The sequence below is a fragment of the Budorcas taxicolor genome, chromosome 9 (assembly GCF_023091745.1).
Source record: "Budorcas taxicolor isolate Tak-1 chromosome 9, Takin1.1, whole genome shotgun sequence".
Lineage (NCBI taxonomy): Eukaryota > Metazoa > Chordata > Mammalia > Artiodactyla > Bovidae > Budorcas > Budorcas taxicolor.
Genome location: NC_068918.1, coordinates 74359023 through 74472818, shown reverse-complemented (window position 1 = coordinate 74472818; position 113796 = coordinate 74359023). Strand labels below are relative to the sequence as shown.

Here is a 113796-nt window from a genome sequence, read left to right as displayed (position 1 = left end):
CAATGCAGGATACAGGATGCTTGGGGCTGGTGCACTGGGATGACCCAGAGGGATGGTACGGGGAAGGAGGTGGGAGTGGGGCTCAGGATGGGGAACACGTGTACACCTGTGGTGGATTCATGTTGATGTATGGCAAAACCAATACAATATTGTAAGTAATTAGCCTCCAATTAAAATAAATAAATCTATATTTTAGAAAAATTAGAGCTGGGAAAGCCTTAGTCCTACTCTCAAATTACGTCAGTGAGCAAGCTGAGGACCAAAGTGGCATCTGAGTTTGTAAGTGGCAGAACCAAATGTAGAATATTAACAACCTGACTCCAAGCAATGCTTAATCTGTCACTTGATATTCCACTATGATTTATTCACTCCACATTGAGTACGACTATACGCCAAATGACATGCTAAGTGTGAAGGACAAATGTACAAGTTCTTACAGTGGGCAAGATCACGGCTGTTAGGAAAGACAAATACTTAAATACATAAATTGAAGTATAGTGTGGTGAATGCCAAAATACAAAAGAAGAGTGAGTCGATAATTTTTTCTAGTCTAGGAGAATCAGGTAAGCCTTCATAAAGTAACATTTGATCTGGGTCTTCAGAAGGTGAGTGCTGCTGTAACAAATTACCTCAAATACGTTGACTAAACACAACAGAAATTTATTTTCTCAAAGTCCTGGAGGCCAGAAGTGTGAAATCAAACTGTTGCCAGGCTTAGTCCCTGCTTGAGCTTGTAAGGCAGACCCCATCCCCTGCCTCACTCCCAGCTTCCAATGGCTAGTGGCGTGTAGACGCACCGTTGCAGTCTCTGCTTCTGTCTTCACATCATCTCCTCCTCTGTATTCCTTCCCCCGTCTCTTTCTTATAAGAAAACCTGTCATTGGATTTAGCATTGACTGTAATTCAAGATGATCTTATACCAGGATTCTTACCTTAATTACATCTACAATGACCTCTTTTCATATAAGACCACCTTGAAGGGTTGCAGATAAACATGTCTTTTAGGGGGCTAGCCAAGCCATTTCAGAGACGGTTGAGATATCACAAATGAGAAACATTTGAAAAATCTGAGAAATGATGGCATAGGCCAATCCACAGACATTATGAAAGAATGCCGCTTACGGTGAAGAAGTAAGAAGTGTAAGACAATTAGGATGAACCTGGAAAAGGGACAGTAGGTAAGGCGGAAGCAGTAAACTGAGGTCAGTTGAGAAGCACCATGTAAACCAAAGTAAGAAAATCTCAAAAAAACCAATTCTGGGTAAGATTTTTATAACAACAATTTGGAGTTTGAAAGAGAAAACTGGAGGCTGAGAGATTTTAAAACAGGCGTTGAAAAAAGTTTCCCTGTAAAAGACCAGATTATAAATAATTTAGGCTGAATAACAAACTATTTCTCCACAACTACTCAACTGCAGGGTGTAAGGAGACATAGACAGTAGGTGAAAGAATCAGTGTGGAGGTATTCTAATAGGTTGGTGCAAAAGTAATTGCAGTTTTGCATTGCTTAATTTTGCTGTTTGATATTGAAATAATTTTTAAATAAATGTGATTATGTTATACATAATTTTAACGTGCACTTCTCACTTTATGATTTTTTGCTAATGATTTATTACTTGCTGTGTATTTTATATGTATTTTAAACTATGAAATTGATGTTAGATGAAAAGCAAATTTATTTGAGCAATTTTTTATTCAAGTTCTAAATGGGTCATAAAGCAGCAGAGACAACTTGCAACATCAACAAACATTTGGTCCAGGAACTGCTAACAAATGTAGAGTGTAATAGCGGTTCAAGAAGTTTTGTAAAGGAGACATGAGTCTTGAAGATGAGGAGCACAATGGCTGGCCACTGAAGGTTGAAAACAACCAATTGAGAGGATCACCTCACCGAAGCTGATCCTCTTACAACTACAGGAGAAGTTGCTTAAGAACTCAACGTCAACCATTTCATAGTTGTTTAGCTTTTGAAGCAAACTGGAAAGGTGAAAAAGCTCAGTAAGCGTATGCCTCATGAATTGACCACAAATCAAAAAAAAAAAAAAATCATCATTTTGAAGTGTTGTCTTCTGTTATCCTATACAACAGCAACAGACCATTTCTTGATTGCATTGTGATGTATGATGAAAAGTGGATTTTATACCACAACTGGCAATGACCAGCTCAGTGGTTAGACCGAGAAGAAGCTCCAAAACACTTCCCAAAGCCAAACTTGCACCAAAAAAGGTCATGATCACTCTTTGATGGTCTGCTGCCAATCTGATCCACTACAGCTTTCTGAGTCCCAGTGAAGCCATTACATCTGAGAAGTGTGCTCAGCAAATCAATGAGATGCCCTGAAAACTGCAACGCCTGTAACAGGCACTGGTCAACAGAAAGGAACCAATTCTCTATGACAATGCCCAACCACATGTTGCACAACCAATGCTTCAAAAGTGGAGCAAACTGGCCTATAAAGTTTTGTCCTGTCTACCATATTTGCCCAACCTCTCACCAGCTGATTATCACTTCTTTAAGTAACATTTTGCGGGGAAAATGCTTCCACAACCAGTAAGAGGCAGAAAATGGTTTCCAAGAGTTCATCAACTCAACAGGAATAAACAAATTTATTTCTCATTGGCAAAAATGTGTTGATTGTACTGGTTCCTATTTTGATGAATAAAGATATGTTTGAGCTTAGTTATAATGGTTTAAAATTCATAGTCCAAAACCACAATTACTTTTGAACCAACCTAATAATATATATCTGTGCACACTGAAGTTTAATTTTAGGTAAATTTCATAGTATTCTTTGATTTTTTTTAATATTTAAAATATAAACCCATTTGTACAGGCAATGTCAGCAGAAATGGTGGAATAGTTAATTTCCAAGGGACACTCCACAGAAATACCATAAATAATACAGAAACTGGAACTCTGAAAAAGATTTATAACAATCAAGTGAATACTGAATTAAGGAGGGGAAAAGGCAACTTTAGAATTCTAGGAAAGTTTTTCAGCATTTATACTTTCTTTTGTCCTATCCCCTCCCAGCCTGTAGTGATATTGAAGACAGCAGCCTACATTCCCACCGTGGGACACTGGCCCCTAGTTTGTGAAAGAGCAAAGGGGACCTTGTTCTCAAAGAATTGGGCTTGTCCATTTTGACATATCTGAGTGCTACCTGAGGCAGTGATTCAGGATACTTGCCTTTGCATCACCTAATTCAGAGCTGTTATGCAGAGAGAATTCCTTGAAAACGTTGTAAGGCAAATGAACAACCCATTACCATCTCAAGCTGGAGATTACAGTTGAGGGTAACAACAGACATGTAAAAAGCCTGAAAAGAAAAGCAGGGGAGTTTCTTTGGAAAACTGGAGTATTAGAAAGTATTGTGTAAACATAAATGAAGTGAAGTCGTTCAGTTGTGTCCGACTCTTTGCGACCCCATAGACTGTAGCCTACCAGGCTCCTCTGGCTGTGGGATTTTCCAGGCAATAGTACTGGAGTGGATTGCCATTTCCTTCTCCAGGGGATCTTCCCAACCCAGGGCTTGAACCCAGGTCTCCTACATTGTAGACAGACACTTTACCGTCTGAGCCCCCAGGGAAGTGTAAACAGAGGAATATAGAAAGCCATGTCCAAGTATCAGTTCAGTTCAGTTCAGTTCAGTCTCTCACTCATGTCTGACTCTTTGTGACCCCATGGACTGCAGCACACCAGGCTTCCCTGTCCTTCACTATCTCCCAAAGGTTGCTCAAACTCATGTCCTTTGGGTTGATGATGTCATTAACATCTCATCCTCTGTCACCCCCTTCTCCTCCTCCTTCAGTCTTCCCCAGCATCAGGATCTTTTCTGGTGATTCGGCTCATTGCATCAGGTGGCCAAAGTATTTATTTGAGCTTCAGCTTCAGTATCAGTACTTCCAATAAATATTCACAATTGACTTCCTTTAGGATTGACTGGTTTGATCTCCTAGGTATCCAAGGGACTCTCAAGAGTCTTTTCAGCACCACAGTTCAAAAGCATCTATTCTTTGGCACTCAGCCTTCTTTATGGTCCAACTCTCACAATCACACATGACTACTGGAGAAACCATAGCTTTGATTATATAGACCTTCGTCAGCAAAATGATGTCTCTGCTTTTTAATACGTTGTCTAGATTTGTCATAGGCTTTATTCCAAGGAACATGTGTCTTTCAATTTCATGGCTACAGTCCCCATCTACAGTGATATTGGAGCCCAAGAAAATAGTTTGTACCTCCATTTTTCATTGAAAGGCATTGTAGACCATGTGAATAAGCATGCATTCTGGATTTGGGCAAATCTGTTTCTGAATCCTAGATTTTCTGCCTACTTACTTGATATCTAGATGACCTTTAGTAAGTTACTAATGCCTCATCAGCCTCTATTTCTTTAATATTAAAATACAAATAATAACAGCATGGAATCATTTTGAAGACTGAGATTGTGAATGAACAGTGCCCAAGATTGCCTCTCACCAGGACATTCAATATGTGATGACTGTTATTAGATAAAAGTTTAACATTATATTGTTATTCCTATGGTTAAATTTACAGAAAGTAATAACTGGGGGAAAGTATGCTTTTTAATATAAATTATCATATATAAACTATCTAAGCTTTACAGTATATGCTGCCTTCAACAAAGACCTGCAGAGAGTCTATCCAAATGGTAACTGATCCTTCTGTATTCCCATCATGGATACAAAGAATTCCAATGCTTTATTTACAACAACGCAAAATGTTGCTGTTGAACTGATATAATCTAGGCAAAACCAAAAAAATCCAATTTTGTTTATCTAAGGTAAGACAACTTAGTCTAACTAAACATTCATTAGACTTTTAAAAAATATATTTTCTGTAAATCAAAACTACAATGAGATATCACCTGACACGAGTCAGAATGACCATCATTAAAATGTCTACAAATAATAAATGCTGGAAAGGGTGTGTAGAAAAGGAAACCCTCCTACACTGTTGGTGGGAATGTAAATTAATGCAGCCACTATGGAAAACACTATAGAGTTTCCTTAAAAAAACTAAAACTAGAGTGGCCATATGATCCAGACATTCCACTCCTAGGCATATATCTAGAGAAAATTCTAATCGGAAAAGATACATGCATCCAATGTTCATAGAAACACTATTTACAATAGCTATATAATAGTATTTATAATACTATTTCCAAGACATGGAAGCAACCTAAAATGTCCATTGATAGATGAATGGGTAAAAAAGATGTTTTGTATATATATGTATATGTATATATATATACACACACTCACACAAAGCACACAATGGAATATTGCTGTTGCTGCTGCTCAGTCGCTTCAGTCGTGTCTGATTCTGTGCGACCCCATAGACGGCAGCCCACGAGGCTCCCCCGCCCCTGGGATTCTCCAGGCAAGAACACTGGAGTACTACTCAGTCATAAAAAACAGAAGGAAATAATGTGATTTGCAACAAATATAAATGGACCTAGAAACTATCATACTAAGTGAAATCAGACAGCAAAAGACAAATATCATATGATATCACTTATATGTGGAATCTAAAAGATGATACAAATGAACTTATTTGCAAAACAGAAACAGACACATAGAGAATAAACTTATGGTTACCAAAGGGGAAAGGGATGGGGGAAGGATAAATTAGGAGTTTGTGATTAGAAAACACAAACTACTGCATAAAAATAGATAAACAACAATGTACTACTGTATAGCACACAGACCTATAGTCAGTATCCTCTAATAACCCATAATGGAAAAGATCATGAAAAATAATATATACATAAACTGAAACACTTTGTTGTACAACAGAAAGTAAAACAACATTGTAAATCGAATATAATTCAATTTTAAAAACATTATGTTTTCAAGTTTCCCACACAGTGACCTTCAAGGAACCTCTAGAGCTCCCAGTATTGCTGGTCAGGATCCACTGCTCTAATAAACCCTCAGGAGCATACTTTGCAAAATCAAATCATTTTAGTGTTAACCAACTGATGGAACAATTCTAAAAATCCAAATATCCTAAGCGATACATCACTTTTAAAAACTACTTTTGGTGTTTTCTACTCAAAAACAGGAAAAGAGCCCTAATTTTGGAAAGTAAGAAACGTATAAGAACAGTGTGATGTAGCATTACCACGAATGATAATGTTTCATTAAACCCATAAGAGCTGAGATGACACCCAGCAGTGGATCATGGTCAAGAATCAGAGACCACTTGATAGAGGCAGCAAATATTGACCTTGGTTTTAAAGAAGAAAAGGGACATGAATGACTGAGTAAAAAGTAACAAGGTAAAAGGTATAAGATATAAGTTAAAAGGTACAAGAGCAGTTCTGTTTGTTTATTCTGTTTTTTTAGGATTTCCAAATCAGAAATTTTACTAAGTCTTGGTAGCCTATTCCAGGATATATAACAAAAAAGGGAGTGAAAGTCTTTAAGGTACAAAAGAGTCTCAGTTGGCTTACTACTCTCCCTGCGCCTGTAATTTTGTTCTGCTTTGTTTTTGCCAATTACAGATTTCAACATAGAAACAGCCGGCTAAAGAAAACAGCTTCTAGATGTACGTTGTTCTTAATGACTGGTTACTAAGTATTTTCAGATCTTAATTTTGGGTCAGGTCCTTATTGTAATTATTGATTTCACTTTGAGGTTTAAAAATAAAAGAGTTACTGTGCACTCATATATCCATTCCCTTATTCAAGTTATTAAAACTCCTGTCATTTTACAAGCCATGTTATAGACCACTCTAATAATATTGCCCAGTGTCTTTATTGTAACAGAAAGAGCTGAAATTCTGTCTAAGATATAATAAGGCATAATACCAAAGTTCAGGAGTTCGTCCATTGAATGATTAAAAGCAGTATACTCATCCATCCTCTCATTTACTCAACAAATATTTATTAAAGATCAAAGCACACATGTGCACACACAGAAACTCACTGCAAACTCTTTTGTAGCGATCAATGACTATCAAAACACATATTTTCAATTCTAATGTGTTGAGCTTTAAAAACTAGAAATAACAAGTGAGTATTTAACACAATAAAAGCCAGTTGAGCTTCATTTCTTCCCAATTTAGATTATACATGATGTAAACAGCACACATTGCTCCTCTTCAAGAGAGGAAACTACATGAAAATGTCAAATTTACTTGTGGTTTCAATAATTTCAGATAACCCTGACATTCAAACATAAAATGTGAAGCCACAAGAAAAATCCTTCTGAAAAATAGTGTGTGTGTGTATATATATATATATATATATATATATATATTTCTAGGTGATACACTTCTTTTTGTAATCAAAACAGTTATTGCTACTCTATCTCATCCAAGTTTTCATTTTTTTATAGCACCTTAGGAAACTCATCATCAGCTCTTCAGTGAAGATGATATTAAGGATATTGTTTTTGGAGTACATAGTGTTCTTTTGAGACATTCAGGTGACATCTCTTTCTGGTCTTAGTATAAGTGATGACTATATTTTGAGCAACTAATTAACTTCTACATTATGTTGCCTTGAATTACATATTAAAATATGCTTCTGCTTTGCACTGACTTCTAGAAAACTCGAAGTAATATATTTAATTGATTTCCAGCAAGTATTAATAAGGGCTTCCCAGGTGTTGCTAGTAGTAAAGAACCTACCTGCCAATGCAGATGTAAGAGACCCAGGTTCGATCCTTGGGTCGGGAAGATCTCCTGGAGAAAGGCATGGCAACCCACTCTAGTATTCTTGCCTGGAGAATCCCATGGACAGAGGAGCCTGGTGAGCTACAGCCCATGGGGTCGCAAAGAGACAGAACCAAAACCACTTAGCATACACAAGCATTAAATAAACAGAAGAATATAAGTTCCATAAGAATAATTCTTACTCCATGAGTAAAATTCCTGAATTATATCAGTGTAATACTGATTTCCTATTAACTGGGCTTCCCTGATAGGTCAGTTGGTAATGAATCTGCTACAATGCAGGAGACCCCGGTTGGATTCCCGAGTCAGGAAGATTTGCCTGAGAAGGGATAGGCTACCCACTTCAATATTCTTGGGCTTCCTTTATGGCTCAGCTGGTAAAGAATCTGCCTACAATGCAGGAGACCTGGGTTCGATTCCTGGGTTGGGAAGATCCCCTGGAGAAGAGGAAGGCTACCCACTTCAGTATTCTAGCCTGGAGAGTTCCATGGACTACATCACAAAGAGTCAGACATGATTGAGCGATTTTCACTTTCATTAACTGCACCAATTTTCCACATAGTTATGTTCCTTGATGCTGAGTTTTTAATACTAACCTTGACTTGTTTAAAATATTTTTTCTCCTTTAATATACATTTTCTATCTTCTGTCTTGAGTTTATAGCTAATAATAATTTGTACATACCTCTTTACTTATATAAATACACACTACAGCACAGGTATGAACATAACCGTGTACTTGATCTACAAACACAATAACATTTCCATGAGACTGGTTTATTGGAGAGTTCACTGGGTTATAAAGATGAAATAGTTGGTTTTATTTTGCTTTCCAAAAAGCTATACAAAACCCCACCCTCTTGTATTTCGTTTTCTTCCTGAGGAACTATTCTGTCATCATGATATCTATATAATTTATTAACCATTTTAACTCTTAGAACTGTCTGACTCATTTTTTCAATTTAGTTATTCATTTTAAAGTTTAATTCCATATCTGATTCAAAGACCTTTTTATACTTTCATTCTAACTTAGCTACAATTATCACCCTAGAGGCTGAGATCTGGGACCAGGCTATCTGCTTACTATACCTCTCTCATTTCTCATGTTCTCTTCACTCTGACTGATTCCACCATCACTGAGCATACCTGAACCATTTGAGAAGTGGGGCTGAATAAAATAGTGTCACAGCTCAGAACTTGAGTCTAAGATGCATTTCTCAGTTCTGCTTTACCATGGGCTTATTGGAAGCTTGCATGATCGTTTATGATGTTGTTCTTGGATGCCTATCCTATTTTTTCTTAGATGTGGACCTTGCACAGAAACCTAAGTGGAGAGGGGAGAAGAAATAATCTGGATATTCTTGGGACCATAGCTGAAATAGCATCAAAGTAGTACCAAAATAGATCACCATTAACCTCTAAGAACTATGTCTCACAAAACTATTCAGAATCTTTGGGCACATGAGTCAACAAAACCATTTTACATGATAAGCATCTATGCAAAGAGAGCAAAGTAGCTAATGTGACAAGTAATTTTACAAGTTCTCTTGGTTACTTATGTCTATGCAACCAAATGATTTGAGAATTCACAGGCAGATGTGGGTGGGTATTAGGAAAGTAAATGCCAATTCCCTTCTTGCAGTCATCACAATCTTCTTGGGAGTTCAAGCCGAGGAGAGAGACAGAACAGCTTTTCTCTGTAAACAAAGCCCACTTACAATGACTTCTTTTATAATGACTACAAATGACAGGATAGGTGGTGTCAGAGTCTCTTCTTGGAACTGGCAAATCTCAGCAGGTTCTAAAGGATGATGGTCAGCTCCAACTGCTGGTAGGTATAGACTGAGACTGGAGAAGGAAATGGTGACCCACTTCAGTATTTTGCCTGGAAAATTCATGGACAGAGGAGCCTGGTGGGCTATCGTCCACAGAGTTGCCAAAGAGTCAGACACGACTTAGCAACTAAACAGTAACACAGGCTGTAACAAGTGTAATACTTTTCGCTTTTAATACTAGCTTTGGATGTTAGCCATAATTCCAGAACATCAGAAAAAATCCTATTTCATCTCTTGTGAAGCCTTCCCTAACAGAATCTTAGTTATATTCAGCTAGCTGGCTAAGAATCCTTGATCTCAGGGAAGGTAAGTCTTTTGCTAGCCCTAGAAAATGACTCATGATTAATAAAAACTAGTCATAGAAAAGAGAAGGCGATGGCACCCCACTCTAGTACTCTTGCCTGGAAAATCCCATGGATGGAGGAGCCTGGTGGGCTGCAGTCCATGGGGTTTCGAAGAGTTGGACACGGCTGAGTGACTTCACTTTCACTTTTCACTTTCATGCATTGGAGAAGGAAATGGCAATCCACTCCAGTGTTCTTGCCTGGAGAATCCCAGGGATGGGGGAGCCTGGTGGGCTGCCGTCTATGGGGTCACAGAGTCGGACACGACTAAAGTGACGCAGCAGCAGCAGCAGCAGTCATAGAAATCCCACTATCCCACTTTTCTTCACTAAATATTTTTCCCAAATTTCTTGGAGATAGAGGTGCCCATATGACAAGTTATACTCAATGAGACATAAGAGAAAGTCTGCTAGGAGGCTCTGGGGAAAATTTGTGTTCCTATATAAAAAGATAGACTTTGCGAGAAGAAACTTTTATGTCCCAGCCCTTCCTATTCAAGATACTGGTTGTGCGGTTTTGGTGCCCACAAATGCTGCAACTATCTTGAGACAATGTCTAGAGGGCCACTGAGAGCATGGAGATGCTAACAAAGTAAAATGTTATCCTTGAGCTGCTATACGCAACCTGCAATCGCCCTCTTTCAGATTTCTTGCCTTTGTTATATAAGCCAAAATCTATAAGGAATTCTTCTAACTGCATATAGCTTTCTTCTCAACCGATGATGTTTTAAAAATGCACAGTTAAATTATCAACGATCACAGATTTTTCATTAAAAAATTATATTTACCTCCAGATAATTTCCTCCCAGATATCAGGACATACAAGCACATTCTATCTTGATGACAATCTATCGGTATGAAAGGCTAAATATTGCTTTCAGGAACAATTACTCATTGGTCTCATTATCTTCAATAACTGATTTTGAGGGATTGGAAATAAAGAACAATTTTTCTTTAAAAATAACTAAACATTTCCTTGGACTTCCTTGGTAGCTCAGATGGTAAAGAATCTGCCTGCAATGCAGGAGACCCAGGTTCCATCCCTGAGCCCAGAAGATCCCCTGGAGAAGGGAATGACAACCCACTCCAGTATTCTTGCCAGGAGAATTCCAAGGACAGAGGAGCCTGGCGGGCTACAGTCCATGGGGTCACAAAGAGTTGTACATAACTGAGCAACTAACTCTTTCACTTTAAACAGTTCCTATGAAGTTAATGAGCCTCTAATTCCTGCAGTTGGAGCTAGAGAATCAATAAAAAATGAAATAAAGTTCTCAAGAGTGTCACAAATGGAAAAACTAGAGATAGATTAACTTTTAAAGTAAATACATGACACAAAAGAATCCCTATAATTTAAACATCTGTCTTGGCAGAGATATAGATGGTTCAACTTGGGAGAAACCCCTATGTGACTTTAATTTCTACTATTATCTGCTGAACAGGTAATTTCAATAAAGTCTTTTAGAATAACTTACAAGAACCGTTTTATATCATACATTTTTGCAAGGCAAGCTTTTTAAAAATTAAATTTAGTCTATCATGTATATGATGAGAACAATAGAGTTGGTAATTCATTATATTAATATTTCAGCTTATTTAAATACATAATTAATATCTTTCTAGACAACTATACAACTTTTCATCTACATTTACTTTAGAAAGGAAGTTGCATATTCCTATATCCTGAAATCTATTTTTTATGTATAAACTTCCTTTCACAACATATGTTCCAGTGACAAAATCACACTTATTTAATTTTAATAACTGACTAAATGTGATAGATAACTGGAAGAAGATTTACAAACACAGGCCTCTCTCTCGTTCTGCCCAAGAGAGTGATACCATCGCTCTTTTAGTTGCTTTAGTGTCTAGTTACTGTAGCTAAAAGTAAATGGCTATCTGGTTAGAGATTTGATATTTCAGGGAGAAACAAAATATTCATGTGCTTATGCCAGTTAAAGCAGCTTTGCTTCCCACAGGCTATGTAAGACAGATTATTTTTCATGCTACTATTCTCAAGCTAAATTTGCTTGTATTTCAACAACAAAACTCATTTGGAATTTTTTTATGCTACCACTAAGGAATCATTAAGTTGTGTATCACAAGCTAAACGTGCACATTTCAAAAAAAAAGGGGGGCCCCTAGTCTTCCAGTATATCTATTTTCATTGCTTGGATGGCATTTATCCCTATTGTATTCTTAAGGCATAAACCACATACACACAAATCTGGGCATAATTTGAAATGTAAATAATATTTTCTGTTTCTTAACTGGTGTGTTAACCAACCACAATATTCTCCAATTACAGTATTCTAAAAGAGACAGATACAGATGGAATTGTGACTTAGGCAGTGCTCATTCTCTAACGGCTTTTTAACCTCATCTCTGGAATAATTCTTCCTATTTTCTGTAGCCCCAACCAACAAATCATTAATTCAGCTGGCCACTCTCACAAAAGCAGTTGAGCATGACAGACTCTGCTGGGTTACTGCTTATCATAAGTGTTGTATACACCTTCTTTCCCAGTCCCTGAAGGCTCTACTTTTTCTAGCAAATCTAATACTAATCTAGCTGACTAGGTTTTATTAGGGGAGTCCCCATGCCATTTTCATATTTATTTTAATTTGTGAAGATAAATATATTTTTAAAACTCTAACTTGCTATGTAAATATAAGTTGCCATTGGCTTGGTCTATTCAGGCTGCTATAATAAAACACAAGAGAATGGGTGATTTATAAACAACAGGAATTTATTTCTCAAAGTTCTGGAGGCTGGAAGTCTGAAGTCAGGGAATCAGCACTGAGAGGTGAGGACCCTCTCCTAGCTTACAAGCTTGTTCTTGTATCCTTACATGCCATGAGCAGCATGAGATCTAAGTGTGGTCTCCTTCATAACAGAAATAATCCCATTCATGAAGCCTTTGCCCTTATGAACTGATCATGTCCCAAAGACCCTGTCTCCTAATACCATCACCTTGGAGGTTAGGTTTCAACATATAAATTTGGGGGACACATGAACATTTGGACTTCCCTGGTGGCTCAGTGGTAAAGAACCCATCTGCCAATGCAAGAGATGTGGATTTGCTCCCTGGGTCAGGAATATCTGCTGGAGAAGGAAACGGCAACCCACTCCACTATTTTTGCTTAGGAAGTCACATGGACAGAAGAGCCTGGTGGGCCACAGTCCATGGGGTCGCAAACAGGTTGGACATGACTTTGCCACAAAAAAAACAACATAAACATTTAGACCAAAACAGCCACCTAGGTCCAATATCCTGCAATTCCTTCAAATAATCCAGTCTGTATCATACCTCTAGGCTTTCATATTCAGGAGGCTCTTTTTACTGAGGATATCTTATCTCTTTGTCTATGTGGTTTGGTTCAGTTCAGTCACTCAGTCATCTCTGACTCTTTACGACCCCATGACCCGCAGCACGCCAGGCCTCCCTGTCCATCACCAATTCCCAGAGTTCACCCAAACCCATGTCTATTGAGTCGGTGATACCATCCAACCATCTCATCCTCTATCATCCCCTTCTCCTCCTGCTCTCAATCTTTCCCAGCAACAGGGGCTTTTCAAATGAGTCAGCTCTTCACATCAGGTGGCAGAAGTATTGGAGTTTTAGCTTCAAAATCAGCCCTACCAATGAACACCCAGGACTGATCTCCTTTAGGAAGGACTGGTTGGATCTCCTTGCAGTCCAAGGGACTCTCAAGAGTCTTCTCCAACACCACAGTTCAAAAGCATCAATTCTTCTGCACTCAGCTTTCTCTATAGTCCAACTCTCACATCCATACATGACCACTGGAAAAACCATAGCCTTGACTAGATGGACCTTTGTTGGCAAAGTAATGTCTCTGCTTTTTAATATGCTGTCTAGGTTGGTCATAACTTTCCTTCCAAGGAGCAAGTGTCTTTTAATTTCATGGCTGCAGTCACCATCTGCAGTAATTTTGGAGCCCAGAAAAATAAAGTCAGCCACTGTTTCCACTGTTTCCCCATCTATTTCCCATGAAGTGATGGGACTAGGTGCTATGATCTTAGTTTTCTGAATTTTGAGCTTTAAGCCAACTTTTTCACTCTCCTCTTTCACTTTCATCAAGAGGCTCTTTAGTTCTTCTTCACTTTCTGCCATAGGGTGGTGTCATCTGCATATCTGAGGTTATTGAGATTTCTCCTAGCAATCTTGATTCCAGCTTTTGCTTCTTCCAGCCCAGCGTTTCTCATGACGTACTCTGCATAGAAGTTAAATAAGCAAGGTGACAATATACAGCCTTGACGTACTCCTTTTCCTATTTGGAACCAGTCTGTTGTTCCATGTCCAGTTCTAACTGTTGCTTCCTGACCTGCATATAGGTTTCTCAAGAGGCAGGTCAGGTGGTCTGGTATACCCATCTCTTTCAGAATTGTCCACAGTTTGTTGTGATCCACACAGTCAAAGGTTTTGGCCTAGTCAATATAGCAGAAATAGATGTTTTTCTGGAACTCTCTTGCTTTTTCCATGATCCAGTGGATGTTGGCAATTTGATCTCTAGTTCTTCTGCCTTTTCTAAAACCAGCTTGAACATCAGGGAGTTCACGGCTCATATATTGCTGAAGCCTGGCTTGGAGAATTTTGAGCATTACTTTACTAGCATGTGAGATGAGTGCAATTGTGCAGTAGTTTCAGCATTTTTTGGCATTGCATTTCTTTGGGATTGGAATGAAAACTGACCTTTTCCAGTCCTGTGGCCACTGTTGAGTTTTCCAAATTTGCTGGCATATTGAGTGCAGCACTTTCACAGCATCATCTTTCAGGATTTGAAATAGCTCCACTGGAATTCCATCACTTCCACTAGCTTTGTTCATAGTGATGCTTCCTAAGACCCACTTGAGTACCTGGTACATACCTATTAATACTTCAACACTCAATTATCCTCAGAAAATTCTAACTATCCCAGTAGTTTTTCATTTGTACATTTATGCCCTCACAATAATCAGCACTCTACCATAGCACATACAAAAGTTCATTATACTAATTTTAACACAGCTATCTTTTCTTAATAGGCAGTGACAAAAATTGACAAGGATTCTATCTCATTCAACTGTATACTCCTACAACTTGTAAAGCACTTGGCATCTAATTCTGCAAAATATTTACTGAACAGAATGTATCATATGTAAAGTAAAAAAAAAAAAAGTTGCTGCATGCCATATCTTTATCCAAAGAAACAAATATCTGGTGGCTCAGAGGGTAAAGCATCTGCCTGCAATGCAGGAGACCTGGTTTCGATCCCTGGGTCAGGAAGATCCCCTGGAGAAGGAAATGGCAACCCACTCCAGTACTCTTGCCTGGAAAATCCCATGGATGGGGAAGCTTGGTACGCTATGGTCCATGGGGTTGCAAAGAGTCAGACACAGCTGAGTGACTCCACTTTCTTTCACTTATATACTATCAAGTACCAAAGCAGCTGTGAGGGGGATATTTTTCGATAGAGGCGTGGGGAGTTGGTTTTTATATCCTTTAGTGTTAATCACTCACTCATGTACGATTCTTTGCCCATCAGGCTCCTCTGTCCATGGGATTCTCTAGGCAAGAATACTGGAGTGGGTTGCCATTCCCTTCTCCACGGGATCTTTCCAACCCAGGGATCGAACCCAGGTCTTCTGTATTACAGGCAGATTCTTTACCACATGAGCCAGGAAAGCTCTCCTTTAACTATATTCATATTGCTAGTGCTTCTATTATGTCTGCCTAGGGTACATCTGCCTCATGGACTTCATAAATTTTCCTTTGTATTATATAGTAATAATGTAACAGAGAAGTCAGCTCTGTACAGAACTGAGCCTATGTTTTTACCTTGTCTGTGCACTATTTGAAACTTCATTCAAACTAGTAGAGCTTCCTATAATTTTCAGGCAGTTTCTCTACCAAGTCATAGCATTGTCCTTCAAAAGGTGGGTGATGATCATTTTCCTAAATTTTGGTCCTATGTAGAAAAACTCTAATATTTCCCCAAGAAATGAAAAGATATTAAATTATAAAGAGAAATTTAGACGAAGTTAGGAAATCTGCCTAAACTAATATTTTGATGCTTGCCACAAATGAGTTTAACATACCAGGTTAAAAAAAAAAAAAATTTCCCTGAAATAGCAGAGACCCATATGACAAGATGAATGAAACATTTTTTGTGACTTCAACATAGTCATATTTATCTCTAATTTAAAAATAAAGCATATGATACAAGGAACCTAAATTTATTTATATATACAAACACATTTTTCCATCATTCATTTCACTATTTCGAATTTTCTAATGACTATACAGCCAGAATTTTCTATTTCTACAGGTATACTATAGAAATAGCATACCTCTTTTAAGCTTGCACTGTAAAGTGGATGAGGATGATGAAAAACTTAACTAAAACTGCTTCTAATTTAGGGCAGAGGAACTTTAATAAATCTGAAGAGTTTTCCAAATACATACCTGTATTCCAGATGACTGAAAATACACAATCATAAATATTCTATTTTACATAAGAAGATGCTTTTTTTGTAATCAGGGTAATAATCACTGATAATTTGGATTTTTTTTTTAGTGTTTGATTAAATATTCCATTTCTGCCAGTATATCCACTATGAATTACCCTCCTTAATGACACAAATTTATGCATTTCAAATTGATTTTCATATACTACATTTAACTGGAATAAAATTGAACAAATATTCTGCATAGGAGAAATAGTCATTAAAGCAACAGGACTCCTTTATTGGTTTCTGGTAGAATAGGTGAAATTCCTCCCACCTCTTATCAAAATATAGAAAACCCACATTTGTTCAAAATATTTGGTACAGGCAAAGCATTCTAGCTATTGTAATATCATTTGGCTAAGAATTTCTTCTACATGGATAATTGCGTTTCAAAGGATCAAAATACAATGAGATATATAATACCTATTTGATTGCAAATGAATCATTTTATGATGAGGGCAGTCCAAACTGTTGAAATTTCTCAGGTACCATTTTTTCAGCTTCATTGAAGTATTGACAAATACAACTTGTGTAGATTTAAAGCGTACAACTTGATGGTTTAATATATATGTACACTGTGACACGATTACTACAATCAAGTTAATCAGCATATCCATAACCACACATTGCTATCACAGTTTTTGTAGTGAGAACACTCAGGATCAACTCTTCTGGCAAATTGCAGGTATACCATACAATATCATTAAGTATAGTGACAGAGAACTGTTGTAGCTCAATCAGTAAAGAGTCTGCCTGTGGTGCAGGAGAGCTAGATTCAATCCCTGGGTTGGGAAGATTCCCTGGAGAAGGAAACAGCAACCCACTCCAGTATTCTTCATGGAAAATCATGAACAGAGGCACCCGGTGGGCTACAGTCCATGAGGTCGCAAGAGGCAGACATGACTTAGTGACTAAACCACCATAGTCACACACTGTTCATTAAATCTCCAGAAGTGATTCATCCTGCATAACTGAATGTGTATACTCTTTGAACAACATCTCCCCATTTCTCCCATCCCTGAGTCCCTGGAAAACACCTTTTTATCTTCTGCTTTTATGAGTTCAAATGCTTTAGAATCCATATATAAATTATATCATGTAGTAATTTGTTTTTCTGTGTCTGGCTTATTTCACTTGTCCTCCAGGTTTGCCCATTGATGCTTTCGAATTGTGGTGCTGGCAAAGACTCTTGAGAGTCCCTTGGACAGCCAGGAGATCAAACAAGTCAATCCTAAACAAAATCAAGTCTTAACATTCATTGGAAGTATTGATGCTGAAGTTGAAGCTCCAATATTTTGGCCACCTGATGTGAAGAGCTGGCTCATTGGAAAAGATCTTGATGCTGGAAAAGATTGATGGCAAAAGGAAAAGGGGAAAGCAGAGGATGGTTAGATAGCATCACCAACTCAACGGACAGGAGTTTGAGCAAACTATAGGAGATAGTGAAAAACAGAGAAGCCTGGCAGGCTTCAGTCCATGGAGTCGCATAGTGTCAAACATGACTTAGTGACTGGATGACAATAACATATATGTAGTCACATCATCTTTATCCATTAATCCATTGATGAACACTTTAGGTTGTTTCTGCTGCTGCTGCTGCTGCTGCTGCTGCTGCTGCTGCTGCTGCTGCTGCTAAGTCACTTCAGTCGTGTCCAACTCTGTGCGACCCCATAGACAGCAGCCCACCAGGCTCCCCTGTCCCTGGGATTCTCCAGGCAAGAACACTGGAGTGCATTGCCATTTCCTTCTCCAATGCATGAAAGTGAAAAGTGAAAGTGAAGTCACTCAGTCGTGCCCAACTCCTAGCGACCCCATGGACTGCAGTCTACCAGGCTCCTCCACCCATGGGATTTGCCAGGCAAGAGTACTGGAGTTGGGTGCCATTGCCTTCTCCTAGGTTCTTTCTATATATTGAATATTGTGCATAGTGCTTCAGTGAACACAGGGGTACAGATTTCTTCAAGATATTGATTTTATTTCCTTTTGTTACATACCTACATATGAGATTGCTAAATCATATGGAAGCTGTATTTTTCATTTTTTGAGGAAAATCTATAACGTTTTCCATAATGGTTGTACTACTTTACACTCCCATCAACAGTGTACCAGAATTCATTTTTCCCTATATCCTTGTCAACATCTCTTTTGCCCTTTTGTAATAGCTGTTCTAACAAGTTTAAGGTAATAGCTCATTGTAGGTTTGATTTCCACTTCTCTGATGATTAGGGATGTTGTGCACCCTTACATTTATATACCTGTTGACCATTTGAATGTGCTCTTTTGACAAGTGTGTATTCAGGCCCTTAGTCCATTTTTTAATCAACTTTGTTTTGTTTTTACTGTTTGTTTTTGCTGTTTGACTGGCTGAATTATTTATATATTTCATATTAAACCACTTACCAATTATATGGTTTGCAAATATTTTATCCCATTCTGTAGGTTGCTTTTCTTTGCAATCTCATTGAAAAATAGACAAAATTCATTGTCTGTTTTTGCTTTTGCTCCTGTGATTTTGGCATCATATCCAATAAATTATTGCCCAGATTAATGTCAAGAAGCTTTTCCCCTATGTTTTAGTCTAGTAGTTTTACAGTTTCAGGAATTATGTTTATTCCTTTAATCTGCTTTGAGCTGATTTTTGTAGATGATGGGAGAGAAGGGTCAAATTTCATTCTTCTCCATGGAGATATCCAGGTTTCCCAAAATTGAGAAGAGATTAACTTTTCCTTATTATGGGTAATTAGCTTTCTTGTCAAAGATCAGTTGACTGCAGTTGTGTGGGTTTATTTCTGGGCTCTCTATTCTGTTACAATGACCTATATGTCTTTTTTTGCAAGTATACTGTTTTGATATAGCTTTGTAATATAATTTGAAATCAGGACATATGATACCTCCAACTTTGTTTTCCTTTCTCAAGATTCTTTTGGGGTTCCATATGAATAGTAGAATTGTAATACTACTTCTGCAAAGAATGTCATTGGGACTTTGATAGGGCTTACATTGAACCTATGCACTGAATCTATGCAATCTTCCATTGAATCGTTGGGTAATATGGATATTTTATGAATTCTTCCAATCCACAAACAAAAGATGTCTTTCCACTCATCTGTGTCTCTTGATTTCTTTTACCAATGTTTTATAATTTTCAGTGTATAAGTCTTTTGTGTATTATGTCGTTATATCTAATATTTTATTCTTTTTGTTGCTACTGTGAATTAAATTGTTTCCTTAATTTCCTTTTCAGCCAGTTTCTGTATTTTGTGTTGTGTATAGAAACATGACTGATTTTTGTATGTTGACTTTGTACCCTTCAACTTTACTGAATCCATTTATTAATTCTAACAGGTTTTGTTACTTGAGTCTTGAGAGTTTTCTACATATATAATTATGTTACCTGCAAATAGAGAAAAATTTACTTCTCCCTTTCCAATTTGGATGTTTTTTATTTCTCTTTTCTTAACTCATTGCCTTGGCTAGGACTTCCAGTACTATATTGAATAGAAGTGGTAAGAGTGAGCATTATTGCCTTGCACCAGTTATTGAAGGAAAAGTTTTCATTTTTTCCTCACTGAATATGATGTTAGCTGTGAGCTTTTCATAAATGGCCTTTGTTGTGAACTTTGGAAGAATGTATTCTGTTGCTTTTGGATGGAATGTTCTGTGTGTATTTGTTAAGTTCATAATGATATTCTGTCTAGACGACCAATCCATCGATATAAATTATTATATTTCTATTTCTCACTTTAGTCTGTTAATACATGCTTTCTCTATTTAGGTGCCCCTATGTTGGGTTTATAAAAATTTACAAATGTTAGATCCCTGATGTTGGATTGACCCCTTTATGACTATAGAATGCCCTTTTTTGTCTCTTATTATAGTCTTTGTTTTAAAATCTCTTTTGTCTGATATGAGTATAGCTACCCCATCTTTCTTTTGGTTTCCATTTGAATAGAACAGCTTTGTCCATCCTTTCATTTTCAGTCTGTGCATTTCTGAAGTGAATCTCTGGTAGAAGTGTAAAGATGAGTCTTATTTTTTACCCACTAAGCCACTCTATGTCTTTTGATTGAAGAATATATTACATTTACATTTAAAGTAATTATTGATATGTATTTATTTAAGGCTATGTTGTTAATTATTTTCTAGTTGCTTCATAATTCCTCTCTGTTTCTTTCTTCTCTTTCTCTCCTTTGTAATTTGCTAACTTTGCTTATTGGTATTTTTTAATCCCTTTCTCTTTAACTTTTGTACATCTGCTTTCTTCGTTGTGGTTACCATTAGGCTTACATATAACAACTTATAAGAACTTAAGCTTGATAACATTCTAAGGCTCTATATTTCTGCTCTCTACCTCCACCAGGTTTTATATTTTAGAAGCCGCATCTTATATCTTTTTATCTTGTATGAAAATATTAGTCTTTCAGTCATGTCCAACTCTCTGTGATCTCATGCACCATAGCTCTGCCCATGGAATTCTCCAGGCAAGAAAACTGGAGGGGGTAGCCATTCTGTTATCTACAGGATCTTCCCAGACCAGTGATTGAATGTGGGTCTCCCACACTGCAGGCAGATTCTTTACCATCTGAGCCAGCAGGGAAGCCTTATGTATCCCTTAACTAATGATTGCAGTTATAGTCCTTTATCATATGATTCTTTTGCATTATTCTCTAGTACTCTGTATCTCATCTTCTAATTCTCATGAGATTGTCTTTGTAGAGCAGATTATTTCAATTTTAAAGAATTAAATCTAATAAATTTAATAAATAATTTATTTTTTATTGAAATTTAATAAAATAATAACAGTCCAGCTTATCAGTTTTTTTTTCACATATTATGCTTTTGGTACACTATCTAAAAGTACCCCATTCATCAACATACCCAAAGTTTTCTAGGTTTTCTTTCATACTATCTTTTAAGAATTTTATATTTTTACATTTTATATTTATAGGATTGACCAAAAGGTTTGTTCTGGTTTTTCCATAAGATGTTACTGAAAGACCCAAACAAACTTTTTGGCTAACACAATAGACCTGTGATCTATTTTTAGTTAATTCTTGTGAAGGTGATTTTGTCATTTTTGAAGTATGAAAAGATTTCCAGGATTCGTACCCCAGTTTATAACATTATAGCTATGGAAAATAAGGATTTGGTTTACACGAGCTTTTTTTTTAACCATCAAAGAATCTATTAGTTTTTAAGTTGGAAATCATTTGCTCCAGGGGTTTCTAAATATCTGTCTTTACGTTGGTTTCACTAGAGTTACCTGGATGGTTGGATGGATTTGGTTTATTTTATAAAAGTTAATTTTTAGGAACTAATAATCAAGAAGGGATTTTAAGACATATGAACATAATTGACGATATACGCTACTACTGTGTGTAAGTGCCCAATATTCTACTGGAAATCAGTGGAGAAATAACTTCAGAAAGATCGAAGGCATGGAGCCAAAGCAAAAATAATACCCAGCTGTGGATGTGACTGGTGAGAGAAGCAAGGTCCAATGCTGTAAAGAGCAATATTGCATAGGAACCTGGAATGTTAGGTCCATGAATCAAGGCAAATTGAAAGTGGTGAAACAGGAGATGGCAAGAGTGAATGGTGACATTCTAGGAATCAGCGAACTAAGATGGACTGGAATGGGTGAATTTAACTCAGATAACCATTATATCTACTACTATGGGCGGGAATCCCTTAGAAGAAATGGAGTAGCCATCATGGTCAACAAGAGTCTGAAATGCAGTACTTGGATGCAATCTCAAAAACGACAGAATGATCTCTGTTCGTTTCCAAGGCAAACCATTCAATATCACGGTAATCCAAGTCTATGCCCCAACCAGTAATGTTGAAGAAGTAAAAGTTGAACGGTTCTACGAAGACCTACAAGATCTTTTAGAACTAACACCCCCAAAAAAGATGTCCTTTTCATTATAGGGGACTGGAATGCAAAAGTAGGAAGTCAAGAAACACGTGGAGTAGCAGGCAAATTTGGCCTTGGTGTACGGAATGAAGCAGGGCAAAGGCTAATAGAGTTTTGCCAAGAGAAAGCACTGGTCATAGCAAACACCCTCTTCCAACAACACAAGAGAAGACTCTACATGTGGACATCACCAGATGGTCAACACTGAAATCAGATTAATTATATTCTTTGCAGCGAAAGATGGAGAAGCTATATACAGTCAACAAAAACAAGACCAGGAGCTGACTGTGGCTCAGACCATGAACTCCTTATTGCCAAATTCAGACTGAAATTGAAAGAAGTGGGGAAAACCACTAGACCATTCAGGTATGACCTAAATCAAATCCCTTATGATTATACAGTGGAAGTGAGAAATAGATTTAAGGGACTAGATCTGATAGAGTGCCTGATGAACTATGGACAGAGGTTCGTGACATTGTACAGGAGACAGGGATCAAGACCATCCCCATGGAAAAGAAATGCACAATAGTAAAATGGCTGTCTGAGGAGGCCTTAGAAATAGCTGTGAAAAGAAGAGAAGTGAAAAGCAAAGGAGAAAAGGAAAGATATAAACATCTGAATGCAGAGTTTCAAAGAATAGCAAGGAGAGATAAGAAAGCCTTCCTCAGCAATCAATGCAAAGAAATAGAGGAAAACGATAGAATGGGGAGATACCAATGGAATATTTCATGCAAAGATGGGCTCAATAAAGGACAGAAATGGTGTAGACCTAATAGAAGCAGAAGATATTAAGAAGAGGTGGCAAGAATACACAGAAGAACTGTACAAAAACGATCTTTACAACCAAGATAATCAAGATGGTGTGATCACTCACCTAGAGCCAGACATCCTGGAATGTGAAGTCAAGTGGGCCTTAGAAAGCATCACCATGAACAAAGCTAGTGGAGGTGATGGAATTCCAGTGGAGCTATTTTAAATCCTGAAAGATGATGCTGTGAAAGTGCTGCACTCAATATGCCAGCACATTTGGAAAACTCAACAGTGGCCACAAGACTGGAAAAGGTCAGTTTTCATTCCAACCCCAAAGAAAGGCAATGCCAAAGAATGCTCAAACTACTGCACAGTTGCACTTATTTCACATGCTAGTAAAGTAATGCTCAAAATTCTCTAAGCAGGCTTCAGCAATACGTGAACTGTGAACTTCCAGATGTTCAACCTGGTTTTAGGAAAGGCAGAGGAACTAGAGATCAAATTGCCAACATCCGCTGGATCACTGAAAAAGCAAGAGAGTTCCAGAAAAACATTTCTGCTTTATGGATTATGCCAAAGCCTTTGACTGTGTGGATCACAATAAACTGAAAGAGATGGGAATACCAGACCACCTGACCTGCCTCTTGAGAAACCTATATGCAGGTCAGGAAGCAACAGTTAGAACTGGACATGGAACAACAGACTGGTTCCAAATAGGAAAAGGAGTACGTCAAGGCTGTATATTGTCACTCTGCTTATATAACTTCTATGCAGAGTACATCATGAGAAATGCTGGGCTGGAAGAAGCACAAGCTGGAATCAAGATTGCTAGGAGAAATCTCAATAACCTCAGATATGCAGATGACACCACCCTTATGGCAGAAAGTGAAGAGGAACTAAAGAGCCTCTTGATGAAGGTGAAAGAGGAGAGTGAAAAAGCTGGCTTAAAGCTCAACATTCAGAAAACGAAGATCATGGCATCTGGTCCCATCACTTCATGGGAAATAGATGGGGAAACAGTGGTAACAGTGTCAGACTTTATTTTGGGGGGCTCCAAAATCACTGTAGATAGTGACTGCAGCCATGAAATTAAAAGACACTTGCTCCCTGGAAGAAAAGCTATGACCAACCTAGACAGCATATTAAAAACCAGAGACGTTACTTTGCCAACAAAGATCCATCTAGCCAAGGCTACGGTCTTTCCACAAGACATCTATGGATGTGAGAGTTGGACTATAAAGAGGGCTGAGCGCCAAAGAATTGATGTTTTTGGACTGTGGTGTGGGAGAAGACTTTTGAGAGTCCCTCGGAGTACAAGGAGATCCAACCAGTCCATCCTAAAAGAGATGACTCCTGAGTTTTCATTGGAAGGACTGTTGTTGAAGCTGAAACTCCAATACTGACTCAATGCACGAGTTTGGGTAAACTCCTGGAGTTGGTAATGGACAGGAAGGCCTGGCGTGCTGCAGTCCACGAAGTCACAAAGAGTTGGACACGACTGAGCAACTGAACTGAACTGAACTGATATGAAGAACTGACACACTGGGAAAGATCCTCATGCTGGGAAAGATTGAAGGCAGGAGGAGAAGGGGATGAGACAGGATGAGATGGTTGGATGGCATAACTGACTTGATGGACATGAGTTCGAATAAGCTCCAGGAGTTGGTGATTTCGGACAGGGAAGCCTGGCATGCTACAGTCCATGTGGTCGCAAAGAGCCGGACATGACTGAGCGACTGGACTGAACTGAACTGAACTGAGGCGTGAACAGCTGCTTCACAACTGGGAGCTTCCAGAATGCTAAGGTGCAAAAATGAGTCACATTTTCTGAAACTAGCTCTGGTGATTCTATATCGAAAAACACATTACTTCATAGAGAACTATTCAAAGGCTATACTTTGAAAATACAGGACTGAACATATATAGCATTGTAAAAACTGTTAAAATCTTAATTGTAAGCATATGCTACTGTATTAGAATTCTCTGTATTACATCAGAGAGTTTAAATAACATCTCTAGATATATAACTGGATCCCTAGTTTACTATTTTTGTACAGGTTAACAATAATATCTGTAGAGACTAATTACTCAATAACATTGAACAAAAATGAAATGAGGCTGGGCTTATTTTAAAATATCTCTACCTGGCACCAGCAGGACTCGGTAAAATTATGAGCTTGATTTTCTGCTCCATTGGTGAAATGTGACATAAAACTATCAAAGATCACCTGTCGCAGCGCCATATACATTTAAGTACAGAGTTTCAAATTACATTTCCAAAAGAAAGGCTCCATTATATCCTGCACTTAATCAAAGGATTAGTTCTCCAATGTAGTGGGATTCTGCTTGCCTACTCTTCCAGCACTAGCGCTACTTTTTTAGCTTGCCTCCGGAAACTCTGGATAGGTCACTGATTTCCACTGAACTCTAACGGGTTTTGTTTACGGAAATAGCTTCTCTTAGAGGTTTGTCATGAAGTTCGGTACTAAGAATATCGACCACTCTGGACTGTCTCCGCAGCTAACCGATCCTCCTATAGGCAAGAACTTATTTTTGTGCTTCTGTGATCACACAGGCTAAGACGCCCTTCCGCAGCATAATTCTAAGTCCTCATTAGGTACTCAATCATCGAGTGCCCCATGTCTGAAAGTGTCAGTCGCTTAGCCGAGTCCGACTCTTTGGGACTCCATGGACTGTAGCCCACCAGGCTCCTCCGTGGAGGATGGAGTGGGTCGCCATTTCCTTCTCTTGGGTATCTTCCCGACCCAGGGATCGAACTGGGGTTTCCCGCATTGCAGGCAGATTCTTTACTCTCTGAGCCGTTATTTTCCATGCTCTTGGTTCTGAAGCCGCTCAGTGATTTCGGAGTTTACCTAGGCATAAGCTTACCTCCAAGAGAAAAGGCTACCACTCAGTGAAGAAAAGGAAAAAAAAAAAAAGCTTAAGATATTGGAAGTCCAGCTTCGTCACAATACGTGTAGTTTTGTCCTCATCTTAAAAATATTTACTCACATCTCCCCGAAGAGTCTTTTAAAATAACTTCTGAGTGAGACAAACTTCAACCGTAACTAATTAACGGCTGCTCTCTAGAAACAATTTACAAGGTGTACCTGTAGAATTCTGGTCTTTTTATTAAAGACACAGCTCTTAACATCTGTTTCAAGTGTGACCCGAAACCTTCACCCGGCAGCCCCGCCCACTTCTAAATCCGCTTAGAGTGCCGCCTCTTCCTTTGACGTTCAGCCTATCCCATATTCTCTAATGGCTCAGTGTAGCTATCGCGAGACTTCAACGGTATCCTTCGAGAGTCTCTAACCGTGTGGACTTGCGCAAAAGAGACTCATGAAGCGAGGGTCCGAGAAAAGGGGCGGGGCGTCCCGACGTGCGCGTTCACCTTAACCCCACGCTCCACCGCGCGCCCGGCATCTAGGCGCTGTGGTTTCTGGGCCCCCCGGGAACCCCAACACAAACCAGCATAAAGCGCGCGTGCCCACCTCAGGCCGATGTTCAGTGGATAGCGAATGCGTGCCCGGGACCTGCAGGGGCATCAGAGGGCCCTGGGCCTTGGTGCAGAGAGGCTCTAGGGTCTTGGAGAAACAGTCTAGGTAGGCGCTTGGGTGATAGAGGGTCAGGGGTCAGAGGTCGGGGGCGGAAGGCGTTTCTGGACGCACACAGAGGTCTCAGGGAGGGGCGACTCCGTTGTTTTGGAGCCTGGAAAACTAAAAGGCTGAGGGGGAGCCTCAGCGCGAGTCTCCCCGACCCTTCCCCAGCCCAGATGTGCGGGCCTGGGGACCGCCGCGGCTTGCCCGGGACGAAGAGGAGCCGCGGAAGGGAGGCTTGTTTTCCCTCCGCGGACTGGGGCCTACGGTGTCTTGTTCGAGGGTCCTAGGGCCCTTGATCTCGCTCCTCTGCCTCCAGGCAGCTTGTTTGCCCGGCCTGCTGGGAGCGATCGGCGCTGACAGCCTTGTTCAGACTCCTCAAACCGCTTTTGAGTCTTTCGGAAGAAAACTGAGTGGGTATCACCATTCTCCGCAGATATGCCCCTAGAGACTGGAACTGGGCAGCTGCCTAGCTTATTGGTGTGCGGGATTGTAACTGTAGTAAAGGGGAGGCCGGGGCCTCTGAGTTAAAGTTCTCAGGTACCTCAGGAATCAGGTTAATTACATTCGCATTCAAAATCAGCCTTGCATTTTGTGCCTTTTGACTCCGTGATAGTTTCTACTTTTCTGAACCAAGATATGTTTTCTGATGGCTGACGGTCACTATCAGATAAACAGGATTAGTAAACAGTGACTTTGTGCCTTTTTTCTAAGGGACTTGACCTTAGCAGTGAAGTAAAAACCCTAGATGTTTGGTGTTTTCCTTTTTCCGCCTGCAATGTGGAAGACCTGGGTTCGATCCCTGGGTTGGGAAGATCCCCTGGAGAAGGGAACGGCTACCCACTCCAGTATTCTGTCTTGGAGGATTACATGGACTGTGGGTATATAGTCCGTGCTCGCAGAGTCGTACGTGACTGAGCGAGTTTCACTACTTCTGTTTGAATTAACTTGTGACTTTAATAAACAAAAATACTTTCAGAGTTATTAGAGCCAGTTTCAATTATTCTTTTGGATGATAGCAAGAATGATGAAACTCCCATGAATCGAAATGATACCTGTACCGTCACCAGAAAGGCTAGTTGGTTTATGATGAGAAATCACGCTGGAAGCAAGATAGTAGTGAGCAGTAGTGGGACAAATGGTCTGTATTGCAGTACATGGCACTTCCTAGAGTTTACAGAATCCACTTAGCCAATAAGCTGGCAGTTGAGAATAAAATGGTTTTGAAGGGTGCTATTTATAAATATCCTCTTCTCCTCTGGCCTAAAGAACTGTACTTACAGGATTGTTAAATCTGTTATTAAGAGTTCAGGCTAGAAGGATTTGGGGGAATAGAATCTGTTGGTGAAAAATCAAGGCCTTTTGTAAGTATCTGTGACTAACTATTTTAGAGTTCTGCAGAGGAAAATACTGTCAACCTGCTGGGGTTGTCACTAAGAAAAAGGTTGTGGTAGTGGTAGGTCATTGAGAACTTCTCAGCCATCAGTAGTGATTGAGTTTCACTTGCATAAGGCTTACCTTGCAGTGTGATATCTCAAATGTATATACTCTCTGTTTTCCTGGATAGCCTAACTCAGGACCTACCATGGGTTTGTTATATATCATCTAGTATTAGCAATTATCTTTTAATGAAGAGATAGTAATTTGGAGGGGGGGAAATCTGAATAAGTTTAATTGATATCCATCTGTTGTATTGTCTTAGTAACAACATTTTGTGTTTGTTTCCTAGCAATCTATCTTTGTTTTCTGTTAAAGACACGGATCAGTCAGTTTTCTCTGTTTCACTCTGGGCCAGAAATTGTAAGGAGTAGTTTCACACTACCTGTAGTCTGTTTGAATGTGGTTGAGTGAGATTCGTCCAAAAAGAAATTTGAGTAAAAGTACTTCTGGGTCCTTGAGAAGAGAGAGAATATTCACAGAGTTAGAGATGTTTCACCTTACTTTGTATATCATTTCCGTCCTGGCCCTGACCCGGCATTGGGAGTACAGTGCTGAATAGGGTACTGTTCCTGCCCAGCTTTCAAGTAGTTCAGAGTCAAACAGCTGAGAACACTGTAGCAGTTGGAATCAGAAAGAGAAGCCCTTAACTCAGCACACCTGGTTGTGGAACGTTTTGTGGGAGATTAGAATATCGATAGGCCGAAAAGCATGAAAGGGCATTTCAAGCAAAAGGTATTTAAAGGAATGAGAGTGAAAGTGTGGTTCATGTAGGAAACTGATATATAATCACGTTACACCCAAACACTGGTATTTAAGGAGGGGAAGAAGGGAAGAAGAAGATTCATCTGGTCTGAGGAAAATAAGAAGGATTTAGAATTGGAATATGATTAGAGATATATGGAATTTTACTGGGACTTGACTTAATAGCTGCCAGTTAACATTATGGTTTTGAGTAGCTTTGATCAAATAATTTAATCTTCTTTGGTTCAAGAATTATTCCTAGATAAAAGTCTCCTAAAAAAAAAAGTTAAAACAGGATAGTGGGGCAGAGAGAAGGCAGAATGTGGCTCAGTAGAGAACTGAATGAAAGGAGAGCCTGCTAGAAACCGTGGTATTTATTTTTCTTGAACTTATCATTGTAACTGATAAATACTTTGATAATACTGTGACATTGGAAGAATCAAGTTGGAAGCAAACATCTGAGTGAAGTGTAGATTATAGTGGTATATATAATTTAGAAGATACTGCATGAGGATGAGTGTTACCAGAGAAAAGAACAAAGAGTAAAAGGAAAGTGTTCTGGTTCAATAATATGTCTATTACAAGACTGTCGTAATAGAAAGGGCACATGTTAACCTCTGTTTGCAGTTGATGGCCTCAGACTGGTCACGGGACTACTATTGATGCACCACCAGATGAGCAGACATTTCCCATCTGTGCTGTACTTTGCCAGGAAAGAAATGGATTTCCGTCAGCAGCTAGCTATCCATAACAAGGTTTCTCAAACTTGGCTGGATGCTAGAATCACCAAGTGAGAGTGAAAGTGTTAGTTCCTCAGCTGTGTCCAACTCTTTGTGACCCCATGGACTGTAGCCTGCCGGTCTCTTCTGTCCATGGAATTCTCCAGGCAAGAGCACTGGAGTGGGTGGTCATCCCCTTCTCCAGGGGATCTTCCTACCTCAGGGGTTGAACCCAGGTCTCCTGCATGGCAGGCAGACTCTGCTGTCTGAGCCACCAGGGAAGAATCACCAAGGGAACCTAAAAAAATAATGGAGGTAGTGCCTGGGCCCTGCCCCAGAGATGATAATTTAATTGGCTGGGCTAGTACCAGGGCATCAGGATTTTGAAAATTTCCCCCAGGTGGTCTAGTGTTCAGTCAAGTTTGAAACACGCTGATCTGTAGTTCCCCATCTTGCCACTTTAAAGTTTGGTTATTGTAAAGTGTAGTTTATAGTGTTCTCTGCTGCTGCTGCTAAGTCGCTTTAGTCGTGTCCAACTCTGTGCGACCCCAGAGACGGCAGCCCACCAGGCTCCCCCGTCCCTGGGATTTTCCAGGCAAGAACACTGGAGTGGGTTGCCACTTCCTTCTCCAGTGCATGAAAGTGAAAAGTGAAAGTGAAGTCGCTCACAGTGTTCTCAGGGTGATGATAATAGCAACTACCACTTACTGAATATATGCTAAATTTCAGTTGCTGTGCTCTTGTACATACACAAAGAAGCTAGATCATTTCTAAGTGCCAAAGCTAGAATTAGAATTTAGGACCCCGAAACTCACATTCTCTCATATAAGCCACATTGCTTTGCCAGATGTGAGATTCTGTAACCAGTTGCTTTGGGGGCCATTAGAGTTAATGATTCCATCATCACCATGCTACTAATATTATGGTGGTTGGTGAGCTAGATTGTGTAACTGGCCCAGTTCCCTCCGCATATGTCCCCACCTCTTGACTGAGTCCTTCTTTGTGAACTTGCTTTGGCCCATGGAACCTTAGTGTTTTTACCCTGACCAAATGCTGAAAAGTACTTGTGTGATTGGATTTGGACTGTTACTCTTCAGTCACTGTCATAATATCATTTTTGGGTTTTATTGCTGGTACGAGGACAAGGATGATTATACTTAGGAGGGCCAAGTGGCTTTCCCCGAAACCTAGCCTATATCAGCCAGTCCTAAGATAATCTGCAGATCTGTGAAAATAAATGATTGCTGTCTCCAGGCAGAGCTTTGGGTGATATGTTATACACCATATTTATGATGGTGGCTAACTGATAAACTGGTGTAGAAGACTGACTCGATTCTGGTATTCCAACCTGTGCTCTGAGGAGAACTGGACACAGACAAGCACTTAGTTTATTAGGGACTTGCTTTATTATTCTGATCTCTTATCCAAGGAAATAGGGGAGATAAGATGCTTGAAAAGTACTTAACTATAGTCAGAGGTTGATTGTAGACCACCACCTCCATATTCATAAACCAAGCACTGATTAAGGGAATGGAATTCTCGTGATTGACTTAGAAGAGCAGTTTTTGATAGACATTTTGCAATTATGAAAATGTTCAATTATTGTCAGTCCATTACGGTAGCTTCTGGTCACATAGAGCTTTTGAGCACTTGAACTATGGCTAGGGAGAATGAAGAGCTGAGTTTAAATCTTTTTGTTTTTAACATAAATACTACCTCTTAAAGTTAGATGCAGCTGTCGGCATCCTTATGGGACTACACAAACAACTTCTTTGGGGCTGTTGAGGAAACCACTCTCCTTTTAAGTCACAAAGCTAACATGTTCCTCAGTAAGAGAAAGGTTCTGTCAACATGGAAATGAGGTAGATCTTAGGTAGATAAATAATATTACTTGTTTGTTTCATGGTTATTGTCCTATTCAGATTTTTCTATTTATTGGGCCAACTTTACTCATTGCATTTTGTTAGTAAATTATGCATTGTATCAATACATTTCGAGTTTATTAGAATAAAGCTGTTAAGAGTTTTTAATTCACTTCTATACCTGCTCATTGTTTTTACCTTTTAAATCAGTTTTATTAAGATAAATTACGTACAATAAAATACAACAATTTTATATATACAATTTGATGAATTTTGACAAATGTATAAAATCATGTGATCACCTGTGGAGCATTTCTGTCACCCCAAAGGTTTCCCTTCTGCTTCTTTGCTGTCAGTCACACCTCTTACCGCTTCCTGACCCCTGGAAACCATAATCTGCTTTCTAACACTAGATTCTTTCTTTCTCTAGAATTTCATATAAATGGAATCAGGCACTATATAGTCTTTGACATCTGGCTTCCTTCACTTAGTATAAATGTGTTAAAAATTCATCTGTGTTATATGGATCAATAGTTAGTTTATTATGAGTAGCATTCTGTTTGTTTATCCATTCATCAGGTGATGAACATTTGGGTTGTTTCCAGGTTTAGGCATTTATTAAAAAAATTGGTATTAACAAATTCAAGTTTAGGTTTTTTATGATTCTGTTTTTTATTTCTCTTAGGTAAACACCTGTGAGTGGGATTAATAGGCTGTGCAGAAAGTATATATTTAATTTGTAAGAAGTTGACAAACTTTTCCTATTGGAATGTTTGAGAATTCAGTTTTAGTTGTTCTGTGTCCTCGGTCTTTACCATTTTAACTGTTCTACTAGATACGTAGTTTCTCATTGTGGTGTATGAGTTGAATTTGCAATGCCTGAATGACTGACATGGGACTTCCCTGGTGGCTCAGATGGCAAGGCATCTGCCTACAATACAGGAGACCTGGGTTCGATCCCTGGGTCAGGAAGATCCCCTGGAGAAGGAAATGGCAACCCACTCCAGTACTCTTGCCTGGAAAATCCCGTGAATGGAGAAGCCTGGTAAGCTATAGTCCATGGGGTTACAAAGAGTCAGACACGACTGAGCAACTTCACTAAATGACTGACAATGGTAAGGATATTTTCATGTGTTTATTTGGCACTTAGAGATCATCTTTTGTGAAATGACCATTCAGCAATTTTGTCCATTGTTTAAATAAGGTTTTTCTTAAATTGGTTTGCAAGAGTTATGTATATATTTCACATATAAATCTTTCATCAGATCTCTGTACTATTTTCTCTTTTTATGAAGACTTGACAGTTTTAAGAATAAGAAGTTTACAACTTTGTTTAATTATCTTTTAAAAGAGTATAAAAACGAAAAAGAATATTTTTACAGATATTTTTCATTCATAATGCTTTTTTTCTTTGTGTAGGTCCAAATTTCCATCTAATATCATTTTCCTCTCCCTTGAGTACTTCATTTAACATTTCTTGTGCTGTGAGTCTCCACTTTAGTTTCCACTACCAGGTCCCACCACTACCAGGCCCACCACTAAACATGGCAGCCCCCTTGGTGATGCTCTCCTCTCTTGTGCTAATACATTCACACTGTCACTTAGCTTTCCATTCTGATCCCTTCTGTGTCATTCTTTACGAAGCCCTCCAAGTTTCTGGACAGCTGAGCTGTCTCATCGTTTTATATTATCTTAGACAGGGCTAGATTGGGGGCAGAATAATTGAGAATGGGTTGTTAGCAGGGGTAGAGGAGTGTAGACTCCTCTGTGTGCTGAGTTTGTCTTCACAAAACCAAAATGCAGCTTGATGTTTGTACTGAATTAAATACCATGGTTTGATCTCCACTACTTTTATATCCTCTCCTCAGATACAGGATGGTGTTGAATACTCACTGGGGACTTATCCAGTACCTGGCTGGATTTTATTTAAAAAGTGAGATTACTGAGAATATATATTAAACTGCACTTGAAGCCAACTTTTATTTATACATTCCTTTCCCTTTTTTTTTCAGCTACATGCTTGGAATACATTGGATTAGGCACCAACCATCATTGTGACTTTATGATTGAACTTCTCTGAGTTCTATGTTATGTATAGGAATTGGCTTTTCTTTTGGGAAAAGGGAAAGGCTACGAACTCCAGTATTCTTGCCTGGAGAACCATGAACTGTATAGTCCATGGGGTCACAAAGAGTCGGACATGACTAAGTGACTTTAAATATATATATATAGTTTAGTGCCTGCCTTATATAGGCTACTTTCAACTTAATTGAAAAAGCTTTCTTTTCTTTTTTTCCTATATTTTAAAATTCTTTTCCTTTATTGTCTCTGCCTTATTTCCCCTCATTGCTGTCACCATCTTATTTCTTGTCCAGTTATCCTCTTATTCTGTTTATCAGCTAATTCATAAAAAGAAATACATTTCCATATTTTCATAGTCCTCTTTTGAAAAAAAATATATTTTTAGAGATTTTTAAGCTATGTCAGAGTCAAGTGAACCCTTTGGAATTATAAAGCAAAATTAAATCCTGTAATGATTATATGGGTTTAAGTGTTACTAAAAGTTTTCAAATAAGCATTTCCAGAATATTTGAGAGATTTACCCATCATGCATTCAAAAATCATTATACATATTTTTAGAATTTATTTTAAACAAAAATTTGTCTATATTTAATTTCTCTAAAAAGACCGTTAAGATCATTAGGATTTGTGTGATACAAGAGATTATAGTCAATGTGTTCCATACCTGTATTTAACTTATTAAAAACAATTATCCATCGCTTTATGTATCTCTTTAAAGATGTCATGTTATGTGTGGGATTATTATTCTATGTTAAATTGCTCATCTGGGAATATTTTAATACTAAAATCCTCTCTTGGAATGTCTGCTGTTGTGTTTATCTTCTAGGGTTCACATTTACCAAGAGAACTTGAGGATGAGCAGCCGACGGAAACGTGCTCCCCCAGTGAGGGTAGATGAGGAAAAGCAACAGCAGCTTTGCTGGAATATGCATGAGGACAGAAGGAATGAACCTCTCACCTTAACCGATGACGAGCAGTCCTGTCCAGGTTTGGGCCCCTCTCCTGCTCACCGCATCATCGTAGATGACAGTCTACAGGAAGAAGTGGCTCATAGAGAAAAGAAGAGATGTTCCAAAGCCGTGAGCATCTCAAAATCAACTGATAAAGAAGAGACTGGTGGTGTTTTTTCCCCTTTGTCTGTAAAGCTGAATATTGTAATTTCTCCCTATCACTTTGATAATTCTTGGAAAGCATTCCTGGGAGAATTCACTCTTCAGCTTCTTCCTGAACAGTGTTTAATTCAAAATTTTTCTGAAAAGAGTTTTACACTAATGAGTCCCGAGTTGAGCAATCAGTTCCTGATCTATGTTCATTCAGGATGTGAAAATGTAAAGAAAAAAGAAAGAGGACTCAGTGAGCCAGTCAGTATCTGTGACAAGGGAATTCAAGTGGAGTCGTCCTTCAGCAGTGAAATGTTACAAGATTTGGGATGGCTGCAAAAGAAGGAAAGAATAAAACTTTACCAAAAACCAGAAGAAAATAACATTATCAAGGTATCAATTTATGTGGTGTCCTTTAAGGTTCTTCTGCATTGGATACCCCATTTTGAAATTAACTTAGAAGGAAGCCCTGTAAAACCAGCGATAAGCATTTCATTATTAAGTGTCAAAGTACACTTCATTGGGGGCATTCAATAACTATAAAAATATATATATTTTATATATCATAGCCAGTCATTTCCAGGCTGTACTTCTTTGGGATCTTCCTGATTCACCGTTTCCAGCTCTACTCTCAGTGACTTCTTTTGATCTTCATTATCTCTTTCCCTTCCAGTAGCAATCCTTTAGTCGTTGCCTTTTCACTTCTTTCATCTCCTTTGTCTCTGGGCTGGTATGATATGAATGCAAATGCAATTCTAGTCTATTTTCAGTTCAGTTCAGTTCAGTCACTCAGTTGTGTCCAGCTCTTCGCAACCTGATGAATCGGAGCACACCAGGCCTCCCTGTCCATCACCAGCTCCCGGAGTTTACTCAGACTCATATCCATCAAGTTGGTGATGCCATCCAGCCATCTCATCCTCTGTTGTCCCCTTCTCCTCCTGCCCCAAATCCCTCCCAGCATCAGGGTCTTTTCTAGTGAGTCAACTCTTCACATGAGGTGGCCAAACTATTGGAGTTACAGCTTTAGCATCATTCCTTCCAAAGAAATCCCAGGGCTGATCTCCTTCAGAATGGACTGGTTGGATCTCCTTGCAGTCCAAGGGACTCTCAAGAGTCTTCTCCAACACCACAGTTCAGAAGCATCAATTCTTCGGCGCTCAGCTTTTTTCACAGTCCAACTCTCACCTCCATACATAACCACTGGAAAAACCATAGCCTTGACTAGGCAGACCTTGGTTGGCAAAGTAATGTCTCTGCTTTTTAATATGCTGTCTAGGTTGGTCATAACTTTCCTTCCAAGGAGTAAGCGTCTTTTAATTTCATGGCGCAATCACCATCTGCAGTGATTTTGGAGCCCCAAAAAATAAAGTCTGACACTGTTTCCACTGTTTCCCCATCTGTTTCCCATGAGGTTATAGAACCAGATGCCATGATCTTCGTTTTCTGAATGTTGAGCTTTAAGCCAACTTTTTCACTCTCTTTCATTTTCAACAAGATGCTTTTTATTTCCTCTTCACTTTCTGCCATAAGAGTGGTGTCATCTGCATATCTGAGGTTATTGAGATTTCTCCCGGCAATCTTGATTCCAGCTTGTGCTTCTTCCAGCCCAGCATTTCTCATGATGTACTCTGCATAGAAGTTATATAAGCAGAGTGACAATATACAGCCTTGACGTACTCCTTTTCCTATTTGGAACCAGTCTGTTGTTCCATGTCCAGTTCTAACTGTTGCTTCCTGACCTGCATACAGGTTTCTCAAGAGGCAGGTCAGGTGGTCTGGTATTCCCATCTCTTTCAGAATTTTCCACAGTTTATTGTGATCCACAAAGTCAAAGGCTTTGGCATAGTCAAAAGCAGAAATAGATATTTTTTTTGGAACTCTCTTGCTTTTTCCATGATCCAGCGAATGTTGGCAGTTTGATCTCTAGTTCCTCTGCCTTTTCTAAAACCAGGTTGAACATCTGGAAGTTCACTGTTCATGTACTGCTGAAGCCTGGCTTGCAGAATTTTGAGCATTACTTTACTAGCATGTGAGATGAGTTCAAATGTGCGGTAGTTTGAGCATTGTTTGGCATTGCCTTTCTTTGGGATTGGAATGAAAACTGACCTTTTCCAGTCCTGTGGCCACTGCTGAGTTTTCCAAATGTGCTGGCATATTGAGTGCAGCACTTTCACAGCATCATCTTTCAGGATTTGTAACAGCTCCACTGGAATTCCATCACCTCCACTAGCTTTGTTCATGGTGATGCTTTCTAAGGCCCACTTGACTTCACATTCCAGGATGTCTGGCTCTAGGTGAGTGATCACACCATCCTGATTATCTGGGTCTTGAAGATCTTTTTTGTACAGTTCTGTGTATTCTCGCCACCTCTTCTTAATGTCTTCTGCTTCTGTTAGGTCCATACCATTTCTCTCCTTTATCGAGCCCATCTTTGCATGAAATGTTCCCTTGGTATCTCTCATTTTCTTGAAGAGATCTCTAGTCTTTCCCATTCTGTTGTTTTCCTCTATCTCTTTGCATTGATCGCTGAAGAAGGCTTTCTTATCTCTCCCTGCTATTCTTCAGAACTCTACATTCAGATGCATATATATTTCCTTTTCTCCTTTGCTTTTTGCTTCTCTTCTTTTCACAGCTATTTGTAAGGCCTCCTCAGACAGCCATTTTGCTTTTGTGCATTTCTTTTCCATGGGGATGGTCTTGATCCCTGTCTCCTGTACAATGCCATGAACCTCTGTCCATAGTTCATCAGGCACTCTATCTATCAGATCTAGACCCTTAAATCTATTTCTCACTTCCACTGTATAATCATAAGGGATTTGATTTAGGTCATGCCTGAATGGTCTAGTAGTTTTGCGCGCTTTCTTCGATTTCAGTCTGAATTTGGCAATAAGGAGTTCAGGATCTGAGCCACAGTCAGCTCCCTGTCTTGTTTTTGCTGATTGTGTAGAGCTTCTCCATCTTTGGCTGCAAAGAATATAATCAGTCTGTTTTCAGTATTGACCATCTGGTGACGTCCATGTGTAGAGTCTTCTCTTGTGTTGTTGGAAGAGGGTGTTTGCTATGACCAGTGCTTTCTCTTGGCAAAACTCTTATTAGCCTTTGCCCTGCTTCATTCCATACTCCAAGGCCAAATTAGCCTGCTACTCCAGGTATTTCTTGACTTCCTACTTTTGCATTCCAGTGCCCTATAATGAAAAGGATGTCTTTCTTGGGTGTTAGTTCTAAAAGGTCTTGTAGGTCTTCATAGAATCGTTCAACTTCAGCTTCTTCAGCATTACTGGTTGGGGCCTAGGTTTGGATTACCGTGATATTGAATGGTTTGCCTTGGAAAGAGACAAAAATCATTCTGTCGGTTTTGAGATTGCATCCAAGTACTGCATTCCGGATTCTTGTTGACCATGATGGCTACTCCATTTCTTCTAATGGATTCCTGCCCATAGTAGTAGATATAATGGTTATCTGAGTTAAATTCACCCATTCCAGTCCATTTTAGTTCGCTGATTCCTAAAATATTAACGTTCACTCTTGCCATCTCCTGTTTGACCACTTCCAATTTGCCTTGATTCAGGGACCTAACATTCCAGGTTCCTATGCAATATTGCTCTTTACAGCATCGGACCTTTCTTCTATCACTAGTCACATCCACAGCTGGGTATCGTTTTTGCTTTGGCTCCATCCCTTCATTCTTTCTGGAGTTATTTCTCCACTGATCTCCAGTAGCATATAGGGCACCTACCGACCTGGAGAGTTCCTGTTTCAATATCCTACCATTTTGCCATTTCATACTGTTCATGGGGTTCTCAAAGCAAGAATACTGAAGTGGTTTGCCATCCCCTTCTCCAGTGGACCACGTTCTAGTCTATTTATGCCTACGGAATTAACTATAATCTGGCATATAAGTCTCTCCTTTGATAGACCTTTGTCTCCTCCTGCTTTATCTGTCTCCCTCTCAACTCTTTATCACTCTGCTTTTTATTCTGTCCCAGAAACTACAGATTGATTTGTTTCCTTCATACACCCTGATGTCTCTCTGCATCTGTGCTTTCACTCTCATACTTCCCTCTGCCTGGGTTGTTGCTTCCTCATCCCTCAAAACTCCTGGTCATTCCTCAATGTGCAGCTCAGGGTTTACTTCATCTGGGGAGATCTTTTCTTAAACTCCATGCACGGTGTTATGTGTTCTTCCCTCATAATACCTGACGCACATGCTTATTTTTGCTTTGATCGCTTGTAGTGTACTTCCATTTTAGACTTTCCCCCTCACTCGACTATGAAGTTTTTTTAATCTTCACAACTGACTAGAATACCAAATACTAAACAGATTTTCAGCAAATGGCTGAATAAATTTATGATTCATTTCAGGCTCTACTATTCACTAGCCAAGTAACTTTTTGTGACTCTTTTAAAGACTCTAATTTCAGCTTCTTTCCATATGACATGTAAATAATATTCATTTTCACTCATACAACTGTGCTGAAAATCAGGGGAGGTAATGTAAGTAAATGTACTTCAAACTGTAAAGAAGTTAATATGTCTTCATGCTAATACTTGACATATACTTGGATATACTTGATTCAATATGTGGAATTCTAAAATGTTTAATTCACTTTTGTTCAGTTGAAAACATCACACGTGTGTTATACATTTCTCACACTGAAAAGCAGTTATATCAATAGCCCTATTTATAGCTTCAGAATTGACTGAGGAAAGGAGAAATTTTAGAAGCATTAGATTGTAATTAATTCTTCCCTGTACAGTCAAACTCTGCAACCTAGCATCCCCTCTCTGGTGACTGTGAGTGCCATAAATTGTGGCTCAAGGTAAAAACAGATTTAAGAATTAGTGGTTTGTATGCCTGTGTTCTGTCCACTTCTCACCCACATCAAGTCTTGATCTCTTCTGTCTTCCCTAATCCCTACTTTTATAAATATTTAAACACTTACTGCTGCAATACCAGGGCATCTCTAAGCAAACACAGAGCAGAATATAAATAATAATGAAAAGTATTCTTTGCCACTTATTCCAGTGTAATGCTTATTGAATTTTGTTCTTTACTGAAAGAATGTGAGACTCTCAGTGATCATGGAATCAGGCCCAGCATAATACAGGGAAATGAAGGAAACTGTGTTTGTTGATTATCTACCATTAGGAACTTTTAAAATTATACTAAGTGGGTTATCTCATATAGTTGTCTATCCATTTTGCAAATGACAACATTTGGGTTAAAATTAATCATTTTGTGTGTTCTTTTAGCTCTTAAATATCAATGCCAGTATTAAAATTCAAGTATTTTGACTGGAAAGCTTTATACTACATTGTTTCACCAAAGTCAAGCTGTACAGCTTTAATCAGAGCCTATTTTCCTGAACATTTTAGTGTTTGATCTAGTAATAGGGATTAGTAAAACCTGTGTTTAAGAATCTTCTTGGGGAATCTGTATTTTTAACCAGCATCACTGATTATTCTGATGATCATCTAGCTGGGAAATCATTGACTTGGTAGGTAGAATTGGCGTTCTCATCACAGTCTCACAGGTTTGGTTCCAGTTAGGGAAATATTTTTTTCTGGCTACTTCAGTGGTGCATCATACATAGTAAGCACTGCATTTGCAGAATAAATTTGTTATTGAAAGTGGAAATATGTGAGATTTGGTAGGTATATATTTAGAGTTTGTGGGGTAAATACTCTGAATACCTTTAAAACTGATGGTGTTAAAAATGTGTTTCTTATATGGTCATAAAAAATGGTGTAGTACAGTCAAAACTTTCTAATGTTGATTAATTATTTGTAGGTTGGAATTTATCTTTTGGAAGCTGGCCTGGCAAAACCAGATTTTCTGAGTGATGCAAGTTCAAGAATGAAAAAGTTCAATCAACTCATGAAGAGAGTGATGGAAAAGCTATACAATTTTATTATTCCAGGTAATTTTTAAAGTAAACTTTAAAATTGCTGCTACTGAAGAGCTGTGGATTTCTCCCAAATCCTGTATATAACAACCAGAAAAACAGCTAATAAAACCATAATAAAATTGAACAACCAACATAAAATTGCTGTATGACAAAGTTATACTTATCTTAAATGCCCCCACTACTATACTTTTTGTCTTTTTTTTTTTTTTTGCTTAATAATATGCATAGCTTATAGTGTGTACTCAAGAAATGTTGGTAGCATCACTAGGCAGAATATAAAGGGATCTGAGCTGATTGGAATTTTTGCATTATTGCTGTGTTGTTTTTTTTTTTTTTATTTTGTTATGGCCGGAGATTCTTGGCCGGCCTTTACTCCACCTCTCCTTTGCAGTCTGACAAATAATCTCAAGAGCCTGCTTCCCATAAAGACCAGTTAACTTTGCTACTGTTTCTTGGCAAGAAGTTGCATCCTTGGTCAGGACTGCAGTTTCAGAGTTGTCTGCCATTGGTTCCCAAGGGAGAGTGTGGATGGCTTGCTGCAGCCCATCAGCACGACTGGAAAAACGGCTCAGATTCTCCAAGTCCTGCTCATGGTGGGTCAGCCTTATTTCTGGTGCAAATCAGAACAGTTTTATACTGGGATATCTGGGAAATCAGTTTCTAAGCTTGGTTATTGAGTTGTTTTTCTGCAGTACATTCTTTGCGAAGCTTCATAATACTAATAATAGTAAATCATTTGCATGCTAAAGACATAAAAAAAGAAAATCACTGGTTTCAGAATTGGAAGGAATGCTTTCAAGTACATCTAGAACTTTTTCAGAGTTATGATAAGAGTCCATTATTCTGCCTTTTAAAAATAATAAAACTGGAACTTTTCAAAGGAAAACTTCAAATTTAATTACTAATAATATGCACCTACACTAACAGAAATAGCCAAGCATGTAACTACACATTTATTGTAAACTTTTGAAAATCTTTAAAGGATATAATTTTTATTGAAAAAATTTAATTGTGTATTTTGTGGTACAGTCTCTATTTTAAGGCTTGTGAGGTATGTCCTACAAATGTGTGTAAGCCTGTTTGAAACCATTCAGTAATAAATCATTGGCAACAGGGGCCTTGCAAATTTTTCAAGAGTTTGAGGGGGTTTTTTTTTTCCACATCGTAGGCATGGCATGACTGAGCGACTTCACTTTCACTTTTCACTTTCATGCATTGGAGAAGGAAATGGCAACCCACTCCAGTGTTCTTGCCTGGAGAATCCCAGGGACAGAGGAGCCTGGTGGGCTGCCGTCTATGGGATCGCACAGAGTCGGACGCAACTGAAGCGACGCGGCAGCAGCAGGCATGAATCTTTTTCCACAGGGCAGTTGTGCCCAACAAATGAATCTGAAATTCTTATGGATTTGTATTGGTGGCATAAGCCCTTAGTCTCCTAATTGGCTGCTGCTGCTGTTACTAAATACCTATCCTTTTTTAGCATAAGAAATAGAATGGGAAACTTTGTCTTATTAGATATAGGAAAATTGTCTGCCTGTGGATTTTTTTAATGTTGTAAAAGTAAAATAAATTACTCTTTTACAAACTGCAATAGATATTCACATTCAGTTCCTCAGAGGCTAATTAAACATCTACGATGGGCATAGCACATGCTGGCTGCTCTGAGGGGCCATAAAAACAAAAGACAGCCTTTGCTCTCAAAGAGCGTTACAGTTCAGTGGGGAAGGGATGAATGCGCACAAACGATTATACTATGAGAAAGACCACAATGTATTGTTATATCCAGTGTAGAAGAGTGTTGCATAATACAGAGGAGAGTATTCTGATCAGGGAAAACATAATGTCATGAAAAAAGTATCAATTACATTATCTTGAAGGGTGGAAGCATAGATTTTTGGTCAGTCAAAAGGCACACTAAGCAAAGCCCCAGAGTCGGGAGAGTATATGGTATGTTCTGGGAATAAGAATTGCTTATAATTATAAATGTAGATCTTGTTGTTCTGAGTACACTTGTTCTTGGATACAGATGTGTTGGAAGAGGATGAGGAAGGTTCCGATAATGAGCCAGAGGGACAAGACATTGATGAGCTCTATCACTTTGTGAAGCAGACACATCAGCAAGAAACTCGGTCCATCCAAGTGGATGTCCAGCATCCTGCACTGACTCCTGTGTTGAGACCATACCAAAGACAGGCTGTCAACTGGATGCTACAACAGGAGCATTTCAAAAGCACCCCTGCTAGTGGCAAGTATAAGATACTTAAGGCAAATTGATCAGAGTAATTAGATGAGAGAGTTAGGGTGGAGGAAATCGGTCAGTAAACAAATTATATTGAAAGCATGGGAGAGAATGGGTGTGTTACTGTGAACAAAATTATTTTCTAAGATATCCTTCAAAATTGACACCTAGAGAAATTCGTTTATGAGTTCCCTCATCTGTAAAAGTTTGAACTGATTTTTCCAACCAGAGTAAAGGCTGCCTTGATGGAATTTTTAAAAACCAAGAAATTTTTTTTACATGCCTTTTCAACTAAGAATTGCTTTTGTAACCTGATCAGATGGGAATTGTACTAATATGTGAAAGAAACTGTACAATTTAATCATGAAGGTTAGGAACAGAAAGCACGTTTATAAAAGTGGGAGACTAACATGATTAATCTGCGTTTCCTAGTTATACTTATTTTCTTTACTCTACAAAGTAAATAATGAAATGTCATCTAGTAAGTGTTTTTATAAAAGTAGTCAATTTATGGGAATCATCTGTGTCACTGCTTTGTCATTGTCTTTAAAGGGTTGGGCACTAGGTGAGATTTTTACATGACCCTAGGAAGTGAAGTGCTAACCATTTCTCCTTTTTCCTACATAGATTTATTTTAATTAGTGATGAATAACTCTTCCATATTTCTCCCACTTTTTTATCCAACAAACTTTTTTAAACTTTTTATTTTGGAACTATCAGTTCATAGCCAATATTATTTCTTACTCTTGCTTCTCCCATATTCTGAATTATTTTGAAGTAGTAATGCCTTATGAAGAAGGAAATGGCAACCTGCTCCAGTATGCTTGCCTGGAAAACCCCACGGACATAGGAGCCTGGTGGTACAGTCCATGGGGTCGCAAAGAGTCGGACACAACTGAGTGACTGGATAGCAACAATAACCCCACATATCATTTTATCTGTTAATATTTCAGTTTATTTCATTAAAAGATACAGGTTCTTTTAAACAAATATATATATATAATGAATTTTGAAACCCCAAAATTTCTCAATATCACTGTCTCTCTTCCTTCCTAACCCCCTTTCTATTTCTCTCTTTAGTATGTTCAAATCTGAAACCAAGTAACATCCATATAGTATTGGAATTACTTGGTGTCTCTTAAGTTTCTTTTAGTCCATAGGTTTTATTTCCTCTTCTATTTTTTTCTTATATTTGTTGAAGAAATTTTATAGTTCTATAGAATTTCCTACAGGTTATTTTTTCCTCTAAAATAAAATAATTTTTTTTAACTAAGGAATTTGATTAAGGTGTAACATATACAGTAAATGCATAGATCTTAAGGGCACAGTTTGTTAAGTTTGGATAAATCTCTGCATTTATGTAACTAGCAATTCAGTTAAGACATAGAACCAGACTTTCCCAAAAGTAGACACTGGCCACCCATGCCTCTTTAAACTTGAAATGTGACTGTCCAAATTATGTGGTGTAAGTTTAAAATACACACTAGATTTCCAATAGTACGAAAAGAAAAGAATGTGAAATATCTCACTACTACTTTTTACATTGGTTACATATTGAAGTGATAATATTGTATTTGATTGTTAGACAAAAATATTAAAATTAATTTTACCTGTTTCTTTTAATATTTGTATCATACAGTGCTGACATAAAATATTTCCATCACCCAGCACTTTCCATCATTGCCTAGTCAGTTTTCCTTCTTCAATCCCTTCAGGAGGCAACCACTGTCATCATAAATTAGTTTTGTCTGTTTTTGAAACAGACAGTGATAAAATGTGTCCACTCAGGTGGAGGGAGTTGCCTTCTTTCAACATAATGTTTTTGAGGTTCATCCATGCTGCATGTATCAATAATTCATTGGTTTTTGTCCCCAGGCTAGATTTTATTGATTAAATCACGTGTCATTTAGTGGTTTTTCGGTTCTCTGTGGTTCCCATAAATTAAAACTTTCTTTTAATTTTTTTCATTTTAAAAAACCTGTATGTCTGTATTCCTACTTCATCTGTTAATCACTGAAGAAGGTAACAAAAAATGACTAACCGTTTCTGGAAGTAGAGACATACTTACAACTTAGCAGTTGGTTTAAACAGCTTAAAATATTGGGAAGGGATAGTGAAAGATGCTGGTTGACACAGACTCAGTACTTCATTGCTGTAGTTTTAGATTTTTTTTTTTCCCTCAGTTAAGCCTTTCCTCTACTCAGACCCATATGAAAGGTTAGATCTGATATAAATTAATGTATTAGCCCAGTGTAATTTATCTGTGAAGTTATTTAACGATATAAGGTAACTTCTTTAAGCATGTATAAAAGACAAGGTGCTTTCATTTATTCAGTAAGCCTTGATATGTATTGGTTTTCTTTTCCTGTTAATCCTCTATACTAGTATAATTTGTACATTTTGCTATACTTTGCATAATTAAAATATAATTAATAAGTTAAATTATAAAGTATCCAATAAAATATAATTGCAAGTATAATTTGCTTTAGTTTTTCTGTCTTATCACTTGCTTCTATGGAAAATAATTGTACGCTAAACAAAGGAAGCAAAAGAATAATATCTGAAGAATGAGAGCGGGTTCCTGGCCTTTTACCCACATGTATGTGTCTTCCCAGGGTATCCTGACTGTTGACTTACTTTTATTTTAATGCGATTATCTGGCAGAACAGAAAATAAACAGAAAATGGTTTATTTTTCTTTAGAAAATGCCTTACACTTTCTATGGCGAGAAATTGTTACATCTGAAGGTTTGAAACTCTACTACAATCCATACACAGGCTGGTAAGGCAAAACTTTGCTTATGTGCTTGATATTGAAAACAAATATTATGAAAACCTATATGAGACTGATGGCATATGTATTCAGCCTTGGCAGTACCTCAGAAAGGCATACTAAATTAAAGTCTCATTAGACAGTTTTATAGATAGGATAGACATGGAATTAATAGCACTTGTAATTTTTTGGTAGATAAATACAGTAGGATAGACTTAAGATGTGTATTTATTGATATTTAAAGAGAGAATATTTTTAGTAAAAATATCACCTTATTATGAGCCAGTTCATTAAACTTGTTAATTTTATTATAAAAGAGTTCTAGGAATCATTAAATATGATTATTGGATCAGTAGTTATTGCCATTTTTATTCACAGATTCATAAAGGTTACAGAAGGTAGACATGCTTCCCTTTATTTATGGGAGAAAAAAAAATGATGATAGTACCCATTCTGTTTCTGCACACTTAAGTTGTCAGCTCAGGCAGTTTTTTTAGTCTCACAGTTGTTCTATTCATGATCTAGAGTCTATAATTGTTGCAACTGAAAGTAGAGTTTTAAAAAGCTTAAGACTTTAATGCATTTCTCCCAGTTCTCTTTAGGAACAGTACGACTTATATTTGCATTCCTATGATGTGTTTTTCTTGTATTTTCCTTTAGCATCATTCGTGAGTACCCAAGTGCTGGACCACAGTTGCTTGGTGGGATCTTAGCAGATGAGATGGGTCTTGGAAAGACAGTGGAGGTTTTGGCTCTGATTCTGACACATACTCGACAAGATGTCAAACAAGATGCTCTCACTCTTCCTGAGGTAGGAGGAGTACTACAGGGCTTGGGAAAGCAGAGCATATGTTCTCCAGAAAGCATCATATGTTGAACATTTGGTTGGCACTTAAGTCAACACTTTCAGTTTATTCTGCGGCTTATGATTTGTATTAGTTGTTAACTTCACATAGGCACAAAAAATGGGATATTTGTGACTTGGCGAAGTTTTTAAAGTGATATTGGCCAACCAGGAAGGGGATAGGTATGCTGTTATTTATCAAGCTTCCTTCTAGTTGGCAGAGAAATTCTCTTAGGAAAGTTTGATTACTTCCTCAAATGTTTTGTCACTTCCTCTGATCTCCATATTACTGCTACATATTTTTGAGAGCTATTTTTCAAAAATTGTGCAAAGCTCAGATATGTAAATCTTGGGGTCAAATAATTAGAACTTTGTTAAAGGGTAAATAGCTTAGTAAGTAGATTTCTCAATGAAACGAACAAATGAAACAAATAAAACTTCTCAATAAATAAAGTCTTTATTCTAAAATGTATGTGTGTTAGTTGCTCAGTCATTTCTAACTCTTTGCAACCTCAGGGATTGTAGCCCCCCAGGCTTCTCTGTCCATGAGATTCTCCAGGCAAAAATAGTGGAGTGGGTAGCCATTCTCTTCTCCAGAGGATCTTCCCGACCCAGAGATTGAACCTGGGTCTCCTGCATTGCAGGTGGATTTCTTTACCATCTGAGCCCCTAGGGAAACCCTCTAAAATGTATAGTTGTGTTTAAATATATACATTTTAGAGTTTATAAGAAAAAAAACTTCACTGAGACTCATAGCTTATAGCTTATATTTTCAGATAATAAAATCGTCAATTAGCACATTAAATCCTGCCGAAATGAAGCTACTAGTTAAAGACATGACCTTAATTACCTGTAGGGTCCACCATGCTTTCAACCTTAGCGGTTATATGACCTTTTGATAGGGTAAAGTTTGCAAAATTATCCTTTCAGATTTGAGTAAGGGATAGAGTAGGGAATGTCTGTTTCCTTTGTAGAAAAATGAGTTGACGTGTACAGTTTTAACTATCAGTAACTTCCTTTTGAGGGGTTTTTGCTCATTAGCTGTGTTAATTTTAACTTATTTTGATTGCTATTACAAATTCAGTGGGTTAATACAATTTTAAACAAGCCTTAAAACATATTAATTTCAGAAGTTTCACACTTTAATATGCATAATTTTTTAAAATGATGGCTAGCTGTTAACTCTGAAATAAAAAATAAGGTTTATATGTGTGAATAACTTATTTAGCCCTTTCTTTCATAATCTGTTACAATTCTTTTGTATCTTATTAATAGAAGGAGGGTTAATTTTGTGAAGCAACTCAATACTGAAAGCAAAACACTGTGTAACTGCAAAATGTTGTTTATATCAGGGAGAAGTGGTAAATTATTTCATTCCATCACATTATTCTGGCGGAAATGTAAAAAAGACAGAAACCCAGAATATGGAATTTGAACCAAAAGAAAAAGTTCAGTGCCCCCGTAAGTATGAAATCTCTTAAAGATAACAGCCTTTGCAGTGATATTTGTTCTAATTCTTATAATCTTTAATAGAAATATCTTATAATTGTTATAAATAATTGTTTTTACAGTTGTTTATACGTTGCATAAAAGTTTGGTTACAAGGCATATTATCTTAACAAAACTAAAGATTTATTCTTTGGTTTGACTTGATCCAGATAATTTGTTGCTTAATTCGTAGATTAGCAAATTAATGTAATTCTTCTTAAATTATTTTCATTACTGTAATTTACTTCTTAATTGAGATAAGCTCATTACATATTCTTCAAAATGATAATATACAGACAGCATGTCTTTAATAAATCTTTATTTTTTACTTGGTTCTTAATGCACATTAAGATTAACTGAGTTTTATTTTCTTTTCACTTTAATTGTTTTGACTGAGTTAGCATATCCTTTTGCATTTAGCTACACGTGTGATGATCCTGACAGCTGTTAAAGAAATGAATGGAAAAAAAGGAGTTTCTATTCTTTCCATCTACAAGTATGTCAGTTCTATCTATAGATATGATGTTCAGCGGAACAGGAGTCTTCTGAAACGGATGCTCAAATGTTTAATTTTTGAAGGCCTTGTGAAACAGATCAAAGGCCATGGTTTTTCTGGTACTTTTACATTGGGGAAGAATTACAGAGAAGAGGACATATATGATAAAACGAGAAAGCAGGTAACAGCATTTATCAAGTAGTTATATGTGATGCTTTACAAAGTAAGTTGACAGATCCCACCTGTCTAAAGCTCTTAGAGCCAGATGATAAAAAAGAAACATTAAGAAAAGCACTAATGGCTATGACTTCTGTTTTCTACTTTCTGAATAAAAGTTCCATCAGAGTAGAAACTAAAAATGAGTATTAATTGAGTGGATTATGCAATTAGTTTGTAAAGCATAATATAGGTTAAAAGAAGATTTCTTCACCCTCATGCTATTGTCAGCACTCAAAAAGCACGTTCCGTACTTTAAAAATGTTAATACATGACATCTGCATAACTCTTTACATACGATTTGAATGTTTTATATGCATTCTCATTTTCCCTTGTCATCACCTTTTAAAATATTTACATTTTGTTATAAAACTTCTCTTCTGGGCCAATACTACAATTTGCTTTTAAGAAAATAGTTAAAAATTTGTGAAAATAAATTAAGAAAAGACTGATGACAACAATTCAAAATGTGGAGTTACTAGCTTAGCTACTGTGAAAGAAATTGCAGACCAAAAAGTTCTCTTCCAAGAGTAGTGAGTCTCCAGCATTTCCTCCCCAGCCAGGTTAGAAGACTGCAATGAACTTCTGTGCTTTTAATAATCCTTCTGCTACCAAAAAAGGAAAATCTCCTTCAGTTAATGCCAATCGTTCCATGTTAATGTCATTCATTCCTCTGTTCGCCCTTGACTGTGACATCACTTCTAGGAAGGTGCAGCTGACATCTGCCTCCCCAGCACAGCCCCTGTCTGTGGTATAACCCCCTTATGCAATCCTGTAGCATCATTTTAAAGAGGCATGCTCAGTTGTGTCCTACTCTTTTGCAACACCATGAATTGTAGCCCACCAGGCTTCTCTGTCCATAGGATTCCCCAGGCAAGAATACTGGAGTGGGTTGCCTTTCACTGTTCTCTCTTTTCCTACAGACTCCTTTGAGACCAGGAGCTAAATATACCTCATACTTATATCCCCAGCACCTAACATGTTGCCTGGCACAGAATTGGCATTTAATAAATAATTGTAAAGAGGGTACACCAATAGAAAGGAGAAAGAAGGAATTTATTTGTTTATTGTAGTAACTAGTAGATTAATTTTTGCTTTAGTTAAAAGCTATATTTTAATACTTGACATTTGTATAATTTCCCCTGTTGTTGTTTAGTCACTAAGTCATGTCCAACTCTTTTGTGACCCCATGAACTGTAGCCCATGGACAGGCCCCTGTGTCCATGGGATTTCCCAGGCAAGAATACTGGAGTGGGTTGCCATTTCCTTCTCCAGGGGATCTTTACAGCCCGGGGATTCAACCCCATATCTCCTGCACTACCGGTGGATTCTTTACCGCTGAGCCACCAGGGAAGCCCATAATTGCCCTAGTTTGTATTATAAACTACCAGTCTTTTATTGATTTAGACAGACCGTAAATTATAAGAGGTTGATAGCAAAATTAGTAGCTCCCTTTATTTCTAAGTTTGGTCCTTCCAAATATTAATTAAACAACAGTAGAGTTTTCTTTTCCTTTTGGGCCTACAGGAAGAGGAGTTCATAGAGCAATTTGAAAATCACTGATCAGGAGTGATTCTCCTCAGGGAAAGAGTAACGAAGACTGACTACGAGATTTTTATGTAAAGCATATGAAGTTGGGTGTTTAATTTTAGCTGTCACTCCATTGAAATAAATTAAATAATGTTTTTCATAGGCAGTGGGGAGTCCAAGGAAAACTCAGAAAGAATCCAGAAAATCAGGAAACAAGGACACAGACTCTGAATATTTGCCATCAAACACCTCTGATGATGATGATGATCCTTACTATTATTACTGCAAGCCCAGGAGAAATCGTAGTAAATGGAGGAAGAAACCCGTTCTGTCCACGAAAAGCGAAAAAAGCCAGCTGAACATCAGTCTCAACCCACAAGATCACTGTCCACCTACTGGTAACTCTGAAATTACTGATGTTACTACATCTGAAAGAACATGTGTCTTTGAAGTCAATCAAGAACATTCAGCAAAGGACCAAGCTGAATCTCTAAATCCTGTTGGTGATGACATGCCACATTCTAATATCATGGGTCCCTATAATTCTTCCACTTATCGCTTTGAGTGCATATGTGGTGAACTTGACCAGGTAGACTGTAAGCCTCGTGTTCAGTGCCTGAAATGCCACTTGTGGCAACATGCAAAATGTGTGAATTATGAAGAGAAGAATCTGAAGATTAAACCTTTCTACTGCCCCCACTGCCTTGTTGCAATGGAGCCAGTATCTACAAGAGCAACTCTGATCATCTCCCCCAGTTCCATCTGTCATCAGTGGGTGGATGAAATCAACAGGCATGTGAGGTCATCATCTCTTCGAGTCTTGGTAAGACAGTTTGGACTCTTTAAAGGGATAGGAAAATATAAGTGTTTGCTTATGATAATTTTTATAATCTTCGTCACCTTGTTTTTATCCCCAAAATTAACTTAATGAGATAATAATATTAAGTCAGAACTCAAAGAGGAAATTGAGAATAAGAAAAAGCACAGTAGACTGCTAATTCTTTTCTGACATCAGAAGTTAAAGCACTGTGAGTGGAAAGTTATGAAAGTTTTTGAAAAAGTCCTTAATCATATAAAGGAAAACATCTTTGTATTCAGAAAGAAATGCAGTTCAAAGGCAGCATTGTTTAATAGTTATCTGTTTGTATGATCCTATATCTTTTAGCTCCCGAATCTTCCTCTGAAGCCTCAGTTACCCTTTCTGTAAAATAAGAATTTACTCATTCAACAAGTGGACACCTATTGTGTGCCAGAAATTGTGCTCAGTTCTAAAAATTGTACCCCCACACACTTTTTCTGAAGATTAAATGATTTGATAAAGTGCTGGCACATAGTGCGTGTTCATTTAATGTTATTGTTCACTACTGTTAGTATTTTTTACCCTTTGTGTTCTTCTTTTCTTCTTTCCACACAAATGTTATTGGAGATTTTCTATATTTCGGCCACTATGATAGGCATGTATAATACAGTAGTTTATAAAACACCAACTTTGCCACTGAGGCGCTCTGTTCTGTAGAGGAGGCAAACCTTGCTTTGTATCTTGACTCTGCTAGTTTTGAGTAAGTCACTTCATGTTTTCTATGTGTGACATAGGAATAATAACAACTGATAGAGTTGTTGTTAAAGGTGGGAGATAAAACTTTGCAGTGCTAAAACATAAAAGGCATTCAGTAAATAATAGCTCTTATTGTTAAACCTTCTCATACCATTGTGCTTTTGCACAAACTATTGATTCCATCTACCCACCTACGTTTTCCCCTTTCTTCCACCCATGAAAACTCTTGAATGTACTTTAAGATCTACTGCAAATTTGAATTCCTCTCTGAGTTTACCTGCTTAGCCATAAAATTGGTCTCCACTGTGAAGCTTTTGCATTTACTTCTGTTCCAGTTCCTTTCACATTGCTTATGTTTTTAGTCTTCCACAGTAAAATGCATCTTTCTCTAAATAGGTCTGGGATGTATCTTATAGGATGTTTGGTTATAAACAAATAGAAAGTGCTCGGTAAGGGTATAAATGAATGTCTGTGATTATATCCTAGGTATATCAAGGAGTGAAGAAAGATGGTTTTTTACAGCCTCATTTTTTGGCAGAACAGGATATAGTCATCATTACTTACGATGTCCTCCGTTCAGAGCTGAACTATGTAGACATCCCACACAGCAACAGTGAGGATGGGCGTCGCTTAAGGAACCAGAAGCGCTACATGGCTATTCCCAGTCCTCTTGTAGCTGTGGAGTGGTGGAGGATCTGCCTTGATGAAGCTCAGATGGTCGAATGTCCTGCTGTAAAAGTGAGAATTTCGGCAGAATCACTTGAGGGCTGGGGAAAAGACTGGAGGAAACTGTTCATAGGAAATTTAATAGTTTACATGTAGTTTAACCCACAGTATTGACATTCGCCAAGTTTGCCTTTGGACACTTTGCATTTGCTTTCTCTTATGCATGAGCTGTATAATCCTTAGAAATTATTTGGTACTCGGAATCATTGTTCTGTAAAAGTTCATGTATATTTGAAGAAGATGGTAGTTTTTATGTGATGTAGATCTAAGTAAACTCTACTTAGGTACTTTTATCAGCATTTCTGCCACGTGGAGTACTCTCCATGCAGGTTCTGGTAACTGACAGCTTTTTATCAGAGACCAAATGGTAATAGAAAAATGCTAGAGGAAAAGCTTTTATTCAGACTTCACTGTATGTCTTTATTCTGTCTTCTTTGCCCAGTCTGTGACCTGAACTGAATTAATAAGTCATGCCTGTTAGCACAGTGGTTCTTCTCATCTGGAGGATGGGGTGGTCTAAGGAGTGTATCAGTCAGCTGGGACATTTTCAGTCTACCCATACATGAATTTCCTTTCCTCTTTGAAAGGACACATTGCAGCCTCCTGCTAATAAGAGCCCCATACTAGAAGATAACCCATTGACTATGATGTTCAGTATTGAGTGTGATAACTATTCTGTAAGGGCAAATGCATCTGACCTGAAGCCTGGGCTTGAGAGCTGTTTTCATAAGTAAACACAATCCTTCTGCATTTTTCTTGTGTCTCTCTTTTCATTCTCTCCCAACAGGCTGCAGAAATGGCTCAGCGCCTGAGTGGGATTAACCGCTGGTGCATCAGTGGCACTCCAGTACAGAGAGGATTGGAAGGTAATGGATGGTTTCCTCACATATAGCATTTATTTGAAAAACTTAAATTTTTTAAGCAAAAAGCATTGCTTAACTTTTGTAGAAATCCTTAGGTGATTATGCATATATTAAAATATATTTGATCCTAATAGTTACAGACATCTATCTTTTTAAATGGAATCAAGTGCTTTTTATTTATATATACATATATATGAAGACAGATATGTAGTTGAGTAGTCCTATTGTCCTGATTTGAGCAGTTATTGTGCCTGCCTGAACACTGTAGACACAGGTTTGAATTGGACTCAAAGTTCCAAAATGGTGAGTAGAAAACAGGGAGAACCTGACAAGAAAGAAAGAGGGAAAGAGAGAAGAAAAAGGAATTAGTTTCACTTGGCTGTGTCTATAAAGATAAGGACTTCCCACTCACACATTTTAACTGATGCTTCTACATCAGTCTCATTCATATAACTAATTTTTTCTATAGAACATAGACAGCATTTTTAAAACTTTTGTCCAAGTTGCAGATATTTAAGACTAAAAGTTTAAATAAGTAAATGTTGGTTTACATAATAAATTTCTGGAAAAACTGTCACTAAAATGTGGTTTAATTATAAAAATATAAATATCCTTAGTCCTATGACAGATATTTATCTTCAAAACCTATCATTCTTGAAAATTCAGGTTTTCATGTATCATTTGTTCTTAGCAGGATAACTTACTATTCTGCTAAAGTAAAAATATCAACATCTATTACATTGAACTGAGAAACACTATTTTTTGATGATTATTTTTAGGGGAAAAGAGTTTTTTAGGAAGATGTTTAAGTATATATTTAAATACCTGTGTAATTTTAGTAAGTTACATTAAGATGCATGTTTCTAGAATGCTGCTGCTGCTAAGTTGCTTCAGTCGTGTCCGACCATGTGCAACCCCATAGGTGGCAGCCCACCAGAATCCCCCGTCCCTGGGGTTCTCCAGGCAAGAACACTGGAGTGGGTTGCCATTTCCTTCTCCAATTCATGAAAGTGAAACGTGAAAATAAAGTCGAACAGTCGTCTCCGACGCTTAGCAACCCCATGGACTGCAGCCTACCAGGCTCCTCCGCCCATGGGATTTTCCAGACAAGAGTACTGGAGTGGGGTGCCATTGCCTTCTCCAATTTGTAGAATAATATCAGGCTAATTAAAAGGCCAAATTTAGTGGTCTGCTGTTACATTGGAAACTGTCCAATATGTTAATATTTAGGTGTTATTAAGATAATCACAGTGGTGTGATCACTCACCTTGAGCCAGACATCCTGGAATGTGAAGTCAAGTGGGCCTTAAAAAGCATCACTACGAACAAAGCTAGTGGAGGTGATGGAATCCCAGTTGAGCTATTTCAAATCCTAAAAGATGATGCTGTAAAAGTGCTACACTCAATATGTCAGCAAATTTGGAAAACTCAGCAGTGGCCATAGGACTGGAAAAGGTCAGTTTTCATTTCAATCCCAAAGAAAGACAGTGCCAAAGAATGCTCAAACTACCGCACAATTGCACTCATTTCACACGCTGGTAAAGTAATGCTCAAAATTCTCCAAGCTAGGCTTCAGCAATATGTGAACCGTGAACTTCCAGATGTTCAAGCTGTATTTAGAAAAGGCAGAGGAACTAGAGATCAAATTGCCAACATCCACTGGATCATCAAAAAAGCAAGAGAGTTCCAGAAAAACATGTATTTCTGCTTTATTGACTATGCCAAAGCCTTTGACTGTGTGGATCACAAGAAACTGTGGAAAATTCTGAAAGAGATGGGAATACCAGACCACCTGACCTGCCTCTTGAGAAACCTATTATGCAGGTCAGGAAGCAACAGTTAGAACTGGACATGGAACAACAGACTGGTTCCAAATAGGAAAAGGAGTACGTCAAGGCTATATATTGTCACGCTGCTTGTAACTTCTATGCAGAATACATCATGAGAAACGCTGGGCTGGAAGAAGCACAAGCTGGAATCAAGATTGCCAGGAGAAATATCAATAACCTCAGATATGCAGATGACACCACTCTTATGGCAGAAAGTGAAGAGGAACTAAAAAGCCTCTTGTTGAAAGTGAAAGAGGAGAGTGAAAAAGTTGGCTTAAAGCTCAACATTCAGAAAACGAAGATCATGGCATCTGGTCCCATCACTTCATGGGAAATAGATGGGGAAACAGTGTCAGACTTTATTTCTGGGCTCCAAAATCACTGCAGATGGTGATTGCAGCCATGAAATTAAAAGACACTGACTCCTTGGAAGGAAAGTTTTGACCCACCAAGATAGCATATTCGAAAGCAGAGACATTACTTTGCTAACAAAGGTCCATCTAGTCAAGGGTATGGTTTTTCCAGTGGTCATGTATAGATGTGAGAGTTGGACTGTGAAGAAAGCTGAGCGCCGAAGAATTGATGCTTTTGAACTGTGGTGTTGGAGAAGACTCTTGAGAGTCCCTGGGACTGCAAGGAGATCCAACCAGTCCATTCTGGAGGATATCAGTCCTGGGTGTTCATTGGAAGGACTGATGGTAAAGCTGAATCTCCAATACTTTGCCCACGTCATGTGAAGAGTTGACTCATTGGAAAAGACCCTGATGCTGGGAGGGATTGGGGGCAGGAGGAGAAGGGGACGACAGAGGATGAGATGGTTGGATGGCATCACCAACTCAATGGAAATGAGTTTGAGTGAACTCCGGGAGTTGGTGATGGACAGGGAGGCCTGGTGTTCTGCGATTCATGGTGTCGCAGAGTCAGACACGACTGAGCAACTGAATTGAACTGAAGATTTCATTGAACTCCAGAGTTAGCTAGGAAGGTGTAGAGAAAATGCCTATCACAGTTACTTTATTCGTATTTTAATTTTAAAGGAATATGAGCAGTAATTCTGCAGTTCCCTGGGTACTTAATTTGGGATGAATAAGATGTTGGCAGGTGTTTTGAGCAACTGGCACCCTTTAACAAATTTTTGATTAATTTTCCAAATAGCTTTATTGAGGTATGAATGACATATAATGAAACTAGAAATATTTAAAATGTAAAATTTGTAAACTTTTGACATATATATTTACCAGGGAGTTTATTTCCACAATCAACATAATGACTCCAAAAATTTTCTCATGTCCAAGTTATCTTAAAAAATAGCATTTCCTGAATGTCTGGAAATTTAGTTTATTTTTCATATTTTCTTCCGTGATTCTCTGATATCATTAATGCTATCACTCTTATAATATATCAGGTTTTGGGGGGTTTTTTTTGTGTTAATAGTAACTGCGGTGGGAATGTTAGCCTGATGTGACTTCAGTACAGTTCAGTCAGTGTCACGAATCTCGGTCCATAGTTCTTCAGGCACTCTGTCTATCATATCTAGTCCCTTAAATCTATTTCTCACTTCCACTGTATAATCATAAAGAATTTGATTTAGGTCATATCTGAATGGTCTAGTGGTTTTCCCCACTTTCTTCAATTTAAGTCTGAATTTGGCAATAAGGAGTTCATGATCTGAGCCACAGTCAGCTCCCAGTCTTGTTTTTGCTGACTGTATAGAGCTTCTTCATCTTTGGCTGCAAAGAATATAGTCAATCTGATTTTGGTGTTGGCTATCTGGTGTGTAGAGTCTTCTCTTATGTTGTTGGAAGAGAGTGTTTGCTATGACCAGTGCGTTCCCTTGGCAAAACTCTGTTAGCCTTTGCCTTGCTTCATTCCATACTCCAAGGCCAAATTTGCCTGTTACTCCAGGTGCTTTTTGACCTCCTACTTTTGCATTCCAGTCCTCTATAATGAAAAGGACATCTTTTTTAGGGTATTACTTCTAAAAGTTCTTGCAGGTCTTCATAGAACCGTTCAACTTCTTCAGCTGACTTACTATGTTGTATTTGGAAGCAGAAGTCTCATTTGTTTTCTTTTTGTGTTAGACCAGGGTTTCTCTACCTTAGCCCCATTAACATTCTGAGTCAGATATTCATTTTTATTAGGGGCTGTTCTGGTTATTTCGGATACTGAGCTTTTACACTCCTGATGCTGGTAGTGTTCTTGCAGTTGTGACACCCATAATTGTCTCCAGTCGTTGCCAAATGTCCCCAGTGGGCAAAATCACATCCTTTCCACCCCAGTTAATAGCCACTCTGCTAGACTGATAGAGATAAATAAGTTTTGATGATTTATTAATTAACATTTGTTTTTGCTCCATGGTAAAGTCAAAAATTTTAAGTCAAACCATCCTAAGTCAGAGACTATCTATCTGTATTCTCAACATGCTTTTTTTTTTTTTCTTTCAGATCTTTTTGGGTTAGTGGTATTTCTTGGTGTTGAACCTTACTGTGTCAGACACTGGTGGGTTCGACTTCTCTATCGTCCTTATTGCAAGAAGAATCCTCATTTCCTCTACAGCTTTATTGCCAAGATAATGTGGAGGTCTGCGAAGAAAGATGTGATTGACCAAGTCAGTAGGATAAGTATTTACTGATTAAGGGTAATAGGAAAAAATTTGAGAAGCAGCAGAGTTGGGGTGAAAAGTTAAATTTCCAAGTGACTTTTTTTTTTTCCTCCTCTGTTTAGATCCAGATACCCCCTCAGACAGAAGAAACCCACTGGCTTCACTTTTCTCCAGTGGAAAGACATTTCTATCACCGTCAACATGAGGTGTGCTGCCAGGATGCAGTGGTAAAACTCAGGAAGATTTCCGACTGGGCTTTGAAGCTCAGTAGCCTGGACAGAAGGACTGTCACCTCCATCCTGTATCCATTGCTGAGGCTCCGACAGGCCTGCTGCCACCCACAGGCGGTTCGGGGCGAGTTCTTGCCACTCCAAAAAAGGTTTTATTATCAGTTTTCTTATGCTGTAAGAGATAATAGAGTAGTGATCGACAATATTGGGGGAAGGAAATGGCAACCCACTCCTGTATTCTTGCCTAGAGAATCCCGTGGACAGAGGAGCCTGGTGGGCTGCTGTCCATGGGGTCGCACAGAGTCGGACATGACTGAAGTTACTTAGCATGCGTGCATACATAGACAGTATTAAAGCAATTAGCTTGCTAGCCCACGGTTTCATTCAGGGTCTTAGAACTGAATTGTCATCTGTTTTTAGCAGTGTGGTGATTTTTCTTCACTATGGAACCCCATTTGTGAAAGAGAACCACATCAAAATTATTTTCATGGTTTTGAACATATTTTTAGGACTGTTGAAGGGTTTTGTTGTTTTTGGGGGGTTTTGTTTATTTGTCTTCTGCTGCACTTCAGATATGAAATGCTTTTGTTCATTTTGTGTTGTATTTTTTGGTTCTGACATCAGGGAATTAGGTGAATTAGATTCCTATTAAATATTTTCTTTATAATTATACTAGCTATATTCTTTGATTATTCCTTTCAATACTCTGTTGTCCCACAAAATTTGTTTGTTTGTTCATCAAACTGTGATAGGAACTAGGCTCTTTTTTTTTTAGCACTTGATATTAAAAAGATATCCTTTCAAGTGCAATAAGAAATATAAAGAGGAATTTGACTCTTATCCTTGCCTTTGAGCAGTTTGTAGATAACTAAAGGCAATGACAAAGATTAATGAAAGTGTTAGTTGCAAAGTTGAGTCTGACTCTGCAACCCCATGGACTGTAGCCTGATAGGCTCCTCTGTCCATGGGATCCTCCAGGCAAGAATACTGGAGTGGGTTGCCATTCTCTTCTTCAGGGGATCTTCTTGTCACAGGGATCAAACCCAGGTCTCCTGCACTGTAGGCAGATTCTTTATCGTCTGAGCCATCAGACAAAGTTTATAGATCTCTATAATATAAAGAAAACATTGTGTATTTCACAAGAGGTATATATGAGTTGCTGTGGGGCTTCCCTGGTAGCTCAGACAGTAAAGAATTTGCCTGCAATGCAGGAGACCTGCCTTCAATCCCTGGGTTGGGAAGATACTCTGGAGAATGGAACGAATGCCCACTCCAGTATTCTTGCCTGGAGAAGTCCATGGACAGAGGAGCCTGGCAGGCTACAGTCCTTGGGGTTGCAAGAGTCAGACATGACTGAATGACTTCACCACCACAACCACCACTTTGCACTTTAGGAAGATTTTTCTAGTTCTGCTCTTCACTGACTGAAATGAGAAAAAGTTAAAGAATGAGAGGATCAAAAGAAAGCTTGCTAGAATAGTAAACTAATAATGGTAATGATGAAAATGGAGGTAAACAGATAACAAGGATCACAAAGACTCTGTAACAGAGACTGGTACTCTTGATCTTATGTAATATTATTCTCTCACTTGGAATCTTCTTTCTAGTTCTGTAAAACGTGCCTTTTCTTTTAGCACCATGACAATGGAAGAACTGCTGACATCCCTGCGGAAGAAGTGTGGCACTGAATGTGAAGAGGCGCATCGGCAGCTAGTCTGTGCCCTCAATGGCTTAGCAGGCATCCACATCATTAAAGGTAGAAGGTGATGCTTTGTTATCTTCAGTTCTTCTAAATACTTATAATGTAAACCAAAGTTACAATTATAGTTATAATGTAAATCAAAGTCTCCCCAGAAAGACACTTTCACACAATATTAATCATAATTTAAATAGGTCCAACTTAATGGAGAGCAGTTACACAGAACATTTCAAAAAAAAATGTTTCAATATGCTTTCACCAAACATTTCCACTTTTAGAAGCTTTTTGTGTGAACAATCGAAACAATCAAAATAGTGAACAACTGAAACAACCAAAATGCCTAGAAATAGAATGGTTAAATTGTGACACATTCAAGTGAATGTTGGTCATTGACTTACAAAGTAGTATCACTTGTAAGTTCACTCTCCCAACAAATATTCGAGTATTTGCTAGGTGCTGGTTATGATTTAGGTACTAGAAATAATGTACTAAAATAAGTGTCAATCTAGCCTCATATCTGAAAAATTCATTTTTCTATAAGCATTTTATAGTATATATAATACTATTACATATATATATATTCTGTTTTATCCTCCTGATTGCCATTACCATCCCTATTTTAGGGATTTAGTTTAGTCATTACCATCCCTATTTTATTTGAGAAAATGGGTTCAAAAGGCTTAGTTGCTTTCTCAAGATTACAGCTAGAAAGTGACAAAGAGTTTGCCCTGGATCTCTCGATTTCACATTAGATATTTAATTTTTTTATTATCCTATGTCCTCCTCTTTATCAAATAGGCATTTATAAACCTCAGTATTATACTATATAATAGGTTGCAACTCACCATCAAAAATTTCTGATGTTGAGTGATATGTCCCTTGTAAATGATCACAATAATAAATTTCAGATTTCCCAACTTGATTATGAACTGCATTTCTCATTTTATTCTGTGTTGTTATGACTCAGAAGCTTAGACAGTAAATGAATTTCTTCACTTGGCCTTTTTTCTAGTCTCCTGTCAGACTTGTCTCTTTTCCCCTGCTGTGAAATTATACACAATATGAGAATTGGAAGGGTTATTCATCTGATCAATGTCCAGACACTGTAGCTCTCTAACAGGATCAGTGTGTGACTGGCTCCTGTGTGGCAAAATACCATGCTATGATGTAGCAGGAGGTGCCTCACTGCTCTTTCCAGGTAGTTTCCACTGCATCCTCACTGTAGTTATTTTTCTGTGGCTGGAAACTATTGCTGATTGTTAAGAAGAATTCCCATTAGAAAGTCCGTTAATAAGTGGTATGTCTATTCTCATTTAATTGTAATTATAAGCTTAACTGTGGGGGATTAACTACTTTCAGTTTCTAGTTTAATTCATAGTAGTATATTAAATAATATACATTTTTAAAAGTAATATTACATATTTAACTTACATAATTTAAACTTTTCTAATATTAGAGACCAGATAGTACAGATATGACTTCTAAATGAAATCTAAAATTTATATTAACCTCTAAAGGGATTCACATATTACATGCGACTATACATATATATGATATACAGTGTATATTTTAAGGTCCTCACTGATTATGGTGTTAAAAACATGATGTTATTTCAATTGTGTGTACTAGATACATGAAATATATATGTGTGTGTTTATCTACACACACACACACACACACACACACATATAATATAGAAGTGTTTTAGGTTCAGTTTTCTGAGAAAGAAAGCTTTTTTTCCTGATCCTCACATACATTTTTCATTTCTACATGTGTTTTTTTGGAAAAAATTAGTTTGGCAGTATCGAACCAGTACAGTTTGTCTAGTTGTTAATAGGTTTAGTGCCATCAAGTGGCAAAGAATGGGCATTTCCATATTTGGCTTATATTTGCATAGCTTATTGAATATGGATATTTTTATGTCTTAGTCTGGGAAAGACATAAAAATATTTTTTTTCACTATAAAAAATCTTTTTTTTTTTCACTAAATAATGAAAAGAAAACAGATATTATAATGAATAGCTCAGTTTCATCTGCTTTTATTATAGTCTAGTCATTGTACCTTCTTTAAAAGGTATAATAATTATGAAGAGAAAATTGTTAAATGAATTATTCTTTATAAATGACAGTATAAATATTAATAGAATCCATATGTCTTTTGAAAACCTAAGAGAGCTCATTGTGTGAAGATAATTGTGTTACTCCTACATTATAATGCAACTTCATTATTGTGAAAGTAATCTGCTTTATAAAAATGAATAGAGATTAGATGACTTGGCAAGTACTGTGAAAATGTGTGCTTTAGAAAGCTTTATATTAAATAACTGGTAGAACTAGATATAAAACAGTGGTATAAAAGCAAGTGTTTTGTGCAACAATATGAATGTACTTAATGCTGTTGGACTACACTCTTAAAAAAATGGTTGAAATGGTAAATTTTATTTTATGTATACTTTACCACAATAAAATATACATATATGAAATCAGCTTTACCAGAGAGAGAGTGTGTGCGTTAGTCACTCAGTCATGTCCGACTCTTTGCAACCCCGTGGACTGTTCTTCTGTCTGGAATTCTCCAGGCAAGAATACTAGAGTGGGTTGCTGTTCCCTTCTCCAGGGGATCTTCCCGACTCAGGAATTGAACCCTGGTATTCCGCATTGCGGGCAGATTCTTTACTGTCTAAACCACCAGGCACATATATATATCACATATATATATATATATATATATATATAATATTCATTATGGCTATGAGCAAAATTCTAAATCCATGATATTAATGAAACTGGTTTAAAGTTTAAAATAAGCAAGTGTATGCAATGATCAGGATAAAAGCTTTTTCCTCAGCAAACTGAAATTAGAACATCTCTTTATCTTTTTCTCCCTTGTGTTTCATGATTTTGCCACTGTTAGATTTTCATTTTAATTATATGTATAAATTACTGGTTTCGAGTTTTTCCCTAGGCAGCAAAAAAGATAGGTTCCGTTAGTCAAAGCCATTAAAAATGTTTCACCTCCCCTTCACTGAAGTCTAATGAAACTTTCTGAAAGAATCAGGTAGTAAATATTTTAGGCTTTGTGAGCCATAAGATTTGTGACAACTATTCAGCTGTTGTAATACAAAAGCAGCCACAGACAGTAGGTAAAGTCCTCATGACTGAGTTCCACTAAAACTTTATTCACGGACCCTGAGATTTGATATCATGTAATTTCCACATGTCACAAAATAGTATTATCTTGGTTTTTATTTCAACTATTAAAAATGTAAAAATAAATTCTTAGTGTGTAGACCCTACAAAAATACAGTCAGATAAGACCCATGGGCCATAGTTTGTCAGGTTGTGCTTTTATACTTTTTTACTTTATTTGTATGAGCTACTTTTTAGGTATAACCAAGAAAAGGATAAATCTCTTAGACTAACTGTGAATTATAGAACCAGAAATAGAAAGAATTCTAAATTTTTGAAATGTAGTTATAAACTAAATCATTCTGGCCTAATACCAACAGAAACAATACCTATCAAGAAGAGTGCATTATTTTTCTGAGAAGTACGTGTACATTGGTCATAGTGTTTTGAATATTTGTTTATAAACACATGTAAATACCCTAAATTTGTCCTTAATTTCAAACATCCTAATGACTACTGCTTGGAAGTCATTAACCTGAGAAAGAAGAAAACATTAGTTTAAAAGTTAGAGTTTGTTTTTAAGCATAATTTTAAAACATTGTATTTGATTGGTGTTCTATTTGTATGGAATTTTAACCCCCAAGAAAGGGTGCTATCATCAACTTTTTTTACTGGGGCAGTCATATTAATACCAACTCAAATTCCTTTTCGTAAAAAATAAATTAGGGAGTTCTAATCAATGCTGTATTTTTACAGTAGATGTTTTTAGATGACTTTGAGAGCTAAATATGTGATTTTCTTATTGTTTAAACATATTTTGATTATCCAGGCGAATATGCTTCGGCAGCAGAACTATACAGAGAAGTGTTGCGTTCATCTGAGGAACACAAGGAAAAGCTCAAAACAGATTCACTGCAAGTGAGTAAACTAAACAGTTGCAAACTGTGTGATCTTTGTAAAATAAGTTTTCTGAATATTTAAGAGGACGAAAGGTAACAAGTGGAGTGAGTCACAGTCACTGGGGATAAAGCTTAAAATTCATGTTCTCTTAACAAGCACCCAGGATGTCTTTTTGTATAAACCCAAAAGTTTGAGAAACACTAGTATTCTGTCTACTTACGCCAGTATTGGCCACAAGGCTGACTGATAAGCCTAACCTACATTAGAAAAGCAGATCAAAACATTCGTATTTCAAAGAATGGCATCAGTTTTATCACTTTCACATATTTACATCAGCATATTTATTTACATAATATTCAGCAAAAAAAGAAATTGAGTTTCACTCAGCAGTGGAACTAAGTAATAATAATACTTATCCAATGGTCTTCTAATTTAGTTTTTGTAGGTCTTTTTGGGAGATTTGGGTATTTGAATTGTAACACGTAAGTGTGAAATTTCTTCTTCTTGATTCTATCAGTGGATCATATAGACAAGACTCTAGCTAAATGGTAAATAAGATCCCTTTTATGAATCCTGGTAAGTTTAGGCTTGAGTCCTAGGTGAGGCTTCTTTTTTACTGTTCAGAACCGAGATCTTGGAACCTCATATTCACCTGTGTCTGAGCAGGTGTTACGAGGAGTGTATGGGGGAGGGGGAAGAGGAGAGAAAATTAAATACTAGTATCCTTTTGTATGCATGGATGAGGATTACAGAAGGCTTTGGACCTTAAGCAAATGTATTTACCTTATGAGAGAAGGAGAAAGTGCAAAGATACTATGCTCCTGAATAAAGGAAACAAAAGTGACAGCTAAGTCTAGTGTGCCTGGGTTCAAGAGTGAAGAGTAAACCATCAGTCAGCCTGGTTTCTTGCTTTGAGTCACAGTAACTTAGCCTGCTGACCAAGCATAACCCAAGGAATGTCTAACTCTGTCCAGTCAAATTAGCCACTCTGCTCTGTTGGGATAAATGTGTAAGGGAACAGAGAGAGATAAGTGTTCCTCCCGGTCCATTCCACCAGCTTGTGCAGAATGCAGCAGAAGGCTCCATACAATCACAGACTCAATATCACAGTGAGATGTCTGGCTTATATTAATATTTAATACAGAGGTTTAAGATGGAGTTTTCTCCTTTATTCTATGCCCTCTTCACCTCCAGCCCCTCCTCTTTTCAGCCCTTAAATTCAACAGATCCAGGTCACAGCCCTGTTTTCTTATGTATTTCATTATCTTTGGTTTTATAATATCATAAATTGCTAGGTTCATCCAGACTCATTTTCCAGAAGAGGAATCAAGTCTATCTAGTCAAACTTTCTACTTTACTGGACTGACTGGACATATTCATATTTCCTCATATAGACAAGTGCATGTATAAGAGAAGTTACCTATATTACTTACTTTGTTAAATACATAGACATGTTTCATAAAACCATATATTTTAACTGAAAATTTACATCATTATGAATTAAGATAAATACAGTAAAACTGACTCTGAAGAAAGTTGGTATTCAAGTTATTTTTAAAGGAAAAGAAGTCGATGATTTGGCCTTAAATACATTATTAGTGTTCTGTATGCCTTAGTAGTTTCTCCCCTAGAGTCACCTGTGCTGGCTGTCATAATTGCTGCCTTTTGTGTGTTCGTAGAGACTTCATGCTACCCATAACTTGATGGAATTGTTGACAGCCAAGCACCCAGGGATACCTCCTACCCTGAGAGATGGCAGACTTGAGGAAGAGGTACTTTTTTTTTTTTTTCATTCTACCTATAAAAGAACTTTTTCTCAGACTTCATGTTCCGGCTAATTGATACATCCTAGGAAATCAAAAGGTAATCATGTTTCCTTGCTGCTTTGATGTTCCAAACTTTGCTGTGGTGATTTTGGGTGGCATAGAATAGGAACTTTCCATATTACTTTGTTTCTCTGATAATCTTCTTGCAGCTGTGTGGCAACTGCTTGTTGTAGACAGGGCTGCTGGTAGCCAACAGCACAGGATGTGTATAAACAACAAATTAAAGGAAATCTTGTTGATTTCATGACAGACCTGCCAAAGGTGTAGTTTAGTAAAAATAAAGTTTTCTATGTTTTCCACCCTTCAATGTATTATTAAAGCAATAAATAAACTCAAATTTTCATGATAACTTATGTCCTCAAAGAAATTCCTTCTGCAATGAATATTACCTCTCATTAGAAACAGTGACGTAAAATAGTTTTAATACACTTATTATGCCAATTCCCCAGTGAATTTTTGCCTCATTAAAGATTAGAAAGATGGCAAACCTAAAAGCAAAGGAGTAGTAGATGTGTTTGAAAACTACTGAACTTGTAAATGGAGCCTTTATATAAATTAAAAGGATAAAAAATGAGATTTTGTAAGTATGTACTTACTTGTAACTAAGTATGTAAGTATTTTTTAAATATGTATCTAGATGCTAGATAGTAATCTAGCATCAAGTGTATGAAATTTTCAAGTGAAAAAGTGTATGAAAATTTTCAAGTGAAATTTTATTCCCAGTGCAGACGTCTAATCTTCATATGTAATCAGTCATTCTATTAAATGCTTTCAGTGACAGGAAGCTCTCTGGGAGACAGTCCTTTCTATTGGTAGACAGCTCTAATGACCAGCTAATTACAGCCAAGGAATTGTAATGGATATTAATTGGAAGGTTGTGACAGGAAGAGGAAAATTGCATCAAGAGGTGGAGGGTTCATACTATGTAGATGTATTTCCAAGGAAATCACTCTATCACTTTGGCCTAACTCTCACATGATATGAAGCCTTGTTATTTCAAAGCTGGATGAAATTCTAGAAATCATTCATTTCCACCACCTCTTTTTGTAGATGAAGTAACTAAAGCCTAGGAAAATGAAATGGCTGGTCAAGAGAGGTGTGTCTATTCAGTTGACTTCATGAAATTGCTGTTGTTGTAAGTCAGAAGTAGTCTACTATTGGCAATTTCTTATGGCTCGTCCCACTACTAAAGTGGAGTATTGGGATTTCCAGTTCAGTAGTCTTTCCAGTTTTTCTCCCACTGTCCACATAGCCTCTGATCATCCCCTTTCTTCATTCATAAAATAGTTTCCAGAGTCAGTTAAGTATTTCAGTTAAATGGACAAAAGTGAATTCCCCTAAATTTCCTAGTGGAAACTTACACGAATAAAATTTTTCAGTGTTTCTGTTGCTTTGCAAATAACATGATCCTTTTTGTCTTGAGAAGTTGAAAGGGCCCCAATTTTTGAATCCTTTTTGTATTAATCTTCTAGGATTGCCATAACAAAATACAGACTAGGTGACTTAAACAATAGAAGTTTCATTTCTCACACTCATGGACTGGAAGAATTACTGTTGTTAAAATATTTATGCGGCCCAAGGCAGTAGATACTTTCAGTTTAATTCCTATTAAAATTCCAATGGTATTTTTCACAGAAGTAGAATAAACAATCCAAAAGTCTGTGTGGAACTAGAAAAGATCCTGAATAACCAAAGTCATCTTGAAAAAGAACAAAGTTGCAGGCATTATGCACCCTGATTTTTCAGCTATATTATAAAGCTATAGTATTTAAAAGAGTATGGTGTTGATATAAAAGCAGAAACATAGATCAATGGGAAAGAACAGCGAGAGCCCAGAAAGAAACCCACCCACATATGATCAGTTAATTTATAAAAAAGAACCAAGATTCAGTTCAGTTCAGTCGCTCAGTTGTGTCCAACTCTTTGCAACCCCATGGACTGCAGCATGCCAGGCCTCCCTGTCCATCACCAACTCCCAGAATTTAATCAAACTCATGTCCATAGAGTCAGTGATGCCATCCAACCATCTCATCCTCTGTCATCCCTTCTCCTCCCACCTTCAATCTTTCCAGCATCAGGGTCTTTTCCATTGAGTCAGTTCTTCACATCAGGTGGCCAAAGCTGGAGTTTCAGCTTCAGCATTAGTCCTTCCAGTGAATACTGGGGACTAATTTCCTTTAGGATGGACGGATCTCCTTGCTGTCCAAGGGACTCTCAAGAGTCTTCTCCAACACCACAGTTAAAAAGGATCAATTCTTCGGCACTCAGCTTTCTTTATAGTCCAACTTTCACACCCATACATGACTACTGGAAAAACCATAGCTTTGACTAGACAGACCTTTGTTGGCAAAGTAATGTCTCTGCTTTTTAATATGCTGTCTTGCTTGGTCTTAACTTTTCTTCCAAGGAGCAAGTGTCTTCTAATTTCTTGGCTACAGTCATCATCTGCAGTGGTTTTGGAACCCAGAAAAATAAAGTCTGTCACTGTTTCCACTATTTACCCATCTATTTGCCATGAAGTGATGAGACCAGATGCCATGATCTTAGTTTTCTGAATGTTGAGTTTTAAGCCAACTTCTTCACTCTCCTCTTTGACTTTCATCGAGAGGCTCTTTAGTTCTTCTTCGCTTTCTAACGTAAGAGTGGTGTCATCTACATATCTGAGGTTATTGATATTTCTCCTGGTAATCTTGATTCCAGCTTGTGCTTCATCCAGTCCAGCATTTCTTATGATGCAGTCTGCATATAAGTTAAATGAGCAGAGTGACAAACTACAGCCTTAACGTACTCCTTTCCCGACTTGGGACCAGTCTATTGTTCCATGTCCAGTTCTAACTGTTGCTTCTTGACCTGCATACAGATTTCTCAGGAGGCAGATTAGGTGGTCTGGTATTTCCATCTCTTTCAGAATTTTTCAGTTTCTTGTGATCTACACAGTCAAAGGCTTTGGTATAGTCAATAAAGCAGATATTTTTCTGGAATTCTTTTGCGTTTTCAATGATCCAGTGGATGTTGGCAATTTGATCTCTGGTTCCTCTGCCTTTTCTAAATCCAGCTGGAACATCTGGAAGTTCATGGTTCACGTATTGCTGAAGCTTGGCTTAGAGAATTTTGAGCATTACTTTAATAGCGTGTGAGATGAGTGCCATTGTGCAGTAGTTTGAGCATTCTTTGGCATTGCCTTTCTTTGGGATTGGAATGAAAACTGACCTTTTCCAGTCCTGTGGCCACTGCTGAGTTTTCCAAATTTGCTGGCTTATTGAGTGCAGCAATCATCTTTTAGGATAGCTCAACTGGAATTCCATTACCTCCACTAGCTTTGTTTGTAGTAATGCTTCCTAAGGCCCACTTGACTTCACATTCCAGGATGTCTGGCTCTAGGTGAGTGATCACACCATCGTGATTATCTGGGTCATGAAGATCTTTTTTATATAGTTCTTACTCAGTAGGGAAAGGACAGTCTCTCCTTTTTTCTAACTGAAATATGGTTGATTTGATATGGGGCTTCCTTGGTGGCTCAGATGGTAATGAATATGCCTGCAGTGCAGGAGATCCAGATTCAGTCCCTGGGTCGGGAAGATCCCCTGGAGAAGGGAATGGCTACCCACTCCAGTATTCTTGCCTGAAGAATTCCATGGGCAGAGAAACCTGGGAGGCTACAGTCCATGGGGCTGCAAAGAGTTGGACACATCTGAACAGCTAACACTACCACTGCTATAGTTAATTTATGATACAGTATACAGCATCATGATGCAGTATTTTTACAGATTATACTTCATTATAAGTTATTGAAAGATAATGGCTATAATTCCCTGTACTATACAATATATGCTTGTTGCTCATCTGTTTTATATGTCATAATAGTTTGTCTCATCCCTCTGATTTCCCCTGTCCCCTTTCATCTCCCCAGTGGCAACCAGTAGTAGTTTGTTTTCTATATCTATGAGTCTGTTTCTGTTTTGCATATATATTCATTTTATTTTTTAGATTCCAAGTGTAAGTAATATAAAATATTTGTGTTTCTCTTTCTGCCCTGTTCACTGAACATGGTATTCTCTGCGTCCATCCATGTTTCTGCAAATGGCAGAATTTCTTTCTTTGATTATAGCTGAATGATATTCCATTATAAATATTTACAACAGCTTCTTTATCCATTCATCTCTGTTGATGGGCACTTGGGTTTTATCATGTCTTGGTTAATTGTAAATAGTGATGCTCTGAACATCAGAGTGTGTGTATCTTTTTGAACTAGTATTTTCATTGTTTTTCCATCGGTTTACTCAGGAGTGGAATTGCTGAGTCATATGGTACAATATCTAATTTTTTGAGGAAACTCCGTACTGTTTTCCTTAGTAGCTATACCAGTTTACATTCCCACCAACAGTGTGCAAGGGTTCTTTTTTCTCCATGATATCCCCAACACTTGTTATTTGTAAACTTTTTGATATAGTCATTCTGACATGTGCGAGGTGATACCTCATTGCTGTTGTAATTCATATTTCTCTAATAATTAGTGGTTTTGAGCATCTTTTCATGTGCCTTATTAGCCATCTCTGTGTCTTCTTTGGGAAAATGTCTGTTCAGGTCTTCTGCCCATTTTTTAATTAGGTTGTTTTTTTGATATTGAGTTTTATGTGTTGTCTATATACTTTAGATGCTGACCTCTTATCAGGGATTTAGATATTAACCCCTTATCAGGCAGTTAAAAAAATAGGCACAGGATAGGAATAGACATTATTTCAAAGAAGACATACAGATGGCCAACATGCACATGAAAAGATGCTCAACATCGTTAATCATCAGGGAAGGCTGGAAGTCTGATACCAAGGTCTCATCAGGGTTGGTTGCTCCGAAAGATTCTCTCCTTGGCTGGTAGAAGGCTGCCTTCTCACTGTGTCCTCATATGGCCTTTTCTCTGTGCGCTTGCATCCCTGGTGTGTCTCCCTTTTCTTTTAAGGACACCAGTCATTTTGGATTAGGGCTCCACCCTTATCATCTCATGTATATGCATTTACTCAATCACTTGAAGACCCTGTCTGTAAATATAGTCACACTGGGGGTTAGAGCTTCATCATACAGATTTTGAGGGAACACAGTTCAGTTCACAAACCCTGTGTTAGTGTATATTCTCAAGTGTGAGTTCTAAACTGAAGTAATTCCAAGGAATTACAATAACTGAATGAGACAAGAAATTCTAAAATGTATTCCTGCTTTGCCTTATAGTTTAAAATGTTACTGCTCTTCCTCCTCCCTTTTTTTTTTAAATTAAAAAATTAGAAATTTGGAGAGCAAATCCTTGGAATTTTTTATATGACTTACAGGAAAATGTAAGTCAAGGTGGCCTCCAGATAAATTCTCTTCAACGTACATATTAGGAACTTCTAGCATGGGTTTTGGAGAAGGCAATGACACCCCATTGCCTGGAAAATCCCGTGGACGGAGAAGCCTGGAGGGCTGCAGTCCATGGGGTCGCAAAGAATCGGATGCGACTGAGCGACTTCACTTTCACTTTTCACTTTCATGCATTGGAGAAGGCAATGGCAACCCACTCCAGTGTTCTTGCCTGGAGAATCCCAGGGACAGAGGAGCCTGGTGGGCTGCCGTCTATGGGGTCGCACAGAGTCGGACACAACTGAAGCGACTTAGCAGCAGCAGCATGGGTTTTACATTCTCTACAGTATACTTGAGTTTAATGCTTAAGTTAAACAGATTTAAGTAAATAAAGTAAGCACACTGTTCTTGAAACATCATACTAGATTATTTTCTTGACCTGTAGTGAAAGTTTATACTTGTTTCATGTTTTAACACAGGCCAAACAGCTACGAGAGCATTATATGAGCAAGTGTAACACAGAGGTTGCGGAAGCCCAGCAGGCTTTGTTGCCTGTGCAGCAGACTATCCGTGATCTTCAGAGAAAGGTATGTATGTAATTTTCCTTACTACATTTTTATCCACATAACATTTTGGTGGTGTGAAGACCTTTCGGAGTGCGATGTCAAGTGGGCCTTCAAAAGCACTACTGTTAGTAAAGTTAGTGGATGCAATGAAATTCCAGCAGAACTGTTCAGATCCCTAAAGGATGATGCCATCAAGGATTTGCGTTCATTATGCCAGATAATCTGGAAGACCCAGCACTGGAAAAGGTCAGTCCTCATCCCAGTTCCCAAAAAGGGTACTACCAAAAAATGTGCTAACCATCAAACAGTTGCACTCATCTCTCAAGCTAGTATGGTCTTACTTAAAATCTTACATGCTAGGCTTCAGCATTATGCAAACCAAGAACTTCCAGATGTCCAGCTGGGTTTCAAAAAGGAAGAGGAATTAGAGATCATATTGCCAACGTTCGGTGAATTATAGAGAAAGCAAGGGAATTTCAGAAAAACATCTATCTCTGTTCATCAATGACGCTAAAGCTTTAACTATGTGTATCATGACAACCTGTGGAAAGCTCTGAGAGAGAAGGGAGTACCAGACCACCTTACCTGTCTCCTGAGAAACCTGTGTGCAGGTCAAGCAGCAACAGTCAGAACCCGTCATGGAACAACCGATTGGTTCAGGATTGAGAAAGGAGTATGACAGGGCTATCTGCTCTCACCCTGTTTCTTTAATCTGTATGCTGAGCACATCTTGAGAAATGCCAGGCCGGATGAGTTACAGGCTGGAATCAAGACAGGCAGGAAAAACATCAACCTCAGATATGCAGATGATACCACTCTAATGGCAGAAAGCAAAGAAGAACTAAAGAGCACCTTGATGAGGGTGGAGGAGGAGAGTGAAAGAGCCAGCTTAAGACTAAATATTAAAAAACTAAGGTCATAGCATCTGGCCCCACTACTTCATGGCAAATAGAGGGGGAGAAGGTGGAAGTAGTGACAGATTTTCTCTTCTTGGGCTTCAAAATCACAGTGGATGGTGACTGCAGCCATGAAATCAAAGACGAATGCCTCTTGGCAGGAAAGGGATGACAAACTAGACAGTGTGTTGAAAAGCAGAGACATTACCCTGCCAAAAAAGGCCCATATAGTCAAGGCTAGTCTTCCCGGTGGTCACGTATGGTTCTAAGAGCTGGACTGTAAAGCAGGCAGAACACCAAAGAATTGAGGCCTTCCGACAGAGGATGAGATGGCTGGATGGCATCACTGACTCGATGGACATGAATCTGAGTGAACTCCGGGAGTTGGTGATGGACAGAGAGGCCTGGCATGCTGCGATTCATGGGGTCGCAAAGAGTCGGACATGACTGAGCAACTGAACTGAACTGTGGTCCTGGAGAAGACTCCTGAAAGTCCCTTGGACAGCAAGGAGATCAAATCAGTCAATCTTAAGAGAGATCAACCCTGAATATTCCCTGGAAGGACTGATGCTAAAGCTGAAGCTCCAGTATTTTGGTCATCTGATGCAAACAGACAACTCATTGGAAATAAGTCCCTGATGCTGGGAAAGACTGAGGGCAGAAGGAGAAGAAGGTGTTAGAGGATAAGATGGCTGGATGGCATCACCGATGCAATGAGCATGAACTTGGGCAAACTCCGGGAGGTGGTGAGGGACAGGGAGGCCTGGCCTGCTGCAGTCCATGTGGTCTTAAAGAGTCAGACACTACTGGAACACTGAACAACAACATTTTGGTTTGTGTTCTGATCTAGGGAGAAACTTGAACTTTCTTATCATCTTGGAACTCTTAGCACCTAGTATAGTGAAGTGAAAGTCACGCAGTCATGTCTGACTCTTTGCAACCCCATGGACTATATAGTCCATGGAATTCTCCATGCCAGAATACTAGAGTGGGTAGCACTCCAGTGCCACCAGCTTTCCCTTCTGCAGGGGATCTTCCCAACCCAGGGATCGAACCCAGGTCTCCCACATTGCAGGCGGATTCTTTACAACTGAGCCACAAGGGAAGCCCATATAGTACCTGGGCCACAATAAAAGTTTATTTGCTGTTAACAGTGTTTATTGATTGAATGAACAGATACAGAGATAAATCACCTATTTTGAGGTTATTCTCTTTGATTTCTTTTAAGGTGTAATGGGATTTCGTCTACCTTTGGTATATAACAAGTTGTCTTTTGAAGAAAGTAGACTTCCACAACCTTCTTTTGATCTTAGATGTGTATGTTTCCAAAATCTTTCGAGGTTTGGAATATTAGAACTATAAGTATTTTTCTTATGAAATATGTGCCATTTGTCATTTCTAAAATTTCTCTTTCATGAAGTCAATAGCAAAGTTTAAAGAGGAGGATACACAAAATACACTTTCAGTCTTTGATTTTAATCAGTTACACCACATGTTATTCTTCCTAATTCATTAATTATTTAGTATTCAGGCATATAATTTCATTAATTACCATAGATTATTCATTGAGTAGAATCTTGTTCAGTTAGTTGAGGATAAGCATGAAGTCTTTATTACGCTGAGAAAGAAACCTGTTACCATTTCAGATATATAGAGTGAATACTGAATTTTAAAGTATTTTTTTTTAGCACAGCTTTGTTATACATGTATGTACAATAAATTCTCACTCATTTAGAGTAATCATGAAATAGGTGTTCTATTTAATTATATATGCAGATGTTGTATTCATTCATTGTATAGCCAACATGTCTATTTGTCTCCCTACTACTATTGTGATATTCCTGAGAGTGGCATTTATTGTTCCTTTTAGAACCCTTTTCAATGATAGAAATATAGTGAGTAGTGAAAAGATATTATTTATCTTATTTGCAGATTCATTCTAATTCTCCTTGGTGGCTGAACGTGATACACAGAGCAATAGAATTTGGTATTGAAGAGGAACTTGCTCAAAGAGTGCGAAATGAAATAACCAGCAACTACAAGCAACAAACTGGCAAGCTTTCTATGTCAGAGAAGTAAGAAAGTAGCACAAAACAGGATAATTGTATTAGTAGTCATCCCAAATATTCAGATCATTTGGCATTAAGAGTTACAGTTAAAGATCATAACATACTGTGGTTATGAACATCTGAATTTTATATTTTGTTAAGTGTATATTTCAAACCAAAATATGAAGTATAAATCTAAAAGATAAGCCTTTTTTCCTGTATATTAGTCATTTTTAAATGTTTTCTTTTTTAGTGCTTTTCTTTTTCTATTTTTTTAAAATCTGCTTAAAGTATTTTTTTGTATCTTTGTTGGATAAAGTTGCTTAAAACCAAACTGAAGCAGAGTTTTGAAATAGGCTCTGTTTTGGAGATTTTTGCCCTTAGGGTAAGCCATTCCCATTTCCCTATGTCATTCATTCCCTGAGAGCTAAACTTATAGTGCCACAGTGAGCAGTTTTATATTTTAGAGTCTTTGTCTTCCCATCGTTCTTCTTATCAACACTTACCATTCTTTAAGATAGATATATTGGATTATTGCTCTTGATGTATGTATGAATGGTGAATAATTCTTTCCAAAGAACAGATATACTCTGTCAAAAGTACCTTCAGTGGTTTAACTGAAAGGGATGTCTGCCTAGTGTGGGAAACTTAGGTGTTGTGGCAGACCTGGATTCTGGGTGGAAGGACCTCTGCCTCTCAGATCACATTCCAGTCGGAGGTCAGCCTTGGCATTAAAGCTGGTTTTCAGTGAAAAGTTCAGTAACAATGTCTGTTAAATATCTAAAGCATTTTCATTTACTCTTCTAAAAACTTTTCCAAATGTCTGCTAACACCCTAAAAAGATATGCTCCATTTTCCATGTGTCATTATTAACTTGGATGTACCTTAGTATAATCTTTTTTTTCATCATACAGAACCTGATAGACTTCTAATTTCTAAAGTATATGCAGGACTTCCCTGGTGGCTCAGATGGTTAAGCATCTGTCTACAATGTGGGAGACCCGGGTTTGATCCCTGAGTCGGGAAGATCCCCTAGAGAAGGAAATGGCAATCCACTCCAGTACTATTGCCTGGAAAATCCCATGGACAGAGGAGCCTGGTAGGCTACAGCCCATGGGGTTGCAGTATTGAGTTCAGTTCATTCACTCAGTCATGTCCAACTCTGCAACCCCGTGGAGTGCAGCACACCAGGCCTCCCTTGTCCGTCACCAACTCCCAGAGTTTACCCGAACTCATGTCCATTGAGTCGGTGATGCCATCCAACCATCTCATCCTCTGTCGTCCCCTTCTCCTCCCACCTTCAATCTTTCCCAGTGTCAGGGTCTTTTCAAATGAGTCAGCTCTTTGTATCAAGTGGCCAAAGTATTTGAGTTTCAGCTTCAACATCAGTCCTTCCAGTGAACACCCAGGACTGATCTCCTTTAGGATGGACTGGTTGGATCTCCTTGCAGTCCAAGGGACTCTGAAGAGTCTTCTCCAACACCACAGTTCAAAAGCATCATTTCTTTGGCACTCAGCTTTCTTCATAGTCCAACTCTCACATCCATACATGACCACAGGAAAAACCAGAGCCTTGACTAGACGGACCTTTGTTGGCAAAGTAATGTCTCTGCTTTTTAATATGCTCTCTAGGTTGGTCATAGCTTTTCTTCCAAGGAGCAAACATCTTTTAATTTCATGGCTGCAATCACCATCTGCAGTGATTTTGGAACCCAAAAATATAGTCTGCCACTGTTTCCACTGTTTCCCCATCTATTTCCCATGAAGTGATGAGACCGGATGCCATGATCTTCGTTTTCTCAATGTTAAACTTTAAGCCAACTTTTTCACTCTCCTCTTTCACTTTCATCAAGAGGCTCCTTAGTTCTTCCTTTTCTGCCATACGGGTGGTGTCATCTGCATATCTGACGTTATTAATATTTCTCCTGGCAACGTTGATTCCAGCCTATGCTTCATCCATGTACTCCAGCATTTCTCATCATGTATTCTGCATATAAGTTAAATAAGCAGGGTGACAATATACAGCCTTGACATACTCCTTCTCCTGTTTGGAACCAGTCTGTTGTTCCATGTCCAGTTCTAACTGTTGCTTCCTGACCTGCATATAGGTTTCTCAAGAGGCAGGTCAGATATAGTCTTAACCTAAAAAGCAAACAAATCCCATTTATATTTTTTTACTTTTTAATTTCTTGTTATTCTAGGCTTTGTTTTTCCTTTCAGAAGTGCATACACACATCCATAAATTTTTTGTCTTAACCTGTTTGATTTACAGTTTATCAGATTGGTTAAGAGCTTTGAAATTTAACTCTTAGTTCTGCCACATAGCTTTCTAGCTCTAAATTACTTTAATTCATTAAGCTTTATCTACATTGTGGGGACCATGATGTCTTTTGAGGTTAACAGGAGGAGTACTTGGCAAAGTGGCTGGCATTTAGTAAGTGGTTAATAAAAATACCTGTATATATGTACAAGTTCCTGGTAATATGGAAAATAACTGTTGGCCATTTTTCTTCTTTCTTCTCACTTTTCTGTCTTTACTTTTCATTCTGCAGTCACCACCTCTCCACGAAGAGCATCGATGTCAGGGAGCATCAGTCAGAGTTAAAAACAAAAAAAAAGTGACAGTTCTCATCTTTCACAGACATCAGAGGCAGAGACATAGGTTTTGCTTGCTGTTTTTTGGTTCTGAGGCCAGCAACTATCAGATGATTTTGTTATCTTTCATAGTGGTCTACCCAATGTTATTATTCTTTGTTTACTAGCAGATAGCAGTTGCATACATGCCTAAGGTAAACTCACCCAGGTTTGACTTGGTAAAATGTTCAGTTTCTTTAACACGCTGTCAACCACTTTTTGAATTTTCAAGAAATTGACCTACTATTCTTTTCTTTGTTGTGTGTGGTGCTGGTGATGGGAATCAGGTTCCGTGACTGCCGAGGACTTCAGTTCTTACTGACAACACATATGGAAGAGCTCAGTAAGTTCCAGAAGCAAGTGAGAGAGGCTGTAAAAAACCTGGAGGGACCTCCATCTCGGCATGTTATTGAGTCTGCAACAATCTGCCATCTCCGACCAGTCAGACTTCCTCTCAACTGGTGGGTAATAGCAGAAATCACCTGGCGGATGGCGTCATTCCTTTGAGCTAGATTTTTTCTCAGAGAAGAAACAGCAGCTCACATAAAATTTGTTTTCATTTGATTTCAGATAGAAATAAAGATGTGTTGTTAATCTAACTTAAAAAATAAAAACCTCTCTAAGACCACATACCAGAGGACTATGTATTTTTTTTTCTAAAATGGCTTATTTGTTGTAACAAAAATGTGAAGTATAAAATACTCAGCCTCTTTTAGAGATTACCTGATTGCCAGATATGTCTGTGACTCTTTCTCTCATAATTTCTTCTTTTGCAGCTGTGTCTTTTGTAAGGCTGATGAATTGTTTACAGAGTATGAGTCGAAACTATTTTCTCACACGTAAGTTCTCTGATGGATTCAAATGAAACATTTTACAAGACTTGGTCTTTTTTTTTTTTTTTAATATTTATTTTTATTTATTTACTTACTTGGCTGCCCTGGGTCTTAGTTGTAACAGACAGGATCTTTTTACCTGTGGCATGTGGGACCTAGTTCCCTGACCAGGGATCGAGCCCGGGTCCTCTGCACTGGGAGCTCAGTCTTAGCCACTGTACCACTAGGGATGCCCCAAGCCTTGGTACTTTGTAGGATCATATTTTCCTCAAAGTACTATTTTTTTTCTCTCTCCTTTTCAATCAGTTTATAAACCTTAGCATTTGACCATGTAACATGCTCAGTTTCCCCTTTGCCGAAGTTTACCCTCTAAATGTTCATGTCTTGTGTTAACAGTAGTGTATGTTAACTTGAAGGGAGGACACAGACTATCCAGACAACAGATTTGAACTCAGATCCCTGCTCACTAATGTGCATAGTGGACTTCTCTCAGCCTCAGGATCCTCATTTGTAAACTGAAGATACGTATAACCATGACATTAGAAAAATTATGCTGATTTTACAAACATGGAAATTGAGGAAAGACTAAGTTCTGATTGCCTCAAAAGAAAGAAAGAAAGAAAGAAAATAGTTTACTTTCAGGTCATCTTGTGGCCTTTTCTGTTTGTATGGTTGATAGTGGTAATTTGTGTTTTGTATTTTAATTCTCAGAGTAAGATTTTAGCCTGGAATTTATAGCCATTTTTTACTGTGCCAGATTGCTCTTAAAAGAACACTGGTCAAGTGTATGATGCCTCAAGGCTGCTGTGGTTTATCCAAAGGCTTGCCAGCATGATCTTGTAGACATGACATTGAAAGTTGTCAGTATTGTTGATGAAATAATTGTTTTTGACCTTGCTTTTCTGTTGATTCTGCCAGTATCGCTTTTACGTACGGTACTTGTTACCCACTGACAGTAGTTATTGTGGTTTCCTTCTCAAACACCTTCAGAGTCAAAGGCCAGACTGCAATATTTGAGGAAATGATAGAAGATGAAGAGGGACTGGTGGATGATCGAATAACTACCACCAACCGTGGTCTGTGGGCAATAAGTGAGACAGAGCGATCTATGAAAGCGCTCCTGTCATTTGCAAAATCACATAGATTTGATGTTGAATTCATTGATGAGGGAAGTAATTCAATGGATCTCTTTGAAGCTTGGAAGAAGGAATATAAGGTAACAGTAATTTATATCTTCCTTCCTGTATTAAAAATTCTCCACCTCTACATTAATTTTAATTGCTACTTTCCTTTTTCTCTCTCAATTTTTAAAAATCTGCTTCAGAAAGTTGAGGTATACATGTGTTCCCCATCCTGATCCCCCCTCCTTCCTCCCTTCTAATACCACCTGTGGCGGATTCATGTTGATGTATGGCAAAACCAATACAATATTATAAAGTAATTAACCTCCAATTAAAATAAATAAATTTATATTTAAAAAAAAAGAAAGTTGAGGTATCATAATTTATCTTTCCATGAAATGTAATGATTGTACTAATTATAAATATACTGAAGAAATAAGCAATTTCTGTTTATTAAATTGCTGAAAATAATAACTAAAATGAAATTTAAATGAAACCTTCTATTTAGCCTTGAAAGTATGTTATTCTTGTTTTAGCTTGACCTTACACTGATATTCTTTGAAATCAGAGTATTACTTTGTTTCCTTTTTTGTTTTGCTTTTGTAAGTAACAACCAAACATCAGCAACCTTGAAGACTGAACTTAGTAAATAGTTCTCAACATACAAGACTAGAAACCATTGCAATTAATAATGCACACAGGGACCCTTCATATTCATTCATGAAATTCTGTACTTGAAATTCCAGAATTTATTAATTTTGAATTTTCCTTTATGTCAATTCAGTTCATGTCTGACTTTGTAACCCTGTGGACTGCCCTACACCAGGCTTCCCTGTCCATCACCAACTCCCACAGCTTGCTCAAATTCACGTCCATCAAGTCAGTGACGCCATCCAACTCTCTCGTCCTCTGTCATCCCCTTCTCCTGCCTTCGGTCTTTCTCAGCATCAGGGTCTTTGCTAAGGAGTCAATTCTTTGCATCAGGTAGCCAAAGTATTGGAGTTTCAGCTTCAGCGTCAGTCCTTGCAATGAATATTCAGGACTGATTTCCTTTAGTATTGATTGGTTGGATCTCCTTGCAGTCCAGTGGACTCTTAAGAATATTCTCTAACACCATAGTTCAAAAGCATCGCTGCTTCAGTGCTCAGCTTTCTTTATCTTGATGATCCAAGTCTCAAATCCATACATGACTACTGGAATTCTTTTTATGTAGATTTGTTAATCCCTTGTCCTGTTTTGCAAGTGAGATGGGGGAGGAAATAAAAGAAATAGTTTTTTTTAATTTATGCCATTGTAATTCCATTTGATATCTTTTATTTATTTAATCTAAAGTTCTTCCTTTTAAAGCAGGATAAAAATTTCTCTCAAGAAAGAGAAGCTAAGTTGTCTATCAGTTCATGCGTTTAATAGTTTAGGGAATGATACTTCTGTAGAGTCCAAAGTGTTGGTTTGTAATTTTTTTCTCTTCACGTTACTCTTCTAAAAGCAAAAGCACATTAACACCGTTAATTACAGCAGGTCATGGAAGAAGACAGTACTGTATACAGTGTTCACTTGCCTTGCAGTCTTCCTTTGAGCTCACTTTAGCCACGTCTTCTGTGTCAGAGGAATGCTTATCACACATTTCACCCCGATCTTCGTGCACTTTTTTCTCTGTGACACTGCAGACTAAACCCTTTTAGACCGTGTAAATGAATGAGATACTGCTTCACACATCAGGATCTAACTTAAAGCATAATATTATTGAAGACAGCATATCAAAAAATGTTATAATGACTGATACCATTTTTACAAATTTCAGAAAATTATATAACCAGATTATTAAGTATGTGTAGATTAATATAACTCCAGTGAAAAGTACAGAATAATAAGTCCAGTTCAGAATAGTGGTTACCCCATTGTTGGGGGTTGAAGGAAGAATATGTGAGGCAAGAGAGCAAGGCAGCTGAGAAGGAACACAGAGGCTTTCTAAGAAGCTGACATTCTCTTTCCTAATTTGGATGATGTGGACTCAGTTGTGTAATAATATTTTCATTATCCTATATATATATTAAAATTGAGAATGTGAAATACTGTATAATAAAAAGTATTTCTTTAGAAAGTAAAGCAGAGATTCCACCAGTCTAGTATTGAGCTCTAAAAATCTTTGATCCTACCAAGAAATCTTGGGATGTGCTGTTCCTCAGATTCTGAACAAGTGATATACTCTAGTGTCCTGTGAAGATTATCCAGTCACACTTCATCCCAAAAATGTCCCAAGATTGCTTGCACCTTAGACCCTAATGAAAAAACTACTTATGCCTTAAGACCTCACTGAAGATTCTAAGTGATTTTAACCAATTTTAATTATGTGCTTTACCACTGTCTGTCTTCTCTGTTCCTTCAGTTGCTTCATGAATACTGGATGGCTCTGAGGAATCGTGTGTCTGCTGTTGATGAACTTGCAATGGCTACAGAACGACTGAGAGTCCGTGATCCTCGGGAGCCAAAGCCCAACCCACCAGTTCTTCATATCATTGAGCCTCATGAGGTAATCTGCAAGTGAATCACAGAAGAGAGCACAGCGAATAGATAGTCACAAAAATGTGAGACACATAGAAGAGATCAGGACAGTGATGTTTTCAATAAATGTTTCCTGACTACTCTTAGTTTGAGCCCTATGATGTTTTTGTTTTCGTAGGTCGAAGATGAGCAATTTCATATCTATCATGTGCTTAGCATCACTGATTTGGTACATTTGTGTGTTTCTCTTTCATATTGCATATTCATCTATTCTTGAGCATTTTCTGTGTGCAAAAACCTATTCTTGGTCAGTTTTTAGACATGTGTCCTGTTACCCCAGCATTTTCAGAACTGGGAAACTCTTCCCCAAAGAGTGGCCAAGAACCTACCTTACCCTAGTTTCCTTTGCTAAATGATGAGCAGATATTGACAGATTCAGTACAGTTCAGTTCAGTCGCTCAGTCATGTCCAACTCTTTGCGACCCCATGAACTGCAGCACGCCAGGTCTCCCTGTCCATCACCAACTCCCGGAGTTCACCCAAACCCATGTCCATCAAGTCAGTGATGCCATCCAACCATCTCACCCTCTGTCGTCCCCTTCTCCTCCTGCCCTCAATCTTTCCCAGCATCAGGGTCTTTTCAAATGAGTCAGTTCTTCACATCAGGTGGCCAAAGTATTGGAGTTTTAGCTTCAACATCAGTCCTTCCAATGAAAACCCAGGACTGATCTCCTTTAGGAAGGACTGGTTGGATCTCCTTGCAGTCCAAGGGACTCTGAAGAGTCTTCTCCAACACCACAGTTCAGAAGCATCAATTCTTCGGCACTCAGCTTTCTTTATAGTCCAACCCTCGCATGCATACATGACCACAGGAAAAACCATAGCCTTGACTAGACGGACCTTTGTTGGCAAAGTAATGTCTCTGCTTTTTAATATGCTCTCTAGGTTGGTCATAGCTTTCCTTCCAAGGAGTAAGCATCTTTTAATTTCATGGCTGCAGTCACCATCTGCAGTGATTTTGGAGCCCAGAAAAATTGACAGGTTACTATCTGTTAAATCCCTCTTGGTATCTCAAAATTTAAAAAATAACTCCACCAACCTTTCTTCTTCCTATTAAAAATATAATATTCTTTATTACTTGTTTTTGTTCCTTAAATCTTTTAACTCTTTTTTTCTGTAAAGCTGGGAGACTGTAACTTAGAAAAACTTAGAAAAGTTCATTATATACTATTTCTTCTATATAGCAAAATATATGCAGTTTTAAAAATATATTATTTAGTATCCATTTTGCACATTTGAGTTTTCACACTTAAATATGTTTCTTAAATGTTGAAAGGATGAATTAAAATAGAAGAATTGTGTGTGTTTAATATAATGTTACTATCTTAGAATAAAGATGTTTTATTTTGCTTTTCAGGTAGAACAGAATCGTATGAAACTACTAAATGATAAAGCTGTTGCTACATCCCAGCTGCAGAAAAAGCTTGGGCAGCTTCTTTACCTAACTAACTTGGAAAAGGTATTGTTTTTAAAAGATGTTAATTTTCAGCATGTTGCACTATCAATAATCCACTTTATTGATTCTCTTTATTTAATCTGTTAGTCCCATAATTAATGCTATAGGTGTTTTTTTAATCATTTTTTTGTTTGTGTTAGTTACATGTCAGAACACTAGCTATGTCTGCAGTACCTGTGCAGATCAGGAAAGAAGATGATGTCTATAGAGAATATGTTATACAGATAATGTAAAGGGTATGAGTATATAGCATAACACAATGTAAACAGACTAGTTCAAAACCTTGAACAGTAATAGTATTGCAGCATACCTCTGGGTGAAGATTGCACTGTTTAATACATACACCTGCCTCCATTAATGCATGCATAGATTTTTTTGATTTGTTACCTGAAATTGTGCAGTGTGTTTGGAAACCTACTAAATAAGAGGATATGGCAATGAATTATTTAATGTAATTCACAGCATATTTTCTGAGCAGTAAGCAAAGTACTATATCAGACATGGATGAATGTAATTCAGCTTTCTGGTAAGCATAAATGTGACAGTTAACAAAGTAACTTATCAGAAAAGTTACTTATCAAAGAACTTATCAGAGTAGATTTTTGTATAGGAAAAATGATGCAAAGAGTAGACTACAATTGGTCCTGAAAAACTGGTACAAAATAACATTTGAGTGAATGTCATTAAATCTCAGTGATGACAAAATGAAAAACATTCATTATCGGTAAAATAGCATCGTCATTCAGAAGGTAGGCTTTTGACCTAAACAGTGCAAGCTGGATCATGAAGCCCCTATTTTCTAAATATAGGACTTTTTTCAAGTTATTTTCTTCTTTGTCCCATCTGTAAAATAAGAATAGTAATTCTCTTGTAGGACTCCTTGTAAGATTAAATGAATTAATATATGTAAAGTGTTAAGAGTGTTTCCTAGCTTATTAAACCATTTCTAGGTATTTGATAGTAATATGTTTATATTATTACAATATTTTAATATTATTACTATTACTATAATGATGACTACTGTTTTGGCAGGGGGGTAAAAAAGAGAAAAATTTGAGGTCAATCTCATGCAAAAATCCCAGATATATAAAAATAACATGGGGAAAAATTTTAATATTTCTGGACATGAGTTTTTAAAATATAAGATTTCTGTACTTTAAATATGAGGATCAAAATTAAGAGACAGTTGGTCATTTTTTTAGTTATAGAGTAAGTTGATATCCTCTATATGTTGAATTATTTTTTAAAAGGTTAAAATCCCAAAGATATAATCTATATGGGAAAACCCATTTGACTAAAAATAGAAAAAAATATTTAGTTTATAAATGAAGGAAAATAAGGAATCCATAAACTACTACACATAGGACAAATCCAACCCATCACCAGTTTTTGTAAATTTTAAAGATTTATTGAAACAGCTATTGTCATTCATTAAGTATTGTCTGCAGCTGCTTTTGTGCTATGTAATAGCAGAGTTGAGTTGTTGCAGCAGAGATCATATGGCCCACAAAGCCTGAAATATTTACTACCAGGCCCTCCATGGGAAAAATGCTAATTCTTATGTTAAACAAATTAGAAGAGAAAACAAATGGTAGATTGTTTATAAAATAATACAGTAATGCCTTCTCTTGTGTGCATGCTCTTAGTTACTCCACTCCCACACTGACTCTGGCCTTAGCCAGATGATTTGCTTTTGGCCTTGTGTCATAGCAGAGATTTGAAAAGTCTACGCACTTCGGGGACTTCGCAGGTAGCTCAGTGGTAAAGGACCACCTACCAATGCTGGTGACACAGGTTCCTTCCCTGGGTCAGGAAGATCACTTGGAGAAGGAAATGGCAACCCACTCCAAATCCCATGGACAGAGGAGCCTGGCGGGCTACAGCCCATGGCGTTGCAAAAGAAACACAACTTAGGGACCAAACAACAGTAATGCCCTTTGGCATTCTCCCAGTTGCGTTGTTTTTTTGGACTCTCAGACTAAGTGAGGAAGCCCAGGTTCCATTCTTGAGGAGCAAATACCTCAACTTAGCCCTCTCCCCAGACCAGCTCTTACCAACTGCTAGACATGAGTGTGGGGCCAGCCCAAAGCAAATTGGTCCATCCCAAAATTACCCAGGTGCCCAGAAGAATCAGGAGAAATAAATGTTTTTTTTAGCCACTAAGTTTTAGGTGGTTTGTTACACGTTACCTGAAATAAATCATTAATTAAAAAGGGAAAGGATAATTCAGTTCAACTTTTTTAAATGCTTGCATACTTACATTATAGTTAATGGAGTTGTTTTAACCATTAGAACTGCTGAATCCATGCACAATTTACTTTTTTTTTTCCTGCTTATAAAAGTCAAAGGGTAATCAAGAACAGTTTAGTAATCTGTGAGTCTAATTTACTTTACCTTGTTGTCCTCAGTTTTAAAACTTGTTCATTTTGATGACTTTGTTTTAGAAATCTTCCAGTTTTTAAGGAGATTTTGAAAAGCTCTTTTGACATGATTTCCAGGCATAGATAGCTCTCAAATCAATAGTATTTCTGCTTAGTGAAATTAGAGAAAGGGTCCTGAGAAGAAATCAGCATTAATAAGGAATTATGTGAATAAATCGGAGAAGGCAATGGAACCCCACTCCAGTACTTTTGCCTGGAAACTCCCATGGACAGAGGAGCCTGGTGGGCTGCAGTCCATGGGGTCGCTAAGAGTCGGACACGACTGAGCGACTTCACTTTCACTTTTCACTTTCATGCATTGGAGAAGGAAATGGCAGCCCACTCCAGTGTTCTTGCCTAGAGAATCCCAGGGACGGGGGAGCCTGGTGGGCTGCCATCTATGGGGTCGCACAGAGTCGGACACAACTGAAGTGACTTAGCAGCAGCAGCAGCATATGAATAAATGCTGCCTCTTCCCATGTCTGTGATCCCATGCCAACTGGATATGCAGAATACCTATTTCTTTATTTAAAAAAAAATCTAGCATGAAAGTAAAGTTTGAGAATTTAGCTAAATTGTATCAATATTTTGCTTTTTATTTTGCCTTCTATAATAATCAAATAATCATAAATACAGTAATATGACAACTTTCACAAATGGTATTAAAAATTGTGTCCATTTTTTTGTTCACTCCTTAAATAAATGTTATTTGTACATCTCAGGATTGATAGTATTAGGTAATATATGAATTATTAGGTCATCTCAATTATTAGATTATTTTAATTCAATTGCCAATATTTACTTTTATAAATGAGTTGTAAAACATGTATCAGCTTTTAAAATATAACTAATACATGTTTTATTTTTTCTTTTTTGGACAGTCTCAGGACAAAACATCAGGAGGTATTAATCCAGAACCTTGTCCAATCTGTGCTCGGCAACTGGGAAAACAGGTGAAATTATAATAAATACTGCATGCATTTATAAAATACTTTACAGTTTTCAAAGGCTTCTACATACAAATTCCCCTGCTCTACCCTCAAACCTTGCATGCAAGGGAAATATTATCTCTGTCTTAAAGATAACAGCCAGAGGTTAACTAACATGCTTAATATCAAATATGTTTGAGTAATGTTTTTTCCCTTAAGTGACAGGTCAAACATGTTTCTAGAATAACCCCATCTTTTTTATTAAAGATGAATAATTTTAAGCATTGTTTTCAGTCACTTGACTGTCAGTTTATCATGGATATTTGTGAATTGTACAGAAATACAATACAACATACACAGATTTACTTACGGTATTACAAATGTATAGTAACATAGTTCTTACTTAATATTATTAATATCTAATAGTACGAGAATTTAAAGCACAAATAACAGTAATCCTAAAGGAATTTATATGTGTTTGAATATTAGTGTACAAATGTCTAAAATAAATGGTACTATATTAGTTCTCCTCAAAAAGATTATTTTTATTTTATGAAATGTGATTTACGATACTGTAAGTTCCTACTTTGTATGATAAATAAATATGTGATAGCAGAATATTCTTTGTTTTTTTTTTAATTTGAAAAAGTCTTTTTTCTTTTTCTTAAATGGGTAAAAGTGTCTCTGGCACTTTTTTCCTATGAAACTAAGAGTAAAAGTTTAAATATATGAATTCTGTACTCTGACCATCAGTAATCAGAAAGCACATACCTTTTAGTCTCCATAATTTATGGAGAAGATTTTAAAGGATATTTTATTGATAATAAATCTTAAAAGGATAGATTGGAAACTGAGCAAAAGAGTATTAATCTCAGTAATACTGGAGATTACGGATAAAAAAATAAGTGATAAAAGCATTTTGACAAAAATTACTATAATAAATGGAAAGGATCATAGTGTAAGTAGTGTAAGTAGTTTCTTTACTTTAGTTTTGATGAGATTCATGCAACTAGTTTGTCTCAGAAATTTTATTGTCTTTACCATTTGCGTCTCATTTTCTGTATAGTAAATGCTTTAACATATAAAAATTAAATCTGTTTAATAAGTTGTATAGAATGTATTGAATATGATATCTGAGAATTAATATTGTAGTAATCTGTTACTCTATTAGAGTAATTTGCATTTTTCCTAAATACTGAAATGAGAACACCAACATCTTACAAAATATTGATGACTGTTAGTCCTCCTATTAGTGTGAGCAGAACTAAAAAAAATAAAAACTACAGTTCACTAAAAAATAGTTTAAAAGTATAATTTAGTTTTTTTGACTTAAAGGTTTTTTATTATTTATCATGAAATATTTAGGAAATGAAATGATGGCTCTCTTCCTCTCCTTTTAATAGATTTATAGATTGGAAGGCATCTTTGATAGCATCTCACTGAGGCACATTCTATGTGTTTTCTCCTTTAGTGGGCAGTACTGACCTGCGGGCACTGTTTCTGTAATGAGTGCATTTCAATTATTATCGAACAGTACAGCGTGGGGTCTCACAGGAGCTCCATTAAGTGCGCCATCTGCCGCCAGACCACGTCTCACAAAGAAATCTCCTATGTCTTCACCTCAGAGAAAGCCAGCCAGGAAGAGGACATCCCTGTGAAGGTAAAGTCAGTGAAGAACATGCATAGTCAGAGCAGTGTAATAGGAGTCACTATCTGGCAGTGAGAGCATCAGAGTCAGAGCAGGGCTGGCTCAGTGACTATGAAGCAACTACTGTTGACTGTAGATATACTGCCTGAAAGCCTCAGTGCATCTACTCACTCCTCACGGGAGGAACACAGGAATGCTTTTTCAAACATAGCAATAATTATGCCCACTATAGCAAAAAAGTGACATCTTAGAATTCCATTCCTTTTTTTTTTTTAATAGTGTTTCTGAGCACTACAGATATTAGATAGAGCTCTGGTGCAATTCCAGGTTTCTTTCTCCTCATTTTTCCATTCAGCCCAGTGTATCAGGAAAAAGAAGATATGCCCCACCAAATTGAGGGATAAAATAAATTGATTCCTGAAGTTATTAGTGAAGACTGTCACAAGGAGATAGTGCATTTTTAGATGACATGGATTGGTTTTTCAGACTATAGTGAAAACTTTGCTTTATTTTCCTAATTTTTTTTCCCATGCTTCATTCAGAACTTTAAGAAAGAAGACTATAATTTAAAATGCAAATAAAATAAATTCCAGATTTGTTGTTTAGTCTCTAAGTTGTGTCCAACTCTTTTGTGACCCCCATGGACGGTGGCCCACCAGGCTCCTCTGTCCATGGGATTTCCCAGGCAAGAATACTGGAGTGGGTTGCCATTTTCTTCTCCAGGACCAGGGATCAAACCTACGTCTCCTACATTTACCACTGAGCCACCAGGGAAACCCAAAATCCAAGTAGGATCTGTAATTGAACTTTCTGCCTGAGGGGGTATTTATTTAATGAAAAGCCTTTACTAGGTTTTTTGTTCTTTGTTTTATGTAAGCATGCTTTTTTTGTTTGTTTTCCTAACCACACTTAAAGGACAATTCAACATATGAGTATGGTAGAGAATGTAGGCCAGAAGAAGTAGTTGGAAGACTGATGGAGCTGGCTCATAAGCTAGAAGTAGTAGAATATTTTTAATTAATTCCTTCTCCTTCTGGGTCCCTGCTGCTGTCTGCTCACTTGTTGTCCAAGGTTGTCTTTTGTGAGAAGACCGAACCACAGGTCCTTATTGGAGAACAGGAGATCTTTTTACTATTGTTACTATTACTGAAATATAGTTGATTTACAGTATTAGTTCCAGGTGTACAGCAAAGTGAAAGAGTTAAACATATACCTGTGTCCACTTTTTTTTTTAAGGTTCTTTTCCCGTGTGTGTCATTAAGAGTATTGAGTAGAGTTCCCTGTGCTATGCAGATCCTTATTAGTTCTCTGTTTCATATAGAGTAGTGTATATATGTCAATACCATTCTCCTGATTTATCACTCCCCCTGGCAACCATAAATTTGTTTCCTACTATTGTGACTTGTTTCTGTTTTGTAAATAAGTTCATTTATACCAGTTTTTTAGATTCCACATGTGAGCAATATCCTGTGATATTTGTATTAGTTCTCTTCAAAGAAGATAGGTATTCAGTACTCCAGATGTGCCTGTAGAAATCGGTAACTCAGGTGAGGTGGTAGAAGCTGAAGCAATGAGATTTGAATGTTGAGTAAGTGGTCCAAGTGGAAGGTATATAATATCCGGAGTTGATTATACTTTAGCCTGTTGACCACACAGAGAACTGCTTTCTTCTTTTTCAGTTCGCCCCCCTCCTCTCTTCCTACTCTTACAGTTTTTTCCTTTCCTTTGCATAAAAAGTCTTTTTTCTTTCCCTCTCTCTTCTCCTCTGGCCTCAGGCATCCCAGGGGCCACAGATGGCATGTGTGGCTCATGACAGTACAGGGAACAAGCATAAGAAGGAACTGCTGTGTCAGACTTCATGCAGTTTAGGAAGTGATTGCCCTGGCTACCAGTAAACAGCACCATCTCTCTGAAACTGAGGCCATCAAACCCAAACACCTGTTCATTTTATGGCAGCTATCTTAAGACACCTAGGAGAAAGATCAGGACAGTTACATATGCTGTCCTGTTGGGACAGGAATATCAGTGTTCAAATACTGTATATTATGCCCTGACTTTTTCCTGTCTTTCATGGGTATTGATGAACACGGGAATTAATTGAAGGATCTACCAAAACAAATTTTTGTAGCACTGAAACATGTTTACATTACCATATATAAAATAGATACCCAGTGTAAGTTCAGTGCATGAAGCAGGACACCCAGGGTGGGTGCTCTTGAACCACCCATGGGGATAGGGTGGGGAGGAAGGTGGGAGAGGGGTTCAGAACGGGGGGGACACACGTGTGCCTATGGCTAATTCATGTTGATATATGACAAAAACCATCACAGTATTGTAAAGTAAATATCCTCCAATTAAATAATTTTTTTCCAAAAAGAATACAGAATTTATCAGTTAAATCATCTTAGATGTACATATACTTCTGTTTCCTTTTTATTAAATACGTGACTGAATATTATACTTATTGTGCGAGCAAGTTTTATCGCTTCTCTGCATTCTCACGTTGCTTCTGTCTGCATTTACTTTTTGTTTTCTGTCACTGTTTCTGTCTGCCATTTCCGCCTTCTGCTGCCTGCGTGCTTTTCTGACTGTCACATTTCTGCCATCGTCTTGAAGCATCTGCTTGTTTTCTCAGACTCGTACTGCACTCTGACCGTCTGAGACTATCCCACTTAATTGATCACATCATCTGTCTTAGAGTTGAGGGATATAAAGATGGCTCTATATAAATACTGAAGGCATTGTTTTGAAATTTATTTCATTAAAGTTTTTATCTGAAATGTTGACTTCACTCTAAGCATTCCAGACACTCAGACACAGCAAACAATGTAATTTCATACATGGTGCTTAATCATCTAGTTGATCTCTGGTAAAGGATATTTGGAGAACATAAAAATAGCAGTAAATAATAGAAGACTTTTTTTTCTACTGGTATTTCCCAATGTAAGGAATCCTGTTGATGACCACAGAAATAAAATGAATAAAGTATTCATTAGTGAATTAGGGTATGCATTTAACTTAAAGACTGTCTCTACCCTAACAGCAGTGTCACAGTATTCTTAAGTGACCCTTGGAACTTCCTGGGCATTTTGCAAAGTGAACAAAATTCCCCCTGCGAGTTCTGACAACTGCCAGGCATTTTAGAGGTTGACGTAGGCCTCCTGGCAGAACATAGGCCCCACGTGACCTGTTCCCTGTGTCCTCAGTTTGGCTCTCTTTCATACAAAGCATTTTTGTCATTGGAAACCCTGACCCTGTAATGAACAAGATTCTTATGTCATAAGAAGTTTCTATCCAAGAGAGAATACATGGATATAGCCACAGCAAAACAGCACCTGCTACACACACAGAGGTTCAGCTTCTCAAACTTTTGAGTGCCTAGTGATCAAGTGCTCTGTTTTTTAAATTAAAGTATATTTTCAGGCTGTATTCCTGTAACTTTTAACTTGTTAGATCTTGGATCTGCTCCAGAAATCTGCATTTTTAACAAGCAAATCTATTGCTGGTAAAGATGTTTTATACAACCTTTTGTAGAGGAAAAAAAATTATTGTATTTCTACATTAAAACTCAGAGAAACCTAGCAACACCATTTGTCAAACTGTACTATGTGTAGGATCATGTTGTTTCTTTTCCTTTTTTTTTTTTTTTTCAGTTTGTATTCAATTGACTTGAAGGTGACTTGTAAAGTCTGTCTTGTACTTTCTAACTGTAATTAAAATATCTAGGTGGAAGAAAACTGATTGTTAAATTCTGACTGAGTTTAAAGTTGACATAAAATAATTTGGTAAATATAATCCACAAGTGGTTATATTTAAATATGCTCCTCTAAGTATTCCTATATAAGATACTTGATATTATCTTGTTGCTGTTGGTCAGTCCCTCAGTCATGTCTGACTCTTTGTGACCCTATGGACTTCAGCACCCCAGGCTTCTGTTGAGCTTGCTCAAATTCATGTATATTGAGTCGGTGATGCCATTCAACCATCTCATCCTCTGTTGTCCCCTTCTCCTCCTGCCTTCAATCTTTCCCTGCATAGGGTCTTTTCCAATGAGTCAGCTCTTTGTTTTAGGTGGCTAAAATATTGGAGCTTCAACTTCAGCATCAGTCCTTCCAATGAATATTCAGGACTGATTTCCTTTACAATTGACTGGTTGGATCTCCTTGCAGTCCAACGGACTCTCAAGAGTCTTCTCCAACACCAGTTCAAAATCATCAATTCTTTGGTGCTCAGCTTTCTTTATAGTCCAACTCTCACATCCTGCGTGACTACTGGAAAAATCATAGCTTTGACTAGATGGATCTTTGTTGGCAAAGTAATGTCACTTCATTTTAATATGCTGTCTAGGTTTGTCATAGATTTTCTTCCAAGAAACAAGCATCTTTTAACTTCATGGCTGCAGTCACCATCTGCAGTGATTTTGGAAGCCAAGAATATAAAGTCTCTCTCTGTTTCCATTGTTTTCCCCATCTATTCCCCATCTATTATATTTACATATAATATCCCCCATAACCTTTGGGTCCAAATAAAATTTTTAACTTTTTTGCAATTGCTACCTTTTTATCTCTTTGAAATAATTATTTAAAATACTTTAAAGAATAGGATATTTTTGTGGCTAAGTGCACTTGTAAAATTTCCCACCTAGGCTGCCTGTGTGGAGTTTCACTGGACTTTATTGAAGAAACATGTGAAAAGCCCAACCATTTTCCCATGCAAGAACTTGACAAATATTCCTGATTTGTGAGATCAATCATATATAAACTGTAACTGCACTAAATTGTATCTGTCACTATCAAAAGGGTTTTTAGCATGGTGAACAGGTGCAGACAGAAATAAAACAATGTTAACTGATCTTATTCAACTAGAACTACTATGGACAGCACAGGCAAATTGTAAGAGTCAGCTCTACTTTAAAAGAAGTCCAAAATAAAAGTAATGAAAGTCAGAAAGTCCCAAGACAGGAAATTACTTCCTCTGTACTGTTTTCCTAAAAATAGGAAACATTCAGGTTATTTGGAAGTTATAAACCGGTAAGAAGACCTAAAGAAAAATCTGAGACCTATTACCAAATTATAGCCCTAGTTATAACTGATGAAAGATTATAGTTCTTTTGGGGGCGTGAGGGAGCTAAATTGTATAAATTTGTCTTTTTAAAAGTGATGTTCTTCAGTTAAATGAATTTTCAAAAAAAGCTCTAATCTCAGGATTTTTGACTCTTACAGTAAGTTTAAAAGATTGCAAAAAATCAATCCGAGTAATAGCTGGAAGATTTAAATACTAACTCTGCTCTGTTTCAGCTGTGATTGTCCCATTTCTAACAAGGCTGACACTCCTTTCTTGTGGCAGCTAACAGAGGCAAGGCACCCATTTGACCCTAGAGCAGTGAGAGGTGCTGTAGGTACAATATTACACAGCACTAGAGTAATGACATAATTCAGAAGACCAGTTCATTTATAATAAAGTGTGTGTTAGTTGCTCAGTCATGTCTGACTCTTTGCAACCCCATTGACTGTAGGCTTCTCTGTCCATGGAATTCACCAGGCAAAAATATTGGAGTAAGTAGCCATTCCCTTCTCTAGGGGATCTTCCCAACCCAGGGATCAAACCTGGATGTCCTATATTACAGGCAGATCCTTTACCATCTTAGGCACCAGGGAAGTATTTATCACTTACGATAAACACAATCCCAGTGGTATCACTGATACAATTAAAAGTTCCCAGGATTACAGTTACATGTCTCCCACCCATTCCCCTAAAACCCTTATTCATCTGTCAAAAATCAGTATAATGTTATTTTTTAGTGGAAGTAATTTACACAAAAGATTAAAATAAATTCAGAATGAAATGAACGGCACTCAGTGAAAACTAACGTTCTCCTTCATCCATCCTACTTTGCCTTGCCACTGTGAACAATTTCTGTTTTTATTTACAAAGATCACCTCTATGATTCTCAGTAATATACATCAGTTTTGTTTCTTAAAGTACTAGCTTTAGACAGTATCTGCTGACTCCTCACTATAAAATAGGAAAAATTAATGCATCTATTCCTCCATTCCTTTCCTTTGTATTTTTGTAATATCATTTTTATATTATAATATTTATACATCCACATTTTGTTATATAAATACTTTTCATTACAGAACCAAGTAGAGTGATTGAAGTCATACAGAAAGAGCAGAATCCTGATCCTATATCATTTAAATTTACTTTTCAGTGAAAAATCTTTTTAAGTACCCCAGTCTAATAGAAGTTCTCACTTTTTCAGCTAGCTTCCTGCACTTCTGTGTCAGCCTTATCTGATATCATTATTCATGTAACCCTCATTCTTTGATTCTTTTTTTCACTGTGCTATAACTGCATCAAGAAATTTTAACATGATGAGCATGTGAATGGCAAATCAGTTTTTACACTTCTGAAAATAACTTCATTCAGCCTTCACTTTAGAGTCATAAGTAATTGGCCTGCTTAGTATGAGACATTATTTGACATGTCTTGTATATATTAGTTTGTATGTATTTCACATGTATAGAACATATAGAATATACCTATACCTACTAATATGGTAGCTCAGACAGTAGAGAATCCGCCTGCCATGCAGGAGGCCTGGGTTCAATCCCTGGGTTGGGAGGATCCTCTGGAGAAGGAAATGGCAACCTACTCCAGTATTCTTGCCTGGGAAATCTCATGGACAGAGGAGCCTGGAGGGCTACAGTCTGGGGTTGCAAGAAGTCTGACATGACTGAGCGTCTAAGCACACGTAGCACACAGTGTAGTGTGAAGCTGTGGTAAAGATAATATACAAATTACTCAGTATCTGTAAAATCTCTAAGGATATGGTCTGCCTGCAGAATCTATAGACATGAATATTTTCTCTGATGTTTGATGAAAACTGAATACATTCATCATCTCCATTGTGTTGAGTTTTTTCTGATGCTCTTCAGAACACAGCAGACACTGTAGCCTTTCATTCTGCCAGTGGAGCCGAGCCTGACCATGAGAATCCGTAGATGCTATGAAGGAAAAGGTGTGGGAGAGGCATATGGACGGATTTAATAGAGGAAATAAGAGAAGCTGAAGGAAGGAGGACTAAGTGAAGAAGGGTTATAACAGGCAACGGACTGTTGGTTCAGTTGTGAACTGCCCAGCTCTGCCTCAGAGTCCACAGTTTTCACTTTTATTGTATAAGTCAAGTCACCGAAGAAAAAAATAGAAAGCCATACTAACTTTCTAGTCATGGAGCACTATTTTTCTTTTGTTTATATGAATCAAGTACAGGTAGCATTTTGCTGCTCCAGTTGGAAGGTGCCATGTCTGTTCTCTCTTCTCCAAGTCAGGAGTCTCAACAGATAGGACATAGATGTGGAGGGAATAGTGTGAAGCCAACTGCAGTCTCTTCTCTACCATACTTATGGACTTTTCTAAGGTGCACCCTCTTTCCCCAGTAGTAAGACCTCAGAGAATAAAAAGCAGTACCTCTCTCTAAGTTGCATTGGTAAAATATTTAGACCCATTCTGGAGGAGAGGCGTTGATCAAAGTCTAAATAAATTAAATATTACTTGACTGTTTTATTGTTAGAATTCTTTTAGTCTCCTACATATATGATAGAAACAAAACTGAGTTTTCTATCCTTTGCTGAGTGCCGAAGAATTGATGCTTTTGAACTGTGGTGTTGGAGAAGACTCTTGAGAGTCCCTTGGACTGCAAGGAGATCCAACTAGTCCATCCTAAAGGAAATCAGTCCTGGGTGTTCTTTGGAAGGAATGATGCCAAAGCTGAAACTCCAGTACTTTGGCCACCTCATGCGAAGAGTTGATTCATTGGGAAAGACTGATGCTGGGAGGGATTGGGGGCAGGAGGAGAAGGGGACGACAGAGGATGAGATAGCTAGATGGCATCACCCACTCGATGGATGCAAGTTTAAGTGAATTCTGGAACTTGGTGATGGACAGGGAGGCCTGGCGTGCTGCAATTCATGGGGTCGCAAAGAGTCGGACATGACTGAGCAACTGAACTGAACACGTTTAACAGCTTTTAATGCAGAGTGCATGATTTCAGAATTTTACAAGAGCCTGAGAGTATAGAACTGCACACTCCAATCAAATTTAACTCTGATTTTTAAAAATGTTAATTATACCTACTTAAAATAGATAAGAAGCTACATGACCTTTCTCATTTTAGTTATGCTAGTAGACAGCCTCTAGGCGAGATTTCATGAGAAATTGTTTATTAACCTTTATTGCTAATGGAGCTCTACTCTTTTTCATTGCCTTGACCTAATGATCTGGAGCTTTTAACTTTGTATTTAATTTTCTGAAAAGTGAAAGACCTGTGTATGTAGCTTCGAGATCTAGTCTGGTTTTGCTCATTAAATTATAAGCAGGTAAGCAAAAATCTTCATAAAGAATATTTTATAAGATCTTTCTGTTGTAAAGAAGGAAAATTCCAAATTCTTTTTCTTCAGTATTAACTATTACAATGCTCTTGGCTGCTTACCTCATGCGAGGAAAACCAGAAGAGGCACTGGCTTGTTCTGCATGGCTGCACTTCACATGTCTCTTTTTATAGCTCCTCGTTGACCTTAGAGAGAACTTGTATCTCAGAGAGAATGGCCACAAAGATACAGTGAAGAGAGGCAGAGGACAAATGAAGAGTCTTTATTCCAAAGCTCGGGCTTGGTCACTGATGTTTCAGAAATAAAGGAAAACTGAACATTAATCATAGAGTCAGGGTTGGCAGATACATATCTGGAAAAACTGGAGACTATCAAGAAAGGATAGGAATGAGGAAAGGGACAAGAACAATAGAAAAGGACAGAGGTGCTATAATTAAATGCAACTTTATCAATCTCATATATTAAGGAATAATCTAGCAGTTTGGGGGTGGGGTGTCTATTCCTACGCACCCTCCTAATTCCAGTTTAACTTTTCATCTGTGTGTTGACTGACATGACTAAAACATAAGCTGGGTTGGATTAAGGCTACCAATTTATGTCTTGAGAATATTTATACTTTCTTAACACCTTGCACAGGGATAGATTGACATCCCTTTTTCCTCTCCCATATCTTTTTTGCCTTTTCTGTGATCGCCTCCTATACAGATACAACATGTATATAATCCATCATCTTCTTCCTGTTTCAGTGAATGTTCAACAAGTGATTGGAGGTGAATCAACAAGGTGAATGTTTCTTTTCTGTGGCAGTGACCACATTGTGTAGTCTCTTCAGAAACTAGTAGATTTGAGCCAAAGTTCATTTATGCATATGAGATAAAAAGAAACATTAAGAAGAACAGTAGAATGTGGATAATGCTTATTAAGCTGGTATAATAAAGCATTCACTTAAGTCACTTCCAAGCCAGCCCAGCAGTATAAGACTTTCCTTTGCTTTTCTTCATATTCTGTAACATACGTTAGACTGTATGCATTTGGGAATAAGGGAGTATCTTCATCTTTGTACATCCAGTGCCTACTGTAGTTCTTGTCACTTATGTGCACAGAAAATTTTTGTTGAATGATTTAAATAATCAAACGTGAACTTGCCTGAAATGTTGGAGGGATTGAATGATAGAAGAATGACACAGAAGTCTGCCCTGTCTCTTTGATCACTTTTATTGACTCTGCTCTTAGACCAACCATGGTCTTTTCAGTATTATTTTGGGACTTTTGCTTTTCACTTGGAAGGAGAAAGCGCACAAGCAGAAAAGAGAAAAGAAAGTTAAGAATAAGAATCTCTGATCCTAAGGATTTGAACTAAAAGTCCACAGGGTTGGCTGACTTTATTAACCTCTCCTATCGCTGCTGATAGGTAGGTGAAAAAAAAAACAAGAGTTGATAAACGTAAATGAAATGGTACCACCCTCCAATCACTTACTTCTTTTAAGACCAATTCCCCAGATTTCATTACATATTACTAACCCAAAATCTCCTCAAGCTTGCTTTGTGTTAGATTAAATCTGCTTGTCTTTCATGACTGTTCTTATCTGAGTCTTTCTGGGAAAGCGATAGAGACCAGACACAAGATTTGATTTGCCTATTGTTGATCATTCTGAATGAATAAAAAAATATGTTGAGAGTTTTAAATTATATTCTAACCTCTTTTATTTTCATTTATCTGTATTGTTTTACTCAGATTTGTTTGGGATTGAGAACTTTAAAAGTACATATTAAATTTTCTTTTACATTAAGTAAATTGGTTAAGTGTATACTATTATGGAAGACCATACACAGCTCTAAGAGATATAAAAGTAAATGCCATTTAGTCCTTGTTTTCAAGTAGTATATCAACTGATAAATGACAGAAGTATTCTATACTCAGGTGTGATATCATATCAAATGATACTACATAGAACAATCGCAGGGCAGTTAATTAAAGAAAAAGCTGTTCCTTTCCAAATAAAATCTCTCATCTTTCCCTTATGAAAGACACATTTAACTGTCAAACACAGAAAAGCCTAATAAAGTCAAAAAAACATCTAGTTTATAAACCCACATACCATTCATCAAGCATTTGTGAGTTACTGAAACTAATATAATGTATTAATACAGTACTTTTGCTAACCTTATTGCATTTAATACAATTAAATGTGAACTACATATAGAAAGGTAGGAAAATATTTACAACATGAATTTAACGTGCAGTATTTGAGTGGTCCTACAAACCAGTTTATTTTTATTGGCAAGGAATATGGACAGTTCACAGAAGAGAAATTCTGAATGCCCAGCAAGTGATATTCAAGCTCATTCTCAGGAAAATGCAGATAAATGAAAATTTGGTTCCTCATTTTACCTATGCTGTTGGCAAAAAATTGAATTTTAACAAGTGTACTAAGAAGCAGGCACATCTAAACTGTTGATAGTTTAAATTTCTAGCATTTCTAGGGTCAGTGTGATAGGGAATCTGCTGCAATCCAGATAATCTAAAAACTTTTTTAACCTTTGACCAACAGTTCCACTTTGATATGCCTATCCAACAAAAACTCTGTGCACACATACCCAATCCTCTAAGTATAGTCACTGAAGTATTGTTTGTAAGAACAAAAAAGAGTGAAATTAATGTAAATTTATATTAATAAGCAAATGTGAGAGTTGGACTATAAGGAAAGCTGAGCACCAAAGAATTGATGCTTTTGAACTGTGGTGTTGGAGACGACTCTTGAGAGTCCCTTGGACTGCAAGCAGATCCCGTTAGTCCATCTTAAAGGAAATCAGTCCTGAATATTCATTGAAAGGACTGATGCTGAAGCTGAAACTCCAATATTTGGGCCACCTGATGTGAAAAACTGACTCATTTGAAAAGACCCTGATGCTGGGAAAGATTGAAGGTGGGAGGAGAAGGATGAGATGGTTGGATGTCATCACCGACTGTATGGACATGAGCTTGAGTAAATTTTGGAGTTGGTGATGGACAAGGAGGCCTGGTGTGCTTCAGTCCATGGGGTCGCAAAGAGTCGGACACGACTGAGCGACTGAACTGAACTGAACTCTAGTCTTTTCCTTCACAGAGTTGCCACTCCAGGTTGAAATTTTGCTTATAAAAGGTTATTCTGTTTTCTTTTGAAATTTTTGTAAGAAACAGCTTAATTGTAGAAGAGTTCATAGTTATCCTGGTGTTTCACTTGAAAATATCTTTGAAAATAAAACCTTGCAGGGAACATGGAAGTTTCTTTCTTAACTGCTAAAATGATCACTTTATGCTAATTTCCTGTTTTCTTTTATGTGAGATAGTTTTGCTCTTATTTAAGATAATTTTTAGATTGAAATAGTTCCCTTATACTTTTTAACCTTTCAAGTATAACTGAAAGTCTACATATCCAGAGAAATAAATGTAGATATAGGACTTTAATATAAGAACTTAAAAATCTTCCTTAATTCTTTGTTGATGACTTTTAACTTAATAAAGCTTTCTTCCTTATTTGTTTCTATTTTTACCTTTAAGTATCTCTGTGTAAAAGTAATAAGGGGGCATGATGTGAGGGTAATAGTAAATTGGGAATATTTTTACTTTTTGGTTACATCTGCCCCTCTTGTAGGGTGATCTGATGTCTCTGAAAGGTTACCAAGTGTCTACTATTTGGAGTATTAGGCTAAACACTTTGTACACATTTTCTCCTTTGACCATCACAGCAACCTTTGGAAATAAATATAATCATCATCCCTGCTTGACAAACTAAGGCTTAGAAAGTTTAGAATCTTTATAACTAAGGAGCTGCAGAACTGGCAGTTGAATTTCAATTTATCTCACTCAAAGTCTCATGCCCTTAAGCTCCATGTCATACCATCTCCCACAGCATTCTAGGAGGAAAACTTTCTCAATGAAGGCTTCAAAAACACTTGCTTTATTTCTTCATTTTCTTATTCCTTTATCTTAGGAATGGTTATGCAGAGTACAAAAAGCAGTTTTTAAGTGTTTATCTAGCTTTGCATAAATCTGCCTCTGTCCAAGTGGACATCTTTTGTACCTCTGTCATTGTCCTTTGTAATGCCCTTAAAAGAAAGGATTTTTTGTGGGTTAGGTTCTTTACTATTTGTTTACATTAGAGTTTTGATTCATTATATTCTGAATAATTTCAGTGCCATACTATCTAAAGTGATGTGTATTTTAATATATATTCTGATTATCTAAAATAACAAAGTTTTGTAATTGTAAAATATAGCCACTTAACTAAAAAAGCTTATCTTAGGGTCTTTTAAATTTCTGGAGTGCTTTTTTATATTTGATTTTCTTGGGATATTAATCTGTAACTTCTGCAGTTTGAGGCTAAAGAAAATTTCAGCAAATACGAAATGAAAAAGAATAAATACATATGTACCTATCATACAGTTTTGATGGTGTTTTACATTGACTTTCCATTCCCTTGTTGATTGGATTTTATTTGATAATAATGGGTTTTCTTCTTTGTGTTCAAAGGGCAGCCATTCTACAAAAGTGGAAGCTGTGGTCAGAACTCTGATGAGAATCCAGCTTAGAGATCCAGGGGCTAAGGCGCTTGTTTTCTCAACGGTACAGTCAACATCCTCAGTGTTAACTCAGACTGGCTTTCTGTTTCTAGTCAGTTTATATCTGAGAACTAACTGTTAATGTTTGCCATGATGTAATTGAGATTTAGAATTACTGATCGACTTTTCCTTGTTAAATTTTTTTACTTATATCCATTGGATAGAATTATTTTTAGAGAAATTTGATGATGCTTCACAAAGCAATTCCCATTAGCTGTATTTTATGTTTTTAATATTAATTTTACTTAGGGATTTCTTATATTACTATTTTAAAATTGAAATCTATAAACTTGAAAGTCATTTCACAAATGTACTTGGTTAAGGAAAAGAACATTAACCTATTGAAAAAAAGGTATTGAGTAGAACTTCAAGTTTTCATTTTTGAAAGATAAATAGCCACATCTACTTATATATTCTATAATTTATTTTCTATTATGTTTATTTTAATTCATTTATTAAAGATGCTCATTTTTTTACCCTATCGTTAACCAGCATTTGATTTAAAATATCTTTCAGGATAGAAAATAATATTAATGGTATTACACTTGAAGTTTATGTTTTTGTTTACTTAATTCTGAGGTATAAAGCTTATTTTGGTTTAGTCCCTTTTCAAATCCTTTTTACATGAAAGCTATGCGTAAATATTTGGTTTTCTGTTTTCTGTGTTCTTAGTGGCAAGATGTATTAGACATTATTTCAAAAGCTCTCACTGACAACAACATGGAATTTGCACAGATCAGTCGTGTTAAGACATTTCAGGTATGTCAAGAAGACTTTACTCATGTTTTTTGGAGTGAATTCAGTTACAAACTGAAACTGCTCTTAACTAGCTTACTTGCATTTATTGTCTTGTGTCATATAAACCACAAAAACAGTTTGAGTTCTTGATTGACTATAAGATTAACATTTAAAGGCAAAGTAAACAAACTACATTTACTTTCCATCTATTCAGTTATATCCATAGCAAACCATATTTAAAGATCTTATGACTTGAGGTCCATTTCTTTAACATAGGAAAAGATGGCCTATAGTATACCTTTTGAATGGACAGAGGCCTCATGCCTCTAAAATTAAGTTCTAAAAACACTGCATTAGGCAGAACTGCATATGGTCAAATTGTGCTTACCTCACACTCAGCACAATGACAGATACAAACCTAAGAGAAAAACACCAAAAAAAGACCAAGTGAAAATTTAGCAGATTCATGTCTCTTATACTCACTCTAGCACTTTCTCTCACTCCTTCTTTCCTCTAAGCTCATATAGTTTCATTTGCATACATCACATGCACGTATCTTGTGATTCTTCTATGTATTATTATATGTATTATAAAGAACATGAGAGGTTGTGTGACACTTTTTTTTTCTTAAAGTCAAGCCACATGATTTTGTTTTCTAAAATTTGTCATCTTACATTTAATTTTCTTAATTATTGCCTTTCACAATGACCTGGATATCATTGGGCATTTTAGCATGAGCTGTAGTATCCTGCTTTTATTTTTGACTATCCAGCTAAAATTCAAATGTACCTTTCTTTTTTTAGGAGAACCTGTCAGCATTTAAATATGATCCCCAAATCAATATTTTGCTGCTGCCCCTGCACACAGGTTCTAATGGATTAACTATCATTGAAGCAACTCATGTTCTCTTGGTGGAGCCCATATTGAACCCTGCCCATGAGCTTCAGGCCATCGGAAGGGTGCACCGGATTGGACAAACAAAGTAAGGACTAAAGTTAGCCTCAGTCACATTTGCTCTTGTTTCTAAGATACAAGTCAGCATTTAAACTCTTCATTTATGTTCATCTTAACCGATTCATTTTTAGTGACTTACTTATATATTAAATTTTCAATTCTTATTATATGACCAGAAGATATTTTGAGATTTCCAGTGACTGTCCTCCAAACACCAAATCCCCACATTCTCCCAGATTTTCCTCTTTCCTTGTTCAGAAGCTACCCTGGTCACTTCATCAAGATAGTTTCTTAAAATACCTAAGACAACTATTAAGCTGAAGGCATCTGTCATAACTTTGAGAAGAACTGATTTTTGATTTGCTGAAGTAGCCAGTATTTAAAAGAAGCCATATCTCATGCATAACTGAAAACAAATAGCTCTTATAAATGCTTCCCCTTAGGAAAGTACAACCTTCCCGATCTAATATAAGAGATAGTTAAGTAAGCCTAATAGTAAATATTATGTAATATGTACTACTTTTATTCCAGTATCAGAATGAATAATTATCCTTTATACAGCCTCTCAGATGCACTACCTCCTGGATGTTAGATTCTTTCAATTTGTTCTAATGCATCCATACTCAGTTCAAATCAGTCCTTTAGTCATGTCCAACTCTTTGCAGCCACATGGACTGCAGCATGCCAGGCTTCCCTGTCCATCACCAACTCCTAGAGCTTGCTCAGACTCATGTCCATCAAGTTGGTAATGCCATCCAACCATCTCATCCTGTCATCCCCTTCTCCTCCTGCTTTCAATCTTTCCCAGCATCAGGGTCTTTTCCAATGAGTCAGTTCTTCACATCAGGTGGCCAAAGTATTGGAGCTTCAGCATCAGTCCTTCCAGTGAATATTCAGGACTGATTTCCTTTGCAATTGGTTGGATCTCCTTGCAGTCCAAGGGACTCTCAAGTGTCTTCTCCAGCACCATAGTTTAAAAGTATCAGTTCTTCAGCACTCAGCTTTCTTTATGGTCCAACTCTCATGTTCATACCTGACTACTAGAAAAACCATAGCTTTGACTGGATGGACCTTTGTTGGCAAAGTAATGTCTCTGCTTTTTAATATGCTCTCTAGGTTTGTCAGCTTTTCTTCCAAGGAGCAGGCGTCTTTTAATTTCATGGCTACAGTCACCATCTGCAGTGATTTTGGAACCCAAAAATAAAATCTGTCACTGTTTTCATTGTTTCCTCATCTATTTGAAGTAATGGGACTGGATGCCATGATCTTCATATTTTGAATGTTGAATTTTAAGCCAGCTTTTTCACTCTCCTCTTTCACTTTCATCAAGAGGCTCTTTAGTTCCTCTTTACTTTCTGCCATAAGGGTGGTGGCACCCATACTAAGCACTTGTTAAATAAATATTGATTGAACCCTTGCTATATGTCAGGTATTATTCTAGACACTGGAGGCTTCCCTGGTGGGCTCAGCAGTAAGGGATCTGCCTGAAATACAGGAGATGTGGGTTCAATCCCTGGGTCCAGAAGATCCCCTGGAGGAGGAAATGGCAACCCACTCCAGTATTCTTGCCTGGGAGATCCAATAGACAGAAGAGCCTGGCGGACTAGAGTCTGTGGAGTCACAAGAGTCCCCATGACTCAGTGACTAAACAATGATGACAAATATGCTCTACCCTGAAGATTCAAATTGAATAAGATATAATCTTGTTTCCCCAGTGAGATCACTATGTAATACAGGAAACAGATGATTTGACATGTTATAGTAGAATGTGCAAAAATAGGAATACTGTGGTAACAAAGAAGAGCGTGCACTCTTGTACCCTAGAGAGTCAGAAGAGGCTTCATTAGACTGAGTCTTGAAGGACTAATTACTCCAGAGTTGGCCTAGAGAAGGGTGCTCACACAGCAGAGAGTTGCTTGTGCAGAAACACAGAGGAGAAAATCCAGATGATGTTTCTCAGGACCGTCAGGAGTTTGAAGTTGCCGGGGTATAAAGCATGTGCAGAGGGGTGGCAGGAGGTAAGGGCTTGTATGCCACACTCAGAAACATAGCCTGCTCTGTAAGCAGTGGCCGAGAGAGCAAACGACGGCTTTAATTTTAAGCAGGAAAGAGACATTCATCAAGCAAAATGTGACAAAGTAATATAATTGTAATAAAGGCAAGATTGTTCTAAAGTACTACCAAGTATCACTTAAAATGTAGTTATGTCTTACTGGGTTTTTCCTTTGTTTGATTCGGGTTTATGTGGGGGACGGGGGTGGTTTTGTTTGGTTTGGGGCTGTACCACACTGCATGTGGTTATCTTAGTACCCTGACCAGGGAGCAACCCCATCCCCCCTGAAACGGAAGTGCAGACTCTTAACCACTGGACCACCAGAGAGGTCCCTGTTTGTTTTCGCCTTGTCTTATATTTTTAAGCACTGACTTCTTATCTTATTGTTTTCTAAAGCATACAGTGGGCTTATCTCAGATGTAAGACCACAAGTCTATAAAGGCCACTCAACACTGCTTAACAATCCTACTTTGCTTCCCTAGTATATAGATTTTTCTGCTTTCTGAAGAGTGGATGTGCAGTCTCTCTGTTCCTCCTTCTTGTTGAGGGAGAAAAGGGAAAACAGCTGCAGTCAGAGTAGAAGTAACTCATCTTTCCATCACCAACTTGAGCTGTCTACCTCCAGCAGTATCCACATAGTTCATTCAGTAAATTTTTATTGAGCTCCTGCTGTGTGCCAAGCACGGTTCTAAGTACTTGAGATGCCCTCACCTAGCTTAAATACTAGTTGTAGGGGATTGGTAGAGACAGATGGTAAACAATAAACATAATAAGTAAATACATATACTATGTTAGGGGCAGGGTAAGGAGGATTTAGCCACCCTGCAGGTAGCTGGGCAGGAAGGGAATCCAACCTCCGTCCCCCTCACCATATGCTTCGTCCCTGCTAGCCTTCTTTCTGCCCTTCAGACTTTCGAAGCTTGTGCTCGGACGTGGCATTGATTTACTGCTGCTTCTGTCAGGTTGCTCCTCCCTGTCCTCCTCTGCTTGTAGCCACCTATTCTCAGCAGTCATGTTTCAGGTCATATGTCAGCCTCCTCATGGCCTTGTCTATACCTGAAAATGTCTTTTTGGTGTGTTTTTATTATGTCTTCCCTCAGTAGATACTGTAGATATCGGTTCATTGAGATTAGCTTGTTGTATTCACTGTTGACCAAACCCCTTCACCCCAGCACCTGGCTTAGTACCTGCCACAGCAGATACTGACTGATAAATATAGCATGTAATATATGAAGTTTATTCATTCTAAACTGTTCTACAGGTGTTTTTAAACTTATCATTGTTATGTACCTTCTAGACCCACTATTGTACACAGATTCTTAATAAAAGCGACAATAGAAGAAAGAATGCAAGCAATGCTGAAAACTGCTGAAAGGAGGTAGGTAACAGTTTGCTTCAAGTGGATGGCAGCGGTGTTCCTGTTCATCTGAGGTTGTGTAAGCATGTAGAACTTCTTCACCTAGATGATCACTTAGTCAACCAAAAGATGTAAGTGCATATACTTTTTATAGAGCAAGGTATGACATTTTGCCTGTCCAAAATTTCCCAGCTAATACTCCAAGCATTCTATATTTGACTTAATTTATTAGTAGGGATTATAAGTTGAGCAAACTCCGGGAGATAATGAAGGACAGGGAAGCCTGGAGTGCTGCAGTCCTTTGGGTCCCAAAGAGTTGGACACGACTTAGAGACGGAAGAACAACAGCAGATACATAAAAAAATATTTAAGTGATTCTGCTGTTAAAGAAACTTTATTTCAGAGCTATTATACTTTTAATCACCCATATATATTTTGCCAGTGGAGGGCTTTGGGAGAACTAGCCTATATTTCCTTGTCACACTGGATTACTTTTTAAATGAAATCTATCTTTATGCCCAACCTAAAAGCCTTGGTCTGAAATCTGTAACATGAAACTTAGAGACACTTGTTGGTTACATGCAAGTTAAAAAGTATGGACTTAAAACTAGGCTGGTAATTGTATTATTACTCTTACAGGCAGAGCAGAAGCAGGGAGACTAAAACAGCCTTAATTTTAAAAACTTAAGTTTGAAATCATAAAACTTCCTAACATTTACTTCCTAATATATTTTCTTTCAATATTTGTTTTCTTTCCATATATGTTTTCTTGAAACATAAACTAATGCCTGAATGAATTCTGGTGAGATAGGTGTGATTGCAAGATAAACTCAGAAGAGATGATTGCCTTGGAAGGGATGGTTTCTGCAGAGGTATTAGTACTTTGCACAGTAAAGCGGCCATTGAAAACCAGAAATTCTCTTTCATTGGTGGTCTGTGGAAAAGAGAGAGGCTGCCACAAAAGCTTTTTGCCTCAAACATGAAGGCTTTTTCTTGGTGGTATTTCCAAATAAAACAGAATTCAGTGATTATATTTAAGCTGCCTCAATAAAAATAGCAGCTTGAATTTTTCTTGAAATTAACTTTGGATAGTAAGAAGGTAAGTTGTAAGGTGAAAGCCTTAGCAGTAGTTGGCAAGGGGTTTTGTTTATTAAGTGTACAGAGGAAAACATTTTATGGCAAAGTTTGAAAATGCTATATAGAAATCTTTCCTAATTTTAACAAGTTGTAATAATGATCCCATCATCTTCTTGGAGTTTCTTATAACTCAATTACAAAAAATTAGGGACATACTCATATTAAGAATATAATATTAATATATTTTTATGTCTTACATTATTATGAGACCAGAACAGTGTATAAAGACAAACATAATAATTTATTTCTGGGGGTTTCTTTCTGATTCTGCTCACTTGGAAAATCCTGCAGTCACACGAACCCTTCCGCAAAGCATTCCGAGGCCTCTGTCTTGACCGTGGCTGACCTGGCAGACCTGTTTACCAAAGACACTGAAGACCTTGAATGAAGTACACTTGGTTCAGTCCAGACTTTTGTGTATTTTAAATTTTTCATAGTTTATAGAATAAAGTTATAAGTAAAACAATCCAGTAGATGTCAGTAAACACTGTTCTTAGTTGAACGAATTTATCGCTTTTTTGGTTGTACAGTCCAGTAGTTTTTGAGTCCATTTCAATATACTGTTTCCATAATAGCTATCAAGATCTTTAATTTTACACTCCTAATAAAATGTTTGGGCTCCCCAGGTGACACAGTGATGAAGAATCCACCTGCCAATGCAGGAAACATGGGTTTGATCCCTGGGTGAGGAAGATCCCCTGGAGGAGGAAATGGCAACCCACTCCAGTATTCTTGCCTGGAGAATCCCAGGGACAGAGGAGCCTGGCTGGCTATAGCCCACGGTGATCGCAAAAGAGTTGGACACCACAGAGCGACTGCACACATGCACACACACACAAAAATACTTATTTTTATTCCAAAGAATATCTCTATCTGAGGGAATTAAGAGAGGTATTGTGTACTTTTCTTTTGATAAGATCAGTCTTAAAACGAAGTTAGAATAAGAGAGTAACTCAACTATTCTAGTTTTATATGACTCAGTATACTCAACCAAGATAGATCTCATTTTTGGAAGAGCCTTTAGTATCTTTAGCACAGGATTCACCAATATCTTATTAGTAATATTTTTAAAAGATGAAGAATTATATTAGCTCCCAGTTCTTTGAGTAGTTATAGACTGTAACTCCATAAATAGTAACTTCAGAGTAATGTAGCTCCAACAGTAAGTTAATATTAGACAATTACTTCTTTTCTCTGTATCTTGCTACTAAAAATTGAAACACTGAACACTTTAAGTATTTCTGTTATAGTTAAATATTATCAGTGTAGGCAGTTAACATAGCTTTATTAGGTGTATTAATGTTTAATTAAAATTGTTTTCTCTACTTTTAATTTGTGTTCTAAATGTTTACATTTTAAGATTGATCTGTAAATATTGCAGTGTCTATAATTTCAGTTCTTATGATTATAGCAATATGGCAGGGTTTTTTTTTATCATTATTACATACTAATGTCTTAGATTCTTTTTTTTCCTATGTTCTTGTGTAACTAGACTTTTTAACCACTAATATCTAAATTTATGATAGGATTTGTTATTTCATTCCACTAGTACTTCCCTCAAGGATTAGCATTTGATCTTTGTAACAAGAGAATGTCATAGTCACAGAAGCAAATAATTGCAAGTGATAATAACCCAGTGTTTCTTCTTCTGTGAAGAATTAATGGACTTTGAAATTGTTAAATAAGGAGTAGCTTGTTGTATCCTAGCCATTTGATGTAATACAAATGTTCTTGATTTATTTTCTTTGAGCCTTCAGAGTTTGAAATGACCCTCAGGACTCATTAACTCCTACTTAGTTGTCCAGAAAACTAACAGGAATATACCCTGGATCACATTTGTCCAAGAGGCTTTGGTGCTTAGTTAAGGTGCATTTTCTTATTCTGGTTTATAGAGTGACATAATCCAACTGAAGAAAACACACACACATTTTTGGTGCTTATTCTTCAGTTGAAGGAAGATATGCATTGATTCTTTTATATGAAATTAGACAAAACTATTATTTTTGTAGCTCTTTACATGTTATAAAGAGCTTTCCTATACATTTTTGTGTTTAATTTGCCCACCAGTCCTGTGAAGTTGATGAAATTTATAACATTACTGTTTTAAAAGTAGAGAACTGAGATTCAGAAATACTAAGAAATATGCCTATGACACATAGCAGGTAAACAGTGGAGCCCAGGACCCTTGGCTCCAAATCTCATGTTTTTTCTCTAAATCATAACTTGCTGCAATTCAGAAGGCCCTTGGTTCTAATTTAATGATGAACATGTTTCAGTATTTCTTTCTGTTTCCGAGTATTCTTTTTTGCGCTACAGTTTTAGGGAAAGTAATTTGATAATGCTTCAATTTTGTATAAAGAGAAATATAAAAATATAAATAAATAAGTATACCTATCTGTATTAGAGAAAAACTGCTCTTATTTATTTCTGTAAAATGTCATCAATTAAATAAATATTTTAGTGTAAATTGAAATTCGGGCATTTATTAAATTTCTGATCCATAGAACATACTACATGGTTTTCATTTTTTGTTTGTTTTAGTCTTTTAAAAAAAGGTGTCAAAATTGTTTAAACCACAGAACCCTATATTTTATAGACATTTATTCTTTCTTCAAAATAGTTGTGACAGTTTAGTTGCTCAGTCGTGTCCAACTCTTTGCGACCCTATGGACTGCAGCATGCCAGGCCTCCCTGTCCATCACCAGTTCGCAGAGTTTACTCAGACTCATGTCCATTGAGTCGGTGATGCCATCCAACCATCTCATCCTCTGTCATCCCCTTCTCCTCCCGCCTTCAGTCTTACATGAGTCAGTTCTTTGCATCAGGTAGCTGAAGTATTGGAATTTCAGCTTCAGCATCAGTCCTTCCAATGAATTCAGGACTGATTTCCTTTAGGATGGACTAGTTGGATCTCCTTGCTGTCCAAGGGACTCTCAAGAGTCTTCTCCAACACCACAGTTCAAAAGCATCAGTTCTTCAGCACTCAGCTTTCTTTATAGTCCAACTCTCACATCCATATGTGACTACTAAAAATACCGTAGCTTTGACTAGACGGACCTTTTTTAGCAAAGTAATGTCTCTGCTTTTTAATAAGCTGTCTAGACTGGTTGTAGCTTTTCTTCCAAGGAGTAGGCATCTTTTAATTTCATGGCTGCAGTCCCCATCTGCAGAGATTTTAGAGCCCAAGAGAATAAAGTCTCTCACTGTTTCCACTGTTTCCCCATCTATTTGCCATGAAGTGATGGTTCTGGATGCCATGATCTTAGTTTTCTGAATGTTGAGTTTTAAGCAAACTTTTTCACTCTCCTCTTTCACCTTCCTCAAGAGACTCTTTGGTTCTTCACTTTCTGCCATAAGGGTGGTGTCATCTGCATATCTGAGGTTATTGATATTTCTCCCTGCAATCTTGATTCCAGCTTGTGCTTCATCCAGTCCAGCATTTCTCATAGTTATCACAGTTCTCCCAAATAATTGTTCAAAATAAATTCCAGTCTAGTCTCCACATCTTGGCTGCAAACAAAGGGCTTTTTTTTTCCTCCTTCTGTCTTTTTATATTTTCTGAAATATCACCATACTTTTAAAAATAGTTATTCTTAAATGAGTACTTTATTAATGAACCACAGAGGGAAAATAGTAAGGTAATTCAAGTCCTTAGTGAGCTGAAATGTGTTTGGAACTGGGACTGTATGTCTCTCTCTCTCTCTTTTTTTTTTAGTTATTTTTGGTTGTGCTGGATCTTTGTTGCTACATGGGCTTTTTCTCTAGTTGCAGTGAGCTGGGGGCTACTCTTTGGTTGCGGTGCACAGGCTTATTGCAGTGGCTTCTCTTGTTGTGGAGCATGGGCTCTAGGGCATACCAGCTTCAGCAGCTGCGGCGCATAGGCTCACCCTGGGCTCTGGAGCACAGGCTCAATAGTTGTGGTTCACAGGCTTAGTTGCTTCACAGCATGTGGGATCTTCCCAGGTCAGGGATCAAACCTGAGTCTCCTGCATTGGCAGGTGGATTCTTCACCCAATGATCCGCCAGGAAAGCCCTGCATCTCTCTTAAATGAATCCAAGTAACCTTACTAGGACTGAAAAGACTTATTTATATATAATGAAGTCCTATAATGTGAAATACACCTAATTCCTTAGTCTCTTGCTTCAAACTCAGGTAGCTTTACCATACTTATTGCAATTTCAGCTTTTCTCTTTGTGATCTCAGCAGAATGGCCCGTGTTTTAGAGATAGCTTATTAGGGATTGGCCCCTTTTATACTGTAGTAATAAACTTAAAACTATCTACATGATAATTCAACGTACAACCACAAATTCTTTACAAATAGTTATCAAACTTGACAGTATTTGTCAAAATATTTAGGATTTGAATTTAACAATGCAAGGTGAATCATCAACCCAAGTTACCCTGTTAAGTAGACAAAGAAACAAATGATGTCTTTTATATCTTGTGCTCTCCTTTACAAGTTCTCCCAATATTTAATTGTGCTTGAGTATTTTTATGTTTATTAAACTAGGATAATCTTTGGGAAATGCGAAAATCACCTATGCTAAAAGAGCTCAGGCCTTGTTAAGCTGAATAAAAAGTATCTTTCAATTTTTCTAGAATTTAAACAGAATCCCACAATTATATGCTATTTCTTAATTTCTTACTGGCATAGCAATATAAAAATGACATGCTACTAAAATGAAACAGTACAAGCAATATGTTTTAAACCTGTCTACTCTGGTAAAGAAAAATCTAATCTTCCATAATGCTTCTTCAAAGTGGGAGCAGTCAGCTCTACCTTTTATATAATGTACAAGAATTTCTGTGTACCTTCATTGCGTTGTGAATTTCACATAAATGCTATCACACATAAGGCTTAAATATGAACCACTTGTGAGCCTTCCTTTAAAGGAAGGAGTAATGGATAAACCGCAAAGGGAACTCAGTTCTCATAATGGGTATGTGGTGTTACTTCTGAGTTAACAGACTACCATATACAGAAAATAGCAGGAGAAGTTGGCCAGGACCAAAGTTGACATCTCCAACTTTCCTTTGCCTTCAGTTAGCCTTTCAGAGCCCTGCATACTTTATCTCTGAAGGTCCTATACCATCCCTTGAACCCTATTCCATTATTTAATATCAGTGACTCTCAAGACCAATTTTGTTCATTAAAACTGTGTTATACTGGAACCAAATCTTTCGTACTACAGCTTATGCTTTTTCCTTGCAAAATAGAAATAAAATTTAAGCTCCATTACCTGTGTAACAATTCTTTGTAAGGATGACTAAATTATTCAGTAACTTTTTCTTTCTGCCATTCAGTTATTCATCCCTTCAGCCTTAAAGAGCTTAATCTCCAAACCCCTGTGGTATCTTTGTCTTCTAGTAAACCTGCTCTTACGTTCCAAACCCTCAATAGAGCCTATTCAAAACACAATTTTGAGCAAGAACCTATTTTCAGCACATGGGATCTTTTCACATCTGTGATTTGTATGCCTCACAGTTCTGATGACTGATTCTTCCAGTGCCTTAGGGAGCAGACATTTGTCCCCAAATTTCCTCAGAAAGAGGAAGAGTTTCCCCAGATGAGCTTCAGAGGGGATGTCCCCCTGTGTACAGTCTTCAGGTCCCTGGAAAGAGTTTTGTAGCAGCCCAAACCGGCTTCCCAGGTGGCTCAGGTGGTAAAGAATCCGCCTGCCAGTGCAGGAGCCATAGGAGGCTAGGATTCTATGCCTGGGTTAGGAAGATCCCCTGGAGGAGGAACCCACTCCAGTATTCTTCCCAGGATAATCCCATGGACAGAGAAGCCTGATGGGCTACAGTCCATGGAGTCGCAGAGTCAGACATGACTGAGCAGGCAAGCAAAGCAAAGCAAGCTAATAAGTATAACCCATATAAACAGAAGGTCTTCAGAGTCCTCAATAATTTTCATGGCACCTGAGACCAAAAATTTTGAAAACGATAATAGCCTATTTTTAAATTAACTCTGGTGTCTCCTCAGCAGGAGCAAGGCAGGGAATGGGCAGATTTTTCTGGCCACATTGTAAGTTGCTGTATACACAATTTTGTTGATCATGGACAAAGCCCTATTGTAGGAAGAAGTCTGTCCACACAGCGGCAGCAGTGTTTGCAAGTCTGACAGACTATAAAACAAAGTTCCATTTAATTTTACATCTTACACTTTGTTAAAAAAAAAAATGAAATGGTTGAGGTTGCATGTAACAGCTTTTAAAAGCTGTGTCCACATAAATGTAAACAAGTGATATTCTGTGACTGCCCCAGGACAACAGAAATTATTGTTACCCGTGATGGTCAGATTTACGAGTCATTTTGTCCAGGCTGTAGCCTCAACCAATCAGATACTGTGTGGCTATGAAATGTTTTCGTATGACTAGTGTCCATAATCAGTTGGCTTTAAAGGAGATTATTCTAGATGAGCTGAGCAGACTTGATTTAATCAGTTGAGAGTCTTTCCAAGCAGATGTGAGACTTCCCAGAAGAAATTCCACCCGTGGACAGCAACTTCAGCTCATGCCTTAGGGTTCCAGCCTGCCCTTCCTGATGGCCTGCCCTCTGGACTTCAGACTTACCTAGCTAGCCTCCACAATCGCATCAGCCAATGCCTTGCAATAAATCCTTGAATATGTATCTCCAACAGGTTTTGTTTCTCTGGTTGAAC

General features: G+C 37.6%; 1 protein-coding gene across 1 annotated transcript; it reads left to right on the top strand.

Annotated features, from left to right (window-relative positions):
* Nucleotides 1–26569: 26569 nt before the first annotated feature.
* Nucleotides 26570–107520, top strand: SHPRH (SNF2 histone linker PHD RING helicase). The gene is made up of 30 exons (XM_052645685.1): nt 26570–26663; nt 34328–34994; nt 40393–40522; nt 42537–42755; nt 45452–45530; nt 46182–46332; nt 47718–47826; nt 48274–48530; nt 50259–50918; nt 52137–52388; nt 53164–53242; nt 57513–57676; nt 57793–58049; nt 59535–59656; nt 63558–63646; nt 65308–65400; nt 71265–71372; nt 74180–74322; nt 77217–77390; nt 77706–77768; nt 78753–78978; nt 81270–81413; nt 82803–82904; nt 86203–86274; nt 87722–87910; nt 100805–100897; nt 101566–101652; nt 102435–102613; nt 105936–106016; nt 107424–107520. Exons 2-30 carry the CDS (start codon nt 34356–34358, stop codon nt 107518–107520), a joined length of 5058 nt encoding a protein of 1685 aa, XP_052501645.1. The 5' UTR covers nt 26570–26663; nt 34328–34355.
* The last annotated feature ends 6276 nt before the right edge of the window (nt 107521–113796 follow it).

Bases quoted from the DNA above. Each gene is read 5' to 3' on its own strand.
- SHPRH (XM_052645685.1), top strand. From the start codon at position 34,356: ATGAGCAGCCGACGGAAACGTGCTCCCCCAGTGAGGGTAGATGAGGAA. The intron at 42,756-45,451 runs GCAAGTATAAGA...ATTTTTCTTTAG, and splicing joins CAAAAGCACCCCTGCTAGTG to AAAATGCCTTACACTTTCTA. The intron at 106,017-107,423 runs GTAGGTAACAGT...AAAATCCTGCAG, and splicing joins CTGAAAACTGCTGAAAGGAG to TCACACGAACCCTTCCGCAA.